Here is a 140935-nt window from a genome sequence, read left to right on the forward strand (position 1 = left end):
TGAAAACCACAGGTCATAAGCATATAATATAAAGGTGGGAATTTGTCTGCTATAAGACAGGAGTGGTAGTTATCTATGGGAAACTGTTCAGCCCTATCTGTAAGTACAATTTTTTCCCCCCAAATATCATTCTGGTCAGCTAAGATTTGTTTGCTGCAGTCCAGTTTTTCTGCCTATGGACCTCCAGTTTGTTACCCTTCTGGTAAACTTTGACATTGGCTGGGGAAATTTCCCAAAATTTTTTCAGTTTTCTAAATTTGTTGTTATTTAGAGTGCACAATTCTAACCATGTATTTATTTAGCAAATATTTATTTAGTGTCTATTGTGTTCCAATCCCTGTTTTAGACAAAAGGGATGATAAATGATAGCACTGAGAAAAATGTCACTACTATCATGCTTTCAAGTTCATGAATGAATGGCTCTAAAGTTGCAGTCTAATATGAAATAAAGAAATTGAATCCAGACCAAGGGAGATGTTGATCCTGGTTTGGGACATGACGAGTTTGGGAAACGGTGGACAATTCAAGAATAGATATCCTGTGGGCAGCTGGCTCTGTGGTTGAGAGAAGCTGGGTTTGGGGATTGTTGGCATGTAAGGTGGGACTGGAAGCAATTGGAGCAGAGTAGGTCAGCATGGGAAAGTGAGTGGTCTAAGAGGAGGAGAGAGTTTTGGATGACCTGATTCTTGGCGCCTTGTTAGTACCAAATGTTATGAATTTTTTTATTTGATCAACAGCTGTATTCCTTTTTAAGTAATTATGTAATAAGCATTCTTTACTCAGTAATTGAAACATTATGAAGCAAGTACAATCTTCTCATTACTTTGGGGGAACAAACTCTTTAACTCTTCTATTATAGATGTTCAAGAAGTGGAGGCTTTTGTGTAATAACTTTTAAAAATTATATAAGTAATATACAAACATATATATATATTTATTTTTAGAGAGAGAGGAAGGGAGAGAGAGAGAAAAACATCAACATGAAAGAGAAACCTCAATCGCCTGCCTCCAGCACGCCCCCACACTAGGGATCAAGCCCGCAACCTGGGTATGTGCCCCGACCAGGAATCGAACAGGGACCTCTCAGTCCATGGGACAATGCTCACTCCACTGAGCCACACCGGCTGGGCTATATATTTATTAATTTTTGTCCTTTTTACCTCTCTTCTCACCCCTTTTCCACCCAAGACTTCATTTTCTGTGACTTTCCATGTACTATTTCTAAGAGAAGCTGTGTTTTGAACAGAGTGTAGGTTGGAGATTGGAGAATGCAATTCCTCATGTTTGTCTTTGACTCACAGGGACTATGGATGAGTAATATTAATGTTCACTGACTGCCTCACCAGGGGATGTACTTGCATTTGCCCTTAGTGGTGGGTTACCTTGCTTTTTATAGGAAGTCATTCAACTGCATAATTAGTAGATAGCTGAAGCTCCATATTATGGACTTTTTCAAGTTGTACTATAGCTGGACAGATGCAGGTGAGGGGGAGACCTCATTTCCAGGGTATTAGAAAATCATTGGCTTGTGCCCTGGCCGGTTTGGCTCAGCGGTTAGAGCGTCCACCTGCGGTCCGGAGAGACCCGGGTTCGGTTCCCGCTAAGGGCATGTACCTCGCTTGCAGTTTGTCCCCGGCCCTGGTTGGTCGTGCGGGTGGCAGCCACTCGATGTGTCCCTTTCACATCGATGTTTTCCTCTCTCTCTCTTCCTCTCTCTCCCTCCCACTCTGTCTGTACAAAAAATGGAAAAATGTCCTCAGATGAGGATAAAAAAAAAAGAAAATCATTGGCTTGTGAATCATGCTTGTGCGCGCGCACACACACAAATAAATAGGACATCTAAAGAATTGTGAAGTATCTTTGGTGATGCACTTAATTTTGGGTGTTATTACTTGTACCAGTCTCTAGCTGATCAAAATTATCTTCAGGAATTGTTAATGATAAGTAGTCATCAGACACTATACAATTTGTTAGGTTGCTTATATGCCCAGTTTTACTGCATGTGAAGGACCAAGGTTTCTATAGTTGATATTTGGCCATCAGTTAGAGATGGACCTCATTAGAGGCACTGAAAGCCTAAATCTATCCAATGAGAAAGAAATTATGTGATTGCACTTGGTGTTGGCAGCATATCCTTTGGGTTCCAGATGTTTTTTAAAGTTTCTGATTAATTTTCTACATTATGCCTATTTTCTTTCAAGAATTCTTATTAGCAGATGCATCACACTTCACATTCTATTTGATAATAATTGTCAGGCCCAGCCGGTGTGGCTCAGTGGTTGAGTGTTGACCCATGCACCAAGAGGTCACTGGTTTGATTCCCAGTCAGGGCACATGCCCAGATTGTGGGCCTGATCCCCGATGGGGGGCTTGCAGGAGGCAGCCAGTCGATGTTCTCTCTCATTGATGTTTCCATCTTTCTCTCCTCTCCCTTCCTCTCTCTCTCAAATCAATAAAGAAAAAAAGATTTAGAAAAAAAAAGAGATAATAATTATCAGGATTAAACTATAAGTTTTACTAATTTCTTTGATCAGCACTGCTTCTTGTATCCCAAATTGACTTTTATTTGTTAATGCCTTCACGGTCCATTCATGTTGCTATAAATGGCAAAATTTCATTATCTTTTATGGCTGAATAATATTCCATTGCATATATATACCACATTTTCTTTCTCCATTCACTCATCAGTGGACGCTTAGGTTGTTTCCATATCTTGGTTATTATAAGTAATGTTGCAATGAACATGGTAGTGTATATATCTTTTTGAGTTAGTGTTTTATGTTTCTTCTTTGGATAAACACCCTGAAGTGGAATTGCTAGATCATATGGTAGTTCTATTTTTAATTTTTTGGGACATCTCTATATTGCTTTCCATAGTGGCTGCACCAATTTATACTCTCACCAACAGTGCACAAGGGTTCTCTTTTCTCCACATCCTTGCCAATTCTTGTTGTCTGTTGTCTTTTTTATAATAGTCATTCTTATTGTCTGTTGTCTTTTTGATAATAGTCATTCTTACAGGTGTGAGGTGATAGCTCATTGTGGTTTGATTTGCATTTCCCTGATGATTAGTGATGTTAGCCTCTTTTCCTGGACCTTTTGACAATTTGTATATTAGTTGGTATATTTTTTAAAGCTCCCCAGGTTCTGATATGCATGCAACCTGGGCTGAGAACCCTGGTTGTGTGATTAGAGTAGTAACTGTAGTGGTTTCCCTCAGCACAAGAATGAATTATTTTTCCAGAGTGTAGGATCCCTGGTCCCGCTAAGTGGTCAGATATCACTCCAGGGTTCTGGGTATGCGTGTGCCTGGTCATTTGTGGTGCTATTTCTTCAGACCTGGCATGGTCCCCTATTGCTGATACCCCACTTTATTGTAAAGAACTGTACTCACAGCTTAACTTTCTCAGAACATTGGAGGAGGCAAACCTTAATTATCCTCCTGACAATCCTTGGTCCACTTCCATATCCAGCTTCCACTGTCTCTGAATTCGGGTGTGCTTTCCCCCAAGGTTCTCTTGGGCACAGTCAAATTTTTAGAAGTTTCTTCTTTAACTTGGTTCAAGTTGAAGGCTCCTCTACATGGTTAGGACTGCCATAATTCAGTTCTGATGGCTCCCCCCTCCCCCCCCCGAATTTCTCACCATTCTCCTGATGGCATCTTTCCTGTTTATCTTCTGCTGTTGTGAACTTATTCTTACTTTTATGTTTTTATAATATATAATTTTACTGTTTATAACAGTAGTTAGTCTTTTATATTTGTTGTATTTAAGGGAAGAGAGAACTACATTCTAATGCTCTATCATTTGGCATGAACCAGAAGTCCCCAAACACTTTTTGATTACCTCTGAAAATGTCAGATAGCCAAGGAATTTAGCTGACTATTCATAGAAGTGGTTTAACCAAATGAAAAACTACTTTATTCCGTTAGTGAAAAATGCATTTAAAGTTGTAAGAGACCATTTTCACATATTGAATTAACAAAGTATGTTTTGGGGGAGTTATAGTGGGCGGTGTGGTAGGGAGTGTGTGAGACAGAGACTTTAATGCCAGCAAGGTTGTGATACAGACATTCTCAGATACTCCTTGTGGATTGCAGATTGATATAACTCTCAATGCAGTTTGGCAATATGGGCCTTAAAAATATTCATACTCTTTGCCCTAGGGATTCAAATACTGGCAGCCAATCCTAAGGAATAATCACCCGAGGACATTTTTCCATTCTTTTGTTCAGATAGAGTGGGAGGGAGAGAGAGAGAAACATCGACGTGAAAGGGACACATCAAGTGGCTGCCACCCGCATGACCAACCAGGGCCGGGGACAAACTGCAACCGAGGTACGTGCCCTTAGCAGGAACCGAACCTGGGTCTCTCTGGACCGCAGGCTGACGCTCTAACCGCTGAGCCAAACCGGCCTGGGCCTAAGGAAATAGTCATAGGTTAAGCAATAATTTATATAGAGAGATGTTTATCTCCACATTACAAAGTAAATAAAAACAAAAATGAATATGTTCAAGTGCCTCACACTGAGTAATTGTGAAATATGGTACATCTATGTGGCTAACAAAATCTACAAGCAAAATGAGGCTGACAGAAATAAATGTTTAGAGAGACTTCAATGACATAGGGAAAGTACTTGCATAGTTTTTTATTTATTGAGTGATTTTTAGAGAGAGAGAGAAGAAGAGGGGAAGAGGGACACAGAAACATTGATTTGTTGTTCCACTTATTTATGCATCTATTGGTTGATTCTTAGATATGCCCTGACAGCAACCTTGGCCTATCGGGATGGCTCTGTAACCAACTGAGCTACACGCTCAGGGCTGTGTGTAGTTTTTGCTGATGCTAAGTGGAAAAAGACATGTTCTAAAACAGATTTATTCAGAATGTCAATTCTATAAGAAAAATATACATGCAAAGAAAAGTAAAAATTAATAGTAGTGATTATTTTTATGAATTGGATTATGTGAGTTTTCCCCCTATGGCCTTATACTCTTTTCTATTTTTTATATTTCTGCAGTAAGAATATTATAATCGGGGGGGGGGGGATCAATATTATTATTATTGTTTTTTGAAAGTATATTTTTATTGATTTTTTTTTAAGAGAGAAGAGGGGAGAGAGAGAGAGAGAGACATTGATGAGAGAATATTGATTGTTTGCCTCCTGCACGCCCCCTGCTGGGGATTGAGCCTGAAAACCAGGCATGTGCCCTAACTGGGAATTGAACTGGAGACCTCCTGGTGCAGTGCTCAGTACACTGAGCCACACTGGCTGGGCTTAATATTATTTTTAATTACCAAGCTGACTCACAGAGAAATAAGAATGGCCAACAATTATATGAAAATATTTAACCTCAATAATAAAAAAGGCAAAGACTGCTCATTGACACAGAAAATTTTTGTTAAATATATTTTAAGTGAAAAAAAGTAACAGTATGTACACTATGATCCCAACTTAGTTAAAATCGTGTGTGTGTGTGCATCACAGTATTGAATGCTTTTCTCTGAGTAGTGAATATTTTTTCAGGTGGTGTTTTTTTTCAATCCTCACCTAAGGACATTTTTGCATTTATCTTCAGATAGATTGGGGGGGGGGGCATTGATGTGAGAGAGACACATCGATTGGTTGCCACCCACGCGACCCTGACTGGGGCCAGGGACGAACTGAAACTGAGGTACGTGCTCTTAGCGGGAACCGAACCCAGAACTCTCTGGTCTATGGGCTGACACTCTAACCACTGAGCCAAACCAGCCAGGGCTTTCAGATGGCTTTTAATTTTCTTCTTTATGCTTATAATTTGGATTATGTGAGTTTTCTCCCTATACAGTCTCATCTACTCTTCTGCATTTTCCAGTTTTCATATGGTGAATGTGTATTGCTCTTAAAAATCATGGGAAATCTAGCCCTGGCCAGTTTGGCTTAGCAGTTAGAGCCTGAGCCTGAGGACCACAGAGTCACAGGTTCAATCCATGTCAAGGGCATGTACCTTGGTTGCGGTTCTGTCCCCAGCCCTGGTTGGGGTCATGAGAGAGGCAACCAGTTGATGTGTCTCATATGGATGTTTCTCCCTCCTCTCTCCCTCCCTCCTACTCTGTCTGAAGATAAATGGAAAAAAAATATTCTCGGGAGGAAATTTTTTTAAAAAGGGACATTTTTTTCACACATTAAAAAATAATCAAGTTACTTTTCCTATCCTCTACACTACACTTTTCTGCTCTTAAAACATGCTTAAAATATTTAAATTGGATGTTAGAGTAGGAGAAATTTGAGGGAATGCTTCATGTAATTCAGTCTTAAGAATTAAATGAACAGCCCCTGGCCGGTTTGGCTCAGCGGTTAGAGCGTCGGCCTGCGGTCCTGAGAGACCCGGGTTCGGTTCCCGCTAAGGGCGCGTACCTAGGTTGCAGTTTGTCCCCGGCCCTGGTTGGTTGTGTGGGTGGCAGCCACTCGATGTGTCCCTTCACGTCGATGTTTCTCTCTCTCTCTCTGTTTCTCTCTCTCCCTCCCACTCTACCTGAACAAAAAATGAAAAAATGTCCTCGGGTGAGGATAAAAAAAAAAAAAAAAGAATTAAATGAACACATTGATATAAACTTGTATACTACTTTAAAGAGATTTATATTTGTTTTTTCTAAAGAAGTATATTTGAGTACTTCAAATATTTTACTCCTTCTCAAAATGTTAGACACATAAGTGCAACATGATGGAAAACTGTCTTTTTGCCATTTTTTTTTTATCCTCACCCGAGGACGTTTTTTGTTCAGATAGAGTGGGAGGGGGAGAGAGGAAGAGAGAGAGAGAAACATTTACATGAAAGGGACACATCGAGTGGTTGCCACCCGCACAACCCAACCAGGGCTGCGGACAAATTTCAACCGAGGTACATGATCTCTCTGGACCGCAGGCTGACGCTCTAACCGCTGAGCCAAACCGGCCAGGGCCTTTTTGCCATTTTTATAAAGACTTTTAAACTTTATTTCTAAAAATTGAGATATAATTTACATACAGCAAAAAATGCAGGTTTTAATTGTATAGTTCAATAAGTTTTAACAAATGTTTATACCCATGTAAATAACACCCAGAAGTAATCTCTGTTCTGACTTTTATCATCATAAGTTAATTTTGTTTTCTAGAACTTTATATAAAGAATCATATAATACATTCTTTTTTGTGTTTAGCTTCTGTTGCTCAACATGATTTTGAGATTCATCCTTATTGTGTATATCATAAACTTACTTTTTCGTTGTAATTGCTGAGTGGTGTTCATTGTATGAACACTGTCCTTTGTTTATCCATTCTCTTGTTATAAAATATGTAGGAGGTGCCCAGGTTTGGACTATCTTAAACTCGGGGATGGTTAGTTTGTAGCTTTGTCATAAACCCCATCATGCCCCCCTGATTCTCTTTCCCTGTGTAGCAGTGCTTGCAAATTAGGCATTTGCTGGACAGTTAAAGGCTTGTTTCCAGGAAGGAGCTTGTCACCAAGACCACCCCAAAGAGAGCAGAGAAAAAAAGCTAAAGTGGGTCTGCCAAGTCCAGGACAGATACCTCAGGAGTTCAGCTCCTGGGCTCAGGGTGGCAGGCCTGAAAATTACTGAAACCCCTTTTTCAGAAAAAACAACAACAGAACCCCAGAGAAAGCTATCACAGCATTTGTTCAGGGTTACTCAGAATGCTGAGTCCTGACGACACTGAGAGTGGGGCGCGGGGTGCTTCCTCACCCAGCTGGCCCTGCAGCAAGTGTCACCAAGTGCCCATCTGGGCTCCCTTCTGCTGGCCCTCGGGTAAGGAGCGCCAGATGACTTGAAGCGTTTGCTGTGTTGCCTCTCACCACTCTTCCAATACAGACTACATAAAAACCCCATGGCCTCTGGGGGCAGATGATTTGGTAACTGGAAAAAAACTCCCCCTAGACTTAAACGGTTATCATACATTCAGATACTCAGAATTTTACCCAAGAGCAGGAATTGTGAGTTCTTGCTTTAAGAACCCCAGGATGTCTCTATCTGTGACAGAATAGATCACAGTACCCTTCCCCATTTCATTCCTTGTAGAATGCATTTCCCTTTGTGTTACCACCAGCCAAGGAGAATATGGCCTTTATCCAATTTCCATGGGCTGCTTCTCTATTCCACCTGTTCCTTGAATCTTGACACAGAGTTCAGGTTAACTGATTGCAAACAGAGCTGAGGAAGTGTGGAGGGAGAAGTATAGTTATTCAGTCAGCATGTTGAAAACCCTCTTAGAGGATAGAAAATCGTGTGGACGCCGAAGACAGGGCCCTTATTAGGCAGTGGCAGGCTCAAAGGAGAGGGTGCTCTCTCCACCTGCCATGTCTAAGGGCTTTCCAGTTCTAGCAGAATTTATAGCAAAACTCATGCCAAGAGGGAGTTATACTGACCAGCTTTGCTGATAACTATACTGAAAGGATCCTCTGATGCTTGGCGGCAGACTCAGCCAACAAGCAATCCAGTCCATGTGCACCGTAGGCCAGCTTTCCCCAACCTGGACTGTTGTTTGCTCTTACCTCATTGCATCAGGTTCTTATGCTTATCTTCTGACTCCCATTTCTCTTATTTTTTTTCCCTTGCGCTCTTCAACTTAAATTTTCTAGTTAAAAAAAAACACAAAACAAACATCAGAACTTTGTATTAGTTAACATTCCCTGGCAAGGCACTGACCCTGAGCACCTGCCAGAAGATATTTTTATTGCCTTTAGTTTCATTTTAGATGACAGAATACATGAAATTAGATTTCTTTTTCCCAGGATTTGGTTGTTAGTTGTTTATTTCAACATCAGATGGTATTTTCTGATTAAAGTTATTCATAAGCAATTTGATTCTTAAGACCTTTTTTGATATTACTGGGTCACCTTGGACCATGAGTCCTATGTGCCCCATATGTTGAGAGGAGGTATAAGCTGAAGCTCTGAATAGTTGACACCAAACATAGGAAGTGAAGCAATCACTGCCCCTCAGACTAATAATCTACTGGTTTTAAGATAACTTTTAGTTTTGGGGAATGTATCATTTCCTTGAAATTGCTAGTCTTAGAAAAAGCCACAGTTATTTTTCCTGGGTTACTATGTTGTCTTCAGTTCTAATTTTGATGTGAGAGCAAAGAATAGATTGTGTCCAGCCCAAGTTACATTTATAACTTCAAACAATTGTTCTTCATAGACTTTAGCAAAAAATTTATAAAGACTTTTAAAGTCCTCCACCCATCCCTCCCAATTAGGGTTGACACTTTGAACTCTAGCAAGTATTTTTTTTTTTAAATTGATTTTAGAGAGAGATAGAAACATCGATGACAGAGGATATCGATTGGCTGCCTCCTGCATGTCCCCCCACTGCAATGCCTCCTGCAAATCCCCACTGGGGATTTGGCCCACAATCTGGGCATGTGCCCTGACCGGGAATTGAACTGGTGACCTCTCGGTGCATGGGTCAAAGCTCAACCACTGAGCCATACCAGCCGGGCTCTAGCACGTATGTTTAAGCACAGTCTTTGGTAAAGTAGCTAGTGTTTCATAATCAATTTGGGGATTTGAACTATATCAGAGGGAATTCATGATACCATTTATGAAGTTAAAGAGTAAGACTGTTAAACAATTTACTCTTACCAGTGAACATATAAGGCTCATTAGTATCAATTCCTCTAGTAGGAACTGAAGATGATGAAAATTAACTATAAAACAAGGAAATGCAGTCTCTATAAAAATCCTGGCAAACTTTTTTGCAGAAATGGAAAACTTGATCCTAAAATTCATATGGAATTGCAAGGGACTCTGAATAGTCAAAATGATCTTGAAAAAGAAAGATAAAGCCGGAGGACTCATGCTTCCTAATTTTAAAAATCTATAATAATCAAGACAGTGTGGTACTGGCATAATGGTAGAAATATGGATCAATAGAATGAAACTGAGAGTTCAGAAATAAACCCATACATCTATAGTCAATTGTTTTTTGACAAGGATGTCAAGACCATTCAATGGGGGAAAGGACAAGTTCTTCAACAAATGGTTCTGGGACAATTGGATATCTACCTGCAAAAGAGAGTTGGTCCTAACCTCACACAATATATTAAAATTAACTCAAATGGATCAAGGACCCAATTGTAAGAGCCAAAACTCTTAGAAGAAAACATAAGGCTAAATATTTATGACCTTGGATTTGGTAGTGGATTCTTAGAAACAACATCAAAAGCACAAGCAACAAAAGAAAAAATAATTGATAAACTGGATTTTATATAAGTTTAAAACTTTTTTTTTTTCAAAATATGTTTTTATTGATTTTAGAGAGAGGAAAGGAGAGGGAGAGAGATAGAAACATTGATGAGAGAGGAACATCAACTGTCTGCCTCCTGTACCCCTCCTACTGGGGATGGAGCCCACAATCCAGGCATGTGCCCTGACTGGACTTGAACCAGTGACCTCCTGATACATGGGATGACACTCAACCAACTGAGCTACACTGGCTGGGCCCAAGTTTAAAACTTTTGTGCAGCAAAGGACACTATTAAGAAAGTAGAAAGACAGTCTACAGAATGGGAGAAAATGATTTTCAAATCTGATAAGGGTCTGGTATGCCCTTATATATTTTTTTGTTAATCCTGATCCCAGGATATTTTTCCATTGATTTTTAGATAGAGACAGAGTGGAAGAGAAGGTGGGATGGAGGGAGGGAAGGAGAGAGAGAGACAGACACATCGATTGGTTGCCTCCCACAGATCTCAACAGAGGCTAGGGATTGAACCTGCAACTGAGGTATGTGCCCTTGACCAGGAATCAAACCCATGACCCTTTGGGTTTTAAAACCTCTAACCACTGAGCAAAATTGAGGGCATATTTTTTTTAAAAAAAACTTTTACAAGTCAACATCAGAAGACAAATAATTCAATTAAAATATGGGCCATGGCCGGTTTGGCTCAGTTGTTGGAGCATCAGCCCGTGAACCAGAGAGTCCTGGATTCAGTTCCCGCTAAGGGTATGTACCTTGGTTGTGGTTTGTCCCCATCCCTGGTTGGGGTTGTGTGGGTGGCAGCCACTCAATGTGTGTCTCTCTCTCTTCCTCCCTCTCTCCCTCCTGCTCTATCTGAGGATAGATGCGAAAATGTCCTTGGATGAGGATAAAAAACAAAAACAAAATATGGGCATAGACCCTCGCTTGTTTGGTTCAGCTAGTAGAGCATCGGCCATGGACCAAAAGGTCAAAGGTTTGATTCCTGGTCAAGGGCACATACTTTGGTTGCAGGTTTGATCCCCGGCCTTGGTTGGGGTCTGCTGGAGACAACCAATCAATGTGTCTCTCTCACATCAATGCATCAATGTTTTTTTCTCTCTTTCTCTCCCTCCCTCCCTTCCTCCCACCCTCTCATTTACTCTATATCTAAAAATCAGTGGAAAAATATCCTCGGGTAAGGATTTAAAAAAAAACCCACAATAAAATAAAATAAAATATAGGCAAAGACTTGATTGGACATTTGGCCGTGGACCAGAGAGTCGCGGGTTTGATTCCGGTCAAGGGCATGTACCTAAGTTTACATTGGTCCCCAGCCTGGTTGGGGTTGTGCGTCAGGCAACCAGTCGATGTGTCCTTCTCATGTCGATGTTCCTCCCTCCCTCCCTCCCACTCTGTCCGAAGATAAATAGGAAAAAAAAAAAAAAAGATATATGAATGGGCAACAAACATGAAAAGATAGTCAGCATCCTTGGTCATAAGGAAATGCAAATGAGAACCACAATATGATACATTTCATACCCACAAGGATGGCTATAATTTTTTAAAACCTCAAACAAACAGAAAATAAGTGCTGGTGAGGATGTAGAAAAATCAGAGTTCTTGTGTTCTTGCTGGTGAGAAGAGTAAAATGGTGTAGCCAGTGTAGAAAACAGTTTGCCAATTTTTCAAAAAGTTAAATATAGAATTACTATATGATGCAGCAATTCTACTTCTAAGTATATACTCAACCCAAAATAATTGAGGACAGGTTTTCAAACAAAGACTTGTGCACGAATATACATAGCAGCACTATTCAGTTGCCAAAAGGTGGAAACCACCTAGATGTCCATCAGTGGATGAATGGATGAACAAAATGTATATCCATAAAATGGAATATTTTCCAGCCATAAAAAGGAATGAAGTATTGAATATGTAGAACCTCAAACATCATGCTAAGTGAAAGAAGGTAGATACATATTGTGTGACTGCATTTATATGAAATATCCAGAAAGATGAATTTATAGAGACAATAAAGCATGTTGATGTTTGCCAGGGACAAGCAGGGGAATGGAGGTAACCACTCAATAAATTCAAGGCTTCATTTGGAACTAGGTAGAGGGGAGAGTTGTACAACGTTGTGTATGTACTAAATGCCATTGAACCGTATACTTTAAAATGGTTCATTTGTTATGTCAATTTTGCCTCAATTTAAAAAAATTACATCATATTGTTTGTGATCTCATAAACAACTGTGGCTTTGCTGTCATAGTTACCTTGTGACTGTTGGAACCCATGTGCTTTGTAGCATAGTACATTGGGAAAATTTTTTCCACCTGTGGGCAGGAAAACCTGAAGACGATGATCCTAAGTGAGTTTCTTTTTAAAATAACAATTAAGAAATATAGTTTTGCTGTTTCATTTTTATTTGTAGAAGCTGGTAAAACTTCTACCTGGAACAGGCCCTGGGTTTTTAAATGTGAGCTAGACTCTGTTGGTTAGTTTCTTTATTCAGTTTGAAAAAGCATGTTTAAAATAACTATATTATTTGGAGATAATAATGTATATTATATATTATATATAGAGCAGCTTTTAGTTTTATAAAAATTAAGAGTAATTTTTTAAAAAGAACCTAGGATATACATGTAGAATTGCAGTAAGATTTGTCTGATGGTTTGCTATACTGCACTGCTGGAGACTTACTTCTATGACATGTTATTCGAAACTATTGCAAGTGCTTTTTATTGTCAGTGGAATTAGTGTCAGGAATAAGAAAATTCTGTTTTAGATCAATCAAGCAGAGCTTGTGCAAAAATGAAAGACCTTAGTTTCCTATTTTTTATCTTATACCTGATTTGTTTTTTGAAGGAGGGACTTTAGGTTAGATTCTGGCAAAAGGTTTGAGATTGGGAAGAACTTCTTACTCAGAAAGGTAGAAGGGCTTTGCAAACGATCATGCAGCTTTTCTTTATAAGTGAGGTTGATGCTTCTCCCCCAGTCATGTTTCAGCCCCTGTGTGACTTGTTCCTCCAGCAGATATATTTTTGCTATTGTCTTTCACACTCCCACCTGACTCCTCTTATGATCCACAATGTGCCATCCAGGCTAAGAGTTTGTAGACTTAAAGCAAATGAAACAAACTGGTTTGTAGTGGATCCACCGCTTTTGGCATCATTAGTGTCATGTCCCCATCAACCAAACTAGAGAGTTAAAAAATAAATGCCTTGCTTGAGCCAGGGCCTGATGATTTTAAAATTAGAAGGAATCTAGTAAGCGTAGTATACTATCTAGAATAAATCTAATAAACTGAAGTAGTGGGCGAATGTGAGTATTCAGCTTAAAATAATTATTGTTTCTGATTTCCATAAAATTACCGTTTCCTTTTGTGATGTGCACTGGATAATTATTTTTTAAATAAGAAAAGGTCAGTCTTTAAGTTGTAGAGAATTAAAAGTTAAGTTTTTCAATAAAGTGTTAATTAGGAAAAGTTTCCAACAAGAGTTAATTTAACATGACAGCAGTAGAAGAAAGGGAAATACGTAGATGAGACTGCAGCTTACGCAGGATCACATCTGCCTAAGAACCTCTGCTGTGAACAGCGCTTAGCGCATTTCCTTGCGCAATTTACTTCACCTTTCTGTGCCTTCATTTTCCCATCTGGGCAATTTGAATACTAGAATCTACCTCATAGGGTTGTTATGAAGGTAGAATTAGTCATTGTATTAAAAGCTCTTTGAATAGTGCTTGACACAGAGGCAAAGCTGGCTATGTGCATGTTAAAGACCTAAGAATGATTAGTGAAAGATATGTGGGAGCTACTTTGGTGAGGTACTTTTTTTTTTTTTTTTTTAGTGCAAAAAAAAAATTTTTTTTCTTTATTGATTTTAGAGAGAGAGGAAGGGAGAGGGAGAGAGAGATAGAAACATCAATGAGAGAGACCATCGACTGGCTGCCTCTTGCATGCCCCCACTGGGGATTGGGCCCACAAGGCCCACAACCTGGCATGTGGGATTCGAACTGGCGAACTCTTTTTTTTTTTTTTTTAATGCATATAAGTTCTTTGGTTTATTTCTTCCCACCACCCCCAACCCCTTTCCCTTTGAGGTTTGTCAGTCTAGCAATGAATTTGTGCTTCTTAATCCCTTCAACTTTTTCACCCATTCCCCCAACCCCCTTCCCAACTGGCAACCAACAAAATGTTCTCTGTATCTATGAGAATGTTCCTGTTCTTCCTGTTCATTTTGTTTGTAGATTCCATTGTTGATAGATATGTATTCATTGCCATTTTGTTTGTTCATACATTTTATCTTTTTCTTTAAAAAGACCCTTCATCATTTCATATAACGGTTTGGTAGTGATGAACTCCTTTAACTTTTTCTTGTCTGGGAAAGTTTTTATATGTCCATCGATTCTAAATGACAGCTTTGCAGGATAGAGTAATCTTGGTTGTAGGTTCTTGCTTTGCATCACTCTGAATATTTCTTGCCACTCCCTTCTGGCCTGCAAAGTTTCTTTTGAGAAATCAGCTGACAGCCTAATGGGAACTCCCTTGTAGGTAACTAGCTGCCTTTCTCTTGCTGCTTTTAAGATTCTCTCTGTCTTGAACCTTTTGCATTTTGATGATGATGTGTCTTGGTGTGGGCCTCTTGGGGTTCATCTTGTTTGGGACTCTCTGGGCTTCCTGGACTTGTATGTCTGTTTCCTTCACCAAGTTAGGAAAATTTTCTGCCATTATTGTTTCAAACAGGTTTTCGATTTCTTGTTCTCGCTCTTCTCCTTCCGGCACCCCCAAGATGCGAATGTTGGCACGCTTGAAGTTGTCCCAGAGGCTCCTTACACTTTCCTCATTTTTTTGGATTCCTTTTTCTTTTTGCTGTTCTGATTGGGCGTTTTTTGCTTCCTTATATTCCAAATCGATGGTTTGCTCCTTGGATTTACGGACTCTGTTATTGAAGCTATGTAAGTTATTCTTTATTTCAGTTAAAGCCTCCTTCGTTTCTAACTGCAGCGATCATTTTTGACTGGTCCTTTTTTATGCTCTTGAGGCCCTCACTGAGTTCATTGAGTATCCTTATAAGCAGTATTTTGAACTCAGCATCTGTTAGGTTGCTTATCTCCATTTCGCTTAGTTCTTTTCTTGGGGTTTTGTTCTGTTCTTTCATTTGGGACCTGTTTCTTTGTCTCCTCATTTTGGCTGCCTCCCTGTGTTTGTTTTAGTGTATTACTTAACAAGAGGTATGGGGCTAGCTGAGACCAGATGCTGCTCGTTTGAAAGAATTTAGGAAAAACCTGAAGCAGGATCCAAGACAGGCCAATCCTATGGTTAAGCAAGTGCCAACAGCTTGGGTGGGCCTGAAAGTTGGGTGGGGCGGGGTGGGGCGGGGCCTCAGGGAGTCAGCAGGGTGGGGCTACCAGTGTGAGCCAGGTTGCTGGAGTCCCAGATATGGCGACCCCAGGGAAGGGCTCACCAAAGGAACAAAGGCCTCTTACAGCACGTTTGTCCCCGAGGAAGCCCCCTCTCCAGCCCTCGTTCCAGTGCCAAACAGCTCAGTTCTTCCCTGTATGTCTCTGGCGCCCCTCGAGCTGCCTCCGCTCCGAGCTTAGAGGGAGAGAGTCCGATAAGTCTGTGCGCCGGCCCTTTAGGGAGCCTGCCTGTGGCTCCAGCCAGGTCACCTTCCCTGAGCCTCAGTTTCCGCTGGGTTTTCCAGCCAGAAGTTATGGGGACTTCTCTTCCTGGCACTGGAACCCTGAGCGGGGCACCTGGTGTGGGACGGGGACCCCTCAGTCCTCAGGAAGGACCTTCCCAGCTGCGGGAGCCTTCTGATTTTTATCCGCCACACGTGGGTGTGGGACCAGCCCATCGCGCCACCGCCGCCACCCCTCGCGCTGCTGCCCCTCCTACTGGTCTGGATGTAGCTGCTTTTTTTTTTTTTTTTTTTTTTAATTCCATAGTTGTAGGACTTCCATTCAGCTTGATTTCAGGCGGTTTTGGATGATGGTTGTTCTGTAGTTTTGTTGTAACTTGGATGTGGTTGTGGGAGAACGCGATACTGCGTTTCCCTACTCCGCCATCTTGACCGGAAGTCCGGTGAGGTACTTTTTTGAGGATGAAAGGTGCTTACATTCACAGATACTCATAGTCCTGACCTTCTCTAGTGTACTGATACAGTGTTCTGTTTGAAGTTCTGAGACTCGGGTATACTCTCTTTAGGGCCATTTTACTGCTAATGGACATTTCAACCAAAGAAAATACTTTGGGAAAGAAAGAAAGAACTCAAAAGCAGACTTTTTTCAACCGTTTCCCAAGTAGTTTTAAGTCACATGAAGCATTATTGGTGATTGTTGAAAACATAGTTGGACTGTCTCATTTTTCACCAAGAAAAATGACTGTGTCCATCATTGGTAGGATTAAGGGTCAGAAACAAAAATGAAGATAACATAGTTTTTGGCCTGGAACTCACAGCCTAGATCATTTGGGTACCCCTAGATTCCATGCCAGGAAAACCCCAGGACTTTGAATGGAAGAAGGTCAGAAAATAGCACATCTTTTTTTTTTTTAAATCACTTAATTGGCAGAATTTATTTGAGAAGACTATAGTATGGTATATTGTCTATAGATAGAGTAATAAAGATGGATTTAGTATCATATTTGTTAAAATAGTACTAATGCTTTCATATTAAAATTTTTTGTTTATTTTATTTTATTAATTAAATTATTTTTGTTACATATATTTCTCTTTTTTTCCCCCAAGACACCCTCCTCCGGATCTCCCTGCTCCCAGGATTGTTGTCTATGTTCATTGGTTATGCATATATGCATATAAGTTCTTTGATTTGTCTCATCCCACCCCCCTCCTCTGAGGTTTGTCAGTCTGAACCATACTCCTTTCTATGTCTGTGGGTCAGTTTTGTTCATCAGCTTATTTTGTTCATTATATTCCATAAATAAGTGAGATAACGTGGTATTTGTCTTTCTCTGATTGGCTTATTTTGCTTAGCATAATGCTCTCCAGGTCCCTCCATGTCCTCTCAAAGGATAAGTGATCTTTCTTTCTTACATCTGCATACTGTTGCATTGTGTATATGTGCCACAGCTTTTCTATCCACTCATCTACTGATGGGCACTTGGGCTGTTTCCAGATCTTTGCTATTGTAAATAGTAAAAATTGCACATCCTTGATGGTGCAAATTCTTAAATTGTAAGGACACACATCAGCTAGGAGGTAGAGATGGAAACTCATTGATGGAAAGAGGGTTAAAAGTGCAGATTTTAATGAATCATCTTGTTCTGATCTATTGTAAGAGGTAATTGAGTTTGCCTTATTTTTGTATTTTTCAGATTCTACCAGCATTTTAAATCATTTTAAATGGCTAGTTTGTATTTTAATGATCTCTTTTTATTCTCTCCACCATGTTGGCTTTTCTGTTTGTGTATAGTTCTGGTGAAAATGAATTAGGAAAGGTAATTAATGAGACTGGATAACTCAGCTTCCTAGAATATACTTGATTTTTTTTCTCATGGAGTAATATGCTGCTTCTCTTATAGGACTGAATTGCAACTGCAGAAGCAACAACAGGTGAACCTTTAAAGATGCACATGGGGCTGCATAAAATGAAAAGAGAAACTGAAGAAACTAATGAAGTAAAAAAAACGTATATTTCCCAGGTAAGTAGTATGCTTCTGAATTTTAGCATGTTTCTTACTATAACAATTACCATAATATTTAGTCCTTGTATTGCTGTTAAACTTTCCTTCTCCTTCAGTGTTTATTGCTGAGCTCTTTGACTACATGATTCTTTTTTGAATTAATCTAAAAATCTGTATTGAAGACGCAATTTGGGTGATTTCTTGGATTACCTAGGAACCTGTTATGTCTTAGTTTGACCATCAGGTATTATAAAGGTCAAGTTGTGTGTTGTGTCTCTGTGATATGCAGGTTTAGTCTGAGTGCAGAACTTATATCTTCACTTTATTAAATGACTGCCTTGAAAAACTAGAATACTAGTTTGAACACCAGTTTTTTAAACTATATTCTACAAGATGGGTGGTACTGCCCTCAGGAATGAGAAACAGTTTTCAATGCGAAATTTAATGCTAAAAACAAGACAGACTGGTAACTAAATCAGTGTAAATATACATAGCCTTCACTTGATGAAATAGATGTGCCCTACTAAAGTTTTATTATTATTATTAATTTAGTTGAGAACTCAATTTATTCTGTTATTCAGCCACTTGCAAGCTTAGACTTGGGGGTTTTTGGTTGTTTTTGTTGTTAACATTTTTTAAATAAAGGAAATCCATTACATTCCTTTTCATTATAAAGTTAAGAGCCTTTTCAAGTACACCAAGTAGAGAATTTTGGAAAGAAAGCAGAGGAAATTGAGTCAGTCATTGGGTTATAGTACTGGAAGCTCTGTGCACAGCATCCTGATCGCATGGCAACATCACTCCTTCTCCACAGGCCTGGGGCCACCCACCTGTGGGAAATGGTGCTGCTGGAGTGTTCTGCCTGATGGTGGATTACAGCAGGCTCCTGTTGGATATAGGATGTATTCCAGCGTGCTCATTCATTAACTGAATCATCAGATTGAGTTAAAAACTACTTAGTGGCTTTGTATATCAGTCCTCTAAACTAAAAATGGCATAAAACAAGTTTATTTTCAAGTAAACTTACACTCACATGTCCTAATGCTCATCATCACCCCAAGTCCTGCCTCAGATCTCCTCTCAGATAGCCACATGGTTCCTTCCCTCCCCCTCCTTCAGGTTTTTGTGGTGGGGCAAAGTTAATGGGGAGGACAAAGCCAATTTTCTGTTAAGTCAACACAGAGCTATCTTGCCTAGCTCCACCTTACCTCATCTTCCCTGTTCCACTCCTACCGATCAAGTACCATATCTTGTTTATTCTACACATCATGCTTTTTGTTTCACCGTTGAGATCTTTTCAGATTAATCTTTCACTTTTCAAGGCACATGCCATTTAACTCAGCAATTGTATTTCTGGAAATTTATCTCACATACAAGTATGCAGGTAGTCCTACACACCTCAGCTTCTATTAAACCCTCAAGCATGCTTCCTAGGTCATAGCACTTGGACAGAGACTGTCTCTTGCTGCTATCATTCTGTTGTATCCATAGGTCATGTCTCCTCCTGCCTTTGTCTTGTGGTTCTTCCAAAATATTTTGGTTTTTCCTTTTAAAACATCTAATTCCTTTCTTTTTAAAAAAGTTCCTCTATGTTTTTTTGTGTTTCTTTTATCCTCACCCGAGGATATTTTTCCTTTTTTTTTTTCTATTTTTTTTTTTTGAAGCAGGGCTAGATTTTTTTTTTTTTTTTTATCCTCACCCGAGGATATTTTTCCATTTTTTGTACAGATAGAGTGGGAGGGAGAGAGAAGAAGGGAGAGAGAGAGAGAAACATCGACGTGAAGGGACACATCGAGTGGCTGCCACCCGCATGACCAACCAGGGCCGGGGACAAACTGCAACCGAGGTACATGCCCTTAGCAGGAACCGAACCCGGGTCTCTCTAGACCACAGGCCAACTCTCTAACCGCTGAGCCAAACTGGCCAGGGTCCTCTATGTTTTTTTTGGTTGGTTGTTTCTCAAGATCATTTAGTTTGTGTTTAGTTTGTATTGTATTTTTTATTTTATTTTTTTGCCAATACTTACAGCAATGGTTGTCCTCTATTCTTTATGTCATAGGCTATAGATTTTTGTATGTAGTGATTTTGATACATTTTATAACTTTCTTGTATCTTGCAAGCAAAATATTATTGGATTTTGTCTTCAACCAGTCTTGAAGATTTTATAAATTATGTGTGAATTTGTCATCTTTAATGTATGGTTCATAGTGCATTTGTGTTTTTGTATATAATTTTTTTTTAATCCTCACCCGAGAATATTTTTCCATTTATCTTCAGATAGAGCAGGAGGGACGGAAGGAGGAGGGAGGGAGGAAGAGAGAGAGAGAAACATTGATGAGAGAGAGACACATCAACTGGTTGCCACCTGCACAACCCCAACCGGGGCTGAGGACTGAACCACAACGGAGGTATGTGCCCTTAACCGGAATTGAACCTGTGACTCCTTGATCTGTGGGCCGACGCTCTAATCACTGAGCCAAACTGGCCAGGGCTATAATTTGTTTTTTAATTTTTACATTTCTTGTCCCTTTTCTGTTCTGTTATATGGCATGTTTTTTTCCTTCCTTTTTACTTTAAAACATTTTAAAGGTGAACAAACTTTTGAATTCTCTTAGTGCTAAAAATAATGTATGTTTCCTTATTTATTTACTATCATGAAAGCAAAAACAGGAACTTCCCTTTCCTTCCATATAAAGAAACTCTTTTCCTCCCTGTTTTGGCATCCCCTCTTTCTATTCCATATCTACTCCCATTATTTTTGTCTTTCACATTTTACATTTGTTCGATGAAGTGTACTAATTCTTCTGGGCTTCAGCCTGTTATTCATATGTATCTTGCTATTCTTGATTCAGGTAACAACCAGCACAGCCTCACATTGAGCTAGGTGCAGGAGAAACAGAAGTAAAGGCAATCTGTCCCTGATTTCAAGGTCCTTTTTCTGGTTGAAGAAATGGCATAGATGCAGATGAACAATGGCAAAGATGTGACATGTCAGGTGTCCTGGAGACACAGGGAGGGAGGGAAGAGGGAGTCAGCAAAGGCATCCTGGGAGCTGAGTGCTACTGTACCATTAGGATTATGTGAGATAATTGATAATCCTGAAGGTACCCAAGTCCACTGCCCCAGTTCATCAAAGCCTAAAGATACCAAGTGGCTGGAGATGAGACTAAGCCAAGGGATATTGGGGCCTCGAATGTCTGGCTGACAAGGAGGCTTTAAAGCAGGAAGTACCACACTCAGCTTTGTTTTTAGAAAGATAACTGTCATGTGAAGCACGAACTGCAGGGAGGAAGTCATTTAAGTGGCTGTGCAGTCATCCAGGTGAGAGACGATGGGAACTTGAACAAGGTGGTAGCAATGGTGATGGAGAAGTGAAGATGAGGTATTTTGAGGCAGAATGCAAAATTTCTAGTGTCTGACTCAAGTGAGACTGGGAATTAGAGGATGACTGAAGGTTTTTTTGTTTTAGGAAAGGTAATAATGGTGGAAATATTGACCAACTTATGGAGGGGATAAAGTATGTGGCGGGGGTAGCAGAGACTGATTTGGAGAGAGAGAAGAGTTTATTTTAGGACTTGTTGAATTAAGAAACCTTCAAGAGATCTGGGAAAACATATCTAGGAGCAGTTAACATGGGTCAGAAGCAGGTATGGTGTGGGGGCTGGAGACAAAGGTTCAAGATGCATTTGCTCCAAGGAGGATGCCAAAGTCATAAGAATAGATATAAAACCTCCCCCACCCCGAGATGGAGCATGTAGACAGAAAATAAAAGGGCTCAGGATGGCCTCTTGGCAAAGACCAGTCTTTATGTGTAGGCAATAGAAATGTACTGAGCACGATAATACATATCCAGTGTGGGGTGGCAGGAGCTTTTTCAAATGGCTTACTTTATCTTCTAGCTCTCTGTATGGAAATTATTACTGTCCTACTTTGCAGGCCAGGAAACTAAGACTCCAAGGCATTGTTACCAAGCTAGTCAATGGGATTGCAAACCAGGCCTGGATGCTAGAGGAAGAGGTGAGGCAGAAGCAAACAGAGGTGTGGAAGAGATGACTTTCCACAAGGGGCAGTGGCCAACAGTGTCCATACATCCAGAGGTCCAGTAGAACAAGGAGAAGTTAAGCCACTGGTTTTTGCAGCTAGACTACTTACAGTGATCCCAGCATGCTCAGTCTCCACTGACCACCTAAGTCAGCTCACACTGAAGTTAGAGGAACTGAGGGGATGTAGACAGTGGCTGCTGACTGCGGCTCTTGGAGACAGTTCGATGGTGGGGGGTGTCAAGGGCACCTGGTCCTGGGGGTGGGGGTGGCATCATTTTGTTTGTTTACAGATGACAGCTTGAAGTATTCTGATTTGCTCATCTTTTTTTTTCTTTGAGGTCTTATATCTAAGATTGTCTTGTCTCTGGGCTTCTATTACATAAAGAAAAAAATCAAAAGTAACTTGGCTGGATTCCCTTTCACATAATCTGCTTGCTTAACTTGTTTACTTGAGTTCTTTTTATTTTCTGTTCCTACTACACATTGTTTTCAGATGTTTCCAGGCTGTGTCTTAGTGACCCCTTTGATTGCTGATTATGTATGAGACCCTGGGAGCCCCTCCTGGTTTCTTCTCTCTGGTCTTTCCATTCTGGAGGTGGTTTTCTTCCATCTTTTGAACCTTTTGTTCAATTCAACTCCCTCCAGAACTCTAATTCATTGACTGTGTCTCCTCCTCCAGATGATAATTTGTTCTTGCATACTTTGACGACAAGAGAGAGTGATGCTAAGAGCATGCCCAGTGGAACTGGGCTGCCTGGGTCCAAATTTTGGGTCTACCAGCTACTAGCTGAATGACCTTGGAAAAGTTACTTAGCTTCTTTGTGCCTCAGTTTCCTCATCTGTAAACTAGAAGCAATAATAATACCTATTAGCAAGGGTTGTGATGAGGATTAAATGAACTTCTGCATGTGAAATGCTTAGAATGTCCAATGTCCAATGCATTTATTTCACCATCCTTTGTCGTTGTTGTTCTGGGAGAAGATAGTAGGAGAGATGACCTCAACCAGATTGTCATTTGGATCACACAAATAAGTGATATGTTGGAGCTTTACTTGATAAATTAGAAGTAGACAAAACCTGGGAATCAGGTATCATTCCCCCATGTCTTAAGGAGTTCAGCAGTGAACAATTTTCCCATTGGTCCAGATGTGGCATCTGGAGTTGCAGTGTTTACTGAGTGACCTCACCTTCCCCATGGCAGTGCTCAGTTAGTTTTTCTTAAATACAGGCCATAAAATTTTATTTCTACCTTACTGAATAGTTCTTCTAAAAAACTGTTATTTAACTTTGCTCATCCCATCTGCAAATAACAGATGCTGACCAATCAGTACACAAAATTAAGTAACTTGCCTGAAGTCTGTGGTGGGGCTGGGATTTAATTAAGGCCATGGTATCTGACTTCAGTGGTATTAAAAAGAGGAGAAAAGCCCAGCTAGTGTGGCTCAGTGGATTGAGAATGGTCCCATAGACCGAGAGGTGTCAGTTCCATTCCCAGTCTGGGCACATGCCTGGGTTGTGGGCTCGATCCCCAGTATGGGGAGTGCAGGAGGCAGCCGATCGATGTTTCTGTCTCTCTCTCCCTTCTAATCTCTCTTAAAAAATCAATAAAATACATATTTTTTAAAAAAGAGAGAGAAAAATTTCACTGGAATATATATACATCAGGCTACCTATAGTGCCATTTTAATTAAAGCTACTATAACAAGATACCATAGACTGAGTGACTTATAAACAAAAGAAATTTATTTCTCACAATTCTGGTGGTTGGAAGTGAGATTGGGGTGCCAACATGGCTAGGTTTTGGTGGGTTGCAGGTAGCCTTTTTCTTGTATCCTTATATGGTAGGGAAGGATGAGAGAGCTCTCTGGGGTCCCTTTTATAAGGGCTCCACCATCATGACTTGATAACCTCCCAAACACTCCACCTCCTAATACCATTACATTGAGAGTTAGAATTTCAAAATTAATTGGGGATGGGGACACAAACACTCAGTCCATAACAGGTACCAATCTCTAAAGGTGTGGTTATGAGCGCCTCACCATTTTTTTTTTTTTTTACCATGAAGCTATGCTATTTTTATAAGTAGAAGAAAAATAAAACTCATTGAACAAACAAAGTAATGGCAGAGTCTGCATGACAGAGATAGTGGGGGAGAGTGTGTCACCCAACCTCCTGGAGTGTTTTATGGAAATGAGGCTTGTGAAGGAGGGAGCCAGTAATCCTTTAAGAAACCTTTGATAGAATTTGCATAGTTTCAAATAAACTCCTTTGGCATATTTGTTAACTATAAAGGAAAGAAGAGACAGTAACTTTACAGTAGAGAAATCACCTTAACCAAGTGGTCAAGATCAACATCACCAGTAATATGACAGCAACATCATGATGCGCTAAGAAGAACGCAACATCATTTCTGTGGTATTTTTTTGTCAAACACCCCTACCTAACCCCAGTGTAATCATGAGAAAACATCAGGCAAACCCAAATCAAGGGACATTCAACAAAATAACTGATTAATGCTCTGAAAAGTGTCAATAATGTTAATGGCTAGGAAAGACTGAAGAACTGTCACAGCCCGCAGGGTACCGAGATACAGGGACTAAGTACAGTGGGGATCCTGGATAGGATCCTGGGACAGAAAAAGGACATTAGTAGGAAAAAAATGATGAAATTTGAATCAGATCTTTGGTTTAGTTAATAGTATCGTACCAATGTCCTGGTTCTGTTCAATGTACTATAGTTAATGTAAGGTGTGAACATTAGGGGAAGCTGGGTCAGGGATATATGGAAATTCTCTGGATTATTTCTGCAACATTTTTTATAAGTCTAAAATTGGCTCAAAATTTAAAATTTGTTAAAAAAAGAAGCCTTTGACAAGATTCCACACAAACATTTTGTTTTCTCTCTGTCCCTTTTTTTTTCTTTGCATTTATCTTCAGATAGAGCGGGGGCGGGGGGGGGGCGACATCGAGTGGTTGCCACCCACACGACCCCAACCACCGGGGCCCGGGACAAACTTCAACCGAGTCACATGCCCTTAGCGGGAACCAAAACTGCGACACTCTGGTCTGCAGGCTGATGCTCTAACCGCTGAGCTAAACCGACCAGAGCTATCTTTTTTTTTGTTTAATCCTCACCCAAGGATATTTTCCCATTAATTTTTTAGATAGATTGGAAGGGAGGGAGGGAGAGATGAGAGAGACATATCAATGCAAGAGAGACACATTGATTAGTTGCCTCCCACATGATCCCTGCTGGGGCTGGGGATTGAACCCAGGTACATGCCCTTGACCTGGAATCAAACCCTCGACCCTTCAGTCCACAGGCTGACACTCTTAACTGCTGAGTCAGACCAGCCAGGGCTCATTTTTTTATTTAAGTAAAAAGCCATCATGGATTAGAGAAACTATTTGGTCCTGGGTAGAAACTGGCTTAAGAAGAGAAAAGAAAGTTTAGAGTTAAGTCTCCTCTTTGAGTAGGTAAATATTAATGATGACCTTCCACAGTGTTGCTCATTTTCTGATATGTTGAATTTCCTAGACCTTTCTAAAGGGTATAGTAGTAGAAAGCTTTGTTGATGGGAGATTTTTCTGAAAATGTTATGAGGTCAAGTGGGCAGAAAATTTGTCAATGCAAGATACTGCGCTTAAGTTAAAAAAAAATTTCACACCAGACTTATATAGAATCATGGGTCCAAAGATGTCACTTAGTACCCTGGAATTCTTTGAAGATATTGCCACAGTATTTGTTGCTGAGGGCAAAATGGCCTGAAAATTGGTGTCCAGCCCTGCAGAGATGACCAGACCCAAGCAGCCCTCTGCAGGCATATGTAAATGAAGGTCCTTTCTTAGTCATTAGGGAGCAGCCAAGTTAAGGCCTTAAATACAGAAAAAAAATCTTAAAAGCTAGGCGTTTATAACATTTTCAAAGGAAGAATGTTGCACAGGGAAAGAGGCTGCATGGAATCTAGGAGGATTTGAGGGAGGGGCTGCACTAGCCCGGAGCAGACATTCTGGTTGCTGCAAAGCTGGGTTGCTACATATATACAGTGATACCTCGGTTCTCGAACATAATTCGTTCCAGGAGGACGGTCGAGAACCGAATTGTTCGAGAACCGAAGCAATGAAACCCAATAGGAAAGCGTGACTCCACAAAGCGTGACTCTCTCTCGCACTCACACTGATGACGCAAGCAAGGCGCGCTGGGCCGAATGAACGCCATTCGGCTCAACTCGGCTCATCTCAGAAGTTCGAGTTCCAAATATTTGTTCGGATTCCGAGACAAAAGTTTCTCGAATCTCCATTTGGTCGAAAACCGAGGCGTTCGAGAACCGAGGTATCACTGTAGACTGAAACCTTCTTTAGAAGCTTTAAATTTGTTCCTTAGGCAGCAATCTAATTAGGGCTTCTGCTTCCCAAATGCAAATGCCCTGATATTAGGAAAGGACAGCTCTGGCTAAACAACAGGAGTAGGGAGGCTCCTGGACAACTATATCCTCTCTAAACTAGGAGCAAAAATCTAGTGTGTCTGCAGTGAGTTTGGTTGGTATTGAACCAATTCTACCCCAAGTGAAAATTTAATAATCTCAAGTGAACTAAAAATAATTGTATTTCTCAACTTACAAAGCTGGGGACTAGACCATTTACTTATTCAGTCAAATCTTTTGTGAGCACTCCTTACGTGTCAGGCACTGTATTAGGCCCTGAGGATACAGCAGTGAGCACAGTGGTCATGGTCCTGCCCTCATGCAGCCCACAGACCGGAAGCTTATTCCTCTGAGCCTGAGTCAGCCAGCCCACCTCCCTCCCTCCCTCAAAGGTGCCTCCCCTAAACATGCTTGGTTTAAACCAAGATAAAAGTTTGCCTGCTTATAATCCTAAAAATTTTAAATCTCATTAAGTGTATTTTATTTTAGTTTAATTTCTTTCCAACAGTGCTGAAAGAGTGTTTTGTGGTTTTTAAAAAAACCCTCACTCAAAGATATTTTTCCATTTATCTTCAGATAGAGTGGGAGGTGGAGAGAGAGGAGGAGAGGGAGAGAAATGTTGATGTGAGAGAGAGATATTGATTGGTTGCCTCCTGCACAACCAGACCAGGGCCAGGGACAGAACCACAACTGAGGTATGTGCCCTTGTCCAGAATCAAACCCGCGACTCTTTGGTCTGTAGGCCAACAGTCTGACCAGATCTGAAAAGATGTTTTAATGTGTTCTTCATATGCTGAATTTACATAATTTTGAAGCAGTATTTGAAGTCTTTAAATCATAAAATTGTCCCTCTCCTGGCTACTCCCTTCAGTGTTGAAGACACTTTGGTAAAGCTTAGTGCGTTTGCTCAGTGCTTACGGCAATCATAAATGTGTTTATCAAGGCCCAGCGAGCTCTGAGGGGTGCAGTGTGGCCAGCTGGCAGTGTCCAGAGGGAGCCAACTCTTCTCTGCTGCTGGGTGGGTGTTTTCCCTTACTGAATTTAATCTCTTGGGTCAGATTCCAAGTTGAACCTCAAAGCAATGAGTCAACTACAGTGGTGCTAACTAACTTGATTCCACAACACTGTTAGTAAGTGCTTTCCTGGCCCTTCCTCCAGAGGTTCTGGGCCTTCTGATTGAGTAGAGATACGCATTCATGCCTTGAGTTGGTAAAATAGTTATGGTTATGAATTTTTATTGATTTTATGCCAAGAGTGCAGTGGATAAATGATGAGCAGTATTTGTTATTTCTCAGATAGAAAAGTCAAGGATAAGTTGATAGTTTACAATTAATGTGGAAGACTCAGCTCTACTAAGCCAGTGGAGTATATGAATGGACGATCACTTTTTCAGAACAGAGTTTACATTCATCAGCAGAGCTTTCCACCATCATATCTCCATCCCTTCCCAGCCACAAATCTTGCAGCCCATCCCTACCTACCTTTTATTAATCTCTAGTAGGCTGTGCCATGTACTTTAACATTACCAAGCTTTTCCTTCCCCTTCTCTGCTTTCAAGTCCCAGATCATCAAATGTGTCACCCCTTGAAGCTGTCTTTGATCTTCCCCAGTTATTATCACCAGTCTGTTTTTCTGGTATCCCAAACCCATGGTAGCATATCTTCTGTGGCTCACATCACGTACCACTTTGTGATGCTTCTATTGACATGGCTTTTTGTTGGATTATCAACTCCTTAAGGTGTCAGGGACTTAACGAATTTATCTTCATATCCTCGGATTATCCAGCATAGTGAATTTGCTAACATTGATTGAGTGTTTATACCCTTTCAGCCACTTTCTAAGCACTTTATATGTATTATCATGTTTAATTGTAATCAATTAAATAATTGTGAGAGACGCTTTTTACATCCCACTTTTTACAGATGAGGAAACAGAGGCACAGAAAGAGTAAGAATTTTGCTCAAAGCTACAAAATAGTGGAGTTTGAGATTTGAATCCAGGCAGTCAGTTAGGAGTCAGGGCTTCTAACCACTACCTGACACTGGAATAATACGCTGTATTGCTCATGCTCTTTACTGCGCGCTATACCGGCATAATGGCAGCTAGCACTTACCAAACACCAGCTGTGTGGCAGGAACTGGGCTAAGTGTTATATGAGTATCATCTTAATCTTCACAAAAATCCCATGAGGCACATAGTTATTATTCCATAGATGAAGAAGCTGAGATTCAGTGGGTTTGAGGTTAAGCAGCTTGTACTAGGCAATACTGCAGTGTGTGCCTAGTGTTTACAGGTAAATGAACAAGTGGGTGTATGACAACTGGGAGCGGGTTCTGGAAGAAAACTAACATGTATTGAGTGCTTTCATTTTTTTTTTTCTGTAGGAAATAATTCCCCAGAATTTTCTTATGAAAGATTTTAAACATGCTGCAAGGTTGAAAGAATTTGACAGTGAGCAGCAGTACACCCACTACCAGGTTTTGACCATTAACGTTTTACCGCATGTGCTTCCTACTCCTCTACCCAGCCATCTGCTCATCACGTTTTTATGTATTCCCCTCATGCTTCAGCATGTGTATCACTACTAAGTAGAGGTCACTGTTTTATAGTTTTCTTCTTTTGAGATAATATTTGTATATTTTTAATTAAATCTTAGTTGTACATTTGCTGGGTTTTGACAAAAGCATACACCTGTATAACCAAACGCTTACCAAAATATCATTACCCAGAAAGTTGCCTCACTTTTCTTCCCAGTAAATGCCCACTTCTGCTTCCCAGAGGACTGGCTACTATTTTTATGTTTATATGTGTTTTTTCGTTCCAAAAAATTTAAGGTGACTCATTCAGGTCCATAAAATACAACAAGAAAACATAAATGAGAAGTAGGTGGAGAAAAGAAACTAAGTTAGGAATATTAAACGGAGCCAGGAGAGCACCTATGATATGCCAGGCATTTTTATAAGTAATATATTACTTAATCCTCACAAGAGGTATGCATAATTATTTCCAGTTTGTAGGTGAAGAAGCTGCAAAGTTGTATAGCTAATAAGTAACAAGGATACTCTTTAACTCCAAAGTCCATGCTTTTTCTACTCTAGCCCCTCTAAAATAAGACAACAGGTAAAATAAAAACTTACTTTGAAAGTTAATACGGTCTTAAATAATGCAAGGTATCTCCAAAAAATGTATACACACTTTAAAGCTGATCACTCAGTTGATGTTTCTTTCTTTTCAGATTTAACCCATTGGAATTTATAATTATTCAAAGTGTATATACATTTTTTGGGGATACCCTATATTTGCTTAAGTATTTGTAAAGTTGTGTTACCTCATTATGTTGGTAGTTTAACTATGGGAGATGGCAAAGGTATTAACATAGTCCTGTAGTATTTGTGCCTTAAGGTTAAGATTGGCTTTGAGTTATCTTGTATGGCTCTAGGGATGGGATTCCATGTCCTCACTAAGATAAAAAGCATCTTTTCCAGAATTGGTGGTAAAATTGGGAAGTCTTGAAATGGCCCCATTGACCATTAAATAGAGAACATCAACAAAGAAGCATCTTATACATAAAAGAGTCTTGGTCAGAGCTTTCAGCTTTGACTTTTAATAGGGTTCATTTGTTAGTTGTATTAAGAAAGACTAAAGGTAATATTTGGTAAAAGAATTATAACTCTCTAATAGGAGACCTTAGAAATCATTGTATCTGCTACCTTCTGCGTTCTGTGTTGAATCTCCTTTATATTAATAGATTGGACATACAAATAAAGGGCGAGGAGGAATTGAGTATTTACTTTGAGGGTTCTTACTTGAAATGTCAGAAAAAGGATCGATCCTGTTGTAATAGGAAGATTGTCACAGGGCTTCTGGATAAAGTTAGGGAGAGACTTTGAAACAGAAAGGAAGATGGGGGTGTTAAATTGATACTGACTTGGCATTACAAAACAGAAGAATTTCCTGTCTGGACTGTGGTCCCCAGAATGGTGAGATGATGCTTGTGTTAGGCTCTGTTGAGCTGTGAAGATCAAGACGTGCTCCTATGGCCTTGGGTGATGGAGTGAGGAAACAAGGGAACCAGCTCAGTGGTCAGACCTAGAGCGTAACTTTGTAAACCACTGGAAGTGAGGCAGGTGTCCAACAGTCTTGCTCTGCTGTCACACTGTCCTGTACCCCTGTATGTCTGCTTCCTTACCACTTCCTAAATCCCATCCTCTGAATACCAGGTCCAAAGCTTACAAAGAGAACATTTTTTTGATCTTCCAGGCCTTCTGCCTGCGCCTCTGGTCCTCTGGGGAGCAGGGAAGGGGGTGGATAGCCAAGCAGAAAGATCCATGTTAATGGTGGATACCAATGATAAATATTAGTTTCTCCTCCCCAGATAGCAACACGGTAGTTATCTGTAATAGACTACTTTAATTGCAGAAAATTTTTTTCAATTACATTATTTTCTGATTTTAAAGGCCATTCATTCATTTTTTTTTTTTTAATTATACTTTTATTGATTTTTTTAGAGAGAGAGGAAGGGAGAGAGAGAGAAACATCAGTTGGTTGCCTCCTGCACGCTCCCTACTGGGGATTGAGCCCACAACCTGAGCCCTGACTGGTAATGGAACGAAGACTTCTCAGTCCATGGAACCACGCTCAATTCACTGAGCCACACTGGCTGGGCTCCATTCTTTTTTTTTTTTTAATTGAATTTATTGGGCTGACATTGGTTAATAAAATTATATAGGTTTCAGGTGTACAGTTCTGTAATACATCATCTGTATGTTGTATTATGTTCTCCATCCCAAGTCAAGTCTCCTTCTGTCACCGTTTATCCCCATTTACCCTATTCTACCTTTCCCCAGCACCCCTTTCTCTCTGGCAATCACCATGCATTCTTATGGTAGATAATCTAAAAAATATAGGAAAACATAATGGAGATCATTGAGATTCCCATTAGTGATATCGATAGCATTCTTTTTAGGCATTTATTTACAAATTGTTTCCATATAGTTGAAGCCATTCTATATATAAATTTTGTATCTAGCTTTGAAAATATCTATGTATTTACTTAAGTATCATGTCTTGTTTTTTTTTAGTCCTCACCCGAGGACCTTTATTAATATTTTGTTCAGATACAGTGGGAGGGAGAGAGAAAGAAACATCGACGTGAAAGGGACACATCGAGTGGTTGCCACCCACACGACCCAACCAGGGCTGGGGACAAACTGCAACCGAGGTACATGCCCTTAGCGGGAACCGAACCCGGGTCTCTCTGGACCGCAGACCGACGCTCTAACCGCTGAGCCAAACTGGCCAGGGCAAGTATCATGTCTTATAAACTGTAATAATCTAAATATTTTTCTGTATTAAAGGTATTGATAAACATAATTTTATTTTTTCTTTATTGATTTTAGAGAGAGAGGAAGAAAGAGGGAGAGAGAGAGAAAGAGAAACAACAATGAGAGAGAACATTGATAGCTGCCTCCTGCATGCCCTCCACTGGGGATTTGGCCCACAACCTGACTGGGAATCGAACCAGTGACCTCTTGGTGCATGGGTTAGTGCTCAACCACTGAACTACACCAGCTGGGCTGATAAACATAATTTTAAATAGCTATTGATATTCTATCCATTGTATGGACAGTACTCTATTTTCCACCTACATATTTGATTGAATTTTAAGGGAGTTTCTTGTAAACAGCATATGGTTGGGTTGGGTTTTTTGTTGTTGTTGTTGTTGTTTTATCCTCACCTGAGGACATTTTTCTATTTTTTGTTCATTTAGAGTGGGAGGGAGAGAGAGAGAGAAACATTGATGTGAAAGGGACACATCGAGTGGCTGCCACCCGCACAACCCAACCAGGGCCGGGGACAAACTGCAATCAAGGAACATGCCCTTAGCGGGAACCGAACCCAGGTCTCTCTGGACCGCAGGCCAGTGCTCCAACCACTGAGCCAAGCTGGCCAGGGCATTCATTGGGTTGTGTTTTTATCCACTCTGCCAGTTTCTACTTTTTAATTGGTGTATTTAGATCATTTACATTTAAGGTTATTACTGATGTAGTAGGGCTTGAATCTGCCATTTTATTTATTTTGTCTTGTTTTCTGTTTCTCTTTACTTGCCTTCTTTTGAGTTACCTGAACAGGTTTTAGGATTTTATCTTGATTTTGTATCATTTTCTTAGTGGTTGCTGTGAGTATTACGGTATACATAATTTACTTATAATAGCCTTATTGGTATCAATATTTCACTGCTTGGAGTGAAATGTAGAAAATTTACTTCCATCTAGGTGTCTCTTTACCTCCCCTTTTAAATATAATTATCTTGAATAGCATATAATGTTTTGATTTTTTCAGTCATTAAATATGACTTGTAAAGCTCGAGGAGAAGGATAGTCTATTGTATGTATTCATGTTCTTTTAAAAAAATATTTATTGATTTGAGACAGAAAGAAAGAAACATTGATATGTTGTTCCACTTATTTATGTATTTCATTGGTTGATTCTTGCATGTGCCCTGACCAGGGTTCGAACCTGCAGCGTTGGCATATCAGGACAATGCTCTAATCAACTGAGCTACCTGGCTGGCCAGGGAGTTTTTCTGTTCTTTATTCCTTCTCGTTACTCAGATATTTCTTCTTTTATCATTTTCTTTCTATTTGAAGAATGTCTTTTAGCCATTCTTGAAAAGTAGGTCTTCTAGTGACACATTCTATTAGTTTTTCTCAGTCTGAGAATGTCTTTTCCCTTCTAGTCTTGAAGTATAGTTTCGCCACATACAGAAGTCATGGTTGACAGTTCTTTTCTTTCAGCATTGAAAATGTTGTGCTACTTCCTTCTGGCCTCCATGGTTTCAAATAAGAAATCTGTTGTCATTTGAATTGGTGTTTCCTTATAGGCAATGTGTTGGGTTTTTTTGTTTGTTTCCAAGGGTTTTTCTTTATTTTTAATTATCAGAAACTTAGTTATCATGTGTCTTGGCATGAATTTCTTTGGGTTTATCCTTTTTGAAGTTTTCCCAGCTTCTTGAATCTGTAGGTTTATGAGTTTCTTTTTGTTTGTTTGTTTTACCAGTTTTGGGAAATTTGCAGCCATTATCTTTTTTTAATACTCTTTCAGCCCCTCTCTACTTGTCTTCTGTGACTCTAATATGAGCATTTGATTTTTTGTTAATTGTCTCACAAGTGCCTGAGGCTCTGTTTATTTGTTTTCTGTCTACTCTCTTTTGTTCATATTAGATAAGTGTTACTGATCTATCTTCAGTTCACTGATTCTATCCTCTGTCATCTCCACTCTACCTAGCAAGTTTTTTAATTTTTTTTCTTTACTGATTTTTAGAGAGAGGAAGGGAGAGGGAGAGAGAGATAGAAACATCGATGAGAGAGAACATCAACTGGCCGCCTCCTGCATGCCCCTACTGGGGATCGGGCCCACAATCTGGGCACATACCCTGACCGGGAATCAAACTGGAGACCTCCTGGTACATGGGTCAGTGCTCAATCACTGAGCCACACTGGCAGGGTTCAGGTTTTTATTTCTGTTATTGCATCATTCAGTTCTACAATTTTTACTTGGTTCTTTTTGTTGTTGTTGTTAATCCTCAACAGAGGATATTTTTCCACTGAATTTTTTTTTTTTTTTTTATCCTCACCCGAGGATATTTTTCCATTTTTTGTACAGATAGAGTGGGAGGGAGAGAGAGAAAGGGAGAGAGAGAGAGAAACATCGACGTGAAGGGACACATCGAGTGGCTGCTACCCGCACGACCAACCAGGGCTGGGGACAAACTGCAACCGAAGTACATGCCCTTAGCGGGAACCGAACCCGGGTCTCTCCGGACCGCAGGCCGACGCTCTAACCGCTGTGCCAAACTGGCCAGGGCTCCACTGAATTTTTTAGATAGAGTGGGAGGGAGCAAGGGAGTGAAGGAGGGAGGATAGAGAGAAAGAGAGAGAAACATCAATGTGTGAGAAAGACATATGGATTGGTTGCCTCCTCCATGACCCTGACCAGGGCCAGGGATTGAACCTGCAACCCAGGTACATGCCCTTGACTGGGAATCAAACCCTCAACTCTTTAGTCTGAAGGCCAACTCTCTAATCGCTGAGCAAAACTGGTCAGGGCTCATTTGGTTCTTTTTCATAACTTTTATTTCTTTGGTAAGATTTTCTGTTTTTTAATTTGTTTCAAAAGAATTCATAATTACTTGTTGCAACATTTTTAGGATGGTTCTTTAAAATCCTTTGTTAAGCTAATTCCAACATCAGATTTATCCTGGTGTTGATATCAGTTGATTATAATTTCTCATTCAAGTTGTAGCTTTCCTAGTTCTTGGTCTGTTGGGTGATTCTCAGTTCTATTCTGGACATTTGTCTATTATGTTAGGAGACTCTGGGTCCTATTTACATTTTTTATTTCACTAGGAAGTCACCCTGATTAAGTTTAGCACACAGGTTGTATCTACTTTTGTAGGCTGTGGTTCCAATGACAATTTACTTTTCAGAGGCTCTGCTGTTACTACTTTGGTCTGCTTGGCTACCTCATGTGCTGGGAGTCCCACTGGTCCCTGCTGGTGCTATCTAATGGGGGGAGGAGTTTCCCCAGGCAGTGCTGCCTGGTGCCTCTCTGTGAGAGAAGGGAGTCTCCATCCTGCTGGGATGAAAAGTACTTCCTGGGGCCTTGCAGGGAGGGAGAGTGCTTTTAGCCTGTTTTATTATCAGTGGCTCCTAATCTGTCCTCCTTGTTGGTGCTTCCAGCTGGCCTGGTAATATCAGCAGAACTCACATTCTGTCATGGGGAAGGATACGCCTACCTTCTGTTGCTAGGCTGGGGTTTGGGAAACATTGGGCCTGGGCTACCTTTTTCAGTTGGATGGAGTGTGGGTAGTGGTAATCATAAGATGCCCTGCTGCTAGCTATGCTGTTCCTCCAGTCCTGAGATCCCTAGCCTGTTCACCTTCCCTCCTCTACCGTTCAGACTTCTCCTTTGGTTGCCTCTTGTGTTATTTCCAGGGTTTATAGTTGTACTTAGGAAGGAGGCTGGGGGAGTAACAAGTTACATCATCTTGTCTGAACCATGACAGTGTTCTATTTAACCATTCGTCTTTTGGATGATTAGGTTGTTTTAAATGGTGAGTACTGTAGACATCATGACGGGGGTGAATGCGGTATTGCTTCCAACAGCCTTGGAATCTGAAAGGCTTCCTTACTTCACAGACCCATGGGCTTGGGCCTGGTTGGCTGCCCAGTACAGGCTGTTACTCATCTGCTTGCTTGGCTGGTGATGTCAGTTCTTCATGTCTACTTTAAAGACAGGCATTTCTTGTTGTTCTTATGCTTGTTGAATAATGCAGTAGTTTGTCACACTTTTAGTGTGATTAAAACATATTTGTGGAGTCTTAGCTTATCCTTTTGGTCAGTTTTCTCTGTCTTTTGGTAAATATTTTATATTAAATTCAGCCATGTAAATTGTACTTCACTGGGATTTAACTATGAGATATTTAATTTTTTATGTGACCATTCCTATTTTAGGGCTATAAAACAATGACCAAGATTGTTCATAAATTAGTGTGAAAGTTTTTTGACATTTTCCACTTGCCAATGAGAAATTCGAGGTCATCTCAGTTTTTCCACAGTAAATGTGCCTTAAAAAAATCAGAATGGGAAATCCTTTATATTGGAGCCATGGGTCCCTTTGTATAGTTTACAATAATAGTTTTGCACAAATAATTTTAGGTTAATATTGCATACTCTTTATTCCCACCCATTTCCTTTATTGGCTGTGACACACAGGAATTACGCCCATTGCTTGACTAACCTTTCTGACCTTTTGTTACTTGGCTATAAATTGACTTGGGTCTTTTGCAAAAACACTGTCAGGGGGGAAAAATCTTTTTGTTAGAACCCAGCCAATTCCTGCTTCAGTGCAGAACAGTTTGTTCTCCTGAAGAAATGAGCCAGTTCAGTGAACAGAAAAACATAGCCATAAACTGGCATCGCCAAAAACTGCAAAAAGGGATTGCTTATGGTCATTCTACAGAACAGGAAATTTTGTAAAAGAATGAGCCTTTGGGGAGAAAATACAGTTTTGAGTTCCACAGGCTTTAGGTAAATGTAATTGCCTTGTTAGAGTTGTAACCACATAAATGGTTTCTTTTTCTGAGTTCTAGCGATCCCCAACATTTTAACATTTTAAAGGGGATGTTGTTGAATTCTCCCTCTGCCTTTCATAGTCACAGACCGATGTTGTAGCACCGCAACCCCCATTCCAGTCTCTCTTCCCACTAGGCTGGAAGCTTCTGTTCAACCATTCAAATATTTCCTGAGTGACTACTCTGTGCAAGACTGAGTCCTGGGTCCATCCCCCAAAGAGGACATTTACAGTGGTCTAGTGAATTACAAGAAAACATGAAAAATAATTACAGTGTGGCAGGTGTAGTAACAGAAAAGTGTCCAAGACACAGGGTCAGTACTTTACAGCCTGCCATAGAGGTGGAGATATTAGAGTGAAGTTAAAGACTACCCAGGAGTTTGCCGACTAGATGAGAAGAGAAGGGTGTCCTGCCAGAGAGGAGCATCTGTGAGGGTGAAGAGTGAGCAGTCTGCATGGGGTTCTGGCACTGGAAGTGTAATTGCTTGGGTATAAAGTCTGGAGGGAAAGCAGTAGTGGACAGAGAAACTGGAGAGGGATAGCGACCAGATACCATGCTACTTGAAGCATTTTAAAGTTTATACTGTGGGCCATGGGGGCTATGTTAGGGTTTAAAACAGGGAAGCGGGATGGCCTGGGCAGAGGTGAAATGGGAAGACGAGAGTTTGTAAGGAATCAGAGTTCAGAAAGGACTAGACTGAGGACCATGACAGCAGGCTGAAGTGGGAAGACTCTATCCTGCAGGGAATCACTGGAGATAACGATCTATGTGTTTTGGAAAGGCAAATGTGGTTGTGGTGCAGAAGACTGTATGGGGAAGGGTGTGTGTGTGTTTCCAGGTAGTAGAGGTCACTGAAGTCACTGCTGTGGTCTGCGTGACAGAGGAGGACAGTGCTCAGAACCTTGCATAGAGGCCACCTGGGTGCTGGGGATTGCAGGGAACCAGAAAGGAGGCAGGAAGCCCAAGACTTCTGCTTAACTCTTAACATGCCCCACAGGGATGCTTTCACATACACTATTTCATTTAATTTTCGTAGTGAACCTTACACTGTATACACTGATACCATTCCTAGTTAAAAAAAAAAAAAGAATTCTGAGCTGTGGGAGGTTAAATACTTCATCCAAGACCCAGTGACCTGCACTAGGAAGCTGCCAAGTCAGGGTTGGAACTCAGGTTTATCTGACTCCAGCCGTAGTGATAAGCCACTTTTGAACAGCACTTGCTATCACTGAGCTGCCCACTGTTAGCAAGTCTCAAAATGTCTTAGTACTCTCTATAAGAGCTATGCCTGTAAATACTGCTAATACTAATCTGCTAATACTTAGATTTTAGTACTAATGCTGACAAAATTAATATGTTTAAAGCCTAATTTTCTTTTTCTTCTTAACCTGTCATCCCATGAAAACATCAAACACATGATTTTATTTCTTAATAGCTCACCATTTTGGAAAAATTGACGTGAGGGAGGACTCAACCAAATTAGTAAAAAGTGTAAATGACTGAATATACTTAAATATAATTTTCAAATGTTCGAGTGAGTGTGTATGTTTAACAGTTTATATTAGATTGTGGCTTATAACACACTGTGGCTTTCAGTAATTAGAGAAGCTTTTAGGACTGGCACAAAATTAATATGGTAATTTTTAGTAAATATGTGCTTTTAAACTTTTTTTTCTCTCACCAGGATATGCTTTTTATTGATTTTAGAGGGAAGGAGGGAGGGAGAGAGGGAAAGAGAGAGAGACAGACAGACATACATTGATTTGTTGTTCTACTTATTTATGCGTTCATTTTTTGATTCTTGTATGTGCCCTGACTGGAGATTGAACCCGCAACCTTGGCATATGGGGTCAATGCTCTGACCAACTGAGCTACCCAGCCAGGGCTCCAAAAGAGATTTATTAAGCAAAAACCATCTTCAATCAAGTCCGAGGACACATGAATGATTCTTTCTATGAAATACTCAGTGTATGGCCACAGGGTCATAAATTCCAGGATTAGAGCCTAGGAGGCAGATGAGAAAGAACCAAAAACAAACCTGACCTACTCTGTATCAAAAATATATTTTTGGTTAATGAATCAGCCCCTATTTAGTTACCAAAGGGAAATACTGTCCTGTTTGGGATTGGAGACTTGAGTTTCCAGCACCAAAGTCTGTAATTACGGAATGTGGCAAGCTGTCTCTTTAGCATCGCATTTTATCCTTCATCTGCTTCTCAAAGTGGAACCAGGAAAAAAGAGTGTTTTGGGGATAGAAAAATGTTGGAAATGTGGGAAAATTATCTAAATCTTAAGCTAAGTCCGAATTATTATTTTGTGGCATTCGTAGTAAAAAATAAATAAATAAATAAATGCTGGGCTTTGAAGAAAAAATTAATATCTAATGTGACAGAGCTGTGGAACTGTAGCACGCTCCCCTGCCAAACAGAGATTATATATAGCACAGGAAAGAAAGACAGCCCCGCTCTCCTCCAGAGGCTGCTGAGCAGAGCGGGAGAAGCACTTATGTAACTGGGTGTGCTCATTAGTTCTGCTGTAAACTCACACAGCTGGGCCTCAGCCCAGCCTTTGTTCCCCAGTGTTAACTCTTGCTTGCTTCCGCCATGGCTTTGGGGCCTGTGCCTGGCACATAAGGAAATGCTGGAGACAAAGAATCCAGAACCCAGCCCCTGACCGGCTGGTCTAGTGGAGCAGATAGACAAGCAAGCCGCTACAGCTTGCGTGGAGCAAGAGGCTGGGGGCTCTGGAGCCCAGTGGAGGCCCCGCACGGACGGACCTTCCAGCCATGCCTGGGGCCTGCAGACATAATGGGAGGTCCCTTGTCTGTCAACAAAGGGAAATTACTCGCTTCCCTACACCTCATATTCCTCTACTATCAAAAGATGATAACACTCACACCTTTCATAGAAATTATATGAAGCTCTGAAATAGATGGTCATGCGATGTGCCTTACCCAGAATGGGCACTAAGTGGGCATTTTTAAATGTACATTTCTCTGCCTCTTTCCTTTCCTCAAACCCCAGGCCCAGTTCTACTCTTTTTTCTCTTTACTTAGGAACAAGGTCCCCTTTGTAAACTGTCAGCATACCTCTCTTGAACTTCAAAATTCTTTCACTTTCACCCCCTTCTTTTCCCTCCCTCCCAGGAGTGAGTATCCCAATTCCTTTCTGCTTCCCCTGGCAACAGCCAGCAGTGTGAGGCGAGGTGCAGGAGCAGGAGGAAAGGGTGCCAGTGCAGTCCCAGCCGCCCCGAATTGCTCCTGGTCCACTCCCCTCACAGCCTTCCGGATAGGTTTGGGAGTTCCAGGATCCTGTAGGGTTCCCTGTGTCTTCCCCTTTTGCTTTCATTCCAGAAAGGAGAAAAGAGAGTAAGGGTTTGCCCTTTCCAAATGGCCTAGGAAATGGCCTTTCTCTCCTGTGGACGTTTTACTCTCTGCCAGGGTCCTGCTGGGCATTCTTCAAAGGGACCGCATTGTGAGATCCCTTTGGCCCATTTGTCCTAATGCCATCAGAGTCCATTGCTGAGGGAATTGATGCGAGTACACTCGGAGCACACGTTGTTCCCTCTCCTGTCCAGCTCATGGCCTCCCCTTACACTGCTCTGGCCTAGCCCCCACCTCCAGCCAGGCCCCAGTTGCTGGCACATGCTTCTTCCACTAAGGCAGTGGTTCTCAAGGGACACTTGGCAATGTCTGGAGTCTTTTTTAATTGTCACAAGTGGGCAGGTGGGGACGTGCTACTGGCGCCTCGTGGATAAAGGTCAGGGGCATTGCTCAGTTTACTACAATGCACATGATAGCCCCCCAGAAGAAAGAGTTATCTGGTCTAAAAAGTCAGTACCGAGGTTGAGAAACCCTGATCTATGAGGTTTCCCACACGTTCCCTTTTTTGTGCTTGCCTGTTAGGGTGCTCTTGTTAACTTCAAAGCTCCTCCTTCCCAGGGGATGACCTCTGTCAGAAGTCTTTACTCCAGTCAGACTTGATTCTCACCCTAGGGTTTCCAAACCACTTGTGTTCATTCACTATACCACTTACCATCCTCTGCCTTCCGATAGCCCCCTTTAACATGATTTATCCTATCTCTTTTGAGAGCAGAGTAAGAGCCTGGCTATAATGAGGGTGACTATCCACACCCCACTTTATATAATAAAATTCCAAGGCTTTAAAGGAGAATCAACGGCACAATGTGGAATGAGCACCAGACTTGGCATCGAGAGCTTTAGTCTGGTGCCCAGCTGTAACATCCAGCTCTATGACAACACATATAACTTCCCTGAGCTTTTGCTTCCACACAGGTAAGGTAGAGATGATAATAATATCCATTTCCTAGGATTGTCTGAAGCTGTGAGGAGATGTTAGCACAGAACCTGGTGCACAGTGGTCAATTATGAGTTGAAACTGAAAACTGAATTCAGGGTCCCAGATGTGACCCTGAAAACAGAGTAGTTTCCCATTGCCTTGTTGGCAGCGATCTTAATTCCAGATAGCACCTCACCATGAGAGTGAGTAGAGCCGTACCAGCCCCGTGCCAGTTGCACTTCCTGTTCACTGGAGAAGAACTGGAGTGTTGAGACTTTCTCATAGTCCCATGGAAGCAGAGGAAATCCTGTACACGTCTGACTGCCCACTGTTTTATAAGGAAATAGTTCTACCCGTCTTGGAACACTGGGGCCCTGAAGTTCGGAAGGTCTGCCCTGACCTGAGGTAACAAAAAGTCAGCTGCTTTGTTTGTTTGTTTTTTGGTACGTGCCCCTAGCCGCTAGGGCCCAGCGGAAACTGAACCCGGGACTCTCTGGTCCGCAGGCCGATGCTCCAACCACTGAGCCAAACCGGCCAGGGCAAAGTCAGCTGCTTTGTCAGGGGACTGCTGAGGCATAAGAAGAGGGACACTGCATCCACTCACTCCCACGCCGTTCTGGTACATGGAGACCAGCACAGAGGAAGTAGTGTTGCATTTTGTTCAGATATTATATTTCATTTACCTTTTTCCACAGTGTAAGAGATTAGTTGATCCTATGGGCGAAGGCAATGTTCATATACTCCTACAGCTCAGTTATAAAAACCACATAAATATCCAGCAGTGCAAATACCATCTTGGATTTGCCCAGAGAATTTCAAACTTACTTCTTCTACCTATGACCTTATTTTTAGAACAGAGAGGAAGTCTGTGCACATAAAAAAAAAACACACAAAAAAAAACTGGTTCCATCTTTGGGACAGCTATGTCCTAAAGTCTGCAGAAATGTTATTGACCTTCCATTTTTATCAGCGACCAAAGAATGAATACTACATAAGTAGGTCATGGGTCAGAGGCCAGGGGACAGATGGTAAATGATCCATTGGACATCAACATTCACAGGACTCACACAACTAACCCATCAGCTGAGGATGAACTTTTTTAGAAATTTGATATATAAGAAGAAGTCTAAGATAAGTCAGCCCCTGCTCTTTGCAGTAAATTAGATCATTTGAAAGGAAAGCATCTGGACCATTTCATCTCAGCCCTGTGCTTAGATTTACTGTTACATCCTCTGCCTTCTGGGGGAATCAACGCAAGGATGTCCCTTTTGAGTGTGTTTCAATGTATCATTCCAAACTCAGCCTGCTCTCCTCACCTTTACCCATTTCCCCATACATAGAGTTCCAAGACATGTTTTTCTCTGAGTTTGCCTACAAGAGAACAAACATTAGTCTTTGTTAAATGATCAAATGTCACTCAAAATGCACTTCTGTGTTTGCTCTTGACACTGGAGATCTCAGTCAAATTCAGTACCGGGTGAGTTATGGAGGACATTATAATTGTCCATATTCCAACACCTTTTCTACTTCCCCACTCCTTTCCATAGCAAACAGACAGTGTTTACGTCTTCTGGTAGAAAAGTACTGGTCCCATCCTCAGCTCCAGGGTTGGGTCTTTATTGTCTAAACCCAATCAGATAACTCCTTGCCACAGTGATTAAGCCAGTGGCAGTCGGTGCCAAGGGGGCGGGTTCAGTGCCGGTCTGTATGACCTAGTTCAGGCCCTCAGACTGTTTGCTGAGGACTTTGGGAAGAAGGCTCCTCGGCTTTCTAAGAGGTCTTCCCAAAACCAACCCACTCTCAGTCCTGAATGGTGTGGAGACATGAGATCTAGGACTGCTGTAACATCTTGCAGTGATTAGGGAAGCAGCCCCTAGGAGGCAGCTAACAAAGTAGAAAGAACACAGGCCCTTCCTTTCATCATAGAGCAACTGAATCAAACCTAACCTCAAGACTTTCCACTTACATGTGCCGGTAAACCTACTTTATTATGTAAGCAATTTTGAATTGGTGTTCATTGCTTGTACCTTAAAATCCAAATGGAGAAACATTTATTTTGCGTATTTTAGTGTTCTAATCTGTGGACCAAGCCTGTACCTTGGAGGAGGGGAAAAAGGGATTGGAGGGCTCCATTTGGCAAAGTGTGAATTACTTACGTATTTCTGCAATTAATTTCTTGCCTATATCTTAATATTTTTCAAATTTATCTAAAGGTTTTGATTAATGAAATACAAATTTAGTTAAAACTACTGAATTTATAGGTTTCTGTTTTGTATTTTTACAATGAACAGATGTTAAAAGCATCATGTACATTTCTTCAAAACCATTTTTGGTAGCAAAGCCATTGCTTAAGTATTTCCTTCTCTCTCCCTCTTTCCTTTCTCTCTTTTTCTCCTCTTCCTTTCTTTCTGTCTCTCTCCCTTTCTCTAGTTCATTCTCTAAATTCTTTATCACCCATTTTCTTTTCTATTTTGTCTTATCAGTTATCTCAGTCTCCATTAGACACAGTTGCGATATAAATTCTAATTAATTTTATTTAGATGGCTACATTAAGATCCAGCTTAACTTTTCAGATCCTGTACCTATCAGTTCTACACACATGCAAACAAATACTAGGTGTCGAGTGCTTTAGTATCAAGGGACCCAAACTCCACACTAAATCCCATAAAACAATTGGGTATAGGGTAGTAACCTTATATTATAGCCCCCTTTTTTACTAGTAAAGCAGAATACTGCAGGTGAACTACTGTAATTGGTGTATTTAAGAGATGCCCACGGTGTGCATATCACCATTGCTGAAGCTGAATGGTCAGGCACTGAACTATTGCCTCAGAGGTCTTGCACCTCTTTGTAGAGAAGAGATGTGTGCTAGACACTGTTCGAGCCAGGGCTGTTTTCATAGAGGAATACAGCAGCAGATCATTCTAGAACTCTTTCTTAGAATTACTTCACCAGAGCACTCTGTAACCTTGTGTTTAATAAATTTCAATCGATATTATGAAATATCTTTATTAGCTATTTGCTAATAAAGCATATTGTTCACATGCCCTTTTCTTTACCTTCTGTATTCTACCACTGATTCTTGATCATTAATTGTCAGCCTATTTTTTTGAACAACACAGCAGTTTTTTGACATAGAAACAAAATTTTGAACCTCATCCCAGCCATTCACACACAGGATTTGCTGCAAATAAAGCATTACTATAATTCATAATTATAACTCATAGAAAAGAGGCTGTTGCTGGCTCTACATAAATAAAAGCGAGCTCGCCCTGGCTGGTTTGGCTCAGCATCGGCCTGAGAACCAGAGAGTCATGGGTTCAATTCCCGGTCAAGGGCACATACCTTGGTTTCGGGTTTGATCTCTGGCCTTGGTTGGGGTCATGAGGGAGGCAACCAGTAGATGTGTTTCTTTCTCTTTCTCTCCCCCCCTCCTCCTCCCTCCCTCCCTCCCTCCCTCCTATCCTCCTTCCCTCTCTGTCTCCCTCCCTCCCTCTCCCTCCCTCCTTCCTTTTCACTCTTATCTAAAAATCAATGGAAAAATACCCTCTGGTGAGGATTAAAAAAACAACAACATATAAGCAAGCTAGCTGAACTCTATTATTTATTTCCTACTAAATAAAGTGTAGCTGAATGCAAGGGAGAGAGACTTCTTGTAAGGACAACCTTGAATTGTCTCCCAATTGGTTCAAAACAAAACATACGGACTCCAGCATTCCATGTCACCAGTGACAAAGGCTCACTTGAGCTCCCCAGCAGTTGCCTGGCCCTGCGTGCTGCTTGTAGAATGCCAGCAGGAAGGTCAGGCCGAGGCGGCCAGCTGGCCGTGGAGTCCTTATTGTAAGACTGTGCTGCCACTTTCTTGTGACACTGGAGTCAGAAGCAAAAGAGACTTGCTGCCAGTGACCCAAAGGACTGTATTCAAGCAGTGACCTATTTTTACACTGTAGTCGGATTGGGTTTCTCATTTTCCCTCGCAAGGCCGCAATCTCACATTCTTATGAGTGAGCGAGAAGCCAATTTATTGTTACCTCTTTGGCTTGGTGGTTTTATTATGACATAGGTCACTCTTAACTGGGGACAAGAAACTCTGCCCAGTCAGAGGGTGGGAGTTGATTTAGGAGAAAGTGAAAGGATAGGAAGCATGAACCAGAGGAGTGTGGCTAGCTCATGAGGAAGAAGAACAAAACAGGGGAAGTACATAGAGGGAGGTATTTGGGGTTACAGGTTCAGGGCTCTGCTCGTCTAAATCCTAGTCATGCATCTGAATGAATCACGTAGCTTATTCATTACATTGTGTTGAGCTCCATGTATGCTGAGGGATAGAGGCATAGTGATAAAAAGATACAGCTTTGCCTCAGCCCATCATCATGTGGGAGGGGAAGCTTGTACCGAAGTTAATGCATTGTCTCCAGTGCTACAAGGGAGTCGGGCATGGGGCACGGCTGCTGATTTGCTGGCAAGGATCATGTCAGAGGAATCCTGCTTGAGCTTCCCAGCCAGACCGCTGGCTGCCTAGTGCTCTCCACTCCAGCCTGTTCTCCTCTCCGTCAGACCAGTGCCTGCTGTGCTTTGTTTTTGTTTGTTTGTTGCCACTTGGGTATGTGCTGTGTACATTGTGTAGGGATCAGGTTGTTCAACTGTGTTTCCCATGTGTCCTTAAGGAGACCTTTGGGACAGGAGGAAGTGTGTTACATGGCTCTGTTCTTTAAATGATGATGTGCCGCGGGGGGGGGGGGGGGGGGGGCGTACTTTATTTTTTAGGCCTTGAGGTCTTTACACCTAGAATGATATGTGTCCTGAGTCCTTTGCCTGAACAACACCTTCTCACCCTTAAGACCTGCTCCTACGGGATTTACTTCCTGCTCTGATGTCCTGAGGAACACCCAGATAGTTCTTCTCTGGTGTTTTCACCGCCTTTTACTTTTCCTCTGTTAGTACTTAGAGCTTTGAACTTCGCCTTATCTATTTTCACCTGTGTCTCTTCTCCCCCACTACACTGTGAACCTCAGACACAGCCTGTGTTGTATTTATCTAGGACACACCAGCTGCTTAGCTGTAGTGAGTCACATGAATAAAGTATGTGTGTCACTTAAATGAAGTTCCCACATAGCACCAAGATGACTAAAGATATGGAGAAGAACTCGAAACATTCTTTTTTTTTTTGGTACGTGCCCCTAGCGGGAACCGAACCCAAGACTCTCTGGTCCGCAGGCCGACGCTCCAACCGCTGATCCAAACTAGCCAGGGCAATCAAAACATTCTTAATTGATTCCTAGACTCTTTGAGCTGGTAGAATATCTTTTTTTTTTTATCCTCACCCGAGGACATTTTTGCATTTATCTTCAGATAGAGCATGAGGGAGAGGAGGAGGAAGAGAGAGAGAAACATTGATGTGAGAGAGACACATTGAGTGGTTGCCACTCACACAACCCCAACTGGGGCTGGGGACAAACTACAACCAAGGTACATTCTCCTAGTGGGAACCGAACCCGGGGCCTCTCCGGTCCGTGGGCTGACGCTCTAATCGCTGAGCCAAACTGGCCAGGGCTAGAACATCTTTTTTACTTAAAAATGAAAGGAGGATAGATGGAGAAAATTTTCAAACCTATAGCCTAGGAGGATGGCCTGTTGGCATTTAGGAGACAAACAGATCTGGATTGGTAAGGAAGGGCTATCTATGTATACCGTGACAGAGAACGAGAATGTGTCAGAAGAGCACCCCAGTCAGGTGTTCCCTAACTTTTGTACGTAATATACTCCTGAATGCAGGGCAAAATTGAAATGATCTGGTAGGCTGCATTGTCATGCCTCCGCATTAAATGTCCATGTGCCAGCTTGATATATCAGAGTCTGAATTCAGCATTGAAAATGTGGCTGGGAAGTAGCCGTGTTTAATGTTTACAGAAGTGAGATTGCGTGTGTAAGAGCCTTACTGGTACCAAAGGGGCAAGTGCATAGTAGGTGCTTGATAAAGATGGATGTAGTGATGAAATGAACACTAGGACCAGCCTGGTATAAGTTTCTCTTGACACTATCAAGGTTTGGACTTTATATTTTGAGAAATACTGATGATGTCAAGAATCTTCCTTGATTGAAAGACAGTTATATACACCAGAGGGTGCTGTGTTTTAACTTTTATATCTTTAGTTCTTTTCCATTCCTATGGTTGTATGTTATTTGATTCACATGGAGATGAGCCAGTTGAGAATGTGCTCTCAACAAAGGATTACGAAGGCTTGACCACATTCTACCCATTTGCTGCTTTCTTCACATGATAAAGGCATTTGGAAGTGGCCACCACACACTCCCTGGGTCTGCTTTGCTGTGTACTAGTTCCTAACTATTAAATTATTTCTTTAAAACAAGACTTTTCTTATGCTGCAGCTTAAGTCCATTTTCAGCATTCTTTCTTTGGTAGAAATGGAGACCATCTGGTCACCAACATCTGTGTAATAACAATGATTGAAGATGGTTATTATGTCACCCTTCGGCCTTCTCTCTTGTCTCGGCAAAATTGTCTCTGTTCCTGTGGCCATTCCTCATAAATCTCATTTTCCAGCTCTTTAATCATGTTGGTGGCTTTCTTTGGATACTACATCAAAGGCTCAGTTTCAGTGCCTCTGTTCTGATGGGACCTAGTCTGTCAGCTAATGGATATGCAGTGTGGTGGTTTTAACCACCCAGTATCCGTAGCCAGTCCCCATATTTCCGAGGCCATCAGAATCTGCTAACCATTAGGAGGCTTATTATCATCACTTAATTGTGACATGCTTTATAAATATTATTAAGGTATTGATTTGATATCAAACACAAATTTTAGCTTGTAAATAAATCAGCTATTGATTGATGTACTTTTATGGCCTAGTTTGTTGTATTCAGGATACTTTCCTGTGCCGTCTGATTGTTAAGTATTATCTCTTATTGGAGGATAATATGAATTTTATTGTGTTTTCTTTATTATTCATTCAACGTATGTGAGTGCCTACTGAGTGTCAGGCTTTGTGCTAGGGATTGAGGACCCAAAGATAAACAAAACATGGTTCCTTACTTCCAGGAGCTCACAATACACAGTCGAGAGGAAAAGTCAAACACATACTCAAAAAGAGAAAATGGCAATATGAGGTGCAAAGTACTGTAAAACGTGGCTTAAATTCAGTGGAAGTTTAGAGAGGCTACACTGAAGACGGTACGTTTAAGGTGGGTGTGAACGCGAATTCGTCTTCAGAGACAGGAGTTCAAGGAGTCCCTCACCAGGGGACTCTAGTACACATGGAGGCCCTCACGAGGGGGCTCTAGTACACATGGAGGCCCTCACGAGGGGGCTCTAGTACACATGGAGGCCCTCACGAGGGGGCTCTAGTACACATGGAGGCCCTCACGAGGGGACTCTAGTACACATGGAGGCCCTCACGAGGGGACTCTAGTACACATGGAGGCCCTCACGAGGGGGCTCTAGTACACATGAAGGCCCTCACGAGGAGACTCTAGTACACATGGAGGCAAGGAGGCTGCCGTGTCAGGGGCATGTGGTGAACGAGGTGTAGCCAAGCATGAACTTGAGTGGCTGATGCCAGACTGAAAAACTGTCATGTTAAACCAACAGGTCAGGTATCCAACAGAAATGTAATGTGAGCTGCGTGTGTCATTTTACAATTGTAGGAGCAACATTTAAAAAGTAAAAATAAACAGGAAATGAACTATCGAGACATGGAGGAACCTTAAATGAATATTGCTAAGTGAAAGAAGCCAATCCAGAAAGGCTGTATTCTCTGTGACTTATACTATATGACATTCTGGAAAAGGCAAAACTGTGGAGACAGTAAAAAAATCGTGGTTGCCAAGGGATTAAGGAGGAGAGGGAAGGGTGAATAGATGGAGCATAGAGGATTTTTAGGGCACTAAAAGAACTCTGTATGGTACTATAATGTTGATACATGTCACTATAAATTTGGCCAAACCCTTAGAATATACAACCAAGAGCAAATTATAATGTAAACTCTAGATTTTGGGTGATAATGATGTATCCATGTAGGTTCATCAATTGTAACAAATGTGGGGGATGTTGAAAATGGGAGAGGCTGTGCATATGTGGGAACAAAATTGATATGGGAACGCTCTATCCCTTGCTCTCAATGTTTCTGTGAACCTAAAAGTGCTCTTAAAGAAATCTACCCAAAATAAATAAGTCTAGCCCTGGCCGGTTTTGTTCAGTGGTTAGAGCGTCAGCCTGCGGTCCAGAGAGACCCAGGTTCGGTAAGGACATGTACCGCGGTTGCAGTTTGTCCCCGGCCCTGGTTGGGTCGTGCTGGACGCAGCCACTCGATGTGTCCCTTTCACGTCGATGTTTCTCTCTTTCTCTCTCTCCCTCTCACTCTATCTGAACAACAACAAAAAATTAAATAAATAAATAAGTCTAATTTTAATAATATGTTTTATTTAACTCAATCTATAAAAAATGTTAATATTTCAACACGTAATAAAAATTATTGAGATATTTTACATCACTTTTTATACTAAGTTTTTTAAATCTAGTCTGAATTTTATACTTGCAGCACATCTCAATTTGCACTAGCCACATTTCAAGTACTCAGTAGGCATATGTGGCTAGTGGCTGCTGTATTGGACAGAGCAGGTCTTGAAGACTGAAATCTGAGCTTGCCTGATTCAGAAACTTCAGTTGTCAACCACAGCACTCTCCTGCTTCCTGAGCACTGTGATAACACAAAGGGAAGGGAGCTTGCAGACAATCATTTAATTCCATGGCGTCAGCTGTTGTTCTTCACACTGCCTGGTGGCCCGAGTTCAGAGCATCTCTGTCCAGTAGAAATATAATGCAAGCCACATGTGTGATTTAAAATGTTTTAGGAACCACATTGAAAAGTAAAAGGAAACAGATGAAATCCACTTTAAGAATTATTTAACCCAATATATCCCAAATATTATTTCAACATATATTTAATATTAAAAATTATTAATGAGGACATAGAGACCAGTGAAATAAAATAGAAAGCCCAGACATAAACCTTTATACATATGGTCAGATGACTTCTGACAAGATCCACTGAGAAAGGATAGTCTTTTCAACAATTAATGCTGGGGAAACTGGATATCCACATGTAAAGGATGATGTTGGCCCTTTCCCTTACACCACATACAAAAATTGATTTAAAATAGATCAAAGACCTAAATGTAAGAGCTAAAACTATAAAACTCTTAGAAGACTATATAAAGGAAAATCTTTATGATATTATGATATTTGATTTGGCAATTATGTCTTTGATATACTACCAAAAGCAAGGCAATAAAATTAAAAATGGATAAATAGTAGGACTTCCGGTCAAGATGGCGGTGTAGGTAAACGCGGTATCGCGTCCTCTCACAACCACATCAAAGTTACAACTAAACTACAGAACAACCATCATTCAAAACCGCCTGAAATCCAGCTGAATGGAAGTCCTACAACTACGGAATTAAAGCAGCAGCCACATCCAGCCTGGTAGGAGGGGCGGAGGCGGAGGCACAGGCACGAGGGGCGGTGGCGAGACAGGCTGGTCCCACACCCACGTGTGGCGGATAAAAATCAGGAGGATTCCTAGGCTGGGAAGGTCCTGCCTGAGGACTGAGGGGGTCCCTGTCCCACACCAGGTGCCCCGCTCAGGGTTCCAGTGCGAGGAAGAGAATCCCCATCACTTCTGGCTGGAAAAACCAGCAGGAACTGAGGCTCAGGGAAGCTGACACGGCCGGAGCCCCAGGCGGCTCCTTAAAGGGCCCGTGCACAAACTTATCGGACTCTCTCCCTCTAAGCTTGGAGGGGAGGCAGCTCGAGGGGCACCAGAGACATACAGGGAAGAACAGAGCTGTTTGGCACTGGAGTGAGGGCTGGAGAGGGGGCTTTCTCCGGGACAGATGTGCTGTCAGATGTCTTTGTTCCTTTGGTGAGCCCTTCCCGGGGGCGGCAGACAGCCGCCATATCTGGGACTCCAGCAACCTGGCTCACACTGGTAGCCCCGCCCTGCTGACTCCCTGAGGCCCCGCCCCGTCCCACCCAACTTTCAGGCCCACCCAAGCTGTTGGCACTTGCTTAACCATAGGATTGGCCTGTCTTGGATCCTGCTTCAGGTTTTTCCTAAATTCTTTCAAACGAGCAGCATCTGGTCTCAGCTAGCCCCATACCTCTCTTTAATACACAGAAACAAACACAGGGAGGCAGCCAAAATGAGGAGACAAAGAAACAGGTCCCAAAGCAAAGAACAGAACAAAACCCCAAGAAAATAACTAAGCGAAATGGAGACAAGCAACCTAACAGATGCTGAGTTCAAAATACTGCTTATAAGGATGCTCAATGAACTTAGTGAGGGCCTCAAGAGCATAAAAAAGGACCAGTCAGAAATCATGGATGCACAATCAGAATTGAATGAGGCATTAACTAAAATAAAGAATAATTTACACCTATGTACCTGTTACCACTTTCAAAAATCTACACACAGTTAATGTGGATGAGAACTGACTGCTGATTGTTGAATAAAGTTATAAAACTGCAACAACAACAAAAAATAAATAAAGGAAAAAAAATGGATAAATAGTATTACATCAAAATTAAAAACTTCTGTGCTCCAAAGGACACATTCAGTAGAGTGGAAGCTGACCCATGGAAAGAAAGAAATTATTTACAAATCTTATATCTAATAAGTGGTTAATATCCAGAATATATAAAGAATTCCTACCTGGCTAGTGTGACTCAGTGGTTGAGCATCGACCCACAAATCAAGAGGTCGCCAGTTCGATTCCTAGTCAGAACATATGCCCAGGTTGTGGGCCTGATCCCCAGTGGGGAGCATGCAGGAGGCAGCCAATTGATGTTCTCTCTCGTCAATGTTTCTCTCTCTCTCCCTTTCCCTTCCTCTTTCTTTCTCTAAAAAAACAAAAAAAACATTTTTTAAAGAATCCCTACAACTCAACAACAAAACACAACTTGATTTAAAAATGGGAAAGGACTTGAGTAGACATTTCCCTAAAGAAGTTGTACCAATGGCTAATAAGTCCATGAAAAGATGTTCAACATCACTAATCATTAGGAAATGTGACTCAAAACCACAAGGTACCACCTCACACCCATTAGAATGGCTACTATTAAACAAACAAAAAACAAAACAAAACAAAAAACAGCAAATAGCTGATGTTGGCATGATATGGAGAAATTGGAATCCTTGTCACTGTTGGTAGGAATGTAAAATGGTATAGCTTCTATGAAAACAGTGTGGCAGTTTCTAAAAATGTGAGCATAGAATTACTATTTGATCCAGTAAGTCTACTTTTGGGTAAAATTCCACTTCTAGGTATATTCCCAAAAGAATTGAAAGCAAGGACTCAAGGAGATATTTGTGTACCCACATCCATAGCATTATTCACAATAACCAAAAAATGGAAGCAACTCAAGTGTCCATTGATGGATGAATGGATAAATATCCATTGTGGTATATACAATACAATGGATTATTTAATTCAGCCTTACAAAGGGAGGAAATTGGCACAACATGGGTAGACCTTGAAGACATTATGTGAAGTAAAATAAGCCAGTCACTAAAGGGCAAATACTGTATGATTCCACTTATATGAGGTTCCTAGAATACTGAAATTCATAGACAGAAAGCACAAGGGTGGTTTCCAGGGCCTGGGGGAAGAGGGAATGAGTTCTTGTTTAATGAATACAGAATTTCTGTTTTTCAAGATGAAAAGAAGTCTGGAGATAGATGATGGTGATGAATACACAACATTGTGAATATACTTAGTGCCACTGAACTGCCCACTTAAAAATGGATAAGAGGGTAAATTTTACATTATGTGTATTTTACCAGAATATTAAAAAAAAAATCCTCTCCTTCCAAAAAAGATACTTCTAAGTACTTCTGAGACCATAAAATTTCAGATGGGAAAAGAGAATAAGAAAGAAGACATGAGCCCGGCCAGTGTGGCTCAGTGGTAGAGCATCGACCCATGCACCAAGAAGTCACTGGTTCGATTTCCAGTCAGGGCACATGCCCAGGTTGTGGGCCCAATCCCCAGTGGGGGGCGTACTGGAGGCGGCCAGTCAATGTTCTCCTCGATGTTTCTCTCTCTCCCTCTCCCTTCTTCTCTCTCTAAAAATCAATAAAGAAAAAAAAAATTAAAAATAAAGAAGGCATGAGTAAAGAGACTAAGAAAAAGTGAGAAACTACCATAAAATATAAGCATGTTGATTTAAAAAGGCAATTTAAAGGTGATTTAAAAGATACTAGATCATTCAAAACAGCCTGGTACTGGCACAAGTACTGGCACAAGAACAAGCATATAGATCAGTAGAACAAAATGGAGAACCCAGAAGTCGACTCAATACATTATGCTCAGTTAATTTGAGAAAGGAGATGAACATACAGTGGAGTAAAGACAGCCTCTTTCAATAAATGGTGTTGGGAAAATTGGACAGGTACATGCAAAAAAAAAAAGAAACCAGAGTACCAACTTACTTCATACACAAGAATAAACTCTAAATGGATAAACGAATTAAATGTAACCTGTGAAACCATAGAAATAGAAGAAAATATAGGTAGCAAAATCTCAGACATCACAAGTAGCAGACTTTTCACCAATACATTGCCTAGGACAAGAGAAACAGGAACAAAATTAATAAATGGAACTATATCAAACCAAAAAACTTCTGCACAGCAAAATAACCAATATCAAAATTAAAAGGTAACCCACTGTATGGGAGAACATATTTGCCAAGGATACATTGGATAAGGGGTTAATTTCCAAAATATGTAGAGTACTCATACAGCTCAACAAAAGGAAGACAATTGAATTAAAAAATGGGCAGAGGACCTGAATAGACACTTCCCCAAAGAGGACATACAAATGGCGAGAGACATACGAAAAAATGCTCAGCGTCACGAATCATCAGAGAGGTGTAAATTAAAACAACTATGAGGTCCCACCTCACACCTGCCCAAATAGCCGCCATCAACAAAGCATCAAACAAGTGCTGGCGAGGGTGTGGAGAAAAGGGTGCTCCAGCACACTGCTGGTGGGAGTGCAGACTGGTGCAGCCACTGCAGAAGATAATACGGTGTTTCCTAAAGAAATTTAAAATGGAACTTCCATTTGTCCCAGTGATTCCACTTTTGGGAATGTATCCTAAGAAGCCTGAAGCAGCGATCAGAATATATGCACCCCTGTGTTCATAGCAGCACTACTTACAATAGCTAAAATCTGGCAATAGCCCAAGTGTCCATTAGTAGATGAGTGGATTAAAAAAACTGTGATACATTTACACAACGGAATACTATGCAGCTTTGAGATGACATGGAGGGAACTGGAGAGTATTATGCTGAGCTAAATAAGCCAGTCAAAGAAAAGACAAGTTCCACATGATCTCATTTATTTGTAGAATATAATGAACAAAATATGCTGACAAACAAAATAGATTCAGAGACCTGGAAGTAAGGAACAGACTGACCAATCTCAGAAGGAAGGGGCGAGAGAGGGATGGGAAGAGATAAATCAAAGAACTTATATGTATATATGCACAACCAATGGATACAGGCAACAGAGCAGTGAAGGTGGGGGTGGGGAGGAGGGAGGCAATGGGGGACATCTGTAATACTTTCAACAATAAAGATAAATTAAAAAAAAAAAAAGATCAGGGTTTCATGCTGGTGAAGGCAGGACTTGTGGAGTACCTAGAGTGGGGATTCTGGTTCCCAGCCACGAGATTTCTGATCAGAATTATTAAACCAGTCTGCAGCCTGGCCGATTTGGCTCAGCAGTTAGAGCTTCAGCCTGCGGTCCAGAGAGACCCGGGTTCAGTTCCCGCTAAGGGCATGTACTTCGGTTGCGGTTTGTCCCCGGCCCTGGGTGTGTCGTGTGGGTGGCATCCACTCGATGTGTCCCTTTCACATCGATGTTTCTCTCTCTCTCTCTCTCTCTCTCTCTCTCCTGCTCTATCTGAACAAAAAATGGAAAAAAAAAAATGTCCTCAGGTGAGGATAAAAACAAACAAACAAAAAAACAGTCTGCAGAAACAAACCCCCAGCGACTTGAAGCACCTCACTGGGTGACCAGTGGTGGTAAAATTAAGCTCTGGAGTAGATTATCAAGGGGGCCTGGCTTGCCTGGCTGGCTACATAACTAGAGCCTTGGAGCAGACAGAAGAATATGTAAAGGGACAACTGGAGAATAAGTGTGGGGTGCAGCTATCTGAGGAAACAGTGTGTAATACATAAGCACACAGAAGAGAGGGTTGTGAAGACGTCAAGAGTACAGTGCTTGTCATGCTCGGATGTATACTTTTTATGTGTTTTTTGGGTTCTTTTTAATATAATTTATCATATTTCATAATAGTTGGTGATTTTTCACTGACATGTAAGATAAATGTATAAAATTGTGGATTTAATTGTAAAGAATTCTTACACATTTAAGTTTCAGTCATTTTCGTTTACCTCTATGTCAGTGTGCAGAATGTAGAAAGAATTTTTAAAAAGAGAAAAAAAAAAGATACTAGAACATTTGTTCTGTTCCTCTTTAAAGAAAGAACTCTGTCCTGTTAAAAAATTATTATGATATTTTACATTCATTTTCATACTAAGTCTTTACACCTAGTGTGTAGTTTACCCATGTCATCCATCTCAGTTTGGACAAGCCACACTTGAAGTGCTGAAGAGCCACACATGGCTGGTGGCTCTTGTATCAAACAGCATATGTATAGAATCTTCTGCTTGGAAGTGGGAAGCCAGCAGGAATTATTGAAATCAAGGTGACATGAACAGATTTATTTTTTGAAGATGTTGACCCTGTTGGCAATGTTAGAGATGGACCGAAGGGGAGAAAGAACTGAGGGCTGGGAGCTTGAGGGGTTGTTGTAGGACTACAAGCCAGGACCAGCAAAGGACTGCATTATGGTACAATACACAAGGATAACTCCAATAGCCATCATCTGTGGTGTACTTGCTATGGATTAGGCATGGTGTTATCCCCACACACCCATATCTTAATTCTTCAAACAACTCTGAGAGACTGAGGCTATTATTTCCACTTACAGAGGAGGAAATGGAGACATAGAAGGCACAAGCACTGTGCCTTGGGTCCCAGAGCTCATAGTAGCAGAAAGAGGATATAAACCGGGCCTTTCTGGCTCCAGAGCTTAAGCCCTTAACCAGTGGACTATGTCTCACAAGGATGGAGACAAGAGGTCAGATCTGAAACATTCTTTGATTTATAAGATGTGATGACAGCTGGATAAGGGAAAGACATGAGAGGGCTGCATAAAGGGTGCAGAAGTGATTTGGAAATCAGATCTCTTGGAAATCTGTACACATGGTGAGAAGTGAGATGAAGATCTAGGCAGTAGAACATGGTGGTTGAAGTTTCTGTTTGTTTATTTTGTCTAGGTTTGGTGTTTTTGAGGGTTGAATGCCAAAGTAAGGAGGCAGAAACTATGTGTACAGTTTTTAAAAACCTACAGGGACCAGTGGCAGTTGGAAGTGATGGATTCAAGGTGATTTGGAGGTCACTTGGGTATAGAGATTGCAAAGTCCTGGGCAGGGGTGAGTTTGCTCCCTTGTGGAGAACTTTTAGAGGCATGAGTCTTAACCTCCTTGGGGGCCTGAACAACTTTGAGACTTGCCAACGAGTTGGAGAGAGGGCAGAATGGAGGGTGGAATGGAGCCTTCAGTGGGCCAAAGACTGACTGCGCAAGGAAGTTAAAGAAGTGGGACGGTGGAGGCTGGCCCTGCGGGAGGGGGGCGGGGGGTACATGGGAGAGGAAAAGTCAAGGGCATGATTTCTTTTCTTATGAAAGTTAAGTGGCATTTTAAGTAAAATCAGATGGAATTTTATTGTCCGAGATTATCAGAGAAACACCACCACCGCCAGAAAACCAACACATAACATTAAAGCAGTCCTTCTGTTTAAAATCAGGTAAATATAACTTTTACCGAATTTATGATGATAGGCACATTACATCAGTTTTCACATATGCCATCAAGTAAAGTCCTTAGAAAATTTTAAATTTAGGCCCAGGTGGTGTGGCTCAATGGATTGAGCGTCATCCCATGGACTGAGAGGTCCAGTTCCATTCCGGGCCAGGCCACATGCCCAGATTTCAGGATCAATCCCCAGTAGGGGGCGTGCAGGAGGGAGCCGATCAATGTCTCTCTCACATCAATGTTTCTATCTGTCTCTTCCTTCCTCTCTCTCTAAAAAATCTATAAAAACATATTTAGAAAAAAAATTTTTTATTTCGGCTCCTGAAATCCTATGGGGAAAAAATAAATAAGCTTATTAATTTGAACCAGAAGTTAATCTCCTCAAATTCTCCTGAGTGTATCAGTGGTGAATGTGTGTGTGCACTTGAGTGCCTGTATGTGTGCCCTCACATATCCTAGGAAGAGGGTCGAGATAGGAATAGGAAGACATGTGTACTTTATTCCTGGTTTGACAATGGTTGTGAAGAAATAGTTGTTGGGATTTTTTTATTTTGTACAATCATAGCCACTCTTACTTTCGTGAAGTGATTTACTTTACTGCTTCCTAGAGAAGGCTCAGGTGCTGAGGCCTGTTGTTCCTCCTTACCCCTGGGTGACCTGGGAACCCTAAGGTCTCAGGAGAGAGCCAAGCACTCTCAGAGGCCCCCGATGTGTTTTCATATGATGCTCTACACCTCTATTCTGCTGCCCCTCGGGACAGTGATATGAAAGTGACCATTATCTTGAAGAGTTCTGGGACGGTGTGGAACTTTTTCGATCAAATCCAGTTGGTCCCTTTGGTTGGGCATCATAAGATTGGAAGTGGATTTGCATAGAAATTTCCTGGCTCTAAGTCACAAGGCTGATAAACTCAGTGAATGTTAGTTCATCTTACTTGTCAAGGGAAACTAATAACTTCTTGATGAAATACTAACAGCATTCAAAACATCACTCATAAAGTGAACATTATTAAAACTGTCCTGGGTCAACTGAGGCAGTGTCACAGCTCTGCACCGTCCAGGGTGCTGGGCCCTGGCTTTCTGCAGTGCTGTTCTGCCCAGGTCTGGGAGATTTTCCAGCAGAGAGAGAAGGAAAGGTTTAGTAGCTTTCTTTCCTTCTTGACAAGGAAATAAATTTGAAATTTGACTTGTGGAATTCACTTATAAATAGAGGAGCCTAGAGCACTAGGGAGCCAGCGTGAGAGGGAGATAATTTGGTGACAAGAGCAAAGATAATTTGAAGACAAAATGACCTCTATGATTGGTGCTGCTCTGCTGGCACCATTGGATGGTGGGAGCATAATATAAACAAATATATATCTAAAAGAATTGAAGGCAGGGTCTTAGATATTTACTCACCCATGTTCATAGCAGCATTATGCACAATAGCCAAAAGATGGAAACAACCTAAATCTTCATCAACTGAGTAGATTAAGAAAATGTAGTATATACAATGGATTATTATTCAGTCTTAAAATGAAGGCTTCTCCCAGCCCTGGGCAGGTGGCTCAGTTGATTAGAGCATTATCCCGATACACCAAGGTTGTGGGTTCGATTTTTGATCAGGGCACATATAAGAATCAACCAATGAATGCGTCAATAAGTGGAACAACAAATCAACATCTGTCTGTCTCTCCCCTCCCTCCCTCTCTCCCTACTTTCCTCCCTTCCCATCTCTCTCAAAATAAAATGGAAGGAAATCACATGGCACAACTTGGATGAACCGTGAGGACATTATTATTTTTTAAATATGTTTTTATTGATTTTTTTTAAAGAGAGAGAGAGACAAACATTGATGCGAGAGACATCGATTGGCTGCCTCCAGCACGCCCCTTCTGGGGATCGAACCCACAATGTGAGCATTTACCCTGACTGGGAATTGAACCGGGACCTCTTAGTCCATGGGACGACGCTCAAGCCACTGAGCCACACCAGCTGTGCTTGAGGGCATTGTTATAAATGAAGTGAGTGAGTCACATAAACACAAATACTATGTGATTCCACTTATATGAGGTGTCTGAAACAGTCAAACTCTTACATACAGAAAGTAGAATGGTGGTTGCCAGTATGTGGGGGAGGGGAAAGGGGCATTATTGTTCAATGGATACAGTTTCAGTTTTGCAAAATTATTAACATTCTGGAGACCTTTGCATATAGTTAACACTATTGTACTGTACACTTAAAAATGGTTAAAATGTACCCTGGCCGGTTTGGCTCAGTGGTTAGAGCGTCGACCTGCAGTCCTGAGAGACCCGGGTTCAGTTCCCGCTAAGGGCACGTACCTCGGTTGCAGTTTGTCCCCGGCCCTGGTCGGTCGTGCGGGTGGCAGCCACTCGATGTGTTCCTTTCACATTGGTGTTTCTCTCTCTCTCTCTGTTCCTCTCTCTCCCTCCCACTCTACCTGAACAAAAAAATGGGAAAATGTCCTCGGGTGAGGATTAAAAAAAAATGGTTAAAATGCTAAATTTTATGTGTTTTTTTAACCACAATTTTAAAAAAACCTTTTTTTCCTTTATTGATTTTTAGAGAGAAAGGAAGGGAGAGGAGAGAGAGATAGAAACATCAATGACAGAGAACATTGATTGGCCGCCTCCTGCACGTCCCCTACTAGGGATTTGGCCCACAATCTGGGCATGTGCCCTGACCAGGAATTGAACCGGCGACCTCTTGGTGCTTGGGTCGATGCTCAACCACTGAGCCACACTGGCTGGGCTTTCCAATTTTAAAATATTTTTTCTTCATTGATTTTAGGAGAGAGGAAGGGAGAGGAAGAGAGAGATAGAAACATTGATGAGAGAGAACATCGATTGGCCACCTCCTGCACGCCCCCCACTGGGGACCAGGCCCACAACCTGGGCATGTGCCCTGACTGGGAATCAAACTGGTGACCTCCTGGTGCGTGGGTCGACGCTCAACCACTGAGCCACATGGGCCGGGCTTACCACAATTTTAAGAAAGTAAACAGGATAAAGTAGCCGCTGTGCCTTCTGCTCTCTGGTTAGTTGGTTGTCACCCTCCAGTGGCCAGCCTCTGAGCAGGAGGTGGTGGCAGGAGAGCAGCAGCAGTGACCACAGCCCTCTGAGTGCTTACTGTGTGCCCGCGGGTGTGCTCAGTCCTCTGTACACTGAATATCATCGTCTCCACTCTGTGAAGTAGCATTATTTTCTTCATTTGACCATTGAGGAATCAGATCGTGAGGAATGAAGTTGTTTGCCAGGAACGCACAGCTCACAATTGGTAGGGCTCTGGGATACAACCCAGCTCTGTCTGGTGTTGGAGTTCTTAACCCCATTCTCAGCCCCCATTTGTCTTCATCCATTCATTCCATGAAAACTGTATTATGTGTCAGGCACTGTGCTGGATGCTGAGGATGCTGTGGATGTAGGCCCTGACTTTACAGAGCTAGCCGGGGTGACAGACAGTAAGCAGGAGAAGCAAAGAAAGGTCCAGTGATGAATTTTGAAAAATTTTGTAGAGGAACAATTAGGGAGCTGTGATAGAGGACCACTAATCAGTGTGGAGGTTGGGGACCAACTCAGACATTCTTTTTTTCCTCACCCAAGGACATTTTTCCATTTTTTGTTCAGGTAGAGTGGGAGGGAGAGAGAGAAACATTGACATGAAAGGGACACATCGAGTGGCTGCCACCTGCACGACCAACCGGGGCTGGGGACAAACTGCAACTGAGGTACGTGCCCTTCACGGGAACCGAACCCGGGTCTCTCTGAACCGCAGGTCGACACTCTAACTGCTGAGCCAAACTGGCCAGGGCCCAACTCAGACATTTAAGGGTGATCAGAGAAGCTCTCACAAGGGCTGCGATACATAGGGAGAGAGGCGCTACAGATTCCGAGGGTCCCAGATGCCATTCCCACCCAGGTCCTCTGCAGTCTGAAAGAGTCTCATGGACCATTAGCTGTGATCCCATGTGGCATGGCTATAGTAAAGAACAAGAAACTCAGACATTCCCTTCTAAAATGAGATGGTAGAGTTCAAAGAGGCAAAGGGAAAGAAAGCCAAGAACTCCTCTATCAGAATTGTAAATGAGTGTGTGGAAATGTGTCCCCATATGGCCTGTTATGAAAGAATCCCAGTGCTGCCCAATCCAAGCAGTGTTCCCTTGTCCTACTGGCTGTCAAATTCCTCATCTGTGTAGGGAGAAAAATAAAATAGAACTACTACCCAGATAGATTTCTGGTATCATTAGTAGTGGTAGTAGAATAATTAAAACACTGTTTCCATTGAATTCTCTCTAGTAGGGCTACATTTGAGTGCTCGTTCAGTTCTAATTGCCAGCTTTTTGAGAGCAGCATGGACAAATTAAAATGTATTCAACCTGGCCCTGGCTGGTTTGGCTCAGCGGTAGAACGTTGGCCCGTGGATCAATGAGTCACAGGCTCAATTCCGGCCAAGGGTACATACCTCGGTGGTGGTTCATCCCCAGCCCTGGTCATGGTCGTGCGGGATGCAACTAGTCAATGTGTCCCTCTCACGCTGATGTTTCTCTCTCTCTCCCTGTCTCTCCATCTCTTCCCCTCTCAGTCTGTCTGAATATAAATAGAAAAATATTCTTGGGTGAGGATTTAAAAATATATATACATATATATGTGTTCAGCCTGGATGAGTCACTCAGTCAGTGGTTGAGCATCAATCTATGTACCAAGAAGTTACTGGTTCGATTCCTGGTCAGGGCACATGCCAGGGTTTCGGTTCCAATCCCCAGTGGGGGGCGTGCAGGAGGCAGCTGATCGATGTTGATGCTTCTCTCTCATTGATGTTTCTATCTCTCCCTTCCTCTCTCTGAAATGTCAATAGAAACATTAAAAATAATTAAAATGTATTCAGAGAGCAGGTCACTAGAGTGTGGAATGAATTCAGGAGGGTTACAATGCAGAGATGAACACTGAAGGAGAAAGTGATGATTATCTGTGTAACAGGCTGATGTATAGAAAGAGAGTGGACTGGTCACCTAGTGAAGAGTTTTGCCTTGTTCTGTGTTGGTTCAAAAGACAGGTCTAAAACCTGGGAATCAGGTCCAGCTAAGAAAGGGGCTTCGTAATAATAAGTTGTTGTAAGTGATAATGAGTCTCAGACCATACAGATACGCAAATGGAAACTGGATAACAGGTTGCTATAGGATTTTTTTTTTTTTAATCCTCAGCCAAGGGTATTTTTTTATTGATTTTCAGACAGAGTGGGAGGAAGAGAGAGAAACACTGATGTAACAGAGACACATCGACTGGTTGCCTCTCACACGACCCTGGCCAGGGCCGGGAATTGAACTCAACCGAGATACATGCCCTTGACTGGAATTGAGCCCAGGATTCTTTGTTCTGCGGACCAGCGCTCTGACCGCTGATCCAAACTGGCCAGGGCTGGGATTTTTCATTGGGAAAGAGGTTGCTCTGTGTGGATTGTCCCTTTGCTCTATCTTGATGTCTCTAAGTTGTTTTAGGACTATGTCTGTAAGCTGGGGGCAGATGGGATATATTTAGTTGTGTGTATTATATTTAGATGCAGATGAAGGACCCATTTGCACCACTACGAACTGAAACTCAGAGCCCGCCTGTATTTTTTAGAAGTTTGAATGTCAAGTTTCACCTGGTATTAGACCCAAGTCAAACTCCTTAAGTACCTCTACTTCAACGCCCTTAGCCATTCACTTTCTCATGTCTTGCTTTTTGTAACAACCCACACACTTTGAAAAACGTACTAATGTTTTTCCATTATTTATTTATTTATTCAAATTTTAAGTTTTTCTTTGGAATTCATAGCACATTCACATTGTTCAGAATTTTAAAAGGTTCACAGGGCATCCTGGCCGGTTTGGCTCAGAGGTTGGAGCATTGGCCTGCGTACCAAAGAGTCCCTGGTTCGGTTCCTGCTAGGGGCATGTACCAAAAAAAATAAAAGGTTCATAGGGTAAAGCTTCCCTGTATCTTTGTTCCCCTTCCCAGAACATTGACTAGTTTCTCAGGTATTTGTCTAGAGATATTTCAAGTGTGTGTGTGTATATATATAAGCACATATATATGTTGCCTTAAAAAACATATATAAAAAAAAAACATATATCAAGGTATATTGAAGATTAATCCATAGCAATATAAAAAGTGCTTGCTTGTTCTTTTTCACAGGTGCATACTATTTCAGTCCCACTTGTGGACAGTTAGGTTATTTCCAAGCCTTTGCTTTCTTAGTGTTGACAGTGGATTACCTTATACATGCATTAACACACACATGTACAAGTGTATCTGCAGGCTACATTCCCAGAGGCAGACTTGCTGAATCAAAGGGAAGGGGCACCTATAATTTTGTTAGCTATTACTAAATAGTTCTCAATAGAGGTTTTACCAGTTTTCACTTCTGCAAGTGGTGTGTGAGAATGCCTTATTTCCTCAAACCTTTGCCAACTAAGAATATCGTCAAACCTTTCAAGCTTTTCCAAAGTGAGTGAAAGAAAGAGAATAAAGTGATTTTAATTAGTATTTCTCTTACTGTGAATGAAATCAAGCATCCCTTCTCCCACTTGAGATCTTTATGGGCTTTGCAGTGAGGTCATTGGAGAAGGTCATCAGTGCAGACTGAGCCTAGAAGGAGTGGAAGGAGCACTGCATAGAGGAGGGCCAGAGAGCTCCTTTTTCAATGAGTGTTCTTGGGAGGTTCAAGCAGGCCCACTAGTTACTTAGCCTGTAAACTCTCTGGCCCACACTGGAAAAATTCAATTAAAACAAAACAAATGTAATTCAAAAGTAAAACTACATCTAGAACAAACCATTTATGTTGCTTTTTTTTTTTTATCCTCATTCGAGGACATTTTTCCATTTTTTATACAGACAGAGTTGGAGGGAGAGAGAGGAAGAGAGAGAGAGGGAAACATTGATGTGAAAGGGACACATCGAGTGGCTGCCACCCGCACGACCAACCAGGGCCGGGGACAAACTGCAACCGAGGTACATGCCCTTAGCGGGAACCGAACCCGGGTCTCTCCGGACCGCAGGCGGACGCTCTAACCGCTGAGCCAAACTGGCCAGGGCTATGTTGCTTTTTTAATTTTTAGTTTTAAATTAAGTAAAGTAATTTGCTTTTGTACTTGGAACAAGATTTAGAATTCAAATACACTTTATTTTATTTTAAAATATATTTTTATTGATTTTTTTTTTTTTTTTTAGAAAGAGAGGGAAACGTCAATCAGCTGCCTCCTGCATGCCCCCTACTGGGGATCGAGCCCAAAACCCAGTCATGTGCTCTAACCAGGAATTAGACGGGGACCTCTCACTCCATGAGATGACACCCAGTCCATTAGCCACAACATCTGGGCTACAAATACTTTTTAACAGAACGTGTTTAACTTTGGAAGGAACTGTCCCACACCTCTGAGGGTATAGCTCAGACTAGTGGCTCTCAAAGTATCCTAGGTTTGCTTTCAGCCTCCCATACCCTCCTACCCCTTCTTGCAGTTTCTTTGTTGGTTCAAGCAGATTTTGGCAAAGACCAGAGCCTTTTCACTGGGAACATTGACATTACACAGCCTCCTTGCTCATTGGGAGCCTGACCCATTAGTTCTCTGAAATGCTCTGACCAAACCAGCTCTATTCAGTTTTCTACCTAGAAAGGGACCATCCAGTCTTAGCAGCACAGACCTGCTTTTGCTTTTTTGCAGTAAGCTTGCAGGTTCACACCTATCTTGGTTGATGACACCACCATCCTTTCAGTTGCTTAAATCAAAACTCTCCAAGTCAAAACTCCCCTATGGATACACTGTTCACATGCTCCATCAGTCCCTTACAAAATCTTGTCAGCTCTACTTCTGAAATGTATCCAGAACCCAGCCACTTCTCTTTACCTTCTTCTGTGCCACTGTGGCCCAAGCTGCTGTCATCTCCTGTCTGGGTTGCTGCCATACTTCCTGACAGGTTTCCTGCTTCTGCACTTGTTTTTCCTGCAGTCCTCAACATAGCCAGGAGAGGCATCCTGTAGGCCACAAATCGGGTTGTCAGCTCTTGGCTCCAAGCCCTTCCATGGCTCTGCGCACCTCAGAGAAACCAGCAGTCAAAGGGCTCTGCACAGTTGGCCTCCTTACCTCTCTGACTTTGTTTTCTCCTGCTCTCTGTGTGACTCCTCCTAATCAGCTAGACTGGCCTCCTTGCTCTGCTTTGAACAAACCAGACACAGCCCCCTCCAGGTCCTCTCACCAGCTGTATTTCTGCCTGGACCGCTCCTCCACACATCCAGACGGCTCCCTTTCTCACCTCCAAGTCTGCTCTGTCGTCCCATTCCCGCCCCGTGCTCAGTGAGCCTTCTGACCACCACATTTAAAGTTGCAACCGTCTCCCCTCCCCACCCACCACCTCCTCTCCCCTTCCCTGCTTAGTTTTCTCCATCGCTCATATTACTCTTTAATATAATTTCATTTACATATTTATTTGGTTTATTATCTCTCCCTCAAACTAAATGTAAACTCCAGGAAGGTAGAGTTTTTTTGTTTTTTCTCATCCGAGGACATTTTTCCATTTTTTGTACAGACAGAGTGGGAGGGAGAGAGAGGAAGAGAGAGAGGGAAACATCGATGTGAAAGGGACACATCAAGTGGCTGCCACCCGCACGACCAACCAGGGCCGGGGACAAACTGCAACCGAGGTACATGCCCTTAGCGGGAACCGAACCCGGGTCTCTCCGGACCGCAGGCGGACGCTCTAACCGCTGAGCCAAACCGGCCAGGGCAAGGTAGAGTTTTTATAATTCTTTTTCCTCACCCATATTCTAGCATGTAGAACAGTACCTGGCACAGGGTGGGCGCTTAGTAAACATTTGTTAAATGAATTATCTTTCTTTTGTCTGCTAGACCTGTTCCTCACAGTCTGCCAAACCTAAACTGACACAACACGTGCTGTGTTTTGATGCTGGCACTGGTTACATTCACTAAACCCTAGAGCACTGGTCTACGTTTTTCTGGGGATAGCACAGTATAACTCACCTGGCATCATTTGGGTAACAACTTTATGGGAGGATTAAGTCTAACACAAGAAGCTCCATTAAGGAACGTGATAGACACATCTGGACACATCTGGGGACTTGGGTTTAGATCCAGGTGCACTTCTCAGGGGCGCTCGGCTGGCAGGAGCCCCTTCAGAGGAGAGCAGGGGGCAGTGCAAGAAGGCGGGTGAGGGGCTTGGGGAAGGGAGAGGGCTCTTGTGGAACATGATTCCTGTTTCCAAATGTTGAAGAGTTCTCATGGGGAAGATCAGGAGGTCTACAGATCTGCTCTGTGGACCTGTGATCATGTACTCATTGCCCTCCACCCCTTCTGTGGAACGTGAACATTAGGAGGGAAGTCCTTCTAAGGTAAAAATACAAAGTATGAAGAATATAAGTATACATTTATATAAAAAAATAGATGCAGGCCTTGGAAGGTGCCATGTGTGCATGTCCTGGGAGCCCTGGCTTCATTAGCTTCACGGTGTAGCCACCGGCTTGTACTTCCTGTGCCAGCAAGGCTGAGCCTTGTCACTCTCCAAACAATGTTTTCTCTTCCCTCTGGCTTTGCATTGAGTTCCCTCTGTCGAGAAAACCCTTTTCTCAACGTGTTTGCTCAGCAGTACGTACTCATTCTTCAGCCTCTAATTCAAAGGCTGCCCTGTTTGTGAGGCCTTCCACAAGTCCTTCAGAAAAAGGAGGTGTATGGTAAGTCTTTCTCTGTGCTGTCGTGAATCCTGTGCATGTCTCCACTTAACACTTGGCTTAGTGTTTGAATTTGGTTAATTTGTTTGTGTGGCTTTCCTTATGCTGCATATCAATCAGGATAGGCTTAATTATGCTGTAGTAACAAGCAACTCCAAAAACTTGAGTGGCTTAAAACAACAAAGGTTGTTGCTTGTTCACACTGTGTGTACTTTGTGGGTCAGCTTTTGTTCTCCCTTTTTAGGACCCAGACTAATAGAGTAGCCACGGTCTGGAATATTACCAGTTGCTGGGCTAGAGAGTAAATTGTGAACCAAAGCATGTGCTTTCTCCTGGAGACAACACATTTGCTTACATTTCACTGGTCACACCTCAGTTCAGATGTCAGGGAAATCCAATGTGTCCAGAGGAGAGCCCGCCCCAGAATACTGATGAATGGCCCGCCATCCACCACAAACTGTTAGCTTCTTGACTACCAATGGCATCTATTCAAAAATCTCTGTATATCCAGTACCTAGCACATAGTACTTAGCACATAAGTAAGTCCTCAACTCTTAAGTAAAAAATTTAGTGAGTAAAACATGCAGGAAGGTAATTTTTTGGGTGCTTATCCAAGGAATAATTTCCAACATCTTTCTATTTCATCAGGTGCTGAACTCCCTGTCTTCAGAGATATTCAAGTATAGGTCATAGGCTATCCTAACCACCAAGTGATACTTTCAAGATGGTTCATGCAAGATGAGTGGTTGAAATATGTGATCTCTAAAGTTCCTTTAATTCTGAGGTCTCTGTACTTATAATCACCTTTTTGAGCTTAAAAAAGAATAAATTAGTGTTCACTACAGAGGTGATAACATCTGCCTCAAGCAGGCTATTTCTGTTGATGACTTGACAGAAATAAGAATTGTTTGAGGTGGGGAAACAAGTAGAGAGCTCTGGCCCTAATCCCTCAGCTGAATGGTGATTACCAAGTGCAGAAAGTACTGTGACTCTTAAATATCTAGGGAGCAAAACAAGGCCAGCCCCGGACTCGACGTTGCTTTGACACCTGAGAGTTCAGGCTTAGAAACAGACTTGAATTCTTTATAACTCCTTTGTTTCAGCAGAAATCTGATGATTCTAGCCAGCAGATCTGCTGGACGGCCAACGTCCTGCCCACACACATTCCTGAGGATGGATTTGGTAGAGATTCCTGCTGACTAACCTTGGTCTCATCACAGCCCACTGTACCAGAGTCCTCTTGTTGTACACAAGAGTAAATATACATCCCCTCTTCTGACTGTGCAAAAATGTTATAAATAATAAGGCTCATGATAGCCCTGTCAAGTCATTTTAATTAAAAAAACAACACTTGACCGCCCTGGCCAGTTTGGTTCAGCAGTTGAGCATCGGCCTGCAGATCAGAGAGTCCCGGGTTCAGTTCCCGCTAAGGGCATGTACCACAAAACAAAAAACAAAACCACTTGACTAATTGAGCTTTAAGAACTTTGAGCCCTCTGTAGGAAGGCTCAAAATAATATAATTACTAATGTAAATAATGTAAAAATAATTAAAGGTGGTGGTTTTATTATTCAGTTGGTATTCAGTGAATGTGGCCTGAAAAAGAACCAGGCTCACCACGAATCTGCTTTGTGACTTTGGTTATATCATCTCCCCTTTCTTGCTCAGTAGCTCCTCAATGCTAAGGTGGGGGAAGGGATGATAATAACTAATTCAAGAGACTATGAGGATGGATCAAAGAGATGAAATTGCTTTGCAGACTATGAAGCACTCTGAGCGATGAAACTGAAGAAAATTCAGTGTCCTGGTTGGGCATAGAGATTTCTCAGACTTTCTTTCTAGCATAGCAGTGGCACCATCAGTGCAAATTGATATACCTGTGTAGGGTGTTGTCTTATATTCAGAAATCTCTTGAGATGGAACCCATTGATTTAATTTGGAGTTTATAGCAGTGGTTCACAGTACCAGCTACTGCCACTATTGGGATCGCTTGACTCATGCCAAACATCAACTCTACAAAGTACTCATGCATTCTGTGACTTTCAGCCTGAATTTAGTTCACACGAGAACCTGCTGGATTCTTTGTTTTGGTTTCTTTGCACATCTGGCCACAGCACAACTTTTTGACACTTCCGGGGCATGGGGTTCACTAATTTTTTCAGCTAATGTGTGTAACTTCACACAAACATGCATTTTTAGGATGTTTATAAAGGGCTGTTTTCAAGTTCGAAACTTTGTATTTCCTGAGGGTTCTACCTCAGTCATATTATGCCCTTATGGATTTCAGGGTGGCAAGGGTCCATTGAAGTGGTCAAATCTGTTGATGGTTTGAAATTGATACAGTTGTACCTTGGTATCTGTGGGGGGTTGGTTCCAGGACCTTCTACAGATACCAAAATCGGCAAATGCATAAGTCCCTCATATAAAATAGTATAGTTTTTGTGTATAACCTACACACATCCCCCTGTATACTTTAAATCATCTCTAGCTTACTTACAACACTTAATACAATGTAAATAGTTGTTATACTGTATTGCTTAGGAATAGTGACAAGAAAAAAGTCTATACATGTTCAGTATAGTCGTAACTATTGTAGGCCTAACTACAGGGTACATGTGAGCAACAACAGAACTTCTAAAAAATATTTTCGATCCCCAGTTGATTGCATCTGTGGATACAAAACCCTTGCATATGTATTTGATTGTATTTGAAAACAGTGAGTGGTCAGATTCCCTCCACCTCCCTGGTATAGGTAAATCCATGACAATTATAATTTATTGTTCCAGTTGAATTACTTCAAGAAGATAAAGTGGCCAAGTAAGTGATAAGGTAGTGATACCAATTAGAACCTTTATTTCGACAAAGCTTTGGCATCTGTGGGTATATCAGGACCTCTCTCCTAGTTACACTCCCAACTACTGTAAACGCTGGCCACCCGATTTGCACTGTTAGTTTTATTTATTTTAATCCTTAACCTCTTTTTAAATTAAAAGCACTACATGACTGTAACAAATTCAAACAATATAGAAGGCATAAAGTTAAAAAAAGAAAAGTAACTACACTTCTCCTTCCTAATAGAGTTATTTACTATTTAATGGGTCTGTAATTATCATTTGTTCTTTTAAATTCTGTTCATATTCAAACAAATAAAAGTATACGTAGATTGTTCTTTGTAAAATGAAATCATGTACAGGGTGTCCCAAAAAATGTATACAGGGTATCTGTAGATTCTCTTACAACTTGACAATGAAATATATTTTAAACACTGGCTTTATAATTACACTTTTGTTTGTGTATACATTTTTTGGGGAAACTGTATATTTTATTATGCAGCATATTATATATTTTATTATTTAAATATGTGCTGGAGATGTAGTCACATCAGTGCACAGTGAATGAGCTTGATATTTTTTGTGATCGTGTACATGTATTTTTGTACTTCATCAGATTACGTGGGTTCTTAGAAGTGAATGGCTAGATAAAAGGATATGCCTTTTTAAAATTTGATGGCTACTGCTAAATTGATCTTCATAGTAATTTTAATTTATACTGTTACCAATGGTACATGAAAACTGCATGGTCTATATTTCTGATTTCCACCAATCTGTAAGAAAGCAAGGGAAAATCTCATTTTTAATTTTAATTTCCCTAAATACTAGTGAGGTTAAAGTAGTTTATGGCTTATATATTTTGCTTATTATTTTTCTTTACCTCTTATTTCTAATATTTTGGTTTACTTTTATTTACATGAGCTTCTTATACATTGTAAATATTAGTTATATGATTTTTAAAATTATAATATGCTTTACAAATTTTCTCCCAGGGTGTCACTTTTGTTTAAACCTTACTTAATAGTTTTCTTTAGTATTCAAGAGTTTGTAATGTTTATGTAATCAAATCCATCAGTCTTTTCTTTTGAGATTTCTAGGTTTTGAGTCTTGTCTAGTAAGAACTTCCTCAGTACAACTTAAAAAAGTTCTCCTATATTTTTTTCTACTATTTATGATTTTGCTTGTTAAATCCACCTGGAAATTATTGTTTAAAATGTGAGATGGAGCCCTGGCCAGTTTGAAGCAACAGTTAGAGCATCGGCCCATGTACCAAAGAGTTGTGGGTTCGATTCCGATTAAGGGCATGTACCTCAGTTGTGGTTCATACAGCCCTGGTCACGGATGTGCAGGAGGCATCCAATCGATGTGGCTCTCTCACATCGATCTTTCTCTTTCTCGCTCTCTCTTTCTCCCTCCCACTCCATCTGAAAATAAATGGAAAAATATCAGGTGAGGATTTTTTAAAATAAATAAAATAAAATAAAATGTGAGTTGGGGGTTGAACTCAGTTGTCTTAATACTTGTTCATTTTTCTCTCTTTTCTAACTGACTTAAAAATAGTACAGCTGTTTTAAAAAAAAAAAATAGCACAGCTTTCATATTCTGAAAATCCCACATATACAGAGTATATCTAGATGACTCATTCATCCATTTATCAATTTTTATGCTACTAATACATGATTTCAATTATTCAAGCTTTAAATTATGTTTTGATAAAGCAAATGTCTCTAAATAGTTCTGTTTCAAAATGTTTACAGGTATTTCTGTACTTTTCCCATCTAGAAGAATTTCAGATTCAGCTTGTCAGAGTCCATAAAAAATCCTGATGGCATTTCCCCCCAAATTTTTTTAAATAAAAAGTTTCAAACATACAGAAAAATTGAAAGAATTTTATAGTGAACATCCATCTACTCACCACCTACATTTTACCACCATTAACATTTTACAACTTGATGGCATTTTTATTGTGGTTATAATTGTACTGAATTTAGAGATTAGAGAGAACTAACATTCATATAATTCTGAATTTTACCTCCAGGAATATGCTATGATTCTGCATTTATTTAGGTCTTTCTGTTCTTATTAAAGTTTTGTAGTTGTTGTCCTATAGATTTTGCCATGTCTTATAAGGTTTATTCTGAAATCTTTTCCAGATTTGGTTAATGTCAGTGGGCTCTCCCCAACCTCATTTCTTTCTCTACTTGATTATTTTTTGGCAGAAGGGAAAGTTAATGATTTGTGTCTTGCAAATGTACCTCATCATCTTACTCAGTTCTCTTATTATAATAGTTTTTCAGGGGATAATCTCCTTATATGTAAATAACACTGGTTTTATTTCATCTTTTAAAATTTCGATTCCTCATATTTCTTTTATCGGTTTTACTGTCTAGGATCCCATTATAATGTTAAATAATGATAGTGGGAATCCTAACCTTGTTCCTAATTTGAATGTTTCACTATTAGGTACAATATTTGCTGTGGTTTCTGCTAGAAGTTCTTTATCTAAGGATGTTGTTTTCTTTTTCCCTTCATTTCCTTCATTTGGTAATTTTTTTCCAGCATGAGAATTTAGCCCTAACCAATGTGACTTAGTTGGCTGAATGTCCTCCCATACACCAAAAGGTCCCTGGTTCGATTCCCTATTGGGGCACATGTTCGTGTTTCAGGCTTGATCCCCAGTAGGGGCATGCAGAAGGCAGCGATCGATGTTTCTCTTACATCGCTATTTCTCTTCTCCCTCTCTCCCCCTTTCCCTTCCTCTCTCTCTCTAAAAAAATCAATAAAAACATGTTTTAAAAAAAGAATGAGAATTTCGGCTTGAACAAAACCAAAGAACAATTGGACCTTGTAGACATAATATAGACCATTCTACCCAGCAGCAGAATATACACCTTTTTCTCAGTGCTCATGGAACATTCTCTAAGATAGATCACATGTTAGGACACAAAACAAGTTTTAACAAATTTAAGGAGATTGAAATCATACCAGGTATCTTTTCCAACCACAGTTGAATGAACTGGAAAATTCACAAATATGTGGAAATAAAACAGTATACTCTTGAACAACCAGTGGGTCAAAGGGAAATCAGAAAACATCTTGAAACAAATGAAAACAAAAGCACAACATATCAAAACTTATGGATACAGCAAAAACAGTACTAAGAAGGACATTTATAGCGGTAAATGCCTATATTTAAAAAAGAAGAAAGGTCTCAAATTAAAAACCTAGCTTTATACATTAACGAACTTAAAAAAGAAGAACAACTAAACCCCAAGTTACCAGAGAAAGGAAATAATGAAGATTAGAGCAAAAATAAACAAAACAGATGCAAAATAGTCATGGGGATGTAAATTATAGCATGGGGAATAGTCGATAATATTGTAATAACTATGTATAATACCAGGTGGGTACTGGAAATATTGGGAGAACACTTTGTAAAGTATATAACCGTCTAACCACTGTGCTGTACACCTGAAACTAATACAAAGTAATATTGAGTGTAAACTATAATTGAAAAACAAAATAGAAAAACAGAATAGAGAATAAGAAAACAATAGAAAAATTCAACAAAAGAAATGGTTTTTAGAAAGGGTCAATGAAATTGACAAACCCTTAGCCAGTTAAGAAAAAAGAGAGAAGACCCACTAATAAAAATAAGTGAAAAAGGCAACAATACAACTGATACCTCAAAAATAAAAAGGAATCATAATAGACTATTATGAACAGTTATACATCACAAACTGGATAACCTAGAAGAAACAGATCAATTCCTGGAAACATACCATCCACCAAGACTGAATCACGAATAAATTTAAAAAATCTAGCTAGACATATAACTAGTAAGAAGATTGAATCAGTAGTCAAAAACTTCCCAACAAAGAAAAACTCAGGACCAGATGGCTTCACTGGAAATTTCTACCAAACATTTGAAGAATCATTAACACCAAATCTTCTCAAACTCTTCCAAAATTTGAAAAGGAAGAACACTTCCAAATTCATTTTATGAGGTCAGCATTATCCTAATCCCAAAACCAGACAAAGGTACTACAAGAAAATTACAGACCAAGATCACTGATGAATAGTGATACCAAAAAAAAAAAAATGCTGGACAAAATACTAGCAAGTCCAATTCAATAGCACATTAAAAGGATTACATATCATGACCAGGTGAAATTATCCCTGGAATGCAAGGACGGTTCAACAAATGAAAATCAATGTTATATAATACACCAGATTAACAGAATGAAGGACAAAAACCATACAATTATCTCAATTTATGCAGAAAAAGCACTTGATAAAATTAAACATCCTTTCACCATGAGAACGTTCAACAAACTAGGAATAGAAGGTATTAACTCCATGTAATAAATGCCATATATGAAAAACTCACAGCTAACATTATGCTTAATTGTGAAAAATTGAAAGCTTTTTCTCTAAGATCAGGAACAAGATGCCCATTCTCACCACCTGTATTCAACACACTACTGCAGTGGTCCTCAACCTGTGGGTCGCGACCCCTTTGGGGGTCTAACGACCCTTTCACAGGGGTTGCCTAAGACCATTGGAAAACACATATTTGTGATGGTCTTAGGAACCAAGACATTGCTCCTCCATCCGTCTCCAGGCGGGTCCGCCCACATGCCGATACACCCACATACAACATGAGGATCTGTATTAAAGGGTTGCGGCATTAGGAAGGTTGAGAACCGCTGCACTACTGGAAGTCTTAGCAAAGCAATTATTGAAGAAAAAGAGGGGAGAGCTGTGGCTGCACTGCACCCGGCTGTATGTGTCTCTAGCTGCTAGAGGAAGATGAGCCTGAAGATTGGGTTCATCTTATGCAGTTTACTGGTGGTGAGAAGCTTTCTGGGGCTAGTGGTTCTCTGGTCTTTCACATCCCAAGCCTGCTTAGCAGGATGAGGATGCAAATATTGGCATTATGATGAAGACCTGCTCACTTCCAGCGTTGTCATTGTCTTCCATAATGAAGGGTGGTAGCCCTCATGAGAACAGTCCACAGTGCAATGAAAAGCACTCCAAGGAAATATGTAGCAGAAATTGTGTTAATTGATGATAAAGAATAAAGAATGCTTAAAAGCAATAAAGCATAAAGAATAAAACATATATTCTTTAATAAAGCATATAAGAATAAAGCAATAAAGCATAAAGAATGCTTAAAAGAAAAACTAGATGGCCCTGTCCAGTGTGGTTCAGTTGGTTGGGTGTCATCCTGTGCACGGGTTGCTGGTTCATACCTAGTCAGGAGGGCACATAACTGGATTACAGGCTTGATCTCTGGTAGGGTGCATGTGGGAGGTGGCTGGTCGATGTTTTGCTCTTGCATAGATGTTTCTCTTTCTCTCTCCTTTTCCCTTCCTCTCTCTAAAAATCAATAAAAAATGTTTAATTTTAAAAGAAACTAGATGACTATGTTAAGCCGTGGAGTGGGATAGTGAATGTATTTCAAAATGAGAGAAGAGAAGGTTTATTTAAGAATGAAGTATTGGTGCCTAAAAGGCTAAACTTGGACAGGTCTTGATATGCTTTGGTACTCACTGTGAGGTGGCAGTTAACTGGTATGCATCACTTGTAGCTCCCTTTTCTAAGGACAGAACCATTTATACTATGCCGAGTATCAATGTCATAAATGGCAGCACATATGAAATTATACCCTAAAGGGATGGTGGTGAATACATGTATGCCCAGGGAGCATAGGATTGGAGTGTGCTCTGGAAATAGGTGCCTCTGACCCCTCAAGAGAAAAGAATGAGAAAGACAAAAACTAGACCATATCAGTCCCCTGCCGAGGCTGGTGTATTACTTGTCATTGAACAAAGAGTTCTTCTTTGAACTGGGTCTTTGTGATCCAGGTTGCTATATTTGCGGTGGTGAAAACTTTGAGATTTCATACAGGATATGGCAGTGTGGTGGCAAATTACTGTTCATCTCTTGTTCTCGTGTAGAACGGATCTACCGTCTTGAGGGCTGGCAAGGGAGTCCTCTCCCCATTTATGTTGGGTCTTCTCCAACTCTGGAGAGTTATGTTCAAGTTTGGTGGGATGAGTGTAAAGACTTCTTCCATGCTAATCATCCTGAATCAAAGGTATTAGCATATGGGGATGTCTCTGAAAATTTTCAAGATTACAACTGCAAAAGTTTCAAATGGTTCACAGAAGAAATTACTTATAATATTACCTCCAACTACCCTTGGCCACCCAAAGTGTTGACTGGGAAAAACCAGAAGCTTTGAAACTGTTTACTGTTGATAGCAAGGGAAAGACAAACGGAGGCTTTGCTGAACTAGGACCCTGCCACTGGATTCGAGGGAATCAGCTTTTTCTAATCAACAAAGCTAATCAGCTCATGCAGTATGACTAGTGTTTTACAAAGGGGCCTGAAGGATCAAAAATTATGATTACACACTGCAATCTAAATGAGTTCAAGGAATTGCAGAAGTTTAAGAACCTGCACAAATTTACTCACATTCCTTCAGGAAAGTGTTTAGACCTCTCTGATGTCCTTTATCAAGTGCTCCTCTTTAATTGTGGCTCCAGTAAAATGACTCAGAAGTGGGACATGAATAACATTCATAGTGCTTAGAAAGAATAAAAGAAACCAGTAACCTACCTAATGACATGTACATCTTCACAGGGCTGAACACATCCTGAAACCTGCTGCAACATTATTAACTGTGTAGCTCCACGCCCAGCACCTCCTGATCAGTCTTCAGACTGATTGATAGATTGTGACTTTAAAGTAACATCATCTGTGTTACTGTTTAAAAACTGCTCTGCCTTGCCCTGGCCAGTTTGGCTCAGTGGTTAGAACGTCGGCCTGCAGTCCAGAGAGACCCGGGTTCAGTTCCTGCTAAGGGCATGTACCTCAGTTGTAGTTTGTCACCGGCCCTGGTTGGTCATGTGGGTGGCAGCTACTCAATGTGTCCCTTTCACGTCGATGTTTCTCTCTCTCTCTCTCTCTTCCTCTGTCTCCCTCCCACTCTATCTGAACAAAACATGGAAAAATGTCCTCGGGTAGGATAAAAACAAAAAGCAAAAACAAACAAACAAAAATACTGCTCTGCCTTAAACTTTGTAGATGTTTATATTTTTTTTGTTTTGTTTTAAGATGATGCTGGTCATTTGTGCATTAGCTCTGTTTAGAATAGAGTTGAAAACATCATTGTCTTCCTTGGGATTACACTCAGGGGTCTGACAAGCAGTTTGTTTGTTTGTTTTGTTTTAATCACACTTGAAAGAAAGGTCAGAGTAACCAGACTTTCAGATATAACTTGACAGTTATCAGCCTGTTGTAAAGAAGACTTGTTTGGATTTAAACATTTATTAAAATAGTATAAGAAAACCAAATACTGCAAATGGTCAATTAGATTTTAATTTCTAAATAGATAGTCTTTTATTATTCAAAATATTTAAATGATACGGTGAGTCGGGGAAGGTGGGGGATAACATGAGGTGGGGAATGGCAAGTAAGTTGAGCCTTTTTTATCCTGTAATCATGATATCATTACAATGAAAGTAATTTATAAACTACTGCTAGAGGGAAACATATTTAATTGAAGTTTAAAAAGAAAAAGAAAAAAAATACCAACATTTGTTTAAAAGAAAAGCCTACAAATTTGTTTCTTCCAAGCTTAGTCCTTAAATTTGGAGAGTCATTTAAGCATCTTAAACATAGTTTTACTTATAATTTTGAATTGTCCATTTGTATTTTGCTGCTGATCTATGATCAACCAATTTAACTTTCATCTCTAGGGAATGTTTAAAAAGGAATACATTTATATGCTTATATAATTGCAAAGTAAATGAACTATAAAAAAGAAAATAAAAGAAAGAAAAAGAGGAAATAAAATTATTTCTGTTTATAGATGAGCTGATCATATATGTAGAGAACCCTAAAAACTCCACCCAAAAATCTGTAAGAAAAAAGAATTCAACAAAGTTGCAGGACACAAAAACATTGCACAAAAATCAGTTTTTTTCTGTGTTAACAGTGAAAAATCCAAAAAGGAAATTAGGAAAACAGTCTCATTCACAATAGCAGCATCAAAAAGAATAAAATACTTAAAAAGATAAACTTAATCAAGGAGTCAAATGACTTATATGCAAAAAACTACAAAATAATACTGAAAAATTAAAGAAGATACAAATAGACATGTTCATGAATTGGAAGACTTAATGTTGTTAAAATGTCAATGCTACCCGAAGGGATCTACAGATTCAATGCAATCCCTATCAAAATTCCATTGGATTTTTTTTTTTTTTTTTTTTTTGCAGAAATAGAAAAAATCCTAAAATTCACATGAAATCTCTAAGGACCCTGAACAGCAAAAAGAAAAAAAAAAATCTCATGAAAGAAAAACAAAGCTGGGGCCTTACACATCCTGATTTTCAAAATGTGCAGGGGTGAGGAAAAGGAGGTTTACAGTTTTTCATGTGGAAAATAATACAGTGATTAATAAATAACACAAGAATAAATTGCTCCCTGTACTCACAACTGTAAACCTACTTTTGCCAACCCTGTATTACAAAGGTATAGTGATCAAAAGTGTATGAAACGGGCATAAAGACAGGCATAGACCAGTGGGACAGAATAGAGAGTCCAGAAATAAACTCACATATATGGCCAAATGATCTTCACCAAGGGTGCCAAGGCTGCACAATGGAAAATGGACACTCTCTTCAATAAATGGTGCTGGCAGACTAGATACCCACATGCAAATGGGTGAAGCTGGACTGTTACCTTACACCATATACAAGAATTTACTCAAAAACCTAAACCAGCAATTTTCAACCTTTTTTTAAAATCTCATGGCACATGTAAACTAAGTACTAAAACTCTGTGGCACACCAAAAAATACAATTTTACTGATTTGCCCCCCCAAAAAAGGTATAATTTCTATTCCTTCACACCAAACAGCTATTGTTGTTCTTTTTTTTTTTTTATTATTTGACATTCTGGGGGAAAAGAGATTAGTGTCTCTGACTCAATAGGTCCTGTATCACCAGTGTGCTGTGGCACACCAGTTGAAAATTACTGACCTAAACATAAGACCTGAAACTATAAAACTTAAAAAAAAAATCAGGAAAAAGCTTCATGACATTGGTTTCCCAGTGATTTCTTGGCTCTAACAACAAAGCAAAAATAGGCAAGTGGTACTACATCAAAATTAAAAACTTCTGTGCATCAAAGGCAACAATCTGCAGTGCAGAGACCGTACTGTTTTCCATAGAAGCTATGCAATGTGGCATTTCCACCAACAATGACGAGGGTTCCAATTTTCCTACACCCTCACCAACACTTGTTCTCTTCTGTTTTATTTATTTATTTATTTTTTATATTTTTTTTATCCTCACCCGAGGATATTTTTCCATTTTTTGTACAGATAGAGTGGGAGGGAGAGAGAGGAAAGGAGAGAGAGAGAGAAACATCGATGTGAAGGGACACATCGAGTGGCCGCCACCCGCACGACCAACCAGGGCCGGGGACAAACTGCAACTGAGGTACGTGCCCTTAGCGGGAACCGAACCCGGGTCTCTCCGGACCGCAGGCCGACGCTCTAACCGCTGAGCCAAACTGGCCAGGGCCTGTTTTATTTTATTTTATTTTATTTTTTTATTTTTATTTTTTCCACATCTTTATTGTTGGATGTAAAATGTATTACAGATGTTCCACAGTTTTCCCCCATTGACCCCCTCCTCCCCACTCCCGCCCCCCTCCCACCTTTTCCCATACTATTGTCCGTGTCCATTGGTTATGCATATAAGTTCTTTGGTTTATTTCTTCCCACCCCCCCAACCCCTTTCCCTTTGAGGTTTGTCAGTCTAGCAATGAATTTGTGCTTCTTAATCCCTTCACCTTTTTCATCCATTCCCCCAACCCCTTTCCCAACTGGCAACCAACAAAATATTCTCTGTATCTATGAGAATGTTCCTGTTCTTCCTGTTCATTTTGTTTGTAGATTCCATTGTTGATAGATATGTATTCATTGCCATTTTGTTTGTTCCTACATTTTATCTTTTTCTTTAAAAAGACCCTTCATCATTTCATATAATAACGGTTTGGTAGTGATGAACTCCTTTAACATTTTCTTGTCTGGGAAAGTTTTTATATGTCCATCGATTCTAAATGACAGCTTTGCAGGATAGAGTAATTTTGGTTGTAGGTTCTTGGTTTTCATCACTCTGAATATTTCTTGCCACTCCCTTCTGGCCTGCAAAGTTTCTTTTGAGAAATCAGCTGACAGCCTAATGGGAACTCCCTTGTAGGTAACTAGCTGCCTTTCTCTTGCTGCTTTCAGGATTCTCTCTTTGTCTTGAACCTTTTGCATTTTGATGATGATGTGTCTTGGTGTGGGCCTCTTGGGGTTCATCTTGTTTGGGACTCTCTGTGCTTCCTGGACTTGTATGTCTGTTTCCTTCACCAAGTTAGGAAAGTTTTCTGCCATTATTGTTTCAAACAGGTTTTCGATTTCTTGTTCTCTCTCTTCTCCTTCCGGCACCCCCAAGATGCGAATGTTGGCACGCTTGAAGTTGTCCCAGAGGCTCCTTACACTATCCTCATTTTTTTGGATTCTTTTTTCTTTTTGCTGTTCTGGTTGGGCGTTTTTTGCTTCCTTATATTCCAAATCGATGGTTTGCTCCTTGGATTTACGTACTCTATTATTGAAGCTATGTAAATTATTCTTTATTTCAGTTAAAGCCTCCTTCGTTTCTAACTGTGCAGCGATCGTTTCTGACTGGTACTTTTTTATGCTCTTGAGGCCCTCACTGAGTTCATTGAGCATCCTTATAAGCAGTATTTTGAACTCAGCATCTGTTAGGTTGCTTATCTCCATTTCGCTTAGTTCTTTTCTTGGGGTTTTGTTCTGTTCTTTCATTTGGGACCTGTTTCTTTGTATCCTCATTTTGCTGCCTCCCTATGTTTGTTTCTGTGTATTACTTAATGAGAGGTATGGGGCTCGCTGAGACCCGATGCTGCTCGTTTGAAAGAATTTAGGAAAAACCCGAAGCAGGATCCAAGACAGGCCAATCCTATGGTTAAGCAAGTAGCAACAGCTTGGGTGGGCCTGAAAGTTGGGTGGGGCGGGGCCTCAGGGAGTCAGCAGGGCGGGGCTACCAGTGTGAGCCAGGTTGCTGGAGTCCCAGATATGGTGACTGCCGCCCCAGGGAAGGGCTCACCAAAGGAACAAAGGCCTCTGACAGCACGTTTGTCCCCGAGAAAGCCCCCTCTCCAGCCCTCGCTCCAGTGCCAAACAGCTCAGTTCCTCCCTGTATTTCTCTGGTGCCCCTGGAGCTGCCTCCCCTCCGAGCTCAGAGGGAGAGAGTCCGATAAGTCCGTGCGCGGGCCCTTTATGGAGCTGCCTGTGGCTCCAGCCAGGTCAGCTTCCCTGAGCCTCAGTTTCTGCTGGTTTTTCCAGCCAGAAGTTATGGGGACTTCTCTTCCTGGCACTGGAAACCTGAGCGGGGCACCTGGTGTGGGACGGGGACCCCTCAGTCCTCAGGAAGGACCTTCCCAGCCTCGGGAGCCTCCTGATTTTTATCCGCCACACTTGGGTGTGGGACCAGCCCCTCGCGCCGCTGCCGTGCCGCTGCCGTGCCGCTGCCGCCACCCCTCGCGCCGCCGCCCCTCCTACCAGTCTGGATGTAGCTGCCTTTTTTTAAAATTCCGTAGTTGTAGGACTTCCATTCAGCTTGATTTCAGGCGGTTTTGGATGATGGTTGTTCTGTAGTTTTGTTGTAACTTGGATGTGGTTGTGGGAGAACACGATACTGCGTTTCCCTACGTCGCCATCTTGACCGGACCTGTTTTATTTTTTAATAGTGGCCATCCTAATGAGTATGCGGTGATATCTCATTGTGGTATTGATTTACATTTCCCAAATGACTAATGATGTTGAACACTTTTTTTTTTTTTTTTTTTTTTTAACAACTTCCACGCCTTCCTGAGGACCCCCCAACCCCAGCAGCTGCAGGAGCTGTCCTGCCACCACTGCCGCTGCCTGGTGAGCACGTGGCTCCAAGCTCCACCAATTGTCACTGCCCAGCACTTGTTTATGTACTTACTGGCCATTTGTATATATTCTTTGGAGAAATGTCTTTTCAAATACTTTACCTATTTTTTAATTGTTTTTTGTTGTTGTTGAATTATGAGAGTTCTTTATTCTGGATATAAGCCCCTTATCAGATATACAATTTGCAGATACTATCTCTGATTTTGCAAGTTGTCTTTTTCACTTTCTTGATGTGATTTAGAAGCACAAAAGTTTTTAATTTTGATTGAGTCTAATTTATCTGTTTTTATCATGTCACTTGGGCTTTCAGATGTTCTACTTGCTGTCTTCAGTGATTTATCCGAAAATCTGATTTACTCACTGGAAACATAACAACTGTGTTATTCTTAGTTTTCTTTATTAATAATTATAAAGCACTTGATTTAAAATGTTTGCCAATAATACCTAGAAGAACTCAGAAATGTTGATACTCACTGAGCTGGTAAACCCATTTCTGTGAACTCAGCCTCAGGAAATAGTTTTACAGCAGAAATGTGTCCCATGTACCCAGAGAAGATTTCACTGTCACCTGTCAGAGGAATGCGGGAAGCCTGTTCGATAGCAGAGGAGGGGAGCAAGTCCATAGTGGTACACTATTAAGCAGCTATTAACTGTTATAATTATGAAGCTTATTATTATTTTTATTTGTTTTAATTTATTTCTTTAGAGAGAGAGACACACACATTGATGTGAGAAACATTGATCATTTGCCTCTGTACGCCCCCTACTGGGGATCGAGCCTGCAACCCGGGCATGTACCCTGACCGGGAATTGAACCAGGACCTCTCAGTCCAGTGAGCCACACCAGCTGGGCAATTATGAACCTTATTTAGTGAAAATGTTTATGATGTGATGCTCAATGAAAGAAAAAACACAAGTGTGTGCCCATCATGATTAAAAATATGTATGAAATAATTTACACTAGATGGAAGGGTGTACAAAATTATAGGTGGTTTTATTTATTTTTATTACATTTAATATTGATACTTTATCTTTACAATTAAAAATTAAGTAACTCTGGCTGGTTTGGCTCAACAGTTAGAGCATCGGCCTGAGGACCAAAGAGTCACGGGTTTGAGTCTGGTCAAGGGCACGTACCTCGGTTGCAGTTCATTCCCGGCCCTGGTCGGGGTCATGCAGGAGGCAACCAGTTGATGTGTCTCTCTCACATCAATGTTTCTCTCTCTCTCCCTCTTTCTGTCTTCCTCTCTCCCTCCCTCCTACTCTATCAGAAGATCAACAGAAAAATATCCTCAGGTGAGGATTAAAAAAAAATTAAGTAAAAAAAAAATATGTGCATGACATTTCAAATTGATGGGTGAAATGGTAACTGGTAGTTAGATCCTAAGGTTTGTTTATTCTTATCTCACCCTAACTGCTTTTAATAGTAATTATCTTTTTTTATTATCATGATCATTTGCTGTACTTATTCATTAAGAATTTGAATAGAGATATTTTTAGTTTGTGTACATTTTTATATCAAATCCAAACACTAATGTTAACATGAGTTTGGTATTAAAATTACTATTATTTTAATTGTTATCAGCATTACAATGTGCTAAAAGAAAGGTAATGATGATGATGGTGATATTATGTTAATAATAGAGATCAGAGAAACACTTTCTCAGGCATCTTAAGAAAGAATTATTATAATAGCCCTGGCCAGTGTGGCTCAGTTGGTTGGAGTGTCATTTTATACACCAAAAGGTTGTGGGATTGATCCTGTTCAGGGCATATACCCAGGTTGCAGGTTTAAGCCCCAGTCAGAGTGCATGCGGGAGGCAACATTTCACATTGATGTTTCTCCCTCTCTTCATTCCTCTTTTTCTAAAATCAATAAAAGCATATCCTTGGGTGACGATTAAGAAGGAGAAAGAGTTATTATAATAATTATTTTACATGTAAACAAATCAATCACCCCAGCTTTTGAAATAAATTTCAAATGAATCAAAGATATGAGTTTTTATTTTTAAATAATTTTTCTTTATTGGTTTTAGAGAGAGAGGAAGGGAGAGGGAGAGAGAGATAGAAACATCGACGAGAGAGAACATCGATTGGCCACCTCCTGCATGTCCCCCTCTGGGGATTGGGGCCACAACGTGGGCATGTGCCCTGACTGGGAATCAACTGGTGACCTCTTGGTGCATGGGTTGATGCTCAACCACTGAGCCACACCAGCCAGGTAAGAGTTTTTATTTTGAAAGGAAGACATGAAAGAAATAAAAAAGTAAGCACAATACAGGGTCACATGTAGTTTGCACACCCAAGGTAAGGCCACACTTTGAATGGCTGCACCCAGAGAGAGAATGTGCCACTGGCTAGGCTATGGACTGAGTCTGTGGATCCCCTGACCCTCTGGCCTTTGGCTTCACCTGAGTGACAGTGGTCTGGGGTACAACCAGTAACTGTGAGGTGATCCCTCTTCTGTGGGTTTGCTAGGGCAGCAGGTAGGGAAAGGCCACAGAGAAAGGCCAGGCTCCTACAGCCAGCCCTGGGCCCCCACCAACCCCTCCTGCTGACTTGGCCTCCGCCTGGCTTGGGAGAGGCAGAGGCGTCGTCTTGCTCTCATATGTGGGAAGGCTATGAAAAGAAAAACCCCGGTTGGCCCAAACATTTAAACAAGAACTACACTGGGATCTTTTGTTCTCACTCAAGTGTGGTCAGAATTAATTTGGAGGTTCAAAAGAGGATTATTTTGCTGTTTTTGTTTTTGAATCTGAGTTACTTAATGCAAGGATGCAGAGGGAAATACAGAACAAAACACATGGCTGAAGTCTGTCCCATGTATTGGGGCATCCCCAGGTCATTCTTCAGGGCACCATTTTGTTAGCATTCAGGGGGCCTCTGACTCAAATTTGACATCCAGCCTGCTGCTGGATTTCCTGTGAAAAGGCCCCAGGGATAGAAGTCAAACAGTTGAGTGTGCCTGGGTGTCTGAGAAACACACAGAGCTTAAAAGATCTTTTTTTAAAAATTTTATTTTTGTTACAGATGTTTCTCCATTTTTCCCTCATTGACACCCTCCTCCCCTCCCCCCCCCACTCTGCCCCCAGCTTTGTTGTCCATGTCCATTGGTTATGCCTTCATGCATATAAGTTCTGTGGTTTATCTCTTCCCTCCCCCCAGTACCCCCTCTTCTGAGGGTTGTCAGTCTGTACCCTACTTCCACGTCTCTGGGTCTAGCCTATTCCTCAGACTGTTATGTTCATTATATTCCACAAATATTAAAAGGTCTTAACCGGCCGGTTTGGCTCAGCAGTTAGAGCGTCGGCCTGCGGTCGGAGAGACCCAGGTTGGGTTCCTGCTAAGGGCACGTCCCTCGCTTGCAGTTTGTCCCCGGCCCTGGTTGGGTCGTGCGGGTGGCAGCCACTCAATGTGTCCCTTTCATGTTGATGTTTCTCTTTCTCTCTGTCTCTCTCTGAACAGAAAATGGAAAAATGTCCTCAGTGAGGATAAAAAAAAAAAAGATCTTAACCTTTTTTCTCTTTCTCCTCAGGTTTAATAGGGAAAAATTGCTTTCTGCAAACAACTGAAAAAGCTGCCCTTGGACATTTTCTTTGGCCCTCATGGAGCAGCTGGAACTTGTACTGTGAGGCCCTTGACGGGACAAGCTGTCACTGAGTGAGCACCTGGAGTGGCTGTCGCCATGGCCAGCAAGAGGAAGTCCACCACCCCGTGCATGATCCCCGTGAAGACTGCGGTGCTGCAGGAGGCCAGCGCGGAGGTCCCGCCCGCCGAGGCTTTGCCTGAAGGGCCCCCGCAGGAGCTGCCCCCAGCAGCGCCTGCCCCCAGCGGCGAGGTCGCCCAGATCTCCAGCAGTGCGGAGAGTGCTACGCTGGCTACGCTGGCCAACGGGCATCGGAGCACTTTGGATGGCTATTCGTATTCCTGCAAACACTGCGATTTCAGATCCCAGGACATAACCCGATTTGTTGGACACATGAACTCTGAGCACACAGACTTTAATAAAGACCCGACTTTTGTATGCACTGAGTGCAGTTTCCTGGCAAAAACTCCTGAGGGGCTTTCTCTGCACAATGCCAAGAGTCACTCAGGGGAAGCCAGCTTTATGTGGAATGTGGCCAAGCCAGACAATCGTGTCATCGTGGAGCAGAGTGTCCCCGAGAGCACCAGCACTCCTGACCCACTGGGCGAGCCCAGCACCGATGGGACCGATGGACAAGCCGAAATCATCATCACCAAAACTCCTATCATGAAGATAATGAAAGGCAAAGCTGAAGCCAAAAAAATTCATACACTAAAGGAAAATGCCCCTAGTCAGCCCATTGGTGAGGCCTTACCAAACCCCTCAGCTGGGGAAGCGGAGGCAAAAGAGGGGGACCACTCCTTTGTCAACGGGGCAGTTCCGGTCAGCCAGGCCCCTACCAGCTCTGCCAAGCCTCCCCACGCAGCCAACGGGCCCCCGCTGGGGACAGTGCCAGTTCTGCCGGCTGGCATGGCTCAGTTTCTCTCCCTCCAGCAGCCCCCGGTGCACGCCCAGCACCACGCCCACCAGCCACTGCCCACCTCCAAGTCCCTTCCCAAAGTGATGATCCCCCTGAGCAGCATTCCGACGTACAATGCGGCCATGGACTCCAACAGCTTCCTGAAGAACTCTTTCCACAAGTTCCCCTACCCAACCAAAGCCGAGCTCTGCTATTTGACTGTGGTCACCAAGTATCCAGAAGAACAGCTTAAGATCTGGTTCACAGCCCAGAGGCTGAAACAGGGGATCAGCTGGTCCCCTGAAGAGATCGAAGATGCCCGGAAGAAGATGTTCAACACAGTCATCCAGCCTGTCCCTCAGCCCACAATCACCGTCCTGAACACTCCTCTGGTTGCCAGTGCTGGCAACGTGCAGCATCTCATCCAGGCCGCCCTTCCAGGCCATGTTGTGGGGCAGCCAGAGGGTACAGCAGGGGGACTGCTGGTCACTCAGCCACTGATGGCCAATGGGCTGCAGGCACCAAGCTCGTCTCTCCCTCTAGCAGTTACATCAGTCCCTAAGCAGCCAACTGTTGCGCCCATTAACACTGTGTGTTCAAATACAACGTCAGCGGTGAAGGTGGTCAATGCGGCCCAGTCGCTGCTCACAGCGTGCCCCAGCATAACCTCCCAAGCCTTCCTAGATGCCAGTATCTACAAAAATAAGAAATCTCACGAACAGCTGTCAGCTCTGAAAGGTAGCTTCTGTCGGAGCCAGTTCCCAGGACAGAGCGAAGTGGAGCATCTGACCAAGGTGACTGGCCTCAGCGCCAGGGAGGTGCGGAAGTGGTTCAGTGACCGGAGGTACCACTGCCGGAACCTGAAGGGCTCCCGGGCTGTGCTGCCTGGGGACCCCGGCTCCATCGTCATCGACTCTGTGCCAGAGGGGCCCTTCTCCCCGGTGTCCAAGGCCCCCGAGGTGACCTGCATCCCGACGGCAGCCACCCTGGCCACCCACTCTTCTGCCAAACGACAGGCATGGCACCAGACCCCTGACTTCACACCAACCAAATACAAGGAGCGGGCCCCCGAGCAGCTCAGAGCCCTGGAGAGCAGTTTTGCACAAAACCCTCTTCCTCCCGACGAGGAACTAGACCGCCTGAGGACGGAAACCAAAATGACCCGAAGAGAGATTGACAGCTGGTTTTCTGAGAGACGGAAGAAAGTGAGCACCGAGGAGACCTCGAAGGCCGAGGGGGGTGCCTGTCCGGAGGAGGAGGAGGCGGCTGCCGAGGACCAGGGAGGAGCCGAGGAGTCGGCCAGTGACCTCAGGGCCCCAGGGGAGAACGGCTCCCCAGAAGTGCCCGGCAGCCACTCGCTGGCTGAACGCAAAGTCAGCCCCATCAAAATCAACCTTAAGAACCTGCGGGTCACTGAAGCCAACGGCAAGAGCGAGCTGCCTGGGCTGGGCGCCTGCGAGCCTGAAGGCGAGGGGCCGCACCAGCTGGCCGCGCAGCCGCCGGGCAAGGTGAGCTGCAAGAAGACAGCGCAGCAGCGGCACCTGCTGCGCCAGCTCTTCGTGCAGACGCAGTGGCCGAGCACCCAGGACTACGACGCCATCCTGGCCCAGACAGGCCTGCCGCGGCCAGAGGTGGTGCGCTGGTTCGGTGACAGCAGGTACGCCCTGAAGAATGGCCAGCTGAAGTGGTACGAAGACTACAAGCGGGGCCACTTCCCTCCAGGGCTGCTGGTCATCGCCCCTGGCAACCGGGAGCTGCTGCAAGACTACTATGTGACACACAAGACGCTGTATGAGGAGGACCTGCAGAGCCTCTGCGACAAGACCCAGCTGAGCGCCCAGCAGGTCAAGCAGTGGTTTGCAGAGAAAATGGGCGAGGAGACCCGGGCCGTGGCAGACAGCGGCAGCGAGGACCAGGGCCCTGGCGACCCTGCGGCAGTGCACAAAGGGCTGGGCGACACCTATTCGGAGGTGTCTGAGAACAGTGAGTCGTGGGAGCCCAGTGCCCCTGAGGCCAGCTCAGAGCCCTGTGACACACCAAGTCCCCAGGCTGGACGTCAGCTGGGTAAGGAGCCCCCAGGAGCCCTGGCTGTCCTCTGTGGGTCTGAGAGGGGACACCCATGGGTGGGCCCTGGATTTACTGCAGGGAGCATCTGCTGTTTCAGAGGCTGCTTTGGGGCACCTGGCAGCAGATGTCACCAGAGCTTAACTCGGTAAAGGGTTGAGAGTTGTTTTTTCATTTCATTTCATGTGTGTGTTTTTTTTAAAACTTGTGCAGGGGAAGGAACACCGTGAACCTGTAGGGTCTGCACTTTTCTAGCCATTTCCTAGCAATAGGACAGTAGTCAGAACGTCACCTGAATAGGCAGACCCAGAGCCGCCGGGAAGGAGAGGGCAATAGGACTTCTGAGGGAATTCGGCTCAGATGGGTAAACGGACGGAGAGAGTCTTTACTGTCCTTAGATATGTGAAGTATTCTTTTAATGGTGAAAATCCTATAATTTACATTTTAATTGTTCTTCCTGATATAGAAGTAATGGAAAATCATCTTCCCTCTTAGACATATACGGAATCAGGAATGGAATTAGTACTTGAAAGAAAACTTTGTAAGGTTATTTTATTTAAGACAGCTTTCTTGAAGCCACAGACCAGGGTTGATTTTGGTATTGATTTTCCAGGGTCTTGGGCCCTGAGTTCCCAGCCTCTTCCTCCCTCCTCATTCTTAGGTCTTGTCTCCTCGTTGGCGGCCCCCTCACAGGGCAGCCAGGAGCCATGTAACCGAGCTCTTCACAGGAGGCCGCGGAGACTGAGCAAGTGCCTGGGTTCTCAGACTGTCTGATTTGTGAACCTTTGGGAGTTGGCTCTAAAGCCTGGTATTCTTGGGCATCATCTCCTGCACTGGGCTTGCCCCCGGGGAGTGCCCACCTGGGCTTTGGCTTTGCCGGAAAAGCAGCATAGATTGCTGGGAACTCAAACAATCTAGTTTCTTTTGGTTTTTTAAATTAAAGTTTTACTAAATTATATTGGGCAGCTGGAAATAGGCTGGTGATTACACAGCATTGTGACTGTACTTCGTGCCACTTACTGTACACTTAAAATGGTACGGCTTACGGTGTGCATATTTACCACACATTTTAAAAACGAACCTGGAATTGGATGAATGGGTGTGAATCACAAGCATTCGCTCCCCTCAGCTACTGACTCCACCAGAAAGTGAAGTGCTGGTGTCCTGGGTGGGACAGAGCCAGAGCAGCAGGTGGCCCTGCCCCGTGGCATCGTCCTTTCCTATCTAAGGCATAACCGTGGGTGCAAGAAGGGCTTGTCTGTCAGCACCTGGCACCTCACGGCTTGTCACACCTCAGCGCAAGGGCCACTTCTGTACGCAGCACCGGCGATGGGTCTCTGTGAACAGCCCCACTGACTCTGACCACGGGCTGGACGTTAGAAATGAAGTGAAGACATCAGTAAAATACGTGTCAGAAATTAGACCCAGCTGCTGTTCATTAGAACGGTGTGTTCTGGAGAGCGGAAGGGAGAGGGCAGGCGGAGGCAGGTTAGGACAGGACTCCAGAGGAGTGGAGGCCCGGGGAGCTGGGCCGAGGGGACACAGGTTCCTGCCCCAGCTGCAAGGCCTGGGCTCGGCAGTGGCCCCGGCCAGACTGAGCAGCGTCCCTTCCTTCACCCACACGCCTCCTTCACATCCCCTCGGGCTGCAGAGTGAGGAGTGGCTGGCACGAAGGCACTGCTCATGGAACTGAGAGGTCCCCAAAGCCAGTGATGTGCCCCGGCTGGCAGGGAGGGCATCGCTGCCGCCCTGGGCTACACCGGGCAGCTGGCATGGAGGTGACGGCATGTGCTTTCTCCTCAGAAGCAGACTGAATCTGAGCCGATGACTGAAGGACTGGCCAGTCCAGGATGCCGCCTGCCACATGGAAGGGCCCCACCCAACTCTGCTGCCACATCCGCTCCATCCCGGCCTCGGCGCACACAGAGCTTCTGACCTCACCCCAGCCCAGGTCCCGCCCTGTCACCTTTGGCCGCCACCACCGAGCAAGAAGGGAGAGCAGTTCTCGTCAGTTTTCCTCCCACCATGTAGGGTCTCTCCTTTGCCTTCCAGTGGATAAAGTAGTTCAGATTCAGATTCATGGACCCAGAATCAAGTTTTTAACGTATAAGTTCGCCTATACACATTTAATGAAACATCGGATTAAAAACACTTTTATTACATAGAAACCTTGGTTAGCAAAGCAGTACATTGTCTTTTACATCATCTCTGAAAATGTCCTGTGTCTGCTCTCTGGACGTCGATGGGCCACACGTCCCCACACCTTGCAGGGGGCAGGGCTGTCTGCCCACGAGCCCACACCTGGAGCCCGCGCCCCTCACGGTCCTGGAGGAAGCAGGGCCTTTGAGGAGCCGCCACTCCGCTCCCTGCAGACCCGCCGGTGCTGATGGGGGCGCGGAGCCCGCCTGCCGCGGCCCAGACAGCGCCCGGTGCGTAGTGTTGCCGCTTACTGCGCTCTCGCTGTTGTAGTAGTACCGCTTTTTCCATGGAAGTTGGAATCATGGACCATTACTTTTCAGTTATCAGATCCACTAAAGAAACATTTGCTGTTAGGCCTAATGTACTGACTTATGTGCCCACATTTTCAAAAAAAAAATCTAGGCATGTTTAGAGTGAGAGGGAAACTGGAAACAGAAGCAGGGAGGGGCGAAGCGAGGGCAGGGCCACAGCCTGCGGCGCTGGGCCCTGCGGGTTGAGCCTCCACCCTCGCTGCACGCCTCGGCTCTGGGAGGGGCCGAGTGTGAGAACTGCAGGGTTCTCAGCGGGGTGGCCTCCTGCAGCACACCCAGAGCCCTCTGGCCGCCCGCCAAGGGCCTGGCGGCGTGCTGGGCACTCGCGCCAGGGGTGCTGGGCACCACCGGGCAGGTCCTTGTGAGGATTCATAGTCTCGAAGGTCTATATTTATATCTGCAAACTTGGAAACAAGGTCTGTCTACTTTAGCCTAACCCTCGTACCATTTTTTTTTTTTAATTGAGAAAAATCACAGGAAAAGGTGCCTTTGAAACATTGGGAAACTTGCTTACAGAGCTGTACTGGATGGTAAATCTGTCTCTCCGGACCGGCTGCTCTGAGCGCAGCAGGCAAAGGGAGGGTCCCCTGCAGCCCGCTCCCCTGGGCTCCACCTGCTTCCCAGAGCACGAGGCCTCGGGCACCCCGCCTGGCCCAGGCTGGCGGGCAGCATGAGGCAGCCCCAGAGGGAGGGCGGGGCTTTGGGCAAGAAGTGGTGCTGGGCAGGGCAGCACGTGAGGGAAAGCCCGTGTCTCCCACCCGCCCAGGGCATTGGGCCAGGCAGGACTCTCCACAGGCTCGGCCCGAGGATAAAGATGCTGTAGCACCTTCCACCTTCTCCTGTTCTTCGGACGTGTCTTCTCCTGTCCTCTCTGTCCCAACAGGGACCACCACTTAATGTGTTTCAAACAAATGACTTGTGAGTACTTGGCAAGCTTTGCAGTCTTTTTCTTTTGTATCCTTTCCATTTTGGGGTGTGATGCTATTTAGCCCCAAAGGCCTCTCTGCAGAATTGCCAAGAATGAGTTACTGCCTTCCTTCCGAGAACAGGTCCTGGAACGTCTCCTTTAGTGTTTGTGCACATGCAGGGTAATTATGCATACACATATGCAGGACAGATACTCATTTGACACTTTGCTCATGAGGTGGACACCTGACGTGTGCACTCGAGGAGCTTGGTGGCACGTGGGTGTTGGGGAAGGAGCCCGTGTTGGAGGGAACGCTAGCACGTGGGTCGCGCTGGGCAGCCCCACACGAAGCCATCTCTCAGTCTGAGACACACCCTGCCCGCACCCCCGAGCCCTGCACACACTGACCGAAGGGGTGTGTCTTTAGAGAGGATTTTCTTGATTATCTGTATTCTTATTTCCTTTACAACCCAAACAGCAAGACAGAAAAAATAAATTACATGGTGGACAAGTTCATGCAGGACAGAGAGCGACCCAGCCACGCAGCAGCTCATTTTTAAAAGGTGGCAGAGCTGGCCTGTCCCCCTCACCTTGTCCCTGCCCACCAGCCAGGGCCACACAGCGAATGACAGGACGGCCAGGTAAGGGGCCCAGCGGTGGACAGAGCCTTCTCCTCCTGTGCTCTTGGACCAGAGTGAATGAGGGGTGTGGGCCCCACCCTGGAAAGAACACGGTGATCAAAGGTGATAGATGGTCTGGTCATCGAGCAGGTGCCTAAAGGGGCGTGGCAGGTGCCCAGGGCTTTGGTGTGAGTGCCCGGCCTTGAACACAGCCAGCCAGGCACGGAGAAATAGCCACACTGGCCCAGAAATCGGGACTGTGCCAACAGTGGCGGCGCAAGACAGATCACTGCGGCGTCGCACGCCACCAGGGGGCAGCCCCTGATGCTGCCTGGGAGGAGGCGGGTCTGAGCTGCAGAGCTGAGAGGGTGGGGTCGGGTCAGCCCCTCGTGAGGAGAAGCCTGTTTGCTGAGGTGACCAGTCTCCGTCGCCGCACTGGACCGTCGGGCAGTGCAGCGCTGTCTTGGTGGCTCCATCAGATCATGTTTGGTTCATGTGCTGTTTACATGAGGCTGCAACCCAGTGTTCAGAGGCGAAACAGCTCATCGTGCTGATGCAGGAAATCTGAGTTTGTGGTACATAACTTTGCACGTTTTGATCACTCGTTTCACTCTTGAGGAGCTTTTTGGTCTGGGAGGAGGTCCTGGTCTCCGAGCCGAGGGTTCCTGAACCTGAACGCCCGGGCGGGGTGATGCCCGCACGTGGACTTCGGCAGCTGGCTGAGCGACTGGCAGTGTTGAGGTGACCGAAGCCCCGCCCCGGGGCCCCACACCCTGCTCTTCGAAGCCGAAGGTGGGAGCTTGGCGCCCGCGGGTGGTGCCCTGTAGGCTCCAGTGTGCTCCTGGCCCAGCCCACCCGCTGCCCGCAAGGCTCAGTGTGCACCCCGGCTGGGATGTGGCTCTTGTGGGTTTGTCCTGCTCGGTCAGCGGCCCAGTGACCTGGCCTGCGTCGCCCCCTCCCACCCTGGGACGTTAGTGCCAGGCTGCCTCTGGGCAGGTGGGCACCGGCCTTCTGGCTGGTGCTCGCGTCTCCCTGCACACCCCTCCCACACTCTCTGCTTGTGCTGCTGTCCTCGGCCCATTGCCTTGTCTTCCTGTTCTCTTCTCGGACCAAAACTGGGGATTGGAGCAGCTTTGTCCGTCAGACACCACAGCCCACGGGGATAAAGGCACTTTGCAGGAGAGGAGAGCCAGCCAGGAAAGAAATCTTAAAAAAAACCAAACCTGGAGTTTTGGCTTTTCCTCATGTTTCCCCCCCTTTCCTTGCTCAGAGTTTACCTGGCGCAGGTTATCAGTTTGACCCACCTTTTGCATGAAGTTTAAAAGTTCATGTATCCCATTGACTTGCAAGTCTTGGTTGTGTGTTGGAGAAAAGTCCTCTGACAGCTAAAGGTCTGCACAGCCAGCAGCCTGCCCGGGTGAGGACGGCGGGCTCAGCTCTCACTGCAGACAGGAGCCCTCCCTCTGCAGGGCCCCTGAACCCATGTCCTTCCACGCCTTTCCCTAGGGGCACAGGCCCTCCAGCCTTCCTGCCCAGGCCTGGGGCATCTTTGTGTGGCTTGGGGAGCACAGTCCGGAGGGAACGGCAGGCTTCAGAGCCTGCGGCCTTGATGTGTTAGAACCAGATCTTTCGGTTTGCAGGACTGCAAGGACTCACAGAGAACGTCTGGTTCCTGCCTTGTTTGAGCCCCAGAGCCTGGCCCATGCTGCTGCTCAGGCCGAGCCGGCCCAGCGGAGCGGGCAGGCCGTCTGACGGGCTGGGGGCGTCTCCTCTCCTGGCTGCTCGTGCCCTCCTGCTGTCCACGCAGGCCGGTGGCAGGCCAGGGCTCCTGAGGCTGTTTACCTGCCGTTAGTGCCTCTGCTTCAGGAGACGGGCTCGGGGGCGCGTGCACGCGTGAGCACTCGAGTGTGAGTAGCTGTGCTGTGCTGATGCTTCATGACTTCTCTTCCCGTCCACGACAGATGGAGGACTGAACGTCCTCAGTGTGGCTGGAGCTGAAGTGAAATGTCTAGGATGACAAAGGCTGTTCAGAATCACTGAACATAAAAAGCTGCAAGTGCGCGGTCTTTCCCGAGTCCAGCGCAGGCAGACACACTGTGAGGGTGAGAATCTGCCAGCACGGTGCCGGTTGGTCCTGGAATGTGTGTTTAGAGAGAGAATGTCACTCGCCCCTGGCTCCACCCCATACAGCTGTCTCGTTCTTGCAGTTTGCTTGAAAGGCAGGTAGGCTGGAGCCCCAGGTTGACCAGAGCTGATGTGAGCCGGCCCCTCCCGTCCCCCAGCAGGGATCCAGAATGGGAATCAGGCTGCTCAGTGAAAACCGGCCAGTGGCAGGGGAGAGGTGGTCACCCCAGTGCGGAGGAGTTTCCCGGCTTCTCAGCAGCTGCTTTGTTGAGCTGTGTCAGGAGGGTGACTGGGCCATAACTGTTATTAAAAAGAGAAAACACGCCAACCTTCCCCTCTGCCCTGCCGGCCATTGTTCATTGAGTTTACTGTGCAGTCTGTGGGAGGTTGCCAAAAGCCTGCAGATCCCTCCCCGGAGGCGATTCCTGGTTTTCACCACCACTTAGATCCCGGTCTCTGCTGACCCTTTGTTCCCCAGGGTGGACTGCGGAGAAGTGAGGAGGGGGGACTGTGGAGCAGTTCGCTTTTGATACACTTCCTGTCTCCGAGATGGAAGGAGTGATCATCTTGGTGCTATGAGGCAGCTGCCTTATGTGTTTGTCCAGAGGCAAATCGAAATGTTACCCAACTGTGCAGGAGGGTCCCACCTCCCGCCCAGTGTGAGAGCAAACCCAGCGGCCGCCTCGTCCTGTAGGCCGGGGTGGAATGGGGAGTCTGCCGGGGAGATGTTTTAGCAGAGGATGGAACTTGCCTTTGGACCACCGCTGTGCCCAGGCGGCAGAGGGGCTGCCCTCTGGGCCGGCTCCAGGCTCTCAAGGTCCCCTGTGGGGATGCTGCTATTTCTAAGATGCAAATTGCACATTTCCTAGATTTTGTATCTGTGGATGTGGATGAGGGAGGGCAACAGGGACAAACTGCTTGTACAATTTGAAACGGGCTGAAATGGTACTTCAAATCTTCTGATTGTTCCTAAATAAAAATGTAAAGACATTTCACATCTGCTGACTTTTATTTTGTGGGGGAGTCAGGGAAAAAAAAGCTAAAACAGTTTACATCTGCTGATTTCTTCTGTGGACAACATGAGTCCACAGTAAAGACATCTACATGACAGAAATGCGACGCTTTAGGAATGATGCCAAATAGGCCACTGAGTCGAGCCGCGAGTCCTCGGGTGTGTGGTAAGAGGACGTGGCAGGTCTTTTCCCTTTTTCCTTTGCAGAGGGGGTGGGGTGGGGGCTTGGTGAACATGCCTGCGGATCCAGGAACCTCACAATGGAACCGGAAGCAGCTCAGCTGAGCAAGTCCCTGGGTGTGGGCTCAGGCAGCGGCTCGCTGGGACACAGCCGTGGACGGGGTTGGCAGAGGTGGCCGGAGGAGGTGGCTGTGGGCTTCCAGGAGGGGACAGGGCCCGATGGACACCTGGACGTGAGTGCCTGGGGACCACCAGGGGACCCGGTGGGGAGGCGCTCAGGCTGAGCCGGGGCTTGGCTGTGGAACTGGATTATGGAGGAAGCATAACCTCGCTTTGTTCCATGAGCTAGTTTGATGAGATAACCTGATGTAACTTATAGTTGCTTTTTCCTCAACAGAACCAAAGTGGTGCGAGATGATGGGCTCAAGCTGAAGGGGCAGTGAGTCTGCAGCCCCAGCCTTCCGGTGATGTTCAGGATGTGCCTGAGCAGGAGGGGAGGCCCTGCTCCCGGCTGGTGGCCACAGGTCCTCGCCCGTGGCAGGTTCTCGGCGGAGGTCAGAACTGCTCCTGCCTTCCGCATCCAGGGCAGCCTTCGCAGCAGTTCTGACCTGAGCCCTGCGGACAGCCTACCCCGGGGGGCAGTCTGTGGGTGTGTGCCCACGGGGTGAGTCAGGGCGGCCACTTGGAACCCAGTCTACTTGTCCCTGGTCTGCCAGCCAGCTAGGGGCAGAGGACCCTGCAAAGGAGCCAGTCTTCTTGCCTTTGCTCCGGGGAACCACTGACTTCTTCTCCGGCCCTGCTCTCGGCCCTGCCACTCACTCGGGTCATCTGGGGAGCTTGTGAAAAATACACGCTAGGTCACCGGACATCACTGTTTTTCAGAAGCTTTTCAGGTGATGTGTGATCCAGGAGGTGGGAGGCAGCCAGCCCAAGATGCCACCCTGCAGGGCCATGCCAGCGGGCATGCTGTGAAGCAAGGAACTACCACTGTGGGCTTAAGACCCAAGACATTGCATCCCCAGTGAGGGTCTTCCCTCCCCTCCCCCCTTGCTGGGCCTCCCCAGTCTACCAAGTCATCAGGTCTGTGCGGAGGAATCTGACAGATTGTGTGTTTGCTCGACTGAGGGCTGTCATGTTCTCCGCTAGGAACAGGACCGGGACTGCGGGGAGACGGGGCGGTGCCACAGGAGCCCCGGGGGCAGGTGCGCCCCAGGTCTGTGGAGCTGCTCCTCCCCAGGCTGTGCTCCAGGAAGGCACTTGCTCAGGAAATGGAGGTGTGTCGCGATGGAAATGAAAGAGGTCGCCACCAGCAAGGACGTCCCACGATGACAGCACAGACTTCCTTCACTGATTAGAAGCGCTCTGTCGGCCACGAGAATCTAGAGCCGGAGAGCTCGATCCGGAGAGCCCAGGTTAATCCCCCCGCCCCCGGTACAGTTGGCTCTCAGTAGTATTCTGCACGAGTGTCAGGGCCACAGCATGGTGGTTAGAGTCACATCAGAGTGGGCCTCTGACATTCCAAGTACCCACCGGGCACTGCACACAGTTCTTATGATATTATCGACGACATTCCCTGTGCCGTAACCTGACTTCCCTGTGACTGTTTCGTGGCTACCAAACTGTGCTTTTTTTTTTTTATCCTCACCCGAGGACTTTTTTTTTTTTGCATTCATCTTCAGATAGAGTAGGAGCAAGAGAGGGAGGAAGAGAGAGAGAGAAACATCAATGTGAGAGAGACATCGAGTGGTTGCCACTCACATGACCCCAACCAGGGCCGGGGACAAACTGCAACCGAGGTACGTGCCCTTAGCAGGAACCGAACCCGGGTCTCTCTGGTCCGCGGTCCGACGCTCTAACTGCTGAGCCAAACCAGCCAGGGCCCAAGCTGTACTTCTTAATACCTTCACCCCTTTGACCCAGTCCCCCAAACCCCCTCCCCTCTGGCAACCATCAGTTTTTCTCTGTATCTGAGTCTGTTCCTGTTTGTTGGTTATTTATTCCACATAAAAGGGAAATTGTATGGTATTTGTCTTCCTCTGACTTATTTCACTTAGCATAATACTCTCCAGGTCCATCCATGCTGTCACAAAATGGTAAGCTTTCACTCCTTTTTACGGCCGAGTCATATTCCATCGTGTAGATATACCACAGCTTTTTTATCCACTGCTTCCAAATCTTGGCTATTGTACGCTGCTATGAACACAGGGGTGCATCTATTCTTTCAAATTAGTGTTTCAGGTTTCTTCAGATATATTCCCAGAAGTGGAATCACTGGGTCATAAGGCAGTTCCATTTTTAATTTTTTAAGGTAACTCAATACTGCTTTCCACAGTGCTGACCCAGTCTGCATTCCCACCAGCAGTGCACGAGGTTCCCTTTCCTGCACACCCTCGCCAGCACGGTTGCTGACTTACTGATGGTTGTTCTGCCAGGGGTGAGGTGATCTCACAGTGGTTGTAATTTGCATTTCTGATTAGTGACATTGAGCATCCTTTCATGTATCTATTGGCCCTAACCACTGAGCCAAAGCGGCCAGGGCTCTGCCCACTTTTGATTGGGTTGTTTTTTTGGATGTTGTAGGAGTGCCTTATAAACTCTGGATATTAACCCCTTATTGGATGTATCATTGGCAAATGCTTCCCCCTTCAGCAGGTTGTCTTTTCATTTTGTTGATGGTTTCCTGCCTTTTAATTTGATGTAGTCCCATTTGTTTATTTTTTCTTTTGTTCCCCTTGCCCAAGATGTCAGAATATTGCTAATGAAAATATCAGAGATTTTACTGCCTATGTTTTCTTCTAGTTTTATGGTTTCAAGTCTTACATTTAAGTCTTTAATCCATTTAGTTTATTCTTGTGTAGGGTGTAAGAAGTTGGTCTAGTTTTATTTTTTTGCACATATCTGTCCAATTTTCCCAGTATCATTCATTGACTAGACCAGCAGTTTTCAAGATATGTCTACCAGGGATTTCCATCTCGTGGCAGACATGAACTGATTACTAAAATTCTGCGGCACAGTGAAAAATATATTTTTTTGCTGATCTGACAAAAGAAGTAGGTATACTTTTTGTTGATTTACAAAAAAAAATAGCAATTACCTACTCTTTTTGCTTTAAAGTGACTTTTTTAAAAAATCAGGTGCCTGTACTTGTATATAAGGATTTTTGATACTAAGAATTAACCAGCCCTTTTCCGACTGGAACCAGGGAGGGTGCCGAAGAGAAGTAGGTTCCTGCCGTGCCAGAAACCCTTCAGAAGAAGCGAAGGAATCTCGCGGAGCTGAAGATCAAGCGCCCGAGAAAGAAGCTTGCCGAAAAGATGCTTCGAAAGGCGAGGAGGAAGCTCATCTATGAAAAAGCTAAGCACTATCACAAGGAATATGGGCAGATGCACAGAACTGAGGTTCGAATGGCTAGGATGGCAAGAAAAGCTGGCAACTTCTATGCACCTGCAGAACCCAAATTGGCATTTGTCATCAGGATCAGAGGTATCAATGGTGTGAGCCCAAAGGTCCGAAAGGTGCTGCAGCTTCTTCGCCTTCGCCAGATCTTCAACGGCACCTTTGTTAAGCTCAAGGCTTCGATTAACATGCTGAGGATTGTGGAACCGTATATTGCATGGGGGTACCCAAATCTGAAGTCAGTAAATGAATTGATCTACAAGCGTGGTTATGGCAAAATCAACAGAAAACGAATTGCCCTGACAGATAACACATTGATTGCTCACTCTCTTGGTAAATATGGCATCATCTGCATGGAGGGTCTGATTCATGAGATTTATACTGTTGGAAAACACTTCAAAGAAGCTAACAACTTCCTGTGGCCCTTCAAATGATCTCCACGAGGTGGAGTGAAGAAAAAGACCACCCATTTTGTAGAAGGTGGAGATGCTGGTAACAGGGAAGACCAGACCAACAGGCTTATTAGGAGAATGAATTAAGGTTTCTACCACGGTTATTTTCATAATCTGGTCAGTTAATAAACAGTGAGTGCTTTAAATTGGAAAAGAAAAAAGAAAAAATTAACCAATCGGGTGCAACCTTATTATGCAACATGACCAAGATGCAACCCTACTATATGACCTGCATAATGTCCAAGGTTCAAGAGGGGGCAGTCACACCGGACAGCAGTTGTGCTGGCCGCTGTCACTTCTTTATTTGACAATGTGCGGGAGAAGAGGTCAGTGCTCCTGACCAGCTAGGCTTCGCATGTTTTCACGTTCCTGTGGAGCACCAGCTGGAAATCACTAGAGCAGACTGTCTTCACGCTGCTGTGTTTCTGCCTCGTGTCAAACACGAACTGACCATACAGCGTGGGCTCATTGCTGGGCTCTCCCCACCACCCCACTACCTCGGAGAAATACCAGAAGCTCTGGGAGGAAAGCCGAAGGCAGCAAGAGCCTGGGCAGGGGCAGCCGTCATACCTAGTTCAGTGGATGACAAGAAATATTTTAAATGGTGAGCCCAGTTCTCCAGGTGGGTGGCACTAGAGATACCCACAACGACCCCAGACTGGCCCACATCTGTGAACTTGGAGAATGTATGTCTTTGGTCTGACTTGTCAGATAGGCAAGGAACACTCTGAACCTACAACTCCACCTCCGCCTTGGGCTTGTCTTGCAATAGTCTTCGTCCAAAGCCACCAACCGTATTTGGTACATGCATTATGGCATCAGGGGGGTGCTAATCACCATCCTAAGAACCAATTAGTTCACTTACCTGCGTCTCTTCAATGATAGGTCTCAGGCTCCCTGGGATGGCTTCCTATGCCTGTCCCCACCCCCCACCCCCCTGGCAGGCACTCTCTGTGGCATCTTTGATCCATACCAGCAGACTGTGAGGAAAACAGTCACAGGAAGGGCAGGGCCTTTCCAACCGTATTGTCAGCAGAGATTCTGGTCGCGAGCTACAGACAACCAGACGGCCACCCTATGTTTGAATGCAGTTTTTTGTTTTTTTTTAAAGTAGAGGTTTCTGTGGAGCTGTCTGCTGGCTGGCCACGCTCTTTCCGTCCTCACCGTAGGTGGACAAGCTGGAGGAGAGGGTGGCCTCATACTCCTTTAGCCCAGAGGAGGCAAGATCTGCCTGACCAGGAGCTTCCCGCCTGCTTCTCAGAGAAACCACCAGGTGACTGTCCCTAGTCAACAAGTCTCCAGACAACAGGCTTTCCTGAACCCACAAAATAACACACACGTTAAAGTAAAAAGGAAACAAGGATGGTTTATTTGGCCGTCAGGTCTTAAGAAGGCAGCAGAACTAGCAGGGGCCAACCCGAGCCAAACGGAGGTGTCGGGCCTGCGTGTGCCGAGGCACCTGCCGGCAGCACCGTCCACTCCGCGCCCGCCGGCCCCACCTCCTGACCCTCCTCCATTCCTAAGGGGAAGCATATGGAGTCTTTTCCTTGAAAAAAAAACCACCTCACCAGAATAAGCTTTGCTATTTCATCTCTTCCCACCCCATTCCCGTCGGTGCCTTGACACCCCAAATCAACCCCCAAACAGGGCCGGCCGCCTACCTGCTGCTCTCAGGTGAGGAACAGGAAGAAGGAAGCCGGTTATACCACTGAGAAAAAATACTGCATCTTTTAAAAGTCCTTTTCAGAAGGAAAGCTTTTCCAATAAAATTTAAAATTTTTAATATTTAAATTATAAACCAAATGTTGGCAACCATATATAGACATGTTTGCTATGGACAAATTAAGATCGTGAGGTCATACTTTCAAATACAACTTCAGAATTAGTTTAAATAAATCAATACATTTCCTCAGAAATTGTATGATTTCCTTCAGTTTACAATTCATGATATGGAAAGTTTAATATAACGTTAAATAATTTACCAGCTACCCTAAAAGTAAGCTAGAGAAACTGAATCACTATTAGGACCGAGAATAACAAGGCTTTAACGGCTCAGTGGTTTTTCTGAAGAGTATATATAAATCTCGAAAAGAACACTGTTAGCTGAGCTGGAAAATCCATAAAAATAACAGTTCTGCCACAGTGCACAGATGAGTTCTTCCATTTTGCTTCGCCGATCCCTTCACCAAGCAGCTTTTAGGTTAGAAGTGGAAGACATAGAAAATCATACATCCTACACGAAATAAGATAGTGAGAAATAGAGTGTGCAAAAAATAAACTTTAAAAGTCTACACTCCAACATGATGTATGTCTAGTAACAGGGACTTCAGCTGACTTAATACTGGGAGACTCTGTCCCAGGTCTCCCACTGCAACAGGGAAAGTGGTCTTCAGTCCGCAACAGGACGGGGTTTCGTAGCTGGTCTGCCAGGGCTCTGGAGGGCCTCGCTGGAGGAGGGCATGTGGGCTGTGCAGGAGTTTCCTGAATGTACTGGGCAAAGTCCCCAGCTCGGCCTCCACCTTGGTGACTTGCTCCTCCGTTCTGGCCACACTGGCGCTGATCATCTGGACAAAGGCCTCAAATACGTCCACAGACGTGTCTACCCTGGTAAGCAGGTCCTCTGGGCTCGCGTCCAGGCCCCGGCAGCGGGCAGTGGCAGACAGCGTAACCCACAGTGGTGCGCGTGCCCAATCGGGGCCCCGAGGCGTGGCTGTGGCTCTGGGACACGCTGCCTGTCCCTACTTCAGGTGCTGTCACCCTGGGGGCTCAGCCTCCTCCACTGCACCCTCGCGGGGTGGCCCTTCGTGGCCTGCGATGCCCACACTGCCGTGCTGCAGTGACCCCCGGCACTCCTTCAGGCTGGGTCGTGCTCCCTGCCATGGGCAACGTGCCCTTGTGCTGTGTCCTCCTCGGGCAGGCCCTGTGCTCCATGCCCGGGCTCCAGGGCCAAACTGGGGGCAGCTACCCTCCAGCCCTGCCCGGTGGTGGTTTTAAAGCTGCAGGACAATGTAAACTTGGTTTCTCTGGCCCGGCAAGGCTGCTGCTGCTCTGTTCTCAGGAATGTCGGCGGCTCCTCAGAGCTGCCTGTGCGGCCGGAGGCGGCAGCCGTGCCCTCCGAGGGGCTGCAGCTGTGTCCTGGCTCCACAAGAAAGCTCCGCCTCCAGAAGTCAGGGCCAGGTGTGTGTGCTTAATGCGAGACACAGTACAGGTTTTTGCCTTCACCCGGGGGTGTGTGTGGAGGCCCCGGACAAGAATACCTCTCATGAACGGTTTGGCTTCTGTCTAGCATTCACTGCTGGGCCCGAGGGGTAAGACCAGGAAGGCTGGCGCGGCAGGCTGCTCCAGCGGGCCCAGTCCGGGGCGCTCCGCCGGGCACGCAGGGCCATGCTCTCCAGGGGCCGGGGCGCGGCTAGAGGCGGTTGTCTCCATTGACCCGAGTCCTTCGGGGGGCCCTGGTCAGAGGGACAAGTGTCCTTGCTGGCAGTAGGACCGCCCAGACAATTCTAACTGCACCCAGGAGAAAGGGTACTCCTTCCCGTCTCCCTAGCACCCCCCTGCCGAGCTGCCGCGCCCCTCACCTCCTCTCGCGGCTGTCGCAGTGGTCTGCCAGGTGCTCCTGGGGGGCGCGGAAGTCCTCACAGGGCTGCTGGTAGCGCGCTTCAAAGGAGCCTTCGCGGGCGCGGCCATGGAACAGCTGGCCCGAGGCGTCAGAGCCCCGCTCCCGCAGGGAGGTGCCCCCGAAGGGACTGAGGTCGCCGTTCTCCTGCTGCAGTGGGAGCACAGTCAGGCAGGGACTGCCCTGCATCGCGCGCACAGCTGGCACCCCACCCACCGCCGCTACCTTGGCAGGGAAGACGTTGATCTTGACCAGCAGGGAGGCCAACTCCAGGTCCTCGCTGTAGTTGTTCTTCAAGGGCACCGCTCTGTATCCTGGGGGAAAGCTGCCCTCAGCCTGGGCGGGGACCAAGGCCCCCCCGCCCCCCCGAAAGGCAGGCAGGGTGCTCACCTATCTTCAGGCCTTTCACCGGGAAAGTAGCCTGAGCCAGGAAGTTCTGGTCACTGAACATGTCCTCCTCGTACACCACAAAGCGCAGGAAGGCGAATTCAGGGTTACTGATCTGGAAGTGGAAGGGCTTGGCCGGCCACACAGGGTTCAGGCCGTTGTCCACTGCGAAAGCAAGGGCAGAAGGCCTTAGGCCACCACTGGCAGAGGACGGGGCACTGGTGCAGAGGGGAGGACGAGGACAGGGCGTCGGGAAGGCAGGCTCACCCACAAACTCTGTCTTCTGCTTGCTGTTGTCGTACTCGGCTCCAGCCACCTCGATCTCCACAAAGGGGCACACGATGCCCCGGCCGTTCTTCGGCAGATGCCGGGCACCCAGCACCTGCAAGGAAGGCAAAGGTGGGTCTGGACTGTCCTTCCTGCTCCCTCCAAGTCCCCACTATGCAGTGGAGGCAGTGCGCCCTCTGCTGGGCCCCGAGGACACTGCCCCTTGAGTCCCCAGGAGTAGCTGCACAGCAAAAATTTGAAGATGTCTTAGCTTTAACCCAAATTTTCATGTGAGTTTCTGCAATCTATTTCATGTTAAGTCCATATCTGTTTTAACTCAAAAATCTTCCAGATTTCTTACCCCCAGTGGGGAAAGAACAAAAGGACTCTCTTCTCGACAGCAGGGAAGCAGATGCTCACCCCGTGCTGATCTCCAAGGCTCTGCTCAGGCCCATGCACCCTGAACCCCACATCATCAGGGGCGTCAGGGGTGCTCAAGGACTGGTACAAAGGTGTGAGCTCTGCGGGAAGGCCCATCTCCCGAGCACCACGCTGTCTAGCTCGTTCCCGCCGGGGGTCCTGGCTCACCTCCTTCCAGGCAGGGGCTCCCCTTGGCTCGGCCTCACAGGCAGCCTGACTCCTCAATGCCCAGAAACAGCGACACAGCCCGGCTGCCCCTGGCCTGTCACTCCAGCACCCAGACCCAGTGTGGAGACGCCTCACTGCCATCCTACCTCAGAGGACAGTCACGTCTTCCTCCAGCTCAGCAGTCCAGTGCCCCTTCCCCAGTCTCATTAACCAGCACCCCATCCTCGGCGTCTAAAACCAGTCCAGTGGGGCGGCCCCGTCCTACCCTGAAGCCCACCTCAATGCAGATGGCACAGGGCTCCAGCCCGCGGAGGCTGCTCTTGTCGAAGGGGTCGAAGGCCTCCTCCCGCATGGTGCTGGGCTGCAGCACGTAGCCACAGTGCCCGCCGGTCATGAAGAGGGCCTGGTTCATCTGCATGGGCTTATCTGCAAGAGCCAGGTTAGTGGTCTCCAGCCCATGCCCAGGGCACCCCTGCCCACCCCGTCGGGCGCCTCCTCACCTGGGGTCTGAAAGTTGAGGGCCACCAGCTGACTGCCACAGATCCACATGGGCAGAGGATCGTAATTGGAGGAGTCCAGCCGCTGGCCCTTGGGGTAGATGCGGGAGAGCTGCAGCCGGTTGTACTGCAGGAACTTCTTGCCTTTGGCCTTGTTCACGTACTTCTCGGCCTTGGTTTCGGGGAAGGATGACATGTCCCGGTAGCAGGCACGTTCGGTGCCAATCTCTGGGCCAAACAGGGAGAACACTTACAGAGCCTTCCCACCCAGGCAGTGCTGGGGGGCCAGCTCCCCAACCCCTGCATAAAGGGACTAAACACTCTTGTACCCCCCACCATGGGCACCCCAACACACACACACACTCCGCGGGGCCTCATCCCTTACTCTCTTCATCGAAGGGGACTGGCCGGCAGTAGACGACCAGCTCAGAGAGCTCCAGGGCGATCTTCTTCCTCCGCTCCATCATCTTCCCCTCCGTGAGCTGTGACACACACACACGGCTGAGCCCCATGCAGGGGGGAGCACCCCTGCCCCTTCCACACCCCACTGGACAGTCAGCAAGAGCCCTCTACTCGCAGCCTCATGCCACAAGCACCCTTTGTCTCCTCTGCCTAAGGACACACTTGCCCTCCAGGGTGGGATCCTCACCACAGTCCATGCCCCACCCGACAGGTCCCGGGGGCGGCTGCACCGATCCTTTGGCACCATTGGTATCTAGCCTTCCTCAGGCAAAAAGGCCACCTCCTGGTTCCCTGTGACCTGACGGGGGACTGGGGCCTCTGGCTCGATCTTCCATACCCCAATGACCATCCTCCCACCACCCTGGCCAAAAACCTCACCACCGCAGCTCCCTCCCTCCAACGCCACCTCTGCTTCCGCAGCAGCCCACTTCCGCCAGCCCAAGGCTGTCCTCTTACTGCTGATGTCCACTCCCACCAGGGTCTCCTGTACTCAGACTCGTTTTCCTTTCAGCCTAGACCCCGGGATCCATCCCTCCAACCACCTGGTCTGCCAGGACCTTGTCCTTCCAGGCCACACCTCTGGCACAATCCTCAGCACCTGTCCCCTCTCTGCTTGGCTCACAGGTACCCACTGTCCAAAGCAGCCTCGAGTCTCTGTTACAGACCCTCTACCCCACCCCAAATAACGAGGGAAAGGGCCACTAAGCAGTAATTCCCTTATCCTTGGAAATGCTTCCTTCTCTCTGTTCCGTAGGCTCAGTGGAAGGGCCTCCCTCTCCCGGAAGGCTGATCCTCCAGCCAAGCTCGGGCTCCATCTCCTCCCACGTCCCGCTGGCTCCTGCAGCGCTCGGCATTAACGCCTCCTCCAATCCCTGTAAGCCCTCGGCTCTCTCCTACAGCCTGGCCTTAAAGAGCCGGGCCTTTCCCCAATGCCACTGCCACCGACGTGACTCTCAATAGTGTCACCAAGGCCCGTGTCTGGTGCCAAATCCAGCGGGCACTCCCAGGTCTCCGCCGTGCCGGTGCGCCTGGCCTGCCCTGCCCTGCCCATCCGCCACCACTGAGCAGACCCACCTGGACGTCCCCACACCCTAACAGGCACAGCACTGCCGAGAGGTGCCCACACTGCTGCCCACCCAGGGCCCTGCAGGCTCTCACCCTGGCGTCTGCCGTCTGTGCCACTTCGCGGATCTTTTTCACCCAGTCCTGCAGCTCCTCCTGCGAGTCAGCAGCCACGTCCAGGGACCACTGCGCCACCGACGCCATGCTGATGGAGAAGACAAAGAGCCGGCTGTTCTTGCCCTCGGGACGGATGGCTGGGGGAGAGAAGACGCGCTGGCTCAGATATCTGCCCCCGGCACTGCCTGCACTGGTCCTCTCGCCACCCGGGAGGCAGCGCTCCACTGCCGGGGCAGGAGGCCAGGGCTCGAACCCAGTCTCTGCCGCAGGCCTCTGACCGGGGCCTCCCGGTCGCCGAGCTTGTCACACCCCGGGACCCAACCCGTCAGGCTGTGGTGTCAGCCAGCTGTCGGCACCAGCCACAGTGCCCGGCTCGGGGGAGCATGCAGGGTCCAAGTGTGGGGCGAGCTCAGGGTGAGGGCAGCCTTGGGGCAGGGAGAGCCTCAAGGAGAGTCTGACCCTACGGAACGGGGAGAGGAACGGGATGGGCTCACCGATCTGACAAGCTGGCACATCCAAGACCCCCCGCAGCAAGTCCCCCAGGGGGCTGTTCTCGTCCAAGTGCTGTAGGAAGCAAAGCCCGTGGGTTCGTGAGCACGTCTCCGGCACATGTGCATGTGAGGGGATGTCTGCTGCACAAGACTACACAGACGTGCACGTGTCCGCTGGAGCCACGGCACTGCGGGATGATGGGAGTGTGCACAGGGGAGCACGGGCTGGGGGCTCCTGCTCCGCCTGCGGTTCTCGCCTCACCTCCCTCTCGGGCTCCAGAGCTGCCGGGCTGACCATCTCCTCCACATAGTTGGACGGGAACCAGAGCTGCTTCTTCCCACCATAGTCTCCCCGCCACCTGTGGATGCCATGAGCTGCTGACCCCTAGCAACCACCCCAAACTCCCACGAGAAGAGCATCCTTCACCTAAGGATGCCGAGTGGACCAAGCCAGGCCAAGGCAGGCGCTGCAGGGACACGCGGGATGTAGGGCTCTCCGGCCCAGGGACCCAGCTCACCAGCCCCCGTCCTGCTTCTCCACATTCTGGATGATGGCACTCTTAGTGAAAGTCAGCTCGTCGTCTCTCTGAGCCTTGTAGTCGAAGAGGGCTTTGACTGCACACTGCAGAGGAGAAGCAGGGTGAGCGCGCGGCCCCTGCCCACCCTCCTGCTCTGTGGCCTCACGTGCACCCTCGTGCGCCTGGGCTTCCCAGCTGCGGATCAGGTAGCAGCAGGTGCCCTGGTGGCAGCCCCACTAGTTACAGTCCTCACAACTGCCCTGCAGGAGGCTCCAGGACAGATGTCACTGGGGACAGCGCCTCCGCAGGGAAGCTCCTCGAGGTCCAGGCGAAACTCTGCAAGTGGGGCGGGTGGGCTGGGAGTGTGCGGCGCCCTGAGTGCTTCCCCTGGGCCCCCATCACCCCTCATCTAAAATAAGGAGCAGGGCCCTGGCCGGTTTGGCTCAGCGGTTAGAGCGTCAGCCCATGGACTGGAGAGACCCGGGTTCGGTTCCTGCTAAGGGCATGTACCTCGGTTGCAGTTTGTCCCCGGCCCTGGTTGGGGTCGTGTGGGTGGCAGCCACTGCTGTGGCTCTCTCACATCGGTGTTTCTCTCTCTCTTCCTCCCTCTCTCCCTCCCTCTCTCCCTTCCACTCTATCTGAAAATAAATGCAAAAATGTCCTCCAGTGAGGATTAAAAAAATTAAAAAAAATAAAGAGAAGGAACCCACTACCTGGCTGCTAGGGGGAGGAGGGTGCAGGCACAGCCCTCACCCCTTAGAGGAACGGCAAGAGAAGACCTGTCTGAAAGAACCCCACGAGGCGAAGGAGTGGCAGAAACAGTTTTCTGACAAGTGTGCCCCCACCCCCGCTGCTGCCCAAGGAGAAAACCAGGATTACCCCGGGGAGCAGTCTGCAAAGTCAGTGCCGACCCCCAGGGACAGGGGCTGGGGAGGGCTTGGCCCTGAGAGGTGCGGCCATACACCAACCACACATCTCTCACAACCTCTCAGGCCTCGGAAAACCACAAAGACCACAGATGGGCCCTGAGCAGAGAAATACAAACCCCAAGCAGCTGGGGACCTTCCCCAGCTTCCTGTGCCCAGAGCCCAGATTGTACCTTAAAAGTCGGCATAGGGTTTGCCTCCACGTAAAAGCCAGGGTTGCGTCCCTCATACAGGGCCCCATAGTCAGGTTCCTAGAAAGGGGACAGAATGGAGACACATTAATGCCCAGAGATAAAAGGGGTGCTGGCTGCCATGTGCCCCCTTCCCCAAGGGCAGCTGGTCACTAAGTCTGCTCTTTTCACTGATGCCTGGTCCACCCACCGCAGCCCCCAACCTCAGTGGGGATGACTGCAGGGGCTGGCCTCGGCCCTTCCGCTCCACGTTCTTAGCTTGAGGCCCACTCCAGGACTCTGAACCCCACCCGTTCCTGCAGGCACCCTGCTCCCGAGCTCCCACAGCAGAGCCCACAGCCAGCACACGCCGCGAGAGTTCAGTTCCGGGTCACTCCGCAGTGCTGAGCCTGGCCCCCAGCACACTCCTCCCCACCACCGCAGCCCCAGTAGACGGCAGGCCCCACCCTGCCCACCCGGGTCACTGATGACAAGAGTCTCAAGTCGACCACCCATCCTAGATTCTGTCCTTCTATCCACACATGACCCTGTCCAGAACCCTCACTGCTGCTGTACCATCGGGACCTGCCTTTCTACTAGTCTCCCCCGGAACCCCGCCCTCCAGAACCCCACTTCTACAGTCTCCTCCCCGCCCAGGGACAGTCTATTCCACACGAGCTGGACGCACTTCCAGCCTCAGGCCCACCCTCCCCTGTGTGGACTCAGGACCTCCTCACTTCACACCTTGGCACACGGGGGGACCTCTCTGCTTCAAGGCCTGTCCCCCACTTCTCCATCTGCCTAATTCGTGCCCAGTCCTGTCCTACACATCTAGATTACCCCGACTGGTAAATTCTGGACCCCCCAGCAGTGAGCCCGAGTTTCAGGAGGGTCACGCGGGTCTCTCCCCTGCACCCGCTCCACCGCTGTCCTCACCGCTGTGCCGATCTTCTCCAGCGCCTCCTCGTTGATGGGGTAGCGCAGCTTCATCTTGCGGTACAGTGGATGTTTCTCGTAGTAGCTGATGAGGTCGACCAGGCTGTCAAACTCCGAGTTGCCCAGCATCACCGTCTGGCCCTCCTGCTGGACACGGCAATGCTTGATCTTGCCTTCAGCCCTTGACAAGGACAGAACAGTCACACAGGCCCAGCCGCAGCCCAGCACCACCTCCAGCGCCCCAGGCACACCCCTCACCGGAAGGAAATGGCGTAGGAGTTGGGCTCATTCCGTTTCCGCACAAGGAAGGCTCCGTCGCGGGGAACACGCATCAGCATGTGCTCGGCCTGCGCTCTGGTCAGGCTCGCGTGATACCACCTGAGGACAGGGACCAGTCAGGACCCCTCCGTCACCACCCCGGCCCCGCCGCAGCCCCATCTCTGCCCTCACTCTTTGCTTTCGTGGGCATTGGTCTGTGGGACAGGCTCCGAGAGGCGCATCTCAAATTCGTTGCAGCGCAGGGGCACCTGCTGGTAGTGTGTGATGAGGTCATAGAGGGAGTCGAAGACGAGGTTGTCTGTCAAGAAGAACTTGGGGGTCCCAGCATCCTGCCGGGAGTGGATCCGGCAGTGTTGGACCTTCCCGTTCCGCCTGCGGGGGGAGGGGGGAGAGGGAGGGGGGAGGGGAGAGGGGAGGCAGTGAGCAGCAGGCCCAAGCCCCAAACAGACGCCATGTTTCGGGACGAGGGTGGGGTGGGTGGCTCTTGAGGAGCCCAGGCACAGGACAGCCATGCAGGAGGGAGGCCTCTCTCACTGGAGAAGTGCATGCGCAAGGGATGAAATCATGTTCCACCCGAAAGCCTGGAACACAAGACAAACTGGACCACAGCTCACTCTGGGTGGGGCCATCCCATGTGCACCAGCACGGGGAGTGTGTTACCAGAAAGAGAGGGTGTAGTCGCCCACGAAGGTCTCGCTCTCGCGCACCAGGAAGGAGCCATCGGGGGCCCCGGTCTCGACGCAGTAGTCTGTGAGCAGGCGCTCGGCGATGTGCCGCCCGTCCCGTCCTGCCCCGAGCTTCCCGTGGAACCACTTCTCGTTGGAGTGCAGCTCTGTGCTGCCACTGGCCTGCGGGTGAGGACGGCAGCAGCGACACTCAGGGCCTCTGATCCGGCCCAGCCCCCAGGCCCCAGCCTGGGCTGGCCCCTCACCTCTTTGGGCTCCTCTTCATCCTCGTTGCCCTGGTCGCTGCTGGTTTCCTCGGAGTAGTAGATCTTGCTGCTGGTCAGAACGAAGTAGTGGGGATACCACTCCTGGAAGAGAGGAAAGGGGGGCGTGACCGGGCCGTCCACCATGTGTCCCTCCTGCCCGCCCAGCCCGGCGCAGCCCTCACATGGTTCACGGGGTCCTCCAGGTAGAGGATGCCGTTCTTGATGGAGTTGCTGATGTCGTTCTCAGAGTACATCACGGACGTGGGCACCTCCTCATAGGCACTGCCCTCAGCCAGCTTCTTGTGCTGTGGGGGACAGGCCAGGACATGGCAGTCCCAGTCCCAGAGCCCACCTCCTCACCCAGGCCAGCCAGCAGCTGGACCAGTGGCCATGGAGAGGTGCTGGGCAGGGGGCCCCACAGCCCATCACCCCTACCTTGATAAGAATCTTCCTCTTGAGCTGGTTGGGGGAAGGGAGCCCGTCGGCGGCAATGTCCACGGGCTTGGTGAGGAGCGTGTCCCCGAGCACCTTCTTGAAGTACTGGGCCATGTTCCTCTGCTGAGCAATGCTGCAGTGGTCCTCAATGGACAGGATGACCGGGTACCTGCAGGCGCAAGGACAGTGTGCTGACACAGACCCTGCAGTTCAAACAGCCCCTCAGTGTGTGGTGTGACAGGCCAAGGCCTGGGGCCCCATCTACAGGGAGGTGTCCTAGACAGGAGGCGGGCCCTGGCCACTGGGAGGGTGGGGGTGCAAGAGACAGCATACACCAAAGAGGTCAGGAGAGATGAGAAGCAGCCTCCAAATTCAGCTACTGGGGGACCCTGATGATCCCTTCAGCGAGGCAGTAGACACTAGTGACCCGGTTGCTGACAGCTGACCACCTCTCGGAGCCCGTCCCCCAGTGACCACAGCTTAGGGCGCACAGGGGTCGTACAACGGGACATGAGACCAGGACAATCTTCTGGGCTATGAGAGGGATACCTGGCAGGAGAGTGGCCTGAAGAGGTCAGGGTAAGGAAGTATCTTTTAAGGACAGGAAGAGCTTGACAGTGTCCCACGAAGAGGGGGTACAAGGATGCAGGAAGCAGAGTAACGTGGGAAGCAACGGCTCAAGCAAGCAGCAGGAGAAGAACGAAAATGAAAGGCAGGTGGGATTGGGGACAGGGCATTTGAGGGACCCTCTTCTGCCCTCTGTCACAGGAGAGCTGGACGCCCACCCTCCCACTCACTCTGAGGCCACAAAGGCATGGTCCTTGATGGTGTGCAGAACGTCTGAGAACTTGATCTTGGTGGTAAGGGTGTGTCCGTGGTAGATGACTGGCATCCCATCTGGGCCGTCCCAGCAGTCCACTGGGGAGCAACAGGAGAATGGTCAGGTGGGCAGCCGCCCACCCCCTCCCCCACCCCTCCCCCACCCCCGGCCCCAACGCACGCTCAATGCAGCGGCAGCCCATGCGCAGGCAGCGAGCATAGGCTTCCAGGGAGGACTCGCTGGAGAACTGGTCCCCGGTCAGGTACCTGGGAAGGGGAAAGAAAGGCAGGATGGTCAGGTGAGGCCCTCCCGCCCCAAGTCAGGCAGGGTGGGACTGGGGCGCCACTCACGTGTTGTGCGAGGAGGAGATCCAGTAGTGGGAGAGGGGGTTGTCCATGGTGTCCGGGCTCACTGCACCCAGCTGGGAGTTCCACACACTGTTCTCCTTGGAGAACAGGAAGGTGACAAACTGCCCAGGAATACATGGGGAAGAAGAAAAGCTGAGTCCCTGCCCCAGCCCACTGGGTGCTCAGTCTCCAATGGGGTGGGCAAGGCCGACAGTGAGGGGAACAGAGTGGCACCCCTGAGGCAAGCTGGCTCCTGGGAACCCGGCCCGCTCTCTGACAGCAGAGGAGAGAGGCAGCCTCACCTCGTCCAGGAAGAAGTACGGCTCCTCGATCTCTCGCAAGGGGTCTTGGAGGAAGTCGAGCATGAACTCCTGCACCTGGAGCCGGTCGACAGCCCACAGCTCCTAATGGGGGTGGGCAGGGTGGGGCCACATGAGTGGCTGGTCCGTGCTGAGCCCAGCCCCTCCGCCAGGAACCCTGGCCAGTCCCAGCCCGTACCCCCTGGAACTCGAGGAGGAACTGCTGGAACTCGGGAAGGGACACTCGGCACAGCTCTGGCCGCTCCCCTGCCCTGCAACACAGAAGGGAAATGCCTGGCGGCCAGCTGGCTACCATAGTCCACAGACAGTAAGGGGCCCCTTGGAAGGCAGCTCCCAGCCAGCACAGCTGCCCAGGACAGTCCAGCATGGCTCACCTCCCACGCCTCCCACCCACATAGGAGCCACCTAGGGGAGAGCCCCCATCCCCAGCTCAGACCAGACCTCAGGGCGCTGGCTTCCAAGAAGGGGAGATCCATCTGCAGGAGACAGAACCCGGTCAGAATGGGAGCCCTGGGAGGCCAGTGGGAAAAGGGCTCTCAGAAAGCAAGGCTGGGGTGACAGATGGGGGTAGGGTTCAAGAAGAGCTGGAGAAATGGTACCCCGAAAGTCCCCAAGCAGGGCAGCGGGGCTGGGGCGGAGGGCAGGGGGCTCACGCACCGTCTTCTGGGCGCTGTACATGAGGCTGCGGTACAGCTGAGCAAACTGCCCATAGGTGATGTCGCTGCTGCGCTGCTCCAGGTCCTACAGGTAGATCCAGGACGTCCAGTCAGCCCCCCGCAGGGCCAGGGCTCCCCAACCCCCACCCACTCACAGACAGCTCCTGAGGCCCTTACTGTCAGCCGCTCTCGGAGGAAGCGCATATTAGGGACCCGGTAGTTGACCTGGGACAGCATATTCTTCAGGTCCTTGGCTGATATACTAAGGAAACACAAACATCTCCAGTGGCCTCACCCAACCTCTCATAACCTCTGACCTGTGGGCTGAGTCCACCTGGGACTGGACAGGTAAACAACACTGCTGTACTGCCTGTCTCTGGGGAGCAGGGCATGCAGCTTGTCCCTGGCCTCTCCTGCCAGCAGCTACTTGTGCCAGAACCATCTGCCCACCCACCAGCCCCGATGAGGCAGGTCCCTGGGTCCTCTGGTTCTCCAGGCAGCTGCCCTGAGGCACGGCTACTGCTGCGGGGGCCCCAGCTCACCCTGCTGCGCTAGAGCCACCGCTCAGGACCTACCGATCCTCACGATTCCGATCCACTGAGTAGAACTGTTTCCGCAGCCACCTGGAGGGAGAACCTGCTGTGAGGGCCACTTCTCCAGGTGGTGCTCCTGTGTTCCTTCTCCTGCTCCCTAGATCCCAACGCCCCCGACCCTAGCCACAGGGTCAGGGGTGGTTGTTACCTCTCAATCTGCAAGGGTGTGGCAGCCTGCAACGTATCCTCCATCAGCCAAGTCAAGCCCTTGATCCACATGTTCACTTCATCCTCAGATGTAGCTGCAAGTGAGGGGTGAGCAGCTGAACTGAGGACACATACCCCCTCCCCTGGCTGAGCCAGGGACCATGGACATGCACCTTAACAACTCCCCTACCTCCACCAGCCCCTTGGCTCCCACCTTGCAGGCTCAGGGTCTTCAGGCGGAATTCCATCCCATACAGGATGACAAAGCAGTGTGACTGGTCCGGTCGGAAAGCAGGGTCCTCTTGGTAGCGATCAAAGTCCCGTGAGGTCCTCCCTGGGCGGATCTCCTTGATTTCTCGAATATCAACTAGAAAGGTAGAGAAGAGGCCAAGCTCAGGCTGGAGCCTCCGAGACTCAGTCCCAAAACAAGGGGCAACCTGGCTTCCGCACTTGTCACCACACCCTCCCTCAGGAAGGGACCACAGAGAGCCCCTCAGGGGCAGAGAGCCAAGACCACTCACAGTCTCACTGATGACAAGAGCGAGCTGGACTGCACCTAAGCACAGACTGCTCGAAGCTGAGGGGTCTGACCGAGCTGTCTGGGGAGCAGGGAGCTTTGTCCCATGTGCCCTTCCCTTGCTGAGAACAAGGCAGGTTACCTAGACCCGAAAATAGCTGGACTCTAGAAAGGGCCCAAGGCTGCTCTGTGAGGACCACTTCCTGACAAAGTACACAAACCAAACTGCACAGTCCCTAGGGGAGGATGGGGCTGGGCAGCATCGGGCCCAAAGAACTGGCGCCCCCTGAAATGGCGTACCCCTGAAGTCCTCTGCAAGAAGACTCAGCAAGAGGCTCGTCCCTAAGGCAGTGGCTGTACAGGGGACGCTTCCTACCCAGGCTGTGCTCAGCCCGACAGCAGAGGTGGGAGCACACGGGCCTAGATGGCAGGTACCTGCCTCGGCCAAGAACTCCAGAGATGACACTAACGGACTCATCTGACTTTGCCTAGTCTCGGTTTTACCATTTATAAAGCAAAGAGCTAGACTGAATTTCTCCAGAAGGCAGGGCAGTAGGAAAATCATGCATGGGCTCTGGGCTAGAACCCCAGCTCAGGTCACATTAACTTGGCAGGTCGCCTCAGCAGAGTGACAACTACTCTGACCCCACTGCTCCTTCATTTGAGAACACACGACATTATGAGGATGTTGTAAGCTCAAAAGTCCGAAGAGCCAAAGTGCCCAGCCCTGCAGGCAGTGTGGCAGGAGCTCACCCAGTGCCCACTTTCACCAAAGTTGGCCCAGGCACACAGGTTCTGAACTCAGGCCCAGAGAAGGCTGCCCCAGCCACATACCCACTCTCTCCCCTGCAGCTGGCTGGGACCCTGGGCAGAAAGCATACTTCCCAGGGCAGAATAAGAGACTTAGGGAGGACCGGGTCAAGCGGAAGCAGCCTGGCTTAGCCACCAGACCCCTCTCTCTGAGCACTCCCTTAGTCCAGGGCCTCTCGGCAGAGGCTCGCTGCCCAGACTGGCCCAGCAGATGTGGAGCCAGCATGCTGCCTGGCCAGCCTCCGCCCAGAAGCCCTCCCAGCCCAAACCACACACCGTCCTGGCTGCAATGTCCCAGGCTCTCTTCCTGTCCTAGCCACAGCTGGGCTCATCCATCCCCCCTTGAACAGTGTGGGCAAGGCTTCTGGCCCCAACCCCAGGTCCCCCTCACACATCATTGGCTCTGCCAGGCCTGCTCCATGCCCTCAGCAGGCCCCTTGGGCCTGGTTCTCCAGCTGAAAGCCCTGACTTTGCTGCTGGATGCCCTGCCCCCCAGTTCTCACCAATAAGCCATCTTTTCTGAGTCCTTGGAATCTTTTTTTTGTCCTTTATTGATGTTAGAGAAGAAGTGACAGGGAGAGAGAAAAACACCCATGAGAGAGAACATCAACTGTTTGCCTCCTGCATGCCCCCCACTGGGGATAGGGCCTACAACCTGGGCATGTGCCCTGACCGGGAATTGAACTGGCGACCTCTTGGTGTACGGGTCGACGCTCAACCACCGAGCCACCCCAGCTGGACAGAATCCTCGGAATCTTACAGAACAGTGTTCTGGTCCCTCCCCAGGTTGCTCACTAAGGATAACATGCTTCTTTTCTGGCCTTTGATGCCCTTCGAAGTGGGGTGCAATGATTTACCCCCCAGCTTCTGTCCTCCCATCTTCTCTGCTCCATCCAAACTAAGCTGGACCAATAGCAAGAACAGCCAGCACGTTCCTGTCCCATTTCATCTTGGTTCCCAGCCACAGACTGTGTACCTCCCAGACTCCAATTCTACCAAGACCCAACTTAGAAACAGCCTCCTGCAGGGGTCATACCCTTGACCTCTAGTGGCACTACGAGAATGCACACCGCATCTCCCCCTAGGCCAGCAGTGCTTGCTCAATGGCTGAGTGAACAAAGGAAAAAGATAATCACATGGGTGGAGGGAGGGGCAACAAAATGGGAGTAGTGTTTTTAAAATGAGAAGTTATACTCAGGTAGAAACAGGGAGGGAGAAAAATGAGTCACAAAGACCCAGGCCCGGAAAGACAAAGTTTCCAGGGACGGAAGGAGGAGCTGAACAGGGGAAATGCCAGATGAGAAACTACAGAACCACCACAGCACCTGCCCTTGGAAACAGAAAGCATCATGCTTTTCCGGTGCAAAGCTGCTGTCATCCCTCCACCTCTGACACAGGCAACAACCTCACACACACATGCATGCAGGGCAAGGCCTACACAGTGCCCAGCCTGGGCCCTTCCTCTCGGCCCCTCCCTCCAGTCATGCGTGGCAGCTGGGGTGTAAGAAGCCTGCTGCTGGGCCACATGCAGCCAGCCCCCACGTGTGCCCACGGACACTCAAACAACACGCTGATGGACGGCAGCCCTGGGGAAACCCCTGCCATGCCCTGTGCTCCTGTGCTCACTCCCATTGAGACCAGACTGCAGGCAGAACAGGCTCCCACCCAAGGCAGGTAGGCACAGAGCAGCTCCAGGCCAGGCGTCTGCTGGCCAAGCTCCTGCTGGCACACCTGGTCCTTTGCACTTCCCTCATAAGGAGGTGCCAGCGTGGCCCTGATGCCCTCTCCAAGGCCATCAAGCCGGCAGCAAGCTGAGGACACAACCCCAAGGTGAGGCACTCTTCTAGGGTTCTCAAAAGCCACATCCTGTGTGACCTCGTGCCCCTATCCTTCTGCCTCCCAGAACAAAGAGAGCCAGGTCCCCTTTCCTGAAAGAACCAGGCCTCTGGTCCTCCAGGGACTGTCAGGGGAGGAGACTCCCTGGCTCAGGCATGGCCTTGGCCCTAGTTTGGGAGGACAAGGGGGTGAGCCACCCCAGCACCATCGGGGTCAGACCTGCAGTGGAACAGGAAGGGCAGAGAGACCCTCCCAGGGATGAGAGGGGGATGGCTTAGAGGAGCAGGAGAGCAGCAGCACCCCATTCCCAGAGACCCATAACCCAGCACTTATCCCCACACAGAGCTACAGGAAAACAACGCTCAGGGGAACAGTAGGGAAAGGAAAACCAAAGGCATCGAGAGGTCCCCACTAGGCGGGAGCCTGGGGAGGGAGGCGCGGCACATCTCCGAGGACACGGGCTCCGAGTCCAGGGCAGCGCAGGCGCACATGCTCCAGGCAGCGGCTGCTTCCGGAGCCTCAGCAGGCACAGCACCCCACCACCTCACGTGGAGTGCAGTGGGGTACCAGGAGAGACTAACAGATCTGAAATCACAAAGAGCAGTTTCAAGTCCTATTTCCAAGCTCACGGCTTGGCCTTTGGCAAGTCGGCTCTCCTGTGGTGGACACGGATCAAGGGAAGGCTGCGGTGAGCATGGGCCTGCCCAAACCCTCCACATGCAGACAGACCACGACACAAACAGCCACACGGGAGAGCCTGAATCTGCCCCGACTGCCCCAACCTGGGATTCGTTTTTGTTGTGGTCTCTACGAGTAGGAAGTGGCCTGCAGCCTGGCGGCAGGAGCTCTAAGCACGGAGGCCACAAGACTGAGTCTGCTGATGATCAGGAAGGAGACACTCCCTCCTCTAATGGCCCAGGGACAGGCTCCTTGCCTGAGACCAGAGACCAGCAGTTACTCAAAGCCGAGGGCCCGGGTGATGCAGACCCGAAGAGCATCTCTTCTGGACACACAAGGAATGGCAGTCACTCTCTAAGCCTCGGGTTCCTCATCTGAGCCCAGAACCCAGCCAGGCGCCCTGGAGCCCCACAAAGGGCACTGCTGCTCTCAGGGCCAGCAGGAGGGCAGGCCCCCCCCCCACCCCTCCGCCACAGGACCAGCTGTCCTGGGTGGGGGAGGGGAGGGTGCCGTGAGGGAACAAGCTAACTGGCAGGCAGCCAGTCTGGAGTCTGGGAAGGGTAGACAATGAGCACAGAGGACCTGCCTGTGCTCAGCCCCACTGAAGGTAGGGCTGCTTCCTGTCTTGGAAACCTGCTCCCCACCCACTCCCAGACTTTAGGCCAAGCCGCAAGGCCCCCACCAGACCGCCTCCTGCCCAGGGCACCTGGCAGCCACTGCAGGCGTGCTCGCAGGCAGCTTTCCTGTCGACCAGGCGGCTCCCAGGACAAGAATCCCAGGGAAGAAAATGGGGTGGCAAAGGTGGGACCCCAAGACTTTTTCAGGGCTCCTTAATGAGCATGGCCTGAGAGAGCCAGCCCCTTCTGCCCCAGGCGGTAGAAACATGGCTTTGCCCTGACCACGGTGGGCTCTGAAAGTGGGAAAGGGGTCTAAGAATCACACCCAAGACCCTAAATCAGACCCAAGAAGAGGAACCTGTGTCCTAGGGTCCCTGCCCTTGACGAAGCCACTTTCCCTGTGGCCCTACCCAGGCAGAGGTCCCCAAAACATACTGTCCCATTAACCAGCCGTCAGGCAAGGGAGGCGCAGGGAGAACCGTGAGAAAAGAACCAGCATGGAGGGCACGAGGTGCCACCCCCGAGCCCCTTCATCTGCAAAATAGGACCAGCACTCCCGGCCTGTCCTCCATGGCTACTGTGAGATGACAGTGAAATGACAGGCACATGGTGATTTTACCAGGAAGGAACTGGAGGACACAGTGAAAATGAAAAACCCCAAATGAAGATATGGCCATGAAAACCACCACCACAAAAACAGAAGGAAATGGTACATATCACAAACTTCTGGATATGAAACATGGTTCTAATGAAACATTTCTTGACAGTTTTCCATTTCCAAAGTAAAGTAACTGTAACTGTAAACTGATGTAAATGACAATAGAAACAGTTCACATAAAAATATGTTTTACAACTTTAAGAAATTGTAACTCATGATAAATCTGAAAGGCCTTTTTAAAATCGGACAGTCTGACAAAGGTAAGTGAATGTGACCCAGACAGGTCGCTTGTCCCTGGTTTGTCAGTACTCCCACCTGTGGGCTGTGCGTCCCCCGCCCAACCCTTCATAAAAGGATGCAGGTCCAGTCAAGGCAACGAGACCCACAGCGCCCGGCCCCACACCGGCTCCCGGCCCTGCTTCCTGCCTGAGCCTGTGCACGTGCCAGAGCCGCCGCCTCACCTGACTCTCTAGCATGCCCAGGCTAGTGGCACACTGAGTGCCATGACTCTGTCACACCATCTAATGCCTCCTGGTGTCTAGGCCACTGGCCTGTGCACTCCCCAAGGAAGAAACCACTTAGAACTCTTCCCTCCATTTCCCAAACCCAGGTCCTGGGGAGGCCTCAAAATGTTTTCAGAATGATTAGGAGCAGGAATGAACACACGTGAGTTAGACACCAGAGCTCATTATCTAAAAGAGCAGCAGAGACCCTCACCCCGGTGCCCCCGTGCCCAAAGATGGCAAGAGGGATGAAGAAGCGGTGCAGGGCAACAAAGGCTGAGGAGCTCCCACATACGCAAACACAGTGGTCAGTGAGGTGGCTATGGGGGCAGGAGGAAGAACCCAGCACAGCTGTGGGGGGGAGTGGCCCCTGGGGGCCAGTGCACTCTGGAACAATGGGGAACCAATGGAGCTCTGAGGCAATGGAACAGCAGAAGAGGCTGGGCTCCCTGAGCACCACACCCTGCTCAGCTCTAAGCCAACGCCACCAGGAGATTCAGAAGAGTGGGTCCCAGAGGGCAGGAGAGGTGTGTACATCTTCCCAAAAATGCTCTCATCCATCACCCTATTCAGGCACAGCCTGCGCAAACAGGTGGGCCATTCCCAGTTCCCCCCACCCTTCAAGTCAGCCAACCACTTCATTGCCCTCCAAAGAAACTACATGCCCAGGGCCTGAGGGAGCGCAAAGGGAGCTTAGCCTTCTCCAGAGAATGCCAAGATGCAGAAAGGAAGCCTTAAGGGGAAGCGACTTTCAGCCAGCCGGTCCCTGGCCCTGCACCTCTCCCGCCCCTACGTACAAAGGTTCCTGCACAGCTCCCCCAGGGTAGGGCAGACACTGCACCAGAGAGCCTCCTTCACAGGAAGCCAGAGGCAAAGGGGCTCTGCACCCCAAGATGCTTGTCCTAGCCAGAAACATCAGCTTCCACAGAGCCTTCACAGCTGTGAAGGATGGAGGTGACCAAAGAAGAGACACAGACAGAACCTGGGCACAGACGGGAAAGCAACCCGGTGCTGCAGGAGCCAGATGCCAGCAGTTTCCCTGCCGCCTGCCTGCTGAGTACCACAGCCTCCAGGACTGAGAGGTCCCCTCCCCTTCACTCCCCTCTTGACTGAGGCTATAACCTTCCCCCTCCTACCTTTCAACACAAACAGTCAGAAGCAGCTCCCAACAGGGGAAAGCAAAAGCGGAGGCTGTGGGTTGCTATCTACCTCAATTTACCAATGAGGATCCAGGTTTAGAGACCCAGGGGCACAGGGTCACGCAGCAGGGGCACTGAGCTATCTCCTTCCCAGTCCTGTACAGCAGCTGCCTTCAAAGACCAGCAGGAGAGAGAGGAACAGAGCTCCTTCCCAGGAGGCACACATGGAGACCCTAGCCGAACCCTGGAGTCCAGGTATCCCAGGGGCAGGGGTCAGCACCTGCCCCTGCCTGGAGTTTCATCAGTCACTATTCCCCAAACACCTGACCGAGAAGAGCTGCCAGGCCTGACTCAGCATCCGGCCCCTCTCCCACCTTGATAAACAGGAAAAGGCCATTCAGTCAGCTGGATGGAGGTCTGTGGATCCTCCTACATGGAGCCCTGCACTCCTATGGACCAAATGCTTCAGGCCGCAGCTGTAAAGGGCCTTCACCAGCACAAGTCATCTAGAGTCTATTTCTAGATGAAGCTCCTCTTTGGAGCAATGCGGATACAGGCTCCAAAGGGTCTCACTGTGGTCACAAGGTAGTTCATGGCAGAACTGGGATCCTCTGCAGGGGCCCCACAGCTGCCACCATACCTGAGAAGCAGGGCAGCCTCAGCAAGCCTCTCACACCTTCCAGACAGGCAGCCCTCTTCCCTAGGATGCTACAGGTGAAGCCCACCCATTTTGGAGGTAGGCACAGTATGCCCAGGCCCCAAAGGAAGAAGGGAAAGGGGGCCCCGCCCAGAGAACTCAAAGCTGGAAGAGAGCTGAGCAGTAACCTATCAGGATTCTTCACTCATTCCACCACCCAATCAAATACCTACTCACTCTGTCAGGCCCTGGGCTGGGTCCTGGCTAAATGGAAATCAATAAGGCACTGGAGTTCCGGCCCCTGAGAAAGGCCCTGCCTAGTGGGGGAAACAGACGGGGAAGCAGATAACTAGGAGGTCGTGCCAAGAGTGGAACAACAGGGAGACATGTGTCTCTGGTGCCGAGAGCAGGAGAAAGTGAGCACTTTTGCCTGGATAGTCTCAGGCTGCTGTGAAGACAGGGCTAGAGGGCTGACCTGCCCACGCCACGCAGTGGGAGCCACGGAAGCCATCAATGCAGCAGCTTGGCTATTCAGGTCACAGGGCGTTTGTTCAGAGTTCTGTGGACAAGGGGGGAGGGAAGGGGCCTCCACTGGCCTGCACCACCACTACAAGGGAAAGTCACAGCAAGAGGGGCTTTTCCCAATTTTTCTACCTGAGACTAGATGACTTGCTGTCCAAGTTCCAGATGGCCCATCTGCCAGGCCCCCAGCCACAGGAGAGAGGCGATGGACCAGCAGGGCCAGGTCCCAAAGGTATCCAGGATCTTGAAAGGCCCAATGAAATGTACCCCCCCCCCCCCCAATATATTCAGGCCACCTGGAGAACCAGAGTGCTCAGCTAAGTCACTTTTCTATCCTCCTCTTTCCAGAAACTCAGAGGACTCAGCATGGCTGACCACGCCTTCCATCTTGCTGGAAGCTCTGCCCCAACTGTTCTCCCTCACAAGCCCCGTTTTTCCTGCTTCTCCTTGGGCTCCAGGCCTATCCCCATCATACGCTGGCTTTCACTAAGGTCAAGGCCAAGGTCCTCTCCTCTCCTGAGGCTCTGCCTTCTCCCTAGACAGTGTCACTCACACCCACACCTTTAATTACCTCCTAGTACGGGAGAGTCACAAACACAGTTCTGTCCTCGACTCTAAGCTTCAGACCCTTCAATCCAACTGCCTACTTGCCCTCTCCACCTGTCCACCTCAAAGACAACCCCTCAAAACCATAGTTTTCTCTCACCAAAACTCTCTTACCATACCTCTTGGGTCAGCTAACAGCATCACCTCCAAACAGGTACATAAACTAAAATCTTTAGAATCATCCTTAATATGTCCTTTTCACTCACCCCCCCACCCCCAAGCCTGGCTTTATTTATTATTCACAACAACATTTACTGAGACCCGATGAGTGGTAACCATTACGTGTACTGCAAGGCAATTCGACTGCTGGTCAACACTCTCCACTGGGGTGCAAGGTCCTTGTGGGCATGGGCTCTGCCTGTCCACTTCAGTGCCTGTGCCTAGCAAGAAATGGGACGAGTTAAGGGAAGAAAGAAAAGTCTGGAGCCTCCCTCACCCAAGGAAACAATAGGGCCTCTGACTGGGGGTCTCGATGACAGGCTGAAGGGGGGACAGCGGGTCTCCTGTGTGGAGCTGGCTGAGTCCCACGCATTCCTTCTCAGCACCCAGCCCGGGCTCCCTGCCTCTTCAGTTTCTTGTTACCGCCATCATGAGCCCTGCTCACTCTTAGGGGAAAATGTGGGGCCAGCCCTTAAACCCCAACAGAGTCAACCCTGACTAGGAGGCTGGGATGTTCTAAGGAAGGAAGGGAGTCATCCTCAGAGGCCTGATCACTAGGACGCCCTCTTCTTCACCCCACCAGCTTCTCCTGTTTGAGTTGCTTGGCCCAGCCTCTCCTCAGCGTCTGGCCACATTCCCTCTGGGCCATGCCAGCCCAAGCCAAACCACTCTCCTTGTCCTCCTCTTGCTTCCTGGAGTGGCAAGGCCCCAGCGCATGTCTAGACTCTGACCTCACTCTGAGGTGATAGGGAACTCACGGCCTCCCTCCCCAGGAAGCCCAGCTCTGACTCTTAGGGATGGCCTCCCCTGCACGATCTGAATTCCCCAGTTCTACCCTTTTAAGGTGTCTGGCCTCACCTCCACTTGCACACATCCTAGGACAGCTGCCTTTCGCTCCCACCCCCTTCCCCAGAACCCACCCTTCCCCAGTGGGCCAGTTCTCAGACCCGGGACCAGACAACCTGGAGAGCACAGCGCAGGCACAGATGCTCTGTTCTCACTGGAGGGGGAACTCTCTGGATGTCAGCGCTGGCCTCAAGAGGCCCCGAGGAAATCCCTAATCAAGTGACATAGATTCCCTTTTCTAATCTCCTCAATGGATATGCCAAGAGGTCCTAGAGGTCCTAAAAAAGGCCAATTTAGGAACCAACAAGCAGACACGGGCATCTCATACTCAAATACTGCTGCAGGTGGAAGAAGTGACCATGGCAGGAAGAAGACTGCTTCCAAACAGCTGAACTATCAGGTGCAACAGGGGAAGTGGTCTGCAGGGCCTCAGAGAGGGACCCATCACCCCCCACCCTACCCTTGTCACTGCCCAACCTCCCAGCTGACCTCCTGTCCCCAAGGAGGCTGAGAAGCCTTGTGGACCTGTGGCCAACTCCTCCCTCCTTCCTAGGTTTAGTCACTCCATGAACACTCTCTGGGCCTGAGGCTGGAGTCAATCAATCCAAGGGGTTAGAATTCCCCCACCACACAGCCACACCACCAGAGTCCCAATGACGCCATGCCTTACTCCCCCCACGGGCAAGGCTAAGCCAAGGACACTATGACCTGGGGGCATCCCTTAAACAACCACTTCCCTCAGGACATTTCAGCACAACCATATCCCCAGGTGTCCAAGAAAACAGGAAGCCAACCTCAAAGTGGACAGCCCACCCCGACTGAGTTAGAATTAGATCTCACACAAACAAGTGGTCAAGCTCGCAGTGGCCCAACCCCTCACCAGTCTGGTCAGTTGTTTGCTGCCAGGCCCTGAGCTTCAGTCAGACCTCCCACTCTTCATCATGCCCACACCTTGCTCCCAGGCCCTTCGCAGCCTTTGCGAAGGTCCTCCAATCACCACCGGCGTGCCAGCCAGTACGAGAGGGAGCCCAGGGCAGGATGGGCTGCAGGGCAATGATTCTGCCTGGACCCTCAGGCTCAGCACTCCAGGCACAACTCTTCCTGCCAGCCCTGGGCTTTCATGGTTTTCTGCTTGTTCCAGATCTGAACTTCCCAGGATCAAGGATTGGGTCATCTTCTTTTCTTGCTTCCTAACCCCAGCCTCCTATGTGCCAGGCCTGGGCTCAGCAAAGGGGATGCCAGCCTTCCGCAAGAGAAGAGCCCCGCCCCATTTATTCTGCATCCTGAGTCTCGCTGAAGCCAGGGCCACCAGCCAACACGGGAAGGGCCCGGAAGGAAGCAGCAGAGCCTATACACAAAGCCCACATGTGGGCTATAAAAAGGAGCCCTCCCTGCTTCCCCCAGGATGGGCCCAGTTCCTAGGAGGTGACGAGTGAGGAGAGAACTAGTACTTGTGCTGGGCACTCAGCCACTGCAGCCTCTCAAAGGCTGGCCAAGCACCACCTCGAAAGGAATGAGTCTTACAAGGAGGGAGAACATTAAAAGCTGAGCCAGGAATGCAGAGATTCTCTGAGCCCCATCTCCTGGGATCACAGCATCCCCCAAAGCAACTACCTCCATCTTTTTTACCACCCCTCCCTCCACCCCGAATTTCAGGGATTAGGCCTTCTCTCATATCTGTTCCTCTCCTCTGGGGACTGAGGTCCCAGCACACAGCAAAGGAGCTCTAGGGAGCTGCAACCAGAGGTTCTAACTCTAGGGTGACAGCAGGGAGCTGTGGCCACAACAAACTAGGCTCAGGGGTGGCTCAATAGGGGCATGTGCGTTGGGGTGAATGTAGGGAGATCACAGGCAAGGGCACAGCTATAATACCTAAAAGTTTGAACACAAAATCCCTATTTCAAAGACCCCAGCCAAAGCAGCCTGCTGGCCCACACGGCAGCCACCTCCTCTGCCACAGCAGCACAGCACCCTCCCCACACCCTGGCCCACTCACAGAAACTCATTCCTCCTACCCTCCATCTCTGAATCCCTCTCCAGCCTAGTCTGCCCAGGTGTTCAGGCTCTGCACCAGAGGCCAACCCAGAGCTATGAAGCAGCTCTCCAGGAACAATGGAGTGGCTTGTCACGGACATGCTGCAACAGGGAGAAATGAGCCCTGGCTGCTGTCACCCCACGATACGGGGTCTGTGTCATCCCAGCACCCCTCATCTCTCCTGACTGACAGGCAGGCCTCTGGCTTGTTTCCTTCAAGGCACTTCGCAGACCCTGTAATTATTTCTTCTGCCTGCTGTGTCTCCCTTAACCTTTAGGGTCACTACTGGACTCTACAGCCCGTGGCATGGCAGCAAACACGAGAGTCCAAATCCAGAGAAGGGCAAGTGGGGTCTTGCTTGTTCAGTGTGCCACGGAGGTCCAAGAGAGCAGGGTTTTTCTTTTTCTTTTTTAAGGAAAGAATAGCTACGGTGATAAAGAAAGCATGCCAGGCTAGAGATCTACAGCCACCATGAACAAGTCAGAAGGTGGAGTAACCACATCTAGTCAGCATGTCTCACAGCAGCTGGGGCCACAATGTGAGACAAGTGCAGGAACACGTAGACGAAGGCTTCAAGGGAGCCTGCCATCAGGGGTCCTGGAAAGGCCCTCCTCAGAGCACCCAGGTACCCCTTTCCCAGCAGAGGCTCAGGTACAGGGGTCATCATGAACCAGTAAGAGCAGTCAGAGCAAGGCCCTCTGTCCCCCACCTCAAATCAGCTGTGCCCCCACCCCCGCAGGAGTGGGAAAGCAGGCTCTGGACCCTGGGGGGATGAGGATGCAGAGGATCCAGACAGAAGCAGTAAGCCCAGGCTGTCCAGAGAGAAGCCTGAGCTGGTCTCATCCACGTGGAGGGCACAGCAGACATCAATTCTGCCCACATTAACAACAAACTCTGATCCTAGAGAATAGTCCCATCTCGTTGCTGTTTTCTCCAGAAAGGGAGAATACAACTGAACGTTGTAGTGGGAACCAGAAATGCTAGGCTCTGGGCCCAGCACCGCCAGGAGTTGCTGTGTGACTTTGCCCTGGGTGCCTTGGTCTCCTCATCTGTGAGACAGGCTACTCATCCTGCCGTCCTTCGGCTCACAAAGCCGCGGTGGGACCCAAACTACACAACAGATGAAAATGGTCCGGAACTCTAATGCACTATTCAAATACCCAATTTTTCTCATACCCCAGGCCTGTGTCCACACTCAGAAAGGGAACAAAGAAATCAGAGCAGCCTGGTGGCCAAGCCTGGTGATGGAACTGGAGCTCTGTCACTAAAGGGAAAGCAAAGGAAACAAACTCTTAATACATGACCATCAGTGCCAACACTGTGCTGAGCACTTGCACATCAAGTCTCACTCTCACGCACGGTCTCATTTGACCTCTGCAGCATACAGCTCTGTGAGGGAAGCGCTCCTTCGACAGCTGAAGATCAGTTCCATTCAAGTAGCTTGCCCAAGGTCACAGGAATACCTGACACTCAAACCCAAGCCTAACTGATTCTAAGCACAAATCTCTGGTCACTGCAGCCCAATTACCAACCATTGCTGGAGGCCACTCCTCACCCTTGGCTCTGCTCAGAGCCTTGTCATCTGTTACCATGCTGATCTCAAAGATTCCCCCCAGGGAAACACGGGTGCCACGCTTCTCTGAACAAAGCACTCTACAAGGAGAACCAGAACATTCCCTCCCTTATTCCACACCCACTTCTCCTAGGTCTCTCCTCAAAGTCCCCACAGACTTCTCCAGTTCTAAGAGAGGGAGTGGAGGAAAAGTCTCCTATCCCCTAATGACAGGTCTTATGACATTATCCATCTCTGGCCTCCGTGAAGCCATGTCCCTGAGGAAAGGCACAGAGTAGGAAGAGATGCTGTGAGTTGATAGAGATGGACAGAGGCAATGACGGCAGGACACAGGCAGGCCCTACCACTCTGAGGCGGTGGCACCGAAGCACTTCCTAGAACACAGAGGTCTCACACCATGTGCTCAGAGAGCATTTCTCTGGGCTAGGCACTTAGAAATAAATAGGCTCATCTGATACTTCCAGATAATATCAAAGCAGCTGCTTCCAGCCAACTGCCCAACTATCCTGCAAGACTCAGCAGGGGAAACCACCTGACAACAGAGGGCTGCTGAGAGCTTGGAGAGCCTCCTTGTCTCCCAATCAAAGGGCTTGGTGGCCAGGCACCAGCCCCCTCTAAACAGCAGGGCATTTGCTCCCCTCTGCTATCAGGACCTCCTAGGGAATGTCACCCTCATATTCCTCCTTGTCCGAGTTTCCACACACCAAGCACTCAAGCTGTGCCACACTTGATGTGCAGCACTTCACACATATTCTTGTCCAATCCTCAAAACCCTTACGAGGTCAATGTAGTCTGTTATTACCCCTTCTATAGATGAGAAGCCCAGAAAGGTAGTCATATGCTCAAGGCCACAGGGAAAGTTGCAGATAGGATAACCTAGGCAGTCCGAGTTCAGAGCCCAAATGCCAAACTATAGTTGACCCTTGAATGACAACAGGGCCCCTGCCCCACTTCGCCCTATGCAATTGAAAATCCGTGTATAACTTCTGACTCCCCAGCCATCCATCATTAGCCATGGGGGTTGAACGTTCCAAGACCCCCTGTAGACGCCAAAATCTGCGAATGCTCAGGTCCCTTATAAGAAATGGCGAAGAACAATACATCCAGCCAGCCCTGCACATCCGCGGATCAAAAATACTATTTTAATCTGTGGTTGGTTGAATCTGCAAATGTGAAACCCAGGACCCAGGGACACAGAAGAATGATTGCATATAGTTTTTAAAAATCCAAGTATAAGTGGACCAGAGCAGTTCAAACCAACCCATGTTGTTCAACGGTCATCTGAGCCATATCCCACTGTCACTCCACCAGTCCCAGCCCCCACCACCACTGCATCCCTACCCTGCGCCTCAGTGAGGTCTTGCCCTGCTCATCAGCTGTCTCCTGCAAACTACAATAGCTCACGAGTCTCCCTCCTCAACCCCTCCCAGGCAAACATACAAGATAGTCCCGCTGTCCACAAGACAGGCTGTGGTCCATGAGCACGGCACACTGCAGTCCTCCCTGAGCTGCCCCGCCAGCCCTGGCCTCATCTCTACCACACCTAACGCACTCCCGACCCCTGCAAATGACTCCTGGGGCCTCAGCCAGGGCACAGGCAAGTTCCCCAATCACTCAAAGCCCAGCTCTCAGGTCACCTGACCTGGCTTTCTCCCCTAAACCCCCAGCTCACTAAGCAGAGCTCTCGGTACACACATTTATCACAGTGTATAACACTTGGGGTTATAATTACATGTTCCCAAGTCTGTCTTCTCCAAGGGTCTGGGAGTTCCTCAATGACACCGACTGTCTTACTCCTCTTTTGAACCCTCAGTGGACAAATAGGTGTTCAAATAATACTTGAACAAATAAATGCCCCTCATTCCAAGGGGCTACCCACAACAAGGCTAATGGCCATGCTGTCTCATGACTCAAGCCTATGCACCTGTATACGTGCGCGCGCGCACACACACACACACACACACACACACACACACACAGAAGCTGGAGGTGTTGGGGGCACCCATGCTGGTTGTGTGCTCAGCTGTGCAGCAGGCCCCTTTCCTAGGTTCACAGGAAAGAGAGAACCCAGATGGACAGTGGCCTGGCAGGGCTGGTCTGAAGCCCACACATCAGGGCAAACCTGGGGTGCTGAGGAAACACTAAGAGGTCTGACTTCCCCTGGAAAAACTAGTCAGACAGGAAACCTCTGGAGATCCGGACATGTGCTCTTGCCCCTCTCCCACTGGGAACGGTCAGCCAGTACAAAGAAAACCCGATGACACAGGCCTGAGCAGGTCGTGGGCCTAGCCTCCAGTGCAGGACTCATGGTCCATCTCCTCGCCAGTCTGACAGCCACAGGGGTTAAGCCCCAGACAGCTGTCCCAACATCATCTCCACTCTGAGCCTGTCTGCTTTGTCCAGTATGTTTGCTTTCTTCTGCCTCTCCCAACCCCTTGCCATCAAAGATACCACTGGGAATTGTCATTGTCTATTTTAGTTTCCCTGATGGCAAGAACCTGTTTTCATTCACTACGAGGAGGCCTAGCAGCTCAAGAATCAAAGACAAGAGCCTAGGACTCCAAAATCCCCACAGATGTGCTTGGCTGGCATGCAGAGCTCTCCATGGAGCCTCCCTATACCCTTCTAGCCCCATGACCCTTCACTGAACCATCTCGCACAGACGACACCAGAAGGGGAAAAGTGGGGCCAGAGCCTAGAGAGGCTGAGGCTGTCACGTCAAGTCCGAGCACAAAGGTCTCTCCTCGAAGGAGCAATACAGATCAGAGACAGGAGCCTGAGGTCCATTTACAGCACAACCCTAGGACCACTGCCGAGGCTGTCCCACACCAGCTCTGTCACCCACAGCATAATTCTCATTCCCTGCATTTCCATGTCCTTATCTGTAAAATGGAATGGTACTCCAGACCACCTGCTAGGGTCCTTGTGAGGAATAGCCAAGAAAACTTGACGAAAGGTCTCCATAGCACTCAGCAGGAAGTCTGTAACTGCTTTGTGTTCACTTATGTCAGTATCTGAAAAAAAAAAAAAAATCTAAACATCACCCTGGTTCCTGTCCTAACACCACGACAACCAGCACTAAAGCACTTCTCCACCCCTCTTGTGAGCCAAACTGCCACCACAGAGACCAGCAAGTGCCAGCCCTACTTCAGACAGTAAAGTAAGAGGACATAGCCAGACCAGAACAAGGTCTCATACTGAGTGCGGTGCACTTTCCCTGAACCACAGCATCTCTCCTTTAGGGCCAAGGACACCCTGAGGGGAACAAATGTCTCTCTCTCTTTGGCCCAGCTACAAGCACTGCATGGATCCTGGCAAGGCCAGCAGGAAAAGGCCAGACACCTGAAGCACCTGGGCAAGAAGCCAGGTGGCAGGGGACCCAGCTGGCAGCCCAACCTTCCTCAGAGTCTGCAAGAACAGGGCTTCAGGGATCAGAACCCACCAACGAGGTTCACCCATGAAAGGGCAGAAGTGGGCCAGCTTCAGTAGGGAGCTCTATTTATACGATCTGAACTCCACACAAGTGTCTACTATACTTTTTACCCAGGCTCCTTCAATCCGGGTCTCCAAAATCAAAGGGCCAGAGCCCCTTCTATGCCCTTTACCTATGTTCCAGGCCTCCCAAATCCCAGCTAATTAATGAGATCATTGAATATATACTGCTCTGGCTGACCCATCCTTGGGGGCTGGGGTTATCAGGTCCTCGGCATTCCTGCCTCCATCCCCCAAAGGCCTGAGACATCGTGGACTAGACTCTTCCTTGTCCACAGCCCTTCCTTCTGTTCAGGCACCAACTCACAAACAACAAAGCCGGGCATCAGATGTACAAATCTCCATAGACTCACTCTACACGCTGTTCTACATGGTAAGTGGGTGGGTGAGTAGAGGGGTTGGGGAAAAAAAAAACAAAAAACCCAAAACCAGAGAACATTTCCTCTCCTTTTCCGGGTAGTGATCTTAAAAAAAAAATTGTTTTTAATCCTCACCCAAGGATATGTTTTGTTATTTTTTAAACTGATTTTAGAGAGAGAAAGAGAGAGCAAGAGAGAAACATTGATTGGTTGCCTCTGGTACGTGCCCCAACTGGGGATCGAACCCATAACCTGGGTATGTACCCTGACTGGGAATGGAACCCGCCACCTTTTGGTGTACAGGATGAAGCTCCAACCAATCAAGCCACACCAGCTGGGGCTTGGGTAGTGACCTAAGTGAAATGTTAACTCGGTCCCCATCTTCTTGCCTCCTGCACCCTCATTGTCTCCTATAGCCACACTCCACCTCCAACATTCACAGTCCAGGGTCTAGGAGGGTAGTCATAATCTACTCTTGTTATTATTAATAACAGCTCACAGATATTAAACATTCATGTGTCAGACACTGTGCTAGATGTTTTACATCAATTTTTTTATTTAATCTCCACAGCAACCATAAGGTATATAGTGGATATATTATTACTCCATTTTACAGATGAGGAAATCTAAAACAAAGAGAAAATAAGTTACTGGCTGAAGGACACACAACTAAATACATGGGCTTTGAATTCAGCCTCACCTTTAACTAGTGCTGCCCTTACTGCCTGCTGGTCACATGAACGGTTTGAAATGCAGCCTGTCACCCAGGATATGTCTATCTGGGAACCTCCAGCTAGTGCCACAAATTCACAGGGAGTACCACAGAAGCAATGAAGAGGCTGTGCCCAGAGCCTGACACCTGGGTGATGCTCCCAGAACTATTTCAACTCTCTGCAATGTCTGCCCTTTCTCCACTTTGAAATCCCCCCGTCTCTCCAGTCACTAACATTTCACCCAATGGCTGACAGGGCCAATGGAGGCACACAGGAAGGCAGCTGCCATTTCTAAAGTGCAGCAGCTGTACCCTATCTGGAGTTTGTAGTTGAGGATGGCTGCCTCACCACAAGATCTTCCTGCCGCAATCTCCTCACCCATCTACAAGCACACACACCATGCCCTGGGAGGTCTGCAGGACCTTTCCCTGGGGGTGTCACTTCCTGACCACCCTCCTCCACATGGACCTAGTTCTGAGACTGGCTCTTTCTAACACTGGTCTCTAGGTTGAGGGGAGGAAGTTCTTGCAGGAAGCAACCCACAGCATGGGTTGCAGATACATCATCTCTCACACTCGGAGGCGGGGGAATGGAGGGCAGAACTAGGTGCCCATCCGGCCACAGAACAGGCATGCGCTAAGTGGAACAAAACTCTGATGGATCTGGGGTTTTTCAAAATCCCCCAACTCCCTCCTCCCACTGAGACCTGGGCAAAAGCAGCCGCTCGCAGGCCTGGGAGGGCAAAGCCGCAGGAAATCAAGAGTAGCTGTTCCTGGCTCCCTGCGGCCACAGGACGCAGGACACAAAGGGCCAGACCCCAAACTGGCTGCCTGCCCTTGGAGAGTACCTGACTGCGAGGCACTGAGGCTGGCCTTTCTGGGGCCAAGCTTTCAGAACGTGCTCCCAAGGGTCAGGGGAGCCTGGCTCTTTAGCGAGGGTCCCTGCCCTGGCTCTGGGTGTCTGCCCACCCATACAGCCCTCTAAAATTCGGTTTCAGGACAAAAGCAGCTGTGGGAAAAAGCAGCCACTGCCTTCTCTCAGGCTTTTCCAAACCAAACAGGACCACCTTCCTCCCCCTCCCAAGAGGGAGATGAGTAAGCTTGGCTCTGCTCCAAAACCGGTCCTACCCCAACATCTGCCTAAGTTCTACTTAGAGAACCCCGAGATTTTCTTTGCAAATAAAGAGCCCAGCCTTGGGGTCCAAAGAGTTTCACCAAGACTGCTCTTTTTGGAAAAAGGGTGGTGAGCGACGACCCTCTTGTCTGGCCCCAAGTTCAGGGGTTCGGTGGGGGCACTGTCTCGGCTCCTCTCACCTCTATGAACATCATCCCCGGCGTGTGGGGGACCCGATGCCTGCTCCCCTGGCCCCCAACCCGCTAGGATTGTTAGGCCTCTGGGCAAAGCGCCAGAACACTCCCCCGGCTGGGGGAGGGGGTGTCCTGTCAGGTGACTGAGGACCCGGATGCCCCCCACCCGGGGTGACCACCGGGGCCGAGGCGGGGGCGGGGCCCGCAGAGTGTGGGGAAGGCTGGAAAGTTTGCCCAAGTCGCTCAGGCGGCGGGCCGGGGCGCGGGGGAGCCGGGCACGGATTCCCGGGCCCCCTCCGCGCGCAGCGGGACCCTGGCAGGGGGCACACTTACTGGCCCCCTCGATCTTGTCGGCGCCGCGGCTCCACGTGATCTGCCGAGTCTCCAGCTTGACCTGGAAGGTCTTCCGCTCGGGCCGCTGCGACTTCTTGGAGTAGAACAAAGTCATGACGGTGCCCACCTCGAGGCTGCGGCAGAGGTGCAGCACCTCGGCGTCCGAGGGCGCGCCGGGCCCGCAGCCATTGGCGCAGGGGCACGCGGCGCCCGCCATGGCTTCAGCGCTGGGGGCGGCAGAGGCGGCGGCGGCGCAGGCTAGGCCGGCGAGGGGAGGCGGAGGCGGCGGCGGGGGCTGAAGCGGCTGGCGAGTGGGCCCCAGCGGCAGCTCCTGCGGGAGGAGGCGGGGCGGGGCCTAAGCGGAGGGCGGGGCGGCTCTGCAGGCCCCGCCCCGGCCCGCGCGCCGGGAACAAAGACGCCCGCGAGCCCGTGGGGAGGACCCCCGCCCACCGCCCGCCGCGCCTGCGCCCCGCGACCCCCGGCCAGGCCCCGGGCCGGGGTGCAGAGCGCAATGGCGGCGGAGCGAGCGCGCTGCTCCCGGTCAAGCCCCGGTTCCGCCGTCCCGCAAAGGTGCCTCACGCGGCCCCGCACACAGCTTGGCGGCCACGGCCGATCTCGTCACGCGCGGCAGCCGTGCGCCGGCCCGTCAGTCGCACAGGCGGCCGCCCAGCCCACTGTCCCGCACAGGCCCAGCCGCAGCCCTCTCCTCACCCCCACTCCCGGAGCGCCGCCCGCGCCGCTACCGGAAAGAGAGGTGAGGGCGCTGAGCGCCCCCAGGGCCCGCAAGCCAAACCTAGTGACCTGGGCGGGCTGCCCGGCGAAGGGAGCCAGGCCGGGCCGCCTCACCCCGGCGGCTGCGGGTCCTCTGCGCGCCCTCTCCGGGGAGCGGGCGGGGCGGGGCCGCCTGCGGATTGGCCGCCGGGTTCTGATGGACAGCAGGCCTGCCCCGCCCCTCCTCTCTGGCCGCACAGGGCTGGCCCGCAGGCCGCAGACCCACGCCCGTCCTACCCCCGGGGCCAGTGTGGCGTTCGAGGGCCCCGTCATTTGGAGAAGCACCCCCCGCCCCGAAGGCCTGAGCATCCAGGGCCTTTAGACCTGCGGCCCCCAGGGGCCTTCGCCTCTGGCCCTCGAATAAGCCACTGCCCGCCTCACCTCTCTCTCCGTGTCCACGCGGTACAACATGGTATAGGACCGACTGACGCCGCCCCTCCTGCACATGCTCCTCTGAGCTTTGGTTTTCCCGGCTTGACCCCCCTCGTTGTCCTCCTCCGTCTCTGGCCGCTGTCTTTCGACCTCGGAAGCTTCTCTTCCTCTGGGCCGGGTCCTGAGCCGGTTCCCCAGGCGACCTGACTTCGGTGGCTGCACGCCCCACACCCTGCCCCGGCCCAGCCACCCACAGGCCCAGGTCTTTATCTCCCCTGCATCCCACTGCCCGCTCCCCATCCCCACTCACCTCAGACATCTCACTCCCCCCCAACTGCCCCTTACAGTCTTCGCTTTCTTAGAACACGGCACCAAACGCTAGTGGGCTTGGGCCAAAACCCGGAGACGGCAGCCTTGATTCCTCTGTCACTGCCTCAACCCCACAGCGGTTCATCAAATCCAGTTCACACTGCCCTCATATCTCCACCCAGAAGCCCAAGGCCCATCTTTTCTCACCCATCTTGGCCTTTAAAGGGAAATTAAATCGTGATTTCCTACCTCCAGCCTCAAACCCTCCATGGTTTTCCATTGCACAAAAAATCCATACTCCCTACCTGGCCCAGCAGGTCCAGTATGGCTCCCCCGCCCTCCCCCCCCCCCCCCAATCTCTCACCACCTCCCTCTCACTCTCCATCTCCAGCCACAAGGCGTTTTGTGGTTCCAGGTGGGCCTCATTTTAGTGCACGTGGCTTTAGTGCTCTTCACAGGTGTTGTGTTGTGTTTTTTTTTTATAAACGAAAGGCAAGACCCTCCACCAGCAAAAAGATTACGACTTGTCTTATCACGCTATCTGCTTTATTATGGTGGTCTGGACCTGAACCTGCAATATCTCTGCGGTATGCCTATACATAAATAATTCTCACTCTTTGTCTTCCTGAAGCCTTTCTCTAGATTTGCCCCTGCAGTCTAGCTGCCCCTGTCACGGAGAACTGCTCAAACCAGACACCTGTGATCACAGTGGAGCTGGTCAGAGAGATTGAGCCAGGCAGAGCAGGACAACTTACCCCATCTCAGAGGTGAGAGGCCCAGTGGAACACCCAGCGGATGCCAGAGAAGGATCCAGGTTTCCTGGAATTTGTGAGTGTAACTGTGCTCAGGCAGCCCACCCAGCTGGGTGCTGACTGGTGTCTGAAGCTGCCTCTGACTGTCTTGCTGTAATAGTAACGTGTGTGTACGTGTGTTTTGATTCCCTCAAATGCAGTCCTTAAGAAGCTGGGTATTCAGTCTCCCGGAGCTAGGAGGCTTCAGCCGCCTGAGGGGAGGTGAAGTGGCTGAGAGGGACTGCCACCTAGTGACAGGCCTTTAAAGTGGGAGGGAGCTCCAGTTGACCTGATGCCGGCTCAGTGCTACAGTGCTTACATATGTGGTCACACTTGATCCTCATAATTACACTCTAATCAGGGATTACTGGCCCCAACTTACCGAGAGGAAACTGAGATTCACAGAAGTTCTGTAACTTGCCCCAAGGCCACATAACTAACAAGTGGGAATTTGAATCCAAGTCTGACTCCATGCATTTTCTGCTTCCAAGAGAGCCACTGGCTTAAGTGGGTCAATAGTCAGTGGGCATGGAGGCTAGCTGGCTAATCAGGATGGGTAAAGGGAGGCCTTGGGCGTGGCTGGACCAGGCACATGGAACTCAGAAAACATGAGGGCTCATAAAGTGTGGCTTGGGCTTAAAATGGTGCTGCCCTTGTCTGCAGCCCTTGGGCTTCCCTGTGTGGGCGTTGGTGGCATGAGTTGGGAAAATAAGAGAAATCCAGCACTAGTGCTCCAGTAATTCACAGGCGTTAAACAGATAAACACTGTTATGTAAGATGAATTGTGATGAGAGCTACAGAGAAAAAAAAGAACAGAGGGCTATGAGATAAACATTAGAGAGCCCTATTTCAGATAAGGAGGACCTCTCTAGGACTCAACAGAGGCCCAAAGGATGTGAGTAGATGGTCAGGTGAATTATGAGAGGTGCATTGGAGGAAAGTACTTTACAGAAGTAACAGTATGCACAAAGGCCCTGAGGCCAGAAAGAGCTTAGTGAATTTAGAAATTGAAAGAAGGCTAGTGTTTACTAAGTGTGAGGGAGCATTTGGTGTGATGAAGTAAGAAGGGCAGGTGGGGGCTGAAAGGGGACCCTCCTTGCCTACCTGATCGTGTCCATTTTTCTATGAGGCCCCCCACCCCAAGTTCTACAGCCCTCCTTGAGCTTCTTATTCTAAGTTGGGCAGCCTGTGGGCTGTGATGTACTTTTAAAATCGGTTTTTCTATTTTCTGAAGCTTCCCAACATGCAGCCCATGCGTCCTTGCTTTCACTTGTGTTTTTGCTTCAGGGGCCGGGCCCCCAGGGGCTCCAGAAATGCCTGCCAACAGGAGCTCATATTTTCAGTCTGCTGCCAGGCCCTGCTCCGGGAAACAGGGCCCCATTTCCTCCTGGGAATTCTGAGCCACATCCCAGGCCTCAGGTGCCTCCCTCCACCAAAGGAGGTTCAGGAAAATCAGGGCACGCAAAGGGTGTGGCTGGTATGGGCTTCCCCCAGCTCAGCATATATATGGGTACGTGGGTGTCACTCATAATGCGTGCAGCTGCACTGGCTGGGAGGGAGCAGCCTAGCACCCACACAAGGCACATGTTTGTGACATTACCCTGGCTAATCCTGCTTTGGTCTGTTTCTGCCAACACTCATGCTTCAACATGCCGTGGCCCACACCAATACCTGTGCCTGAAGTCTGGGGAGGTGTCTTAGCCAACACGACCCTCTGGCCCCATGGGCCTGACCTCACAGGTGTTCATTTACCAAACATTTAGGACAGTACTTAGCATACAGTAAGCCTAATGTAACTGCTTTACCCACATTGGCTCATTTACTTCTTATTACAGCACTGAGGGAAGTACTCTTATTATCCCCATTCTGCAGATGACAAACTGAGGCATGGAGAGACGAAGAGGCATGTTCATAGACACGTAGCTAAGAGGTGGCAGAGATGGGATTCAATCCCAGGCAGCCTGACTCGAGTCAATGCTATGTTACCTCCCATGTAGGTATGAACATTTTATTGTGTATCCTTATCCCTTTCCATAATACCCATACCTGATACGTTTTCTGTTTCTTGTTATTTGGTTAAATGTTGTCACAGGTTGGATTCTTTGGGAAGCAGACTCTACAGAGGTTAGTGTGCAGAATGTTTATTAGGGAGTGCCCTTGGTTAGGATCAGCACTGTAGGAGGAGGCTGTGATGCAGGCCAGTCCCCAGGGAGCTCCACCTCAGTCAGCCAGGATGTGGACTGTGCAGGTGACAGCACAGCCCCAGCCACATGGCTCTGCTGCTGAGGTGACCTTAGGGAGCTGACAGCACTCCCAGCAGTTGGGGCAACAGTTGCTTCCTTGTTGGGGAATCTGGATGGCACACATCACTATGCCCACCACAAATGTATTCTTTTCCAGTCCTTTCAAAAAAAGTGTAGGGTACTTAAAACAAAGGACAAAAATGTTGATGTATAGAAACAGGATTTACAGTTAGAAAAGGAGGAATACAATATGGTCAATATGTGTTAACATAGCTCCTGTCATTGAGAGTCAGATGTGGCAGAGCTTCCTGGTAGCCAAAGCAAAAACTCTTTCCATTCTGATAACTATAACATACGGGAGAAAAATTTTCCTGGGAATAAACTATAAAAGAAGTTTTTCATATAGACACTTATTTGATTGAAATAGTGGAGAATGTTCTCAACAAATTAACAGCAAATGCTGACAGTTTATTTGTTCCTGGTGATAACCTTGAGTAAATATAGAAGGTATAATATAAAAGTATAGCCCAATGAAGCCCCTTCCACAATCAAAGGTAGGCAAATTTATAGGTTGGCAGTGTCTAATTTGATCTTTACATAAAATTTTATCCCATTTCTTTATTTTTTTAAAGTAAATACATGTTTTTATTTATTTTTTTTATCCTCATCCGAGGACATTTTTTCATTTTTTGTTCAGATAGAGTGGGAAGGAGAGAGGAGAGAGAGAGAGAGAGAGAGAGAGAGAGAGAGAGAGAGAGAGAGAGAGAGAGAGAAACATCAGCGTGAAGGGACACATCAAGTGGCTGCCACTTGCACGACCCAACCAGGGCCAGGGACAAACTGCAACCGAGGTACGTGCCCTTAGCAGGAACCGAAGCCGGGTCTCTCTGAACCTCAGGCCAGTGCTCTAACCGCTGGGCAAAACCGGCCAGGGCTATCCCATTTCTTTAAACTATTCGTTAATTTTTACTCAGTAGTTTCTTACGTTAGACGTCTCACCAGCCCTTCTCAAGGGTTTCTGAGTCAGCCTGCACCTCAGCATACAGCCAGTACTTAGTAGTCACCTCAGTGCACCTTGAGCTCCACCCCACATCCTTCAGTCTAGGCTCCTTGATCTCCGGCCCCACTATCTATCTGTGCCTCCAACTTAGACGCTGGGCCTCACACTTCTAGGTGGTGTCCTCCTGCTTTCCTCCTCACCTGGGACGTACTCTCAGTCCTTTGAGAGCCTCATGTTTTCTTTCAAGGCAAAACAAGGCCTGGCCTAGCCACTCCCAGGGACTCTGCTCTCTTTGCAGACCTGCATTGCCTTTGCTGATGGATCTCCATGCTGGGACCCAGAGAGGCAGGAGAGCTGGGCTCCAGATGTACCTTTCCCAGGGAGGTGACAAGGATATGTAATTGCTTTACTAAAGGAAGAGAAGGGGAGACCCCTCGCTAGCCACTGGCCCAGGCCCAGGCAGACCTATTATTCAGCTTTCTCTCCCTTTCTCCTGACAAATACTCCTGATGCTACCTCCATAGCAGTAACACAGCAGAGATGGATCAGACCAAGTTCCTGCTCCAGTAGTGGATACAGAAATGCCAAAGAGGACAATTCAGTGTGACAAGGGAGCCTTGAGAAGGGACACAGACCTTACCTAGCCCTTTAGTGGTTGTGGGGATGGAGCAAAGTGAAACACAGTAAATGCCCGAAGATATGGCAGGTCCAGATCAAAGATGATCACTTGTATTTGCATGAAGTTCACTTTCGGGGTTCTGTGGCTTTTTTTGCAACTAAAATATAAACATTTATAGAGATGCGGGATTCAAATGTCCACATATAACAATTTATTTAGTTATACGTACATATTTTAAATCACATATTATTTGAAACAATATATTATGAATATAGATTTTTCCCACTCTTACCTTTGCAGTAATAATATTCAAACTTGTTACATGAATCTTTCATTTCTTTGTAGAAATCACTAGAGCCACTTTTGGAGTCTCTAATATAATTTCTGAAAGCACATCACCTTGGCTGTCTTCTAAGTTGTTTGAGAGCACTTTTGGGAAATCAGCTTGATTGAGAAATAACTTACATATAATAGAATGCATCTACATTAAGTGTCAAGTTTAGTGAGCTCTGACAAATGTATACCTCCCAGTCAAGATGTAGAACATTTCCATCAACCCCAAAAGTTTCTTGGTGCCCCCAACTGGCAATCACTAATCTATCACTGCAGATTCATTTTGCCTATTCTATTAAAAACAATTTTTTTTTCTTTATTGATTTTAGAGAGGAAGGGAGAGAAAGATACATCAATGAGAGAGAACATTGATTGGCCGCCTCCTGCATGCCCCCCACTGGGGATCAGGCCCACAACTTGGGCATGTGCCCTGACTGGGAATCGAACTGGCGACCTCTTAGTGCATGGGTTCGACGCTCAACCACTGAACCACACCGGCCAGGCTCATTTTGCCTGTTCTAGAATTTCATATACATAAAATCATTAGTGTCTAAGTTCAGCATAATGATTTTGAGATTCATGTACATTGCTGCAGAGAGATACTTTTGAACCAGCCATGTGATGCCGTATCTTCACTGGAAATTTTTACCTAAGCCTGAATACCTTTTTGTATAACATTAAAATAGGTTTCTTTTCCATTCTCCCAGAGCTATAAGTATTCAGTGGGTCAAGCTACCCCCACAGACCCTTCCATAATGTTTTGACACAAATCTTAACAATGTTACCCATAAATATTTCAGTGTTTTTCTAGAAGAGTCTTTAAAAAACTATATACAGAACTACAGTACCATTATAAAACCTAAAAAAAAATCAGCACCGTATTGCTAAAGTGACTGTTGAGAGGCTTGTTTACATGTAATACTTAGGATTGTGAGAAATAATTACTGGGTCTGTGGTAAATTTCTTTGCCGCCTTGTTTACTGACTTTGTCAGGGGACTACTTATAATCATCCAAAAGTAGCTTGGCTGAGGTCATTTCAGGGTAATGTGTTTTCTCCAAAAAAAGTGTTTTTTGGTTCAAAACAAGTTTAGAGAGCATCCCATTATATGAGGGATTTTGTAAGAACCAAAATACAAGTAAACTTTTTCCTAAGAAGAAAAAAAAATAAGTTTTCTGTGGGGAAACATCTATACTCGAGTGTCTAGGTATTAGGAGGTGATTTCAGTCATCGATTTACTGGATGTGGAAGTGAGAGAAAGGAAGGGTGATGGCGCCCCTGGGTTCTGGCTGAGGGGCGGCACGGATGGGTTTCACCATCGGGCGTGTAGTAGGTGCCAAGCTCAGCTCCAGAGGTGTGAGGCCGAGTGGCTGTGGACACCGCCCGCACAGACGTAGTTGGTAGTATGTCTGGAGCTCAGGGAAGGGGTCTAGGCTGGAGTCGGCAAGTTCAGGTGCGAATGAAATGAGGCCAAGTGAGGAGAGGAGGTAACCAGAAGGAACAGCCTGATAGAGGTAGGAGGAAAACAGAAGGTGGCGTCGT

The 140935-nt window shown here is 46.9% G+C and overlaps 3 protein-coding genes and 2 pseudogenes across 5 annotated transcripts; 4 read left to right on the forward strand and 1 right to left on the reverse strand.

Moving 5' to 3' along the window:
• Positions 1–17792: 17792 nt before the first annotated feature.
• Positions 17793–89735, forward strand: ZHX3 (zinc fingers and homeoboxes 3). Its single transcript, XM_036245181.1, has 3 exons — positions 17793–17884; positions 84838–87850; positions 89654–89735. Exons 2-3 carry the CDS (start codon positions 84988–84990, stop codon positions 89662–89664), a joined length of 2874 nt encoding a protein of 957 aa, XP_036101074.1. The 5' UTR covers positions 17793–17884; positions 84838–84987; the 3' UTR covers positions 89665–89735.
• On the forward strand, positions 40658–55049 carry LOC118618437 (annotated as a pseudogene).
• LOC118618439 lies at positions 74087–75874 on the forward strand (annotated as a pseudogene).
• An 8777-nt stretch (positions 89736–98512) lies between the features above and the next one.
• On the forward strand, positions 98513–99033 carry LOC118618929 (60S ribosomal protein L7-like). Its single transcript, XM_036245508.1, has one exon. It carries the CDS (start codon positions 98518–98520, stop codon positions 99031–99033), a length of 516 nt encoding a protein of 171 aa, XP_036101401.1. The 5' UTR covers positions 98513–98517.
• Positions 99034–100419: 1386 nt separating this feature from the next.
• On the reverse strand, positions 100420–133281 carry PLCG1 (phospholipase C gamma 1). 3 transcript variants are annotated; one of them, XM_036244482.1, is made up of 32 exons: positions 132957–133281; positions 113831–113983; positions 113618–113711; positions 113452–113499; positions 113054–113138; positions 112878–112961; positions 112662–112696; positions 112399–112471; positions 112203–112304; positions 111904–112022; positions 111734–111819; positions 111531–111651; positions 110734–110902; positions 110481–110603; positions 110299–110400; positions 110028–110215; positions 109539–109739; positions 109347–109466; positions 109089–109269; positions 108156–108233; positions 107057–107160; positions 106801–106897; positions 106542–106611; positions 106027–106184; positions 104792–104888; positions 104410–104634; positions 104187–104335; positions 103322–103436; positions 103058–103219; positions 102893–102981; positions 102630–102817; positions 100420–102503 (listed from the first exon to the last, which is right to left on the reverse strand). In XM_036244482.1, the coding sequence occupies exons 1-32, from the start codon at positions 133171–133173 to the stop codon at positions 102461–102463; spliced, it is 3876 nt and encodes a 1291-aa protein (XP_036100375.1). In that variant the 5' UTR covers positions 133174–133281; the 3' UTR covers positions 100420–102460. The 3 variants fall into 3 exon arrangements, with proteins under 3 accessions (XP_036100375.1, XP_036100374.1, XP_036100376.1); XM_036244481.1 differs by having other exon boundaries at positions 103058–103436; positions 132957–133173; XM_036244483.1 differs by lacking the exons at positions 111904–112022; positions 112399–112471; positions 112662–112696; ... (2 more) ...; positions 113831–113983; positions 132957–133281 and having other exon boundaries at positions 103058–103436.
• Positions 133282–140935: the final 7654 nt, after the last annotated feature.

Source organism: Molossus molossus, unplaced genomic scaffold, assembly GCF_014108415.1.
Source record: "Molossus molossus isolate mMolMol1 unplaced genomic scaffold, mMolMol1.p scaffold_m16_p_6, whole genome shotgun sequence".
NCBI lineage: Eukaryota > Metazoa > Chordata > Mammalia > Chiroptera > Molossidae > Molossus > Molossus molossus.

Coding starts and splice junctions, on each gene's coding strand:
- LOC118618929 (XM_036245508.1), top strand. CDS start 98,518: ATGCTTCGAAAGGCGAGGAGGAAGCTCATCTATGAAAAAGCTAAGCAC.
- PLCG1 (XM_036244481.1), bottom strand. CDS start 133,173: ATGGCGGGCGCCGCGTGCCCCTGCGCCAATGGCTGCGGGCCCGGCGCG. Junction 110,401..110,480: donor TGGAGGACCCCGTGAACCAT/GTGAGGGCTGCG, acceptor CCTCTCTTCCAG/GAGTGGTATCCCCACTACTT. Junction 106,612..106,800: donor CTCTGGAGCCCGAGAGGGAG/GTGAGGCGAGAA, acceptor TGCTTCCTACAG/CACTTGGACGAGAACAGCCC.
- ZHX3 (XM_036245181.1), top strand. CDS start 84,988: ATGGCCAGCAAGAGGAAGTCCACCACCCCGTGCATGATCCCCGTGAAG.